The sequence below is a fragment of the Cannabis sativa genome, chromosome 3 (assembly GCF_029168945.1).
Source record: "Cannabis sativa cultivar Pink pepper isolate KNU-18-1 chromosome 3, ASM2916894v1, whole genome shotgun sequence".
Taxonomy (NCBI): Eukaryota; Viridiplantae; Streptophyta; class Magnoliopsida; order Rosales; family Cannabaceae; genus Cannabis; species Cannabis sativa.
The window spans coordinates 47,197,237-47,341,415 of NC_083603.1; the positions used below are offsets into that span (position 1 = coordinate 47,197,237).

A 144,179-nucleotide genomic window follows, 5' to 3' on the forward strand; every position below is an offset into this window, starting at 1 on the left:
CTCTTGATTAAAGCTCATTATTTAAAATATGTATTTTATTTAATCATTTATATTCCATATCTCAATAATGAAACATTACAAATTAAAGTTTTAATTAATTTGTAATAAATTTCAAAATGGAATAAATTTGAAAAATATCTTATTTAAGTTGTTTAGAGAAATATAAAATCTCCAACTTAAATATTCTTCAATCAATGACTTAATTAAATATTAAGTGGTAACCACTTAATTTAGAAGATATTCCATTTTAAGTTTTCCATATTTATAGAATATCAACTTAAAAAATATCCAAAGAATCTTAATAACCAATTCCTAAAATTCCTCAACTTAATTTTATAATAGGAAATTCAAAAGATATTCAAATCTAAGTTGATTTGTTAGATATAACTAAATCTCAACTTAAATAGGAATATTCAATGAAATTATGAAATTAAGCTTCCATAAGAATTTGGATGGTTATAATTCTATATTTAATTAAACACAAGAAAAATACATATAGTTTTCTAGAATATTATTCATCAAACTATGTTTTTCTTAAATTAATTTCAAGGAAGAATGAAATTAATTATGTTGCTAATCAATTTTTTAGTAGGTCAAACTAATATAATTAACCTAGCACAGTTATCCAAATCAGACAAATGGGCCTTCACAATTGGGGTTGTTCATGTGAGGGGGGGCTGGGTTCAGTATGTCGTACCCACTTCTATGGCTCCCAACTCTCACACAAGGCCCAAAAGAGAGGAATTTAACCTTAAATTGAACAACTGTTATTAATTGAATAGACCCATTAACTAAATGAGCCTAAATAAAATCTATCAAGTTATGACATTTTATTTAGCAACAACAACCTATATGTATCTATAACAGAAATTAAACATATAGGCTCACAAAGGCACACAGATTTGGATGGATCCTATCATGTTACTAGGTCATACACAGATGAAAGAAGAATGTAAAAATTACCTGTTACAAATTATTTACTTGACCTATTGACAATTGAACCATGGGTTAAAATCAGATCATTGGATCTGTCAACAAGTTAACCATGACAATTTAGATCAAGCAATAATAGGTTTTAGAAAACTTACAAACAATCTAAAACACATACTCCTGCAACAAGTTAGATTTGGATAGTTGGATGTAGGATTTATTTAATTTTTAAATATATTTCGAAAATAATAAAAAAATTTCGGTTTTAAAAAAAATATTAAAAAATTAAACCTACAATTTTAAAAAATTAGGTTTTAAGTAACCTAAATATCATTTAAAAAAAAATGCTAACTTACCTTTTAAATTTTATGTTATTTAATAAATTAAATGTTCAATAAAATAGAAAATGGTAAATACATAACCTTTTCTGATTTTACAATTTAATTTAAGTAAAAATAACAAAATTTAAAAAGTTCACAAAAATATCTTATTTCCCTTTTTTTTTTGAATAATGATGAGATTTTATTAAATCAAATCATTCAAAACTAAAGATGCATAATCCATGGGTAATGCATCCCCAGAATAAGTACAATCAACCTCAACAAGAGAAGATCGCGCAATAGCATGCGCAACCTTATTAACAGATCGCTTAACAAAATTAAAAGAAACATCACCAACACTCGAACACATATTCATACATTCAGAAAGTATATGGCCATAAGGAGAGGCCATATGTTTAAACTTTTGTAAATCCCTGATGACTCTCAGACAATCCGACTCCACCACAACATTCGTCCATCTGTTGTCTTTAATCCACTTTCGCAGCCTCCTTTATGCCAATTGCTTCCACCACATGAGGCTTCAACACACCCTCCTTGAGCAAACTCTTAGCTTGTAAGACAACCCCAGTCGCCGTCCTTGCTCAGGTATTTTTCTTATTTCCCTTTTTAAAATACCATGATTATAGTAATCTTATTTTAAATAAGGTCAAGTTACCAAAAAAAATTAATATCTGACCTTAAAAAAAATAAAATAATCAAATTTTAAAGGAAATAAGAAAAGAGGTAAGCAAAAACTTGATTTTTTCATATTTTCAAAATCAAATTTCACTAATATCTAAAATTAATTTTGAAAAATCAAATTAATTTATTTTTGATAATTAGATTTGAAATTTGAAAAACAAAAATCAATATACAAAACTACACAAAAAATCGGAAGTTAATTCCATGAAATAGCATGAAAAATCGAAGAAAACGAAAAAAATTGCACGCTGTACGGATGGTATGCGTTGCATACCACCCGCGCGCGCATAAGGGGTGTGCTGCCTTGATTTCACGGCGCAGGGAGGTTGCTGGCAGCCCATCCGCGCGCGTGGGTTAAGTGCTCACCACCCCGATTTTTCTAATTTTCAAAAATTCATAACTAAGTCAAATTAAATCGAAATCGAGTTCTGTAAAAAAGTAAATTGCTTAGAATTTTCCAAACTATCCAATAAAAATAATTACAGAAACAGAAAAGTAACTATTTTTTCCAGAATTCACAAACAACAATCAAACATCAATATGACATACAAACCAACATGATACCATCCAAATCACAAACAAATCGTTTTAAGTCCAAATTTCTTGCAAGCAAATCAATTTACCATGGCTCTCGTGCTAGTTGTTGGAATTATTTTACCAGGATCTTAGATCTACTCACAAGTATGTTGATTTAACAACTTAAATATGAACTTCTAAAACGATAGAAAATTAAACACATAAAAGTATGAGAAATCTTACATTGGGTGCAGCGGAATATATGTCTCCTCCCACTCAGATCTCTAACCCTTGATTCCTTTCTGTCGCTGAGTATAATCAAGATCTGAGCCCGAATGTCCTTCTTTGTTGACTTTGAATTCTACACAGCCTTCCTCACTATGATTGAGGTATTACTTGATGTGTGTGGGCACTACTCTATCACTTAGAGGATTTCGAAAAAAATAGAGAAGGTAGAGAGAGAGAGTGGCGGCTTCAAGATGATTTTTGAGTGAAAGAAAATAATGTCAAAGTGTGTGTAAAACCTGAAGCCTTTACCTTCTATTTATAGAAGACCACATAGGGTTATGGTTGAATTACTTGGCATTAAAAAATGAAAAATAAATGGGAAAAGAGAAGCAAAGGTGGCCGGCCTAGCAATTGTGGAAACAAGCCTTCCACTTTTCCAACTTTCCTTTTCCATCATTCTTAGTTTCCATTTTGTCAAAAACTGCCAATTCTCTTATTCAAGCACATAAATGTCAAATCTAATTATTTAATAATTATAATTAATTATCAAATAATATATTGTCATTTATTTATTAATAATAGAACTAATCAAAGTTTCCTAATTAATAAATATACCCTTCAAATTCTCTATTTACCGTTTTGCCCTTAATAAGTGATAAATTCTTAAATAGACATTGTCTAACTTGAGAATTATAATTGATTAATTAAAATCAATTAAATGAGTCTTACAAGTAATATTGTCTCAACTAGTGAGGGGACCATGGGTCTATATATCCGAGCTTCCAATAAGCAGATCAAGAATTTACAACTTAAATTCACTGACTTATTAATTCTTCGTTGAATCCACGCATAAAACTTAGAATTGAACTCTCAGTTATATAGAACGCTCTATATGTTCCACCATATAGACACATCATTAGTTATCCATTGTTATAATCCTAATTTGATCAATGATCCTCTATATGGATGATTTACACTGTAAAGGGATTTAATTACCGTAACACCCTACAATGTATTTTATCCTTAAAACACTTAACCCTGTATAAATGATATTTCAGCTAAGTGAAATGAGTAATCCACCATTTATTTTCGTTTGGTTAAGCTCGAAGGAAATCATCCTTTGCTTTCTATTCGCCAGATAGAAGCTATAGATTCCATATTTATGTTAGCGCTCCCACTCAATTGCACTACCGTGTTCCCAAAATGTACGTATCACCCTGACCCAAAAGTAGGCTTAACTAACAAATCAAAGAACACGAATAATACACTTGAGATTGAACCTAATCATATTAGGATTTAGATCATTTGATCTAGGATCAACTAAGTGATATTTAATTGAATAGATATTACGGTAAGTTTAATAAATCTATTTCAAAGTTCAATATCTGTCCATTCCAATGCATACTCATTGCATCCAACCCAAGCTTTACTTTAACCAATGTTCTGGAAAGAACATAGCATTTCTCCAAATGCAAGTAAACTCTGTTGTAGATTGTCATATCAGTAAAACCCAGTGTTCTGATAAATCTAGGAATCTTTATTCACATAGTCATGTTTACTTTCCACTGTGTTGACAACACAATAAACATGATCAAGTATGTGAACCAAAACATACAAAAATGAATGAAAAATACTTCTGTTACTTTATTGATATTGAATAATCTGGATTACATTGAAATAGAGTTTTATTTCGGGCATAAAACCCAACAAACTCCCACTTGCACTAATATAAAACTAATCAGTACATTTCAATTAACCCTAAATTCTGACGGTGCTTTTCAAATGCAGTCACTGCCAAGACTTTGGTGAATGGACCAGCTAAGTTGTCCTGTGTGTCCACTTTCTCCACCAGTACATCCCCTCTTGCCACATATTCTCTGATAATATGATATTTTCTTTCTATATGTTTGCTTCTCTTGTGGCTCCGAAGTTCCTTACTGTTGGCTATTGCTCCATTGTTATCACAAAGCAGGACTAGAGGCTTATCCATTCCAGGTACTACACCAAGACTGGTGAAGAACTTTCTAAGCCAAACAACCTCTTTAGCTGCTTCAGTCGCAGCTATGTATTCTGCCTCCATGGTAGAATCCGAAATCGCGGTTTGTTTCGCACTTCTCCAAACCACTGCTCCACCCCCAAGAGTAAACACCATCCCAGATGTAGATTTCCTGTCTTTAAGACATGCCTGGAAATCTGAGTCTGTATAGCCTATGGGATTTAGAGCACCACCCTTGTAGACTAATACATAATTTCTTGTACTCTTTAAGTATTTGAAAATATACTTAACAACATGCCAATGTTCCTGTCCTGGATTTGACTGATACCTGCTCACGATTTCAACTGCATAGCAGATGTCAAGTCTAGTGCATTATATTGCATACATTAGACTTCCAACAGCACAAGCATAAGGAACTTTTGCCATGTCCTCTATCTCTTGAGGATCAGTAGGACACTGTTCCTTAGATAGACAAATACATATCTAGAAGGCATATTTGCCCCATTGGTATTAGTCATGGAAAATCTCTCTGGAACTTTGTCAATGTAAGTTGTTTGAGAGAGAGCAAGGGATCTGTTCTTCCGGTTTCTAATAATCTGAATACCAAGAACATAGGCAGCCTCACCCAAATCTTTCATATCGAATTGAGTGTCTAGCCATTCCTTGATGTGAGTCATTTTCTTGACATTGTTGCCAATGATCAAAATGTCATCAACATAAAGGACCAGGAATACTACTACTTGGTCTTCCTTGAGTTGGTAAACACAAGGTTCATCTTCATTCTGATGAAAGTCGTAGGTTTTAATGATCTCATCAAACCTTTTATTCCATGAGCGAGAAGCTTGCTTAAGTCCATAAATAGACCTATTTAATTTGCAAACTTTATTTTCCTGCCCAGGAAGAACATAGCCTTCTGGTTACTCCATATAGATGGTTTCTTCAAGAAGCCCATTAAGGAAGGCTGTCTTGACATCCATTTGCCAGATTTCATAATCGAAAGCGACCGCGATGGAGAGAAGAATTCGGATGGATTTGAGCATGGCGACAGGACTAAAAGTTTCCTCATAGTCCACACCTTCTCTTTAGGTATAACCCTTGGTGACTAGTCTAGCTTTAAAAGTTTCGACTTCGCCTCCAGCGCCTCTTTTCTTCTTGTAGACCCATTTGCATCCGATTGGACGATAGTCATCGGGTGGATCTACATATTCCTAGACTTTGTTCTTTTTCATGGAATCCATTTCTGAATCCATGCCGGCTGACCATCGCTTCTATTGCGGACTTGCCATTGCCTGTTTATAGGTTAATGGGTTGTCATCAATACCGTCACCAACGACCATATTGATTTCACCATCCAAGCCATAACGGAATGGTTTTGTAGAAACCCTCCCACTACGACGAGGAGCGGTGACCTATTGAATAGGAGCTTTGGTAATAGTTTTCTTAGTTGCTACAACTGAGGGAGTGGGATTATCCTCTTCTTGAGTAGAAGAGGATGGAACATTTGAAGGAACTATATCTGTAAGCATTTCCTCTAATACAACTTTACTTTTCGGTTTGTTGTCTTTAATATAGCTATCTTTAAGAAAAGTAGCATTTGTAGAAACAAACACTTTGTTATCCTTGTGACTATAAAATAGTCCACCCCTAGTCTCTTTAGAATTTCTGAAAAACATGCAAACTTCAGTTCGCAATTCCAGTTTGCCTTCTTTCTTTCTCAAGACGTGAGCAGGGCACCCCCAAATCCTATAATGGCGTAAACTAGGTGTACGACCATTCCATAGTTCGACGGGTGTCTTAGGAACTGCTTTAGATGGTACAACATTTAAAATGTCGTTTGCCATTTGAATAGCATATCCCCAGAAGGACGTAGACAGAGTTGAATAACTCATCATGGACCTAACCATTTCCAAGAGAGTGCGATTTCTTCTTTCTGCAACTCCATTTTGTTGTGGAGTGCTTGGGGCAGTATATTGGGATTCAATTCCAAGTTCAATTAAATGATCTTTGAACTGCATATCCATATATTCTCCACCCCTATCAGTTCGCAAGATCTTTAATGTTTTACCTAATTGGTTTTGAGCCAAAGCATAAAATTCCTGAAACTTTTCAAACGTTTCAGATTTCTTTTGCATTAGGTAAAGAAAACTATATCTAGAGAAATTGTCAATGAAAGTGACGAAATACTCATAACCACCTCGGGTTTTTACATTTAGAGGTCCGCAAACATCTGAATGCACTAACCACTGTGGGTTGTTTGGCACGCTCTCCCTTTGCAGAGAAAGAACGTTTGGTCATTTTTCCTTCTAGGCATGACTCGCATACTGGCAGTTCACCTAAGACGATATTTTTCAATGGACCGTCCTTGGTTAGCCTATTGAGTCTATCAAAACCTATATGACCTAATAGTAAATGCCATAGATAAGTTTGATCATCATTATCAATTTGTTTTCTCTTAAGGCTTAGCTACATTGAAAAGTTCAGTATTTAGTGAGATTTGCGTATCAGGTCTTAGAACATAAAGCCCTTGTTCCATGTTAGCAACACATATATGAAACCCATCACGAAAAATTGAACAATTTGAACTCAAAAAATTCAATATATAAAATTGTGTTTGTAAACATGAAACACTAATCAAGTTTCTACTAAAGTTTGGAATATATAAAACATTTTGTAAAAGTAAAAATCTTTTTGTATGAAACTTGATACAGGTCTTTCCTCTAGCTTTAACTGATACTAACTCGCCATTTCCAACTTTTAGCTTTAGCTCATCTGGGTGAAGATTCTCCCAAGTTTCAAGCAGCTGCAATGAAGAACATACATGGTTAGTAGATCCAGAATCAACAATCTAGGTGGATTTGTCATTCTCTAAAACACATGATTCAAAGACAAAAGCATCACCTTCGTTTGAATTGTCTAGAAGCCTGAGACATTGTTCTTCTTTATGTCCCTTTCCATTACAATTCGCACATAGAACATGATGTCTGATAATTGTATTTGAAGAAGCAGCTTTGTTAGATCCCTCATGCTTAATCTTCTTCCTCTGATTAAAGTTTGCAATACCATGAGGTCCCATTGCAATCAAATTCCGCTCATGGGCTCTCCACTCAGTCTCGAGTTTGTCCATGTCGGAATAGTGAGGATTGTTCATCAAGTAAGGTAGAACAAAACCATTATACTCCGGAGAAAGACTATTAAGAATGAGTCGTACCCATTGTTCCTTTGCTAATTCAATTCCAAGTAGATTTGCCTTTTGGAATTTCAGATTCATCAACAACAGGTGCGAGTTAATGCAACTATCAGGATGCATTTTCACACTATTGAGTTCTTTTGCCAAGATACTAACTAGGAGTGGATCGGGGTGAGGGTTATTCATATTGGCACTACAACATATCAATAAACAGAAGTAAGGTTTTGGTTCTATAAATTCATACACAAGTTCAGAAAATAACAAATAATCACATATGTTATAAAAATACTAAATCTAACATAGTTTATCTTCCAAGGTTTCCAACAAACTGATACAGTGTCCCGTTTAGGCGAGAGTCAAAGCATCATCCATTGAATAGAGTTGTCAATTCATCTAAAATGATAAACATTCTAGCAACCTTTTATTCGATCAAGATTGGAATTCAGCGTTGTCCCGTTTAGGCGAGAGTCCAGGCAATTCTATCTTATGAGCTTCCGCCATTGTTTCATACTCTTGTAAGTCTTATATAGTCGCCACCATTAGGGTGGTCAAAACTAATATAAAAAACTTACAAGAATACTTATCTTTCGAGATTAAACGGTGCTAACTTGCTAATGAACGTTCCTCCATTAGGGAGGATTACTCACTAAAACAATAGCTATGTAAAACCAACAATGGAGATCGAATTTCTCTTGATTAAAGCTCATTATTTAAAATATGTATTTTATTTAATCATTTATATTCCATATCTCAATAATGAAACATTACAAATTAAAGTTTTAATTAATTTGTAATAAATTTCAAAATGGAATAAATTTGAAAAATATCTTATTTAAGTTGTTTAGAGAAATATAAAATCTCCAACTTAAATATTCTTCAATCAATGACTTAATTAAATATTAAGTGGTAACCACTTAATTTAGAAGATATTCCATTTTAAGTTTTCCATATTTATAGAATATCAACTTAAAAAATATCCAAAGAATCTTAATAACCAATTCCTAAAATTCCTCAACTTAATTTTATAATAGGAAATTCAAAAGATATTCAAATCTAAGTTGATTTGTTAGATATAACTAAATCTCAACTTAAATAGGAATATTCAATGAAATTATGAAATTAAGCTTCCATAAGAATTTGGATGGTTATAATTCTATATTTAATTAAACACAAGAAAAATACATATAGTTTTCTAGAATATTATTCATCAAACTATGTTTTTCTTAAATTAATTTCAAGGAAGAATGAAATTAATTATGTTGCTAATCAATTTTTTAGTAGGTCAAACTAATATAATTAACCTAGCACAGTTATCCAAATCAGACAAATGGGCCTTCACAATTGGGGTTGTTCATGTGAGGGGGGGCTGGGTTCAGTATGTCGTACCCACTTCTATGGCTCCCAACTCTCACACAAGGCCCAAAAGAGAGGAATTTAACCTTAAATTGAACAACTGTTATTAATTGAATAGACCCATTAACTAAATGAGCCTAAATAAAATCTATCAAGTTATGACATTTTATTTAGCAACAACAACCTATATGTATCTATAACAGAAATTAAACATATAGGCTCACAAAGGCACACAGATTTGGATGGATCCTATCATGTTACTAGGTCATACACAGATGAAAGAAGAATGTAAAAATTACCTGTTACAAATTATTTACTTGACCTATTGACAATTGAACCATGGGTTAAAATCAGATCATTGGATCTGTCAACAAGTTAACCATGACAATTTAGATCAAGCAATAATAGGTTTTAGAAAACTTACAAACAATCTAAAACACATACTCCTGCAACAAGTTAGATTTGGATAGTTGGATGTAGGATTTATTTAATTTTTAAATATATTTCGAAAATAATAAAAAAATTTCGGTTTTAAAAAAAATATTAAAAAATTAAACCTACAATTTTAAAAAATTAGGTTTTAAGTAACCTAAATATCATTTAAAAAAAATGCTAACTTACCTTTTAAATTTTATGTTATTTAATAAATTAAATGTTCAATAAAATAGAAAATGGTAAATACATAACCTTTTCTGATTTTACAATTTAATTTAAGTAAAAATAACAAAATTTAAAAAGTTCACAAAAATATCTTATTTCCCTTTTTTTTTTGAATAATGATGAGATTTTATTAAATCAAATCATTCAAAACTAAAGATGCATAATCCATGGGTAATGCATCCCCAGAATAAGTACAATCAACCTCAACAAGAGAAGATCGCGCAATAGCATGCGCAACCTTATTAACAGATCGCTTAACAAAATTAAAAGAAACATCACCAACACTCGAACACATATTCATACATTCAGAAAGTATATGGCCATAAGGAGAGGCCATATGTTTAAACTTTTGTAAATCCCTGATGACTCTCAGACAATCCGACTCCACCACAACATTCGTCCATCTGTTGTCTTTAATCCAGCTCAGAGCCTCCTTTATGCCAATTGCTTCCACCACATGAGGCTTCAACACACCCTCCTTGAGCAAACTCTTAGCTTGTAAGACAACCCCAGTCGCCGTCCTTGCTCAGGTATTTTTCTTATTTCCCTTTTTAAAATACCATGATTATAGTAATCTTATTTTAAATAAGGTCAAGTTACCAAAAAAAATTAATATCTGACCTTAAAAAAAATAAAATAATCAAATTTTAAAGGAAATAAGAAAAGAGGTAAGCAAAAACTTGATTTTTTCATATTTTCAAAATCAAATTTCACTAATATCTAAAATTAATTTTGAAAAATCAAATTAATTTATTTTTGATAATTAGATTTGAAATTTGAAAAACAAAAATCAATATACAAAACTACACAAAAAATCGGAAGTTAATTCCATGAAATAGCATGAAAAATCGAAGAAAACGAAAAAAATTGCACGCTGTACGGATGGTATGCGTTGCATACCACCCGCGCGCGCATAAGGGGTGTGCTGCCTTGATTTCACGGCGCAGGGAGGTTGCTGGCAGCCCATCCGCGCGCGTGGGTTAAGTGCTCACCACCCCGATTTTTCTAATTTTCAAAAATTCATAACTAAGTCAAATTAAATCGAAATCGAGTTCTGTAAAAAAGTAAATTGCTTAGAATTTTCCAAACTATCCAATAAAAATAATTACAGAAACAGAAAAGTAACTATTTTTTCCAGAATTCACAAACAACAATCAAACATCAATATGACATACAAACCAACATGATACCATCCAAATCACAAACAAATCGTTTTAAGTCCAAATTTCTTGCAAGCAAATCAATTTACCATGGCTCTCGTGCTAGTTGTTGGAATTATTTTACCAGGATCTTAGATCTACTCACAAGTATGTTGATTTAACAACTTAAATATGAACTTCTAAAACGATAGAAAATTAAACACATAAAAGTATGAGAAATCTTACATCGGGTGCAGCGGAATATATGTCTCCTCCCACTCAGATCTCTAACCCTTGATTCCTTTCTGTCGCTGAGTATAATCAAGATCTGAGCCCGAATGTCCTTCTTTGTTGACTTTGAATTCTACACAGCCTTCCTCACTATGATTGAGGTATTACTTGATGTGTGTGGGCACTACTCTATCACTTAGAGGATTTCGAAAAAAATAGAGAAGGTAGAGAGAGAGAGTGGCGGCTTCAAGATGATTTTTGAGTGAAAGAAAATAATGTCAAAGTGTGTGTAAAACCTGAAGCCTTTACCTTCTATTTATAGAAGACCACATAGGGTTATGGTTGAATTACTTGGCATTAAAAAATGAAAAATAAATGGGAAAAGAGAAGCAAAGGTGGCCGGCCTAGCAATTGTGGAAACAAGCCTTCCACTTTTCCAACTTTCCTTTTCCATCATTCTTAGTTTCCATTTTGTCAAAAACTGCCAATTCTCTTATTCAAGCACATAAATGTCAAATCTAATTATTTAATAATTATAATTAATTATCAAATAATATATTGTCATTTATTTATTAATAATAGAACTAATCAAAGTTTCCTAATTAATAAATATACCCTTCAAATTCTCTATTTACCGTTTTGCCCTTAATAAGTGATAAATTCTTAAATAGACATTGTCTAACTTGAGAATTATAATTGATTAATTAAAATCAATTAAATGAGTCTTACAAGTAATATTGTCTCAACTAGTGAGGGGACCATGGGTCTATATATCCGAGCTTCCAATAAGCAGATCAAGAATTTACAACTTAAATTCACTGACTTATTAATTTTTCGTTGAATCTACGCATAAAACTTAGAATTGCACTCTCAGTTATATAGAATGCTCTATATGTTCCACCATATAGACGCGTCATTAGTTATCCATTGTTATAATCCTAATTTGATCAATGATCCTCTATATGGATGATTTACACTGTAAAGGGATTTAATTACCGTAACACCCTACAATGTATTTTATCCTTAAAACACTTAACCTTGTATAAATGATATTTCAGCTAAGTGAAATGAGTACTCCACCATTTATTTTCGTTTGGTTAAGCTCGAAAGAAATTACCATTTTGCCCTTAGAGTTAAGTTTGCCTTAGAAAAATTTATTTTACCTTTTAATTGTGCTATAGAATCAACAAATCATTAGTAATAAATAATAATTAAATATTTGTTAATCATCAAAACAAAGAGACCTAAAAGTTTGAGTTAACAATCTCCCCCTTTTGGATGATATCAAATATTTGATTATTTTGAAAATCAGAGATCAAAAATTGAATCAATATATATTAGATTAGCTCCCCCTTAATGAGTGCAAGGGTAAAAAAATTTACCTTTTAGTTTTACCTTGTATGATTTTGTAAACTCCCCCTCAATTTTATACTTAAGTTTAAAAAGTATTAAATATCCAAAAAAATTGAGGTTGTGCCAAAAAAAATAATCATGGAATTTTTCCCTCAAAAAGGGTGGCAAGGAATTCACAAAATAAATGGCAAATAGAAGTAATAAAACAACACATGCCATTCATTATAAACTAAAAAAGAGACACATATCATCCAACAAAACAAAAAAAAAACATAACAAACTAACACATAAAAGTCAAAAGGCACTAAGCCTTTGCAAACAAACTAAAAAAAACAAATAAACATGAGTAAAGATGCCAATAAAAAATGCAAGATAGCTAATTTGGTTGAGGCCCAAATCGATCCATGTAGGCCCTCCATTGTGCCATCTCCTCTCGAGCATCGGCAAACCCGTGCTCCATGTCACTCCTCATTGTGGAAATGTCACTTCTTATGGTAGCCATCTCATTTTGGAGAGTAGAAAATTGAGTGTTCATTTCACTTCTCAAGTTGTTGAAATTTGAAGTAATGGAGGTATTAAGGTTAGCAAAAGCCTCTTCGATGTTCTGACAGCTCAACACTCATCGAGAAGAATGAGTCCACGTGTAATCTTTATGAGAGCCTGATCTCGAGTTTCTAGGTGAAAAATTCACATTATAACTGATTTTTTGTTTGATTATTTAATAATAAAATTGAGAGAAAGTAGTGACGTTTTTGGTAAAAAAAAATCAATTAGATTTTTTGTTTAATTATTTAATAAAAAAATTGTGAATGAGAGATTTACGATACTTATTTTTTTTAAAATTTAATTATTATAATAATGTTCAGATTTTAAAATTAATAAATTTTTATTTAAAAAAATTAAAAAATAAATAAATGAGTTTCAAGTAATTTTATAAATGTAATAAAAATTTTTTAATTAGGAGAATCAAAAGAGAATAAAAAGAATTATTTAAAAAAATTAGAGTGACACATCACCATTTTATATTTCACATTTATATTAATATACTAGATGAGAGTTACGTGGCGAGCCACGTAAATATTAGTTTTATATAAGTTCTAGTGATTTTTGTTTAAGAATTCAGTAACTAAGCAACGACAAAAATAATAGTAGATAGATCTATTTAAGTTTTTCATATTTGTAAAGAGATTTAAGATTTTGAATTGTTCTGATTTATTTGTTTATGAATTTATTGAAATACTTGAATATTTATTGGTTCTGATTTTGAATTGTTCTGATGTATTCATACTTGAATATTTATATTGATGATTGTTAATGAAATTAGTATGTAGTTTTATGTTTCTAGAAAATAAAAGGTATTTTTTAATATAGAGTTTACATTTTATATTGATGATTGTTAATGAAATTAGTGTGTAGCTTTATGTTTCTAGAAAAAAAAAAGTATTATTTTATACGGTTTGTTAGAGAGATATGTGGCTAAGATGATTTTTTTTAATTTAAAAAAAAGATTGTTTAATTTTTTGATTTTATTTAATTTTAAAAAAAATTGTTTAATTTTTTGGGTTTAGTTATTGGGTTTATTTGTTAACGGGAGATCAAATCTATTAACATCGTTAAATTTAACAGAATATTCTTATATTTTTAAGGTATATTCTATTAAATCAAAAAATACCGTTAAATAAACACTTTTAATATATAAAGATATATTGATAAATTAATGATTGATTAATTACTAATTATTATTTTTTTTCTTATATTTAACCATTTATAATAATTTATAAATTGGATTTCAAAATTTATTGATTTTGATTAATATTTACCGTCAATTCCACTAGTTTTTATGTATGTATCATTGTATTTTAGGGTTTAACATATCTTCTACCATCATCTTCCCACAGAAAAGAAATTCTGATTTTTACTGGTTTCACGAGAAGTTTGGAAAATTTCCTTGGAATCTACGCATCTTGTCACGGTAGAGAGTCACCGATCACATTTTCCAGGTTTTTCTTTCCTTAATTTTCGACTCATAGTTTGATCTTTTATCATATAATATATTGCTTATATAATAGTTTTGATTTGATGTCTGGTTGCGTTTTCTCTATCTCTATCTCTTTCATCTTGAAAGTTTTTGTTTTTTGTTTTCAATAAATTATACATTTACATCATTAAAACCAATAGCAAATTTTATTTTAAATATAAATATCTTAAATATTTATGTTTAATTAAGTTTATAAGATCCAAAAAAAAAATGTTAAAAAATTTTATATTCTCATTTTGGTTTTTGAGAATTTTTTGTTTTTGTTTTAAAAAATTTATGGAACAATCCTTCATTTAGAAAATATCTTTTTTTTTGGGTACAATAGGGTTTTTTATTTTTAATTTTACAAAAATATATTTTAAATTCATTTGATTTTATGATACATTTCATACTTCACTTGCATGCTTCTTCACCATTTAAATTTTTTGATGTCATTTTATCCAAAATCTAAGATACAAATAAATACTACATAAACAATGAATTATTGTACTTTTTCTTTTTTTGAAAGTAGAGAAAGAGGTCACTTGTGTTAAGAGATCAATTCTGAACCTATCAGATTATTTATTTTTTTGATTTAGCAAATATTTGATTTCGCTAGGGGTGTGCATAAATCGATCCAATCCAATGAGAACCGACCGATCTAATTACAACCGATTGCCAAACATTGGATATCCAATTGTGATCGGATGGGATGGTGGATGGGCTGTCTAAAAATCCAATACATCCAACATCCAATCGAACTAATTAGTATTTTCATTTAGTTTGGATGAGTAATTAAATTTTATATTGTTATACGTCAAATCTATATGTATATATAAAAATTAACATTAAAATTTTACTTTTTTCTTATTGGATTGGATGGATACAGTTCAATCCAATACATACTGGATCTAAAATATTGGATGGATCCGATCTGATCCAAAAAATACTAGGTCTAAAATATTATATAAACCCAAATTTAACAAATAAATATATAAGAAACACATCCAATGGATAAAACCGATTCAATCCAACATCCAATGGATGTTGAATCGATTGGATGACGAAATTAATTGGATCAGATCGGATGGTAAAATCTAACATCCAATATATGATTGAATCGGATCTGGATAGGCCTAAAAACATTGGATGTGATCCAATGAACACCCCTAGATTTCGCTAAGTTAATTCTTAAAAAATCGCGTATTCGGTATTTTAAAATACAATCAATCGAAAGGGTTAATCCAATCCAAACAATAAAAAAAGGAAGGATTTCTTTTAAGAAAGGGATTAAAGAAAACGAAATTCAAAGTAGAAGTAAAAGAAAAGAATTTATCATCTATTTGTAGCATTTTGATTTATTCAAAACCTTTTTCTTTATCTTATTTTCATTGCAAAATGTTGTATTTCTCAGACTACCTTTTTTTTATTTCTAGAATCTCCAAAAAGGGTATTGTTAATAATCTCGCAGGTACTGAAACCATTAAAAGAACACCCAATAATTTATTTGGTACTTTACGAAGTATTTGAAATACAGGTTAAAAATACTATTCAGGCAATATCTCCAAAGGAGTTGCAAATTCGCTTCACCGTCGAGAAACGAAAGAAGACTTCCATATCCAAGTTTAACTCAGACGTAGCTCACTTCTTTTCGGGTGTGAAGCAGTGTCAAACCAAAATACCCAATTATCATAAATTTTTACTGAAAGTAACATTAGATTTATAATTGTTTTCAATCAAAAATTTTTGATCTAGTAATTTTTTTCTTGAAATGAATCATATAAGATACCAATCCCTTTCCTAAAAGAAATCCTTCCTTTTCTTTTGTTTGGATTAGATCAACCCCTTCGATTGATTTTATCTTAAAATACCAATTTCGAATATCTAAAAATTTTCTTTTCATTTTATATTGATAAATCACATTTGATCCTATTGAAAATATTAGTGTAAATGAAGATCAAATTTGAAATGTTATGGATAAAGACATCCCTAGTGGGAATGATAGTGACAATTTTAATTACAGTAATGTTGATCATTTAAAATTGTATGACAAAGTTTGATTGAATTTTCTTAGATTAGAATAAGTCTAAGAATTAAATTCACACAACAATGTCGATATCCCATAATCCTTTTATTGATAACCAAAGAATTATACAAAATAACTATTGGATAGGCTTTCTCTCAATTCTAAATTCTTTCAAACCCTGAAATTGAGTTATAATTTTCTATGCATAGATGATGAAGCTTGGCGCATCAACAATCTAATTAAAAGTTAGTAACTGAGCCTAAAACAATTAAAACAAAGACTGAAACTAAATAAAACTGCTATGATGAAACTCTACAAAACTCATTCTTGGCCCTTTATGGCCTTTCTTCCTTTGATAGACACATCAAAGCAGGGGCTTATCATTGACCCTAAAACCTTCACTTTGTCTGAAATTGTTTACTGTTGGTAGTATAATCTTCGTAAGCTTCTTCGAATGTTGGTAGTGACTTCCATTTTACAAGTTCTTTGGAGCACTACCTCATGTTCTACTCGGAGCTAAAAGTTGGTTGTGAGTTGTTGGGGAGAATCGAATATTGACGAGATTTCATCAAGGTTGGGAGAAGTGTAAAACAAGGTATATAGTAGTAGTTGATTGCAGATGGAGCTTATAAGCAACTTGGCCAATGTGTTCTACAATCAGAATAGGCCCATTGTATCTTGCTAGTAGTTTATCATTAGTCTTCTTAGCGAGTGAACAGTGCCTATATGGTCATAGATTGAGGAAGACTCTAACACCAATGCGAATTCCAAGTTTGTGCAGGCTCTGTGGTAATAGGTGGTGCATGGCCTCCTTCGATGTGCTCTCCCCCTCTATTAAAAATTCACCTCCATAACCTCACTAGTTGCTGTAGGACAATGACCAAACTACGTGATCTAACATTGGACATTGAGAGTGTTATGTGGTCCGCAACAAGTGGCTGATTGCACCTTCTTGTTAAGTACTTTCTACATCTATTAAACACCCACTGAAACTAAAACGAGCAAGAGAGCAAATTCATGTGAAAAGCATATCGGGATAGTGGGGTACCTAAATTCAAGCATAGTGCAAAGTTGATTGCCCAATACGTTTTTGTGATGCTAGACCATGGTGCAAACACCCTAAACCCCTATGTTCGTCCTTTATCAAAAATCCATCGAAGTACAGAGGCAACCGTTCCATTACAACCTGAATTTTTCTTTAGTAAGTAGAACGGTGCCTATTAATAAGAATTACTTTTTACTGACTTATCGCTTGTGGAATTGGCTTGGTAAACGTGCAAAGTTGCACTTCCGGGGTGATATTATCCAATGTTGCCAACAACTTGTTTACGTTGTTCTTATATTCGGAGAGAGTTACCTCTTGTTTCACTGTCAAAATTTGATTGTGCAAGGAGTTTTGTGTGTCTCGAAAGTGCCAAAGTACCTTTCGTATTGTCTCCTTCCAACTGAGAATGGTCCTCCTTTTGTTATCATACTGGTACCATAGTAAAGCTTCCCACGAATACGATATAAAAATTGTCTATGTTTTATCTTTCTCATCATAATTATGACAAGTAAAGAATCTTTTAGCTTGCATAATCCACCTGTTAGGACTGTCTCATCAAAGATGGCATTTTGAGTTTCTTTAATCGATGCTCATATTTGATGGATTTTTGGCTGTCCTCTTTCGAAAGATCTTCCCTCAAACATTGATTTCCATGAAATTTGCTTGTTGGTACCAAGGCAGCGCCATAGTTGTGTTCTGACTGAATTCCTATGCTTCTTGCATCCTTTGATACTCTAGGAATTGTAATCACTTCGTCCCTTGGTTCTTGGGGGTTTCTTGACTGTTCTTGGGCTGCAAGAATAACTTTGAGTTGTGGCAGTATTTGCTGTTGAAATTGGTGCCCCATCTCTTTAATAGACTCCTTGACTCATTATCTTCATTCTCAGGGCTTTGACTTTAACTGCAAGGTTGGATCCTGGGGTGTTATTGTTCATGGTTTTCTTGGGTCCCATGGCTCTATGCTCACCACACCAATTTGCTAGATTTATATTAGACTAGAAAAAGTTTAACAATTAAATTTACACAAGATTGCTGAAAATCCCACTAGAATACTTTAATTAATCACTAAAGAATTAAACAGAAGAGCTTTTTCAAAGGCTTTCTCTCCTATTCTAACCTTTCAAGAGGGCTAGATCTCACTCAAGAGATTTCTCTAAATTCTAAACTCTTTCAACCCCCTGATATTTTAAGTTTAGTTGTCTATGCATAGCTAATAAAGCTTGTCGCATTAATATCCTAATTAAAAGCTACTAATCAATACAAAAAGAACACCTTAGCCTAAAACAATTACATCAAACACGAAGATTGAATTAAAGTGTAGTAATAAAACTCATGCTTGGTGTTTGTGGTCTTTCATCCTTTGGTAGACACATTGGACCAGGGGCCTATCTTGAACACATGTAATTTGGAAACAAAATTTATTTTTATATACAATTGTGTTTAATATTTTATTCATATTATGTCATTGCTATATTTATGAAGCATTAGGGCTAGGGAATTTTAAAAAAGTGTTATTAACACTTGTTTATTTTCGAAAAAAAAAACATTCTTGTTTGACGCACCTTATCATAGATAAGAGACACTCTTGAGTAGGGTTGGAGCTCTCATGGTAGCACTAAGAGAGAGGAGCCACATTGGTAGTCCCCTCCTTTCTATAGGACCAGAAAAAACTCTTGTTCGAGTTAATTTGAAAATGACATCAATCATATCTAAAAGGTTATCTCACATAGTCAAACTTCTATGTAGCTTATGCAAACTTTAGGATTTATGCAACAATGATGTTTAGGGTTGGATCATATTTTTGAATTATTTTGTTGGTCACATATTTAAAAGGGAAAAGTACCACACAAATGTAGAGGATACAAATGACACAAGAATGGCCTTAAGAAAAGATTTGTGATAGTTAAGCGTTTTTTAAGTCACGACTAAGTAAGTTGGCTAGTCTTATGCTCCTAAAGGAAGATTGAATGTGTAGTCATAGACATAGCTCTTGTGGTAGCGCTAAGAGAGAGGAGCCACATTGGTAGTCCCCTCCCTCCTTTCTATAGGACCAGAAAAAAATCTTGTTTGAGTTAATTTAAAAATAACATCAATAATATCTGAAAGGTTATCTCACATAGTCAAACTTCTATGTAGCTTATGCAAACTTTAGGATTCAGGCAACAATGATGTTTAGGGTTGAAACATATTTTTGAATTATTTTGTTGGTCACATATTTAAAAGGGAAAAGTACCACACAAATGTAGAGGATACAAATGATTCAAGAATGGCCTTAAGAGAAGATTTGTGATAGTTAAGCGTTTTTTAGGTCACGACTAAGTAAGTTGGCTAGTCTTATGGTCCTAAAGGAAGATTGAATGTGTAGTAGACATAGCTCTCATGGTAGCGCTAAGAGAGAGGAGCCACATTGGTAGTCCCCTCCCTCCTTTCTATAGGACCAGAAAAAACTCTTGTTTGAGTTAATTTAAAAATAAGATCAATAGTATATGAAAGGTTATCTCACATAGTCAAACTTTTGTGTAGCTTATGCAAACTTTAGGATTCAGGCATAATGATGTTTAGGGTTGAATCATATTTTTGAAATATTTTGTTGGTCACATATTTAAAAGGGAAAAGTACCACACAAATGTAGATGATACAAATGATATAAGAATGGCCTTAAGAAAAGATTTGTGATAGTTAAACATTTTATAAGTCGCGACTAAGTAAGTTGGCTAGTCTTATGCTCCTAAAGGAAGATTGAATGTGTAGTCATAGACTTAGCCTAATAGCACTACTCCTCACAAAGAAGTGGTTGCAAGTTTGAATCCCCTTCCTCCAATGTCCAAAAAAAAAGGGAAAGGAAGACTAAAGGTGAGCATACTAAGGTGGAAAAGCTAGAAATATAGGTGGTGTGTAACAAAGAGCTACTTGGGTTTTTATAATAGTTGATGCTGCCTCTCACCCTATTCAATGAAAGTATTCTCATTCTAAGTTGATAATCAAGTATGTGAACGTTATTACCAAGCTTTTGTTGTTTTCATCTTTTCTTAGGTGTAAAACCCTAATTCTGCAAGCTTATATATGTTTATAGGAAACTCTATCTTTACTTTTAAACACTATAGAAATCTTTTCTAGAATAAAACTCTCTTTATGCATTGTGTGCCCAAATTTAAATTATTTTGTATCATCGACTTCTAGGGAGTTTTGGTGAATTGGTAGGGTGGGACGATTCATTTTCAATCCTTGTGATTGATTTGCATTTCTCATCAAATTTTAACTTTTATGTTTGGTCTGTTGATGCATTTTTCTCTTTCTTTAGTTGATACTTTCCCTTTTATGTTCAACATTTTTACTTTGTTGTGTACATCTTTCACTTCTCTAGAGCTCAAGATGACTTTTATCGAGGTTGTGGACTTATCCAATGATGATGAAGGTGGAGAGTTGGATGTAGAAGTTATTAAGTTAAAACCACATTTGGTTCGGAGTACATTGCAATCAGACAAGAATAGTAAAGTCCAATTGTCAAAGCATCAAATGTTGAAAACCATGTATTCAAGACATGAAAGTGAAGTGGAGAGCCCAAATGTTCCACGTACTAGTCATAGTATGTTGGATCAAAGGCAATCTCCAATGGAAAATGCATGTCTTTCGTCGACATTATCTATGTCTTCAGCACCTATATGTCGACAATTTTGGAAAGCTGGGAACTACAACAATGCTCTTGGTTCCAAAGTCGCACTTCAAAGTATTTCACTATCTCCTATTCCATTTTGTCGGGAAAGTCATGCTATATTTGGTAGAGGCGAAGATTTTTATATAGTAATTCTTACTAACACCTTTAAACTTCGATCCAAGTCTAATTTTATCTGTCTTAAAAGAAATGCCACAAGATCTTAGGTTTTATAATTAGTTGAATATTTTGTGGATATAAATTTCCATAGTATATATTTAGATTATAATTTTAATAATTGAAGAATTAGATGTAGGGTTATGGTAAATTCATAAAATAGCTCATTACACTTTAGAGTCATGAAGTATGCCTAGATTAACTCTACTTTGTGTATGCAATAGACGAATAAGTTACCCTCAAATTTTCCGTGTATCCATTTATTAGCATGCTATTTTTCTTTGAAATTTTACAAGTTGTGAACTTATAGTTGTATTTTATGAGTTTATTTACATTTGTGACTCCTTTAGTGGAACTTAATCCTATTTTATTTTGATGGTTATCCTTCATTTTGATTTTGGCACTTCTATCCTGAGAAAGTATTCTAGTTTTCCCGCTTTGATTTTGAAGTATCTAACGAGTTATGTCATATGATTCCATTATGACCTCTAGGTTATCAATGCATCCACACTCATTTATGTTATGCTTTCTCCTATAAGAGTACTTGATAAACAAGGTGTGGTCCACATAGCTCTAGTTAGGCCTTTGTAAATCTCCCAAGCTAAACTTTTGTAGATTATTTTAGTTTGTTTAGACTTTCTCATTATGCATATCCTTGCCTTAAGGATGACCTTGTTATGTCCGAAGTTAAATCTATACAAACTAATTCTTCAAGGCATCCATTTAGAAATGCATTCGTAACATCAAATTAATGCAATGAGCAATCAAGGTTTATTGCATGTTATAGGAGAATACTAATTGTATTCATTCTAGTTACTAGAACAAATGTCTATTGGTAATCAATATCATATGTCTAGTATATCGTTTCACCCCAAGACGTGTTTTGTATCTCTTTATGGATCCATTCTGCTTGAATATGATAGCGCAAATCTATTTGTAACTGACTTTTATTTTTTTCCATCACGTAGATTCACTGCTTCTTAGGTTTTTTTTTTTTCCTTAAAGGGCCTTCATTTCTTCATCTGTCTTCATGCGTGACAGCTCTCCACAAAGTTCTTGTATATTTTGGATTGAAGTTAGGACTAATGTTGAGGTCAATTGAGTAATAAATGCTCGAAATTCTAGTGAAGGATACAAAGTAAGAATATGATGTTTGTTGAGTACATATTCTCACCTCCTTCCTGACAACAATTCATAAATTTAGATCTTTCCTAGAAGCTTTGTTTAGTTTTCATCATTTGTCTTATATTTGCTGATTGAGGGTGTAGGGTATTCTTATGTATCTCCTTTTTTTTATTTGAGGTTTTAGGTCTCTCTCGATAAGTTATTTGATGATTGAGGGGTGTAGCCTGTAGGTTAGTCTTATGTATCTCCTTTTTCTATTTGAGGTTTTAGGTCTCTCTTGTTAAGTTTTTTATGGTGAAGGGTAACCACTAGGTTGTACGTGTTGAATAGCCTATCATTATTCTCACTAGGTTAGGAATTAGTGGGATAAGTTGGGTTAGACTTGGTTTAAAATCCAAAAAAGAAAAAGTGGATGCAATAGAACCTAGACCTTTAAAGATTGGAAGCATTGAAGATTTTAATCGAATATGGTCTTCTGGAGCTTATGGTTCGGTAATATACATTATCCTCCAACCTTCTTGAGTAAAGAAGTATGTTAGGAAAATGCTGTAAGTTTTGTAAATCAAATTTTCCTCGAAGGTGGCTAGCTGTATGTTACACCTACTAAGGTAGAATTTTCTTTCAGAAGATTTATGCAAACATTCAAGTAGTTATAAATCACCGACTTATCTTAAAAATTTTTAGAGTCGATTTCCATAGGAACCCATTCTATGGTGACCACTATGCGACAACCCACTCTATGGTGACCACTGTGCGACAACCCACTCTATGGTGACCACTGTGCGACAACCCACTCTATGGTGACTCACTACGTAGGAACACACTCTATGGAAGCCATTTCGAGCTCCTCTTAGGTTGCAACTTTCATCACATGTCCTATTAGAGGGTGTTGGCTTTGATACTATTTGTTACAAGTAATCCCATACTTAGTTGATGTGGAATCCTAACGAATTCTTATGAGGATATATAGCGTAAGTAACTCATGCAGCCATGAATACATTTCACCCTACCAAAATTTTCTACTTTCTTTTCTAGATTAGTGAAATTTGTTGTTAAACAGCACATTAAAAGATTGTGGGATCACAATTGGAAAACCCAAGTTCTTAGATTTCCTCACAAAGATTCGATTAGCATTCTCTTTACTAACTCAATGCAAGTCTTTTGTTAAGGGTTTTTTTCTTTTTAATGAAGTTACATTTGGATTTTGCATTTGTGACCTCTTATAGTGATTGCCATGTACAATGAGCTAAATAAATATGTGTATTCGTACATATGGGCTATGATGAAAACATATGATAATTTTTTTGTAGTTTTTTTGGTTTGGATCACATGTACTTAGGGCTTTATATCAAACTCTCAAGTGAATGTTTTGGAAAGCATAACTTTCATTGAAATCCTATGATGACATAATGTGGATGGTTGATTAAACTTTAAAGTTGTATAATAATTAATTATTCTACATGATTGTCAATGCTTATTACATATCTTTAACATTTACTTTGTGGATTGCAGATGGAAAAAACTATCTACAAGTCCACCCTATGTTTCTTCATTCCAATGCCACTTCACATAAGTGGGCATTTGGTGGTATTGTTCATATTCTATGAACTAAACTTGTTCTCATTTATAAAAAGCTACTTTTTATGGTGGGTAACAGAACTGATCTCACTTGAATTTAATCTGTGCTTGCAGCCATAGCAGAACTGCTGGACAATGCAATTGATGAGGTAAGCCTTAATTGTTTAACTTGTCTTTTCTTAACATTGACCCTTTGAATTTTTTATTTAATTAATGAATCAATGGACAGGCCATAAATTTGATAGAAAAAAAAATTAAATTTAGTTGTAAGAGTTGGAATGGTACATTTTATATTTCCAGAAAGTTTAAGATTGTGTAGCCTTTAAGGCTTATTTTATGAAAGGAGTGTTTTCACATGGGTTTATTCAGGTGGGTCTTTGGCTTATTTCTTTTAAAAGTTGAATTTGAAACATATTAACTATGCTACTATTTAGTCTCTACTTTAATTAATAACGAAGTTCTTGAATATGATATTGTTTTCTGAAAATATTGAGTAGTTCAAACTTGACAGATAATTTTTAAACTTCATTCTTTGTTTTTCTCTAAAAACTTGGATAGATCCATAATGGGGCCACTTTTGTAGCTGTTGATAAAATATTGAATCCAAGAGATGGAAATCCAGCCTTGTTAATTCAAGGTACTGTGTGCAATCTCTATCTAGGAATAAAGTGTAGTTTGGAGGCATTGCCTTGTTTTTGTACATAATTATCTTTTTGGTAGATCTGCAAATGTGTTGCGCAATTCATTGTTTCTAAAACTGTGTATTTTAATTAGATGATGGTGGTGGAATGGGCCCTGATACCATGCGGCAGTGCATGAGTTTTGGATTTACAGTAAAGAAATCAAAATCAGCAATTGGACAATGTACAAGTTCTACCTATGTTTATTTTCATTTTTTTTTGTATGTTATTCAAATTAATTACCTTATATAAGGTTTTCAGATGGAAATGGCTTCAAGACTAGTACAATGAGACTTGGTGCTGATGTTATTGTCTTCAGTCGCCACTTGAATAATGGGTTCGTCCAATTTTAATGTTATTAAATTTCCAAGTTTCGTAGTTGGACAAAGTACATCTCCTTACCTTCTATCAACCACGACCTTAATCTGTAACGAAGCATATCTCTACCTTTTATTTAAGGGGATATTCTTCTTTTTGGTTAATGCAGGAACCCACTTTTCCATTATATATTTTGTAGTCTGTGAGTTGTGAATATGGTGTAGGCTGTAGTAGATGTGTATGATATTTTGGAATGTCAAATATATGTTATTTCTCTTCTGAAAGTTAGATTTGGTTATACTAAAACCTTGCATTTAGTTCAAACTAACATTCAGCAGCTTATTGTGTATAAATTTTGGTCATATGAAGAATTATATGTTTAGCTCTTATTTCTGTGGGCAGGATATTGACTCAAAGCATTGGTCTTCTTTCTTACACGTTTTTAAGAAGAACAAACTGTGACAGGATAGTTGTACCGATGGTGAGCTTCATTGCCTAATATGGCATTTAATAGGCCTCTTTACTTCTATGAAATCTTGTTGTCTAACATTTACTTTGTATTTCCTTATGAATTCAAATTTTGGTATTGTGTGGATAAAGTCAGCAATTGAAACTTTACTGTTTCCTGTGAATGTCGGTTGTGTACTGTTTGACTTTATGTATTTTAATTATTGCAGGTTCATTATGAGTATAACACATCAACTGGCATGTTGGACTTCTTGCATGGTAAAGAGCATTTTATGTCCAATCTTTTGATGTTGCTACAGTGGTCTCCTTATGCCACAGAATCAGAGCTTCTTGACCAAGTAAGCTTTTTCGTAATTGTTATATTTTCTGATAACTTGCTTGATCCTTTCTACTTGCACAAATACATAAATTAAGTTTGTTTTGAAATTCTTTTTCTTTTTCCTGTTAGTGACATTGATGTTTTCTTTCACCACATGAAGCGACATTATGCTGAATATCTTTGTCTTTTTTTTTCTCCATTTGGTTATTTGAATGTCAACTGTTACTGGGTAGCTTATAATTTTAACAAGTCATTTGTGCATGTGACTATTCCTAAAAAATACACCCATTGATACTGAATTGTTTATTTATTTTTATTAGGAAATAGACAATGATTATTCATATATTATGATGTACAATCAGAATCTTTAAGCAGACCAGCAAACAAAAATGTTTTATAACCTTACGTAGATTCTCACCCTCAAAGGTACCTTAAACTTATTTACATACCATTGGTAGCCAAAATCTTCATGCATATCTTAGAAAATCCTCTTATTTACCTCTAACCAAATTGTCTAACAGCTAGCCATATGCTAATGCTGACTATTTTTACTGCAAAGTGATGCATTTAACATTTTCTTTCTTAGCCTCCCTCGCTTTTTATATCAGTTTCAATCTTATGACAGTTTAACGACATTGGGTCTCATGGCACAAAAGTTATTGTCTACAACTTATGGTTTAATGATGATGGAGTTACTGAGCTAGACTTCAATAAAGATCCTCAAGTAACTTGTTCTGTTTGCCTCTTTCATTCTTTTTTTCTCTCTTACAAAATGTATCCTTACTTATTTAGTAGCCTTTATGTCTTAATTGTTGCATTGCAGGATATTTGTATTAGTGGGGATACTAGAAAAATTGAAACACTTCCTTCTTTGAAGTCAATAAATGAACAACATATAGGCAACCGGTTCCAATATTCTCTTCGTGTAAGTAGATGGTAGAAAAAATTCTAAGAGAAGAAGACAAATCAAAAATTATATTATTGAACTGTAATGCATGCAATGGTAATAGTAATAGTAATATTGAATTGTAGGAATAATAATGGTAATGATGTTTTATTCATTTTTGGAAGGGTGATTGGAACAAATGGTGTATTGACAAAGATACATTTTAAATTCTTTCGGTAATGGAAGGGTAAAAGGTTAATTTAATTTTATATAAATGATGTAAAGATGATTAAAGGGCATTACAGAGTTTTCAAAACCAAACCAAACAATTAATGGTGATTCCATTAGATTACGCCACACCAAACATGGGCTAATATTCTTGTGCCTTCAGGTGTACCTGTCTATCTTATACTTGCGAATACCAGAAAGTTTCAAATTAATACTTAGGGGTGAAGTTGTGGAACACCACAACATTGCCGATGATCTCAAATTTCCAGAATTTATCTTGTATGAACCTCATAGCTCAGGAATTATGGAGGTTAGTTTTACTGTGTTGTATCAATTGTTTTCATCAAGTTTCAAGGATACATGAACACTTATTTCCAAGATGCAATTAGTTAAGCTATGTTGGTATAGATTAAGTGGTGTTGAACTAGCAGCTCTCTAACTTGAACTGTTTGCCCATTATCCAGGGTCAAGTTATTACAACTATTGGGTTTCTTAAAGAGGCTCCAGATGTCAGCATCCATGGCTTCTGTGTCTACCATAGAAATCGTCTAATTCTTGTAAGTATTTTTTCCTTTGGAAGTTATGACACCATGCTTTTGATATATGTATGAATATGTTCCATTTGACATTTATGGGATGTGAGCATGCTCCACATTTTAGAGTATAGAGGCTAGGCATTTCATTATCTTGATTTTTTCCTTCTTGTAAATTCCAATTTGAGAATCAAATTCTCTGTATTCCTCCATCTATTTCTATGTAGACTGTGTTTTAAATTTACAAAGTTTCTTAGAAGCATATATTTTGACTTCAATTGTTGTTGTACAGTTTATAGTACTCTGTACAATATACATGTATTTACACTTTCTTGGCCTTTGTCTTGTTGCTGTTTTAATATATTAGTACTTTTAGGTTTCTTTGTTTCAATGTAATGTTCTTTAAAAGGTTTATTGTCTAATTTGTTGTATTCACTGAGTAAATGTACAGTCTAATGTGAAACATTTTACACTATCATTTCTCGAGAGCAATTTGCACATTTAAGAGATCTTTTACAGTTTTGTCTTTCCTACAGCCTTTTTGGCAGGTCCTAAGCTATAAACATAGTAAAGGAAGGGGAGTTGTTGGTAAGAATCCGCTACATGTATCAGATTTCTTTGTTTTCAAGATTGCAGAAAATGTGTTACTAATTTATTTATTTATTTTTTGTTTCAGGAGTGTTGGAAGCAAATTTTATTGAACCAACTCATAATAAACAAGATTTTGAGAAAAGTTCTCTTTTTCAGAAACTTGAAAATCGTCTGAAGGACATGACCTTAGAATACTGGTGAGCTTTTGTATCACTTTTGTACTGTTATTACATGTGAATATTTTGATTTTCCTTCCAGTTCTTTGAGATAGGCTTCCCACTTAGACTATCAATGCTTACACTATGTTTGGTAGAGGGGAGAGAAGGATGGAGGGAGAGGGGTGGAGGGAGAGGGATTGATGAGTTCCTTTGTTTGGCAAGAGGGAAAGATGAAGGGAGAGGAGAGATGGAGGGAGAGAGGGGAGATAGACTCTCTCCCTCCAAATACACATATTTTAATTCCTTAAAAAATGGGAGAATCTAAGAAAAAGACAAAAACACTATATAAATGTACTTTTTACCCTTTTAAAAATAATGTATAGTTGTATTAAAAGTAATAAAATGATTTAAGATTTATTTTACTTTCCATCCTTCCAACTCTACTCCTAATACTAAACGACACAAAAGAGGCAACTATCTTCTCCATCACTCCTATTCTCCATCCTTTCTAAATTCCCCATCTCCGCTCACCTTGGCTCCAACTTCTTCCTTTCGGCTCAATTGAAGCTGATGAAAATCTAATGATTTTCATATTGATAGGGGGGGGGGGGAATTTGGCAACAGGATTTCACTGATTAGGGTCACGCTTTTCATATTGATAGGAGTAGGGCACTCTTCATTCGTTCCTATTCTCCATCCTTTCTAAACTCTTCATTTATCAAGGGAGTGGGACTCTTTCCTTATCTAATGACAGGTGGCATGAGGGAGCGAGTTTGTTAGCTTGTTAGCTTTGAGAAGGGAGATAATTTAGAAAAGTGTATTTCCAATATGATTGGAGAAGGGGAGGGTGAGGGAATTAGTATGACAGAAATGGAGAATTTGCTCTAGGAGGTTGTTACGTTTCCAAAAACGAATCAAATAGGAACAAATTAGCAGGGATTATAAATTTTTTTCTAGAATCAATGATTATATTTGAATAATGTCAGAGAGATTGAAAAGGGGTCATTAAATGTATGAATTTGGATTTGGAGCTGTTGCTCTTGGGGAGAGTTGGGGTCCCTCGAATACCACCATTTGTGTATAGGGTTCTTTGTATTGCCCACTGGTTTTGCAATTAATTTACACGTTCTATTCGGTCAACTTGTGTACTGGTAGGTTGTGTATGAACTTATTTGGGTCTTACAGGTCTATCCTTAGAACCTTTGCAATCTTCTGTAATTGCTTTGCATTAATAATACAGACAGACTACATATGCCCTCTTCTTGTGTACATTGTTTTGGTGCTGTTGTGTTAGTTTTTCTGATAAAATAGGGATTTGATACCCTCCACCTTTTCACACACAATTACACACCCAGCCACTTGAGCTAGCCCCAAATGGTGTGTTGTTGTGTCAGTTTGGGATTTGCTTGTTTTGCCTTTTTGTTTTGAGTAGTCCATCCTATTGCTCGGCTATCCATAACACCAAAAAAAAGAAAAAAACAGTAGCTGCTATCATTCTCAATAACTTCTGCTTGAGCTGATTTCATTTAATCTGAAGCAGCCATACTTCTTGACACCTAGCCGGAACACACCAGGGAAACTTGAACTCCTTTAGAACTTTATACCAAATCCTGAAAGAAACCGGACTGTGCATTGTTTCATTTTCATTTTGACCTTCCTTGGAAGAGTCCTTAGTGCACATTATATGCATTTCAATGCATTTACATTTGGTGTCCCCACACACTTCCTTATTTCCTTTTTTTTTTTTTTGCTGGAACAACATGTTCATTGATTAAGAGGAAAAGATGGGTACCACAGGAGGGGGTCCCTCCCTTTGGATATAAATTGCATTAAGGCTAGATAACCTAGCACTCCTTGCTAAACCATCGGCTAAACTATTACACAATCTACTAATGAAAATAAAGTTACAAACCTCAAACTCATTAATATAACTACAAACATAACTAGATAGGCTCCAAAGAGACCAACATGGCAATCTTTGTCTTGCAGATTAAGAACCCACCATGACCTTTGCATTTGAAAATACAATAATTTTGTTTAGCTTCACTGTTTTAGCCCACTGCAGACCCAAAATGATCGCCTTCACCTTCCATGGCTGAGACAGTCGGGCTGTGATCAACTAAGATGCTCCACTTCTGTAGAGAGTAGTTAGCCCAGACAACACTAAAACCAGCAGTACCATCCTTCCACGATGCATCAACAAAGAGCACATGATTTTCAACCTGGTGGATTGGAGCAAGGGGAACCGAGATGGGTAAGGCAATCTGTTTAGAATCCATCGATGGATTCCCTGTGGAGAGAAAATTTGAGAATTTTCTTGAAGTAGATGAGATAATGGTTTCCACCTTCACCTCAGTACCCCTGTAGCAAGCACTTGTTTCTTAAATCCCAAATTTTCATGAATAAGCAGCCATAGTATGTCAGCATCTTATCTCTCATATCTGATTGAAAAGGCAAGCATAGATTATAGAAGAATTCCCTCATAGAACTACCTTGGATGCTGCGGCTGAGCAAAGCAAATTCACCATCAAACTAGGCAGCACGAGCTAGAGGACAATCCCTAAAGATATGCAGGCTTGTTTCCAAAGATTCATAGCAAAAAACACACGATTTATCATGGACAAAACTTAGTTTTTCCTTCGTAGGAAGGACATCCTGCAAAACTCTTTAAAGGATCATATTGATCTAGGGGTGGATAACAGGTCTCCAGATTCATTTCCAAATGACCATAACATCATTATACCTGCTCTTTTGATCTTCTATACACGCCTATTTAATAGAAAATACTCATGAGTCTTTGTTTTTCCAAACTACAACATCCTCTTCCATATGATTAAGCCTTGGGATTTGAAGGATTTTTTTTCCCAATTCCTCACCAAAGAAAGGGATAACAATGACAGGATTCCAATCTGTACTAGCAGATAAGTCTGCAACTGATTGCAAAATTGGGTTTCTCACTGTACATCTCTCCATAAGATTTTTGAACTCCACAAAATTCAGCCAAGGAATCCAAGGTTGTAACCAAAGATCCATTGTGTTACCATTTCCAACTAAAGTATGAGAACCTTGTTGAATAATCCTTCTTGATTCAAGGATGTTTTTCCAAGTGGTTGTTTGAGTTTTTCTGAGTAATTGCCCAAAAGGATGACTTCGGGCAATATTTTTTTTTTCAGGCAGATACACCATGGCTTAGTTGAATTGTTTCCCAGAAACCAAGCCAATTTAGCTAACAATGCTCTGTTCATGTCTTCAAACCTTCTGAATCCCCAGCCTACCACTTGCTTTTAGTTGACAGAAACTATCCCACTTTTTGAGAGCCAAAAATCTATCCTTTTCCATGTTGCCACTCCAATATTTTCTGATTAAAGCCTCCATTTCTCTGCAGATGGAAAGGGGAGATTTTCTAGTTGCCATGTTATATAAAGGGATAACCATGGCAACTTTCTTGATCACCATAGCTTTTCCAGCACACGAGAGGAGTTTCATCTTCCACCCTTGAAGACATCTATTCATTTTTTCATTAAGCATTATGTAGTCTTCTCTCTTCCTTCTCTTAAAAATGAAAGGATTTCCAAGGTGTTTTTATTCACCCGAAAGCTGCCTTACATCAAGAGTCTTTTATAGCAGAGTCCTCGAATGTCTACGTTTCTTGAGAATAGGAGACTTGATTTTGACTTGCTACATGATTGTCCAGACCAACACTCGTACTTCTTTATACAGTTCATTAATACCCGAGCCTCCGCTTCATTCGCTCTAGCAAATAGAATGGTGTCGTCAACAAACATCAAGTGAGAAGAAGGGAGAGCATCCTTACAAATCCTAATGCCATGAACACTCCCCAACTGTTCTTCTTTAATTAATAATTTGGAAAGCACTTCTTGACAAAGCAGAAACAAGAAGGGATATAAGTAGTCCCTCTGCCTTAAGCCACGATTGGGTTTGAATTTCTTTAGGGGGCTTCCATTCAAGAGGATGGAAAAGGAGACACTTGTAACACAAGACATTATGATTTTGCAGGATCTTTGATCGAAGCCATTTGCCTCCAAACTGTCTAAATGAATGGCCACTCCATTCTATCATATGCCTTGTGCATATCCAATTTTAAGGCCATTAATCCCCCTCTTCCTCTCTTTTTCTGAATACAGTGAACAATTTCTTGTGTAAGAATAGAGGATTATGCAATCCATCTTCCAGGGATAAAGGTCGATTGAAAGGGAGAAACCAATCTTCCATAATCGGTCTGAGACGGTTAGATAGAATCTTCGTGATTATCTTATACACAATTACATAAGCTTATTGGCCTGAAATCTTCAACCTTTGTTGGGAACTCTGTTTTCGGAATGAGGCAAATATACGAGTAGTTCATTTGATGGTGCAATTCTTGATAAGTAAAGAAATCCCTTATAACTCCGGTGGCATTCTCGCCTCTAATATCCCAATATTTTCTATAGAAACAGCCTGACATACCATTAGGTCTGGGAGCTTTTAAGGGGTGCATCTGCCAAACGACTTTTATGATTTCTTCACAAGTCGGAATAGCACAAAGCATCGCATGCTCAGTCACCCCCAATTTCTCCACAAATAGATCATCAAGCTCTTGCAAAAATTGAGGGGACGAGGAACTGAATAAATCTTGGAAGTACTTGTTAAAAACACCTCCCATTGCTCGTTTGCTTTCCTTTCAGGTTCCCTTGTTGTCTTTAACGAACCAAATCTGAATCCTTTGTCTGCGTATCATCGTTAAAGCATGAAAGAATTTAAAGTTTCTATCCCCCTGTTTCAACCAAATCTCTCGAGAGCGTTGTCGCCACATACTTTCCTTTCTCCTCTAGCATTCTAAGAGTCCGTCCTGGAGTGTAGCTTTCTTCTTAGACAATTCAATAGAGATGTCTTGGTTTTGGAAAACTGCTATTTCCCCTTCCAGATTTTTTATTTTTTCATCACAATTGCCAAAAACTTCTCCATTCCATTTTTGCAGAGCTCTCTTAGTATTGTTCAGGTTTTGAAACATATTTATTGCATGGCAAGCTTCACAGTGTCTCCAAGCTTTAGTGATCACTTCCTTACACGAACTCTCTCGTCCAAGCTTTAAAAAATCTGAAAGGTTTGAATCCTTTTGAACGAGCTGAGATTGTGTCTAACATTACAACTCCATGATCCGAGACTGTGATGGGGAAGTTCTTTACCCCTGCTTTAGGATACGCAGTGTTCTAGTGATGGGATCGTATGGCACGATCCAACCTCTCCCTTACTAAACCACTAGAAAATCTTTTGTTGTGCCATGTGAATTTTCCCCCTTCGTAACCCAAATCTATTCCACCAGTGCTAAACAAAAAATACTCCAAAATTCACGTATCTTTTGTTCTAACCATAGAACCTCCACTCTTCTCATGTTGATAGAGTAAAACATTTAAATCCCCAATCAAGATCCATGGCATATCACAGCTAAGAATCCTGGATCGAAGGAACTTCCAAAAATTCTCCTTTTCTGTCTCGTAAGGGGTCCCATACGCCGCAAACAATGTCCAAAACCAGTCTTTTAGACTGTACCAAATCTTAGCTTCAAAGTTATTATGAACAACTTTTGTAACTTGTAGTTTAAAATCATGTTCCCACATCAAACAAAAACCACCTCATTACTAATAGCAGGGACACATTCCAAATTAGCAAATCCCAACCTCCTAGTTTATCTCACCATAATTTCCTTCTTCACTTTCGTTTCCATAAGAAATATACAGATCGGCCTATAATTTCTCTCCCAAGCAAGCAGAGCTTGGGTTGCCGGGTCCCTTGTTAGGCCCTGGCAATTCCAAGAAAGGAATCTCATTTCGAGAGAGGGGGGCTTGATAAGGGCCGCCTCCTCGCCCAATTAAAAATTTGGATCAATCTCAACACATACCTCCACCATCTGGTTCATCTCTAATTCTAGGTTTTTCTTCAAATTGTCATCTTCCATAATCCTTTCGCTTTGCCCTTTGTTCTTCCCTAAGGCTTTTCTCGATCGAGAGCTCATTTTCCTCTTCTTCTCCTCTTTTTTAATTGACGGTTGTGAACCTCCACTACCCATTTTAAATAGGGTCTCCTCTAGACCAAGCAAGAACTCAGGGAGCATCGGGGCATCTTGGTCGAACACTTCATTGATTTCAAGATCAGGGTTGAAGAAAGGGGTTAAAGTCAAACCAGCTTTTCTTTTCCTGGGTTGGGTTGACTTATGAATTAAATCAAAAACATCACTGGGGTCATGAAAAATGACAGGGGTGAGCTCATATTTATCCACTTGGATTGGGCCCATCAGTTCCTCCACTAAGCCCGATTGAGAGGCATCCTTTGGCCAAGGAAAGTAATTGGGCTCGGGATGTTTAAGTGGTGCTCTAGATTTATAAATAGAACTATGTGGGCTTTCAATAGTCTGTTGTAAGTAGGCCCAATGTGTGGTAGAATTGAAGTGATAATCCTAGGAGATAAGTTGAGGAATACCTCTTTTTTGTATCTATTAATAAAAAATATTCTCATATTATATTTTATTAAAATATACCCACTTTTGTGAGTGGGTTGTCCAATATACCCTCATTCTCCACTTAAGTATTTGAACTGAATCCAGTCTCTTCTGTTTCTGGTTATACTTAGAAAGAAACCAGTAGGAATTCTATGACAAGTATCCAATTCAACCTGGAACTTCAAAAAACCCCTTCTACTAATAGTTTTCTGGTCTGCCATGTCGTAGCCCTTGTAAGTTCCAGCTTTCGCTGCCACTATTGGAGTATTTACAATTTTTAAGTAAGGTGTCGGCAATCCTGTATCTTGGAGCCAAAAACAGCCTTACTCATGTCTACGTTATACCATTCCCCATCTTCTGGCCATTCGTGGATGATAAGGAGTTTTCCATTAATGATCCATGTTCTATTCTCCATGATGTTGACGTTGTCTTCCTCATGATCAAATAATATCCTCCATACTCCTTTTCGCCTTTTGATTCTCCAGTTCCCCTTCAGTTTCCAGATTCCAGAGAGAATATCCTTTAGTCTATTTCTAGGCACTCCCTTTCCTTCAAAGAAACTCGCCAAGACCCCCGTTCTTGTAATCTCTTCGTTCAGCTCAAAATCTGGTTCTAACTCTAGAGTCAAAGACTCCAAAAAATCTTGTCTAAATGCCTCCAGCTCAGTGTCATCCGTATTTTTCAAAGGAGTTTCTTGACTGTTTTTTTCCCCTTCTTCACCAACTCCCGTTTCCATAATGATTACTGGGCTCGTGCCAGAAAGTTCTGTGTCATTCTCTTGAGTCGTGCGTTGGCCAGCATGCTTCACAAGGTTCTGCGTTTGAGGATTATTCTTTTCCATAATAATGGATCAGACAGTACAAACTTAAAATAATAATAAAGTCTACCAACCACCTGCTATAAATCACTTCCTAATAGTAAAAAAATACTTTTCGAAAACAAAGGAGCAACTTTGCGAATTGTAGAGAATGGTGAATTGAATTGTATGTTGTATTCCATAAAATAGTATATATTTATATACAAAGCTAGGAGACTAAATGGGAAACTACTAAATACAAGTTACTCTAATTTTCTACAACTAATATACAGCTAATATTCTAAAACTCCCCTCAAGGTGGAGCATAGATGTTAATCATGCCCAGCTTGTTACAAAGATAATCAACCTACACCTCATTCAAGTCTTTGTAAAAATATCTTCTATCTGTTATCCGGTCTTCACATATTCTGTGGATATCAGATCTTGTTGAATTTTCTCACGAATAAAATGACAATCAATCTCAATGTGCTTAGTTCATTCGTGGAACACAGGATTTGAGGAAATCTGAGGAGCAGCTTGATTATCACACCACAACTTTGTTGGAATAGAAGTCTTAAACCCGAATTCAGTCAAAAACTGAAAAATCCATATTACCTCACACACAGATTGTGCCATAGCTCTATATCCTGATTCAGCACTAGATCTAGATACAACATTTTGTTTCTTACTCTTCCAAGAGAGATTGTCCCCAATAAATACACAATATCCTGAAGTGGATCGTCTGTCTACCTTGGAGCCTGCCCAATCTGCATCAGAGAAATACTCAATCCGGGTATGTCCATGATCCTTGAAAACTATACCATGTCCTGGTGCTCCTTTCAAGTAACATAAAATTTGCTTTAGCGTCGCCCAATGATGAATTGTTGGAGAAGACATAAACTGATTAATGACACTAACTGGAAATGCAATTTCTGGACGAGTCACAGATAGATTATTCAACTTTCCAACCAATCTGCGATATTTCTCAGGATCTTCAAATGGTTCCCCGTCACGTGTTAGATGCTCAGTTGGATTCATTGAAGCATTACAAGGTTTTGCTCCCAATTTTCATGTCTCGGGTAATAAATCAAGTACATACTTCCTTTGAAACAGAAAAATGCCTTGTTGACTCCGAGTAACTTCAATACCTAAGAAATACTTGAGCTCCCCTAAGTCCTTCATGTGAAACTGGGTATGAATGAAAGACTTAAAGGGATGAGATGCCTTCAGTATCATTTCCAGTAATAACGATGTCATCAACATACACTACTAACAAAATGATGCCAGCAGTTGATCTTTTATAGAACACAGAATGATTTGACTTACTTTTCAACAAACCAAATTTTTAATTAGCTTGACTAAATTTACCAAATCAAGCACGAGGACTTTGATTCAATCCATTTAAAGATTTGCGAAGACGACAAACTTGTCCTAACTCCTCTTGAGCAACGAACCCAAGAGGTTGCTCCATATACACTTCTTCCTTAAGATCTCCATGAAGAAAAGCATTTTTAATATCAAGCTGATGCAAAGGCCAATGATGAGTAGCTGCCATGGAAAGGAACATTCGAATAGATGTGAGTTTAGCAACAGGAGAAAAAGTATCACAATAGTCCACTCTATAGGTTTTAGCATAACCCTTGGCAACAAGACGGGCCTTTAAGCGAGCAATTGTTCTATCTTAATTGAATTTAACCGTAAACACCCATTTGCACCCTATGACCCGTTTTCCTGAAGGTAAATTAACCTAAACCCAAGTACCATTTGCAATTAAGGCATTCATCTCTTCTATCATTGCAACAAGCCAAGTAGGATGAGACATTGCTTCACGAACAGTTTTAGGAATAGTGACTGAATCAAGAGAAGAAATGAAAGAGCAAGAAGAAGAGGAGCGATGATAATAAGAAACAAAAGAAGAAATAGAAAAAGTACATTGGCGTTTACCTTTACATAGTGCAATGAGAAGATCATCTTGGAGTTCTAGATCTGATGATGAAGATGCAGGTGCAGGACATGGAACAGGAGGTGGAGGAGGAGGATGCCTGGTGCACACTATAGGAGGTCGAGGGAGTGGTGGAGGTGGTGGCATTGTGGGAGTTATGACCGAGACAGGTAAAGGAACAAGAGACTTGTCAGAACATGTATCAGGCGCAGAGGATGTGACAGAATATACCAATATATCATCATCCTCCCCCTGACATGTAGTAGCAGTAGAAGATGAAAAATAAAGTGTATTTTCTACTAAGGTAACATCAATAGAAACAAGATATTTGTTGAGATCAGGATAATAACACCTATATCCTTTCTGAAGATGAGAATAACCAAGAAAGACACACTGTAATGCCTTAGAGTCTAATTTGGTGACATGTGGACGGACTTTGCGAGCAAAACAAACACTGTCAAATACTCGAGGAGCAACTGGAAACAATGGATCTCACCATTAAGTACAGAGGATGGCATGTGATAAATAAAAAAGCATGCCATAGAAACTGCATCGGCCCAAAAAGGTTTAGGAACTTTTATTTGAAACAAGAGGGCACGTGCAGTTTCAAGAAGATGTCTGTTTTTACGATTTGCGACTCCATTTTGAGGTGCAGTATCAATGACCCATTTTGAGGATTTGGAAAGAAGGCATGCATTAGAATTACTTGAATCGGCAATCACAGTGACATAAGGAGATGAAGACTTAAGTGTTTCCTGATACCTTGAGAACTTGGCAAATTCATCAGTAGAAATAAGGACTGATTTGTCAGATGCATCACTAGTGCTTGCAATATTAGCAAGTGTTGTTGTCGATTTTTGAACTATAACTTCCTACACTCAAACTTGGTGTGACCTGGTTTCTTACAATAGTTGCACATGATGTTCCCAGAATCTGGTGTTCGATTATCAGGTCCTTGTGAATTACCTCCTTTGTATCCCCTTAGAGTAGAGTTGTTTCCCGGTGCAGAGTTGTTGCGACTTATCAAGGCACTATTAAGAGGAGCTGAAGAGGTAGTTTCTGTGCGAAGAACACGAGTAAACACATTTTGTAAAGATAAGACATTAGAACCAGAGAGAACTTGTGACTTTGTAAAGTCAAATTCAGATGAGAGTCCTGCAAGTAAACTCATAATAGCCATCTGCTCTAACACATTAGGACTAAATGGCTATAACACATTAAGCTCTTCATATGTTTTTTTAAATGCTATAAAGTAACTCATAAGAGACTTATCTTGTTTCTCCGCACGATAATACGCTTTGCAAACATCATATATTCGAGATACGTTGTCTTTGCCAGGATACAAAAATTCCAAGTAATCTATTAGTTATTTAACCAATTCACAATGATTAATCAAACTAATTACCTCATTATCGATAGAATTTCGAATTTGAAGGAACAAGCGAGCATCCTCACGGAGCCATATTTTCCTTAAATCGTCTTTTTCTTTAGGAGGATCGTTAGTCAAGTGATCATCTTTGTCAATACTCCTCAGATACAGTCGAATCGTCTTACTCCATTCCAAATAATTCGAACCAATCAATTTATGGTTTGTAATTTTAGACATCACGGGAACCACATCAAAAACAACAACTGGTGTCGAATCTGATTTTATCTCTGCCATAATCTCGAAAGCAAAAACAATTAAAAGAGAAAAGGAAGAGAGCAAACACAAAAGAATAGACACCTAAACATGAAGAAGGCAAAAGTATCAAACCACAAAATGCCAAGAACCGCCGGAGACCGATGCAAGGAGGATGGGGAAGGGCCGGGAGTGTGACGAGCGTCGACCGTCACCAGAGAAGATGCTGGATGCGCCCTCACGCGCCAGTGCGTGGGATTTTGGGCAGCGGCAAAAGGCGGCACGTGGGGCCCACGCGCGGTGAATCTGGACGCCAGAATTTGGGATTTTTCAGATCGGCGGTTGGGCAATATTTCTAAGTGGGCGGTGAGAACAAATTATCACTCTAAAGATGGTTTTCGAAAAAGAACCCTTATTGAAAAACCCAATTTTGTGAAGAACCCTGATTTCGAATTTCGAATTCTCAATCCTAAAATCAGCTCTGATACCATGTAGAAAATGGTGAATTGAATTGTATGTAGTATTCCATAAAATAGTATATACAGTTACCCTAATTTTCACAAAATAAGAAACTACTAAATACAAGTTACTCTAATTTTCTACAACTAATATACAGTTAATATTCTAACACGAATTAATTAGAAAGAGCTGTGTTTAAAAGGGATCAGAGAAAACTAGTAACTTTTGTTAGGACACTCCTCAGTGGGAAAACCAAACCCAAAGATACTTCATCTAAGTTGGATATTCCAACCCTCTCATTTGAGAGAAGAAAAAAAAAGACATATAGAGTTAAATTTCGTCGATTCTTCTATAGCTGCACACATCCTTACTTCCTACTGAGTACTCATTTTCATTTGTGATTCCTAGTAAGTAATCAAAATATTTCAACATTCAAATTCAATTTTTCACAGGGTTCACCACTGTGGTAGTATTGGCTATCAAGTCAATATAAAATACCCTCAGAAAAACCCACCACCTTTAAGCTGTCACAATTTCTCCAATGTCGGTATTGCAAAAGAGTCAGCTGGAAGATCCGAATATTCACTTCCTAACTTTGAAAGCCAGCATGAACAGAGTAAGTATTTGCATTAAGTCTATAATATATGGATACACAACATATGTTAAATATTTTAATATGTAGGCTTAAAAATGAAAAGAAAGGAGCAAGGTGATTTTGGAGAAGTTCATAGTTTGAAAAAGCAGGCTGTTGGAGGAGTAAATGTAAGAGCACTCTCGTTGACTTCTTTACCCTATCCTTTATAATACATTACTAAATATTCAATTTTTCTATTTGACATTCTGATTTTTAAAATATACCCTCTATGCTTATCTGTTTTTTCTTCATGTTCTTTAAATGTTATATTTTTTTAAACCTTTTTATTACTTTTTAGAGGAGTATTCATTAGACCACATCTAATATTTTTAGGTCTATCCATTATACATTGGATGTTGGATTTTGTCTCCTAATCCAATCTAATTAATTTCAATCATCCAATCAATTCTAGTAGATTGGATAAGTTTTATTCATTAAAAGTATTTCATGTTTTTTTATTAGAATAGTTCGGATTTATCCAATGTTTTAGATCCAATATTTATTGGATTAAAGTAAAATTTTAATCCTAATTTTCATAACATAAAATCTAATTTCTCATTTAAACCAAATGAAAATATTAATTAGTATAATTGGATACTGGATGTATTGGATTTTTAGACACTCCGTCTAACATCCGATCCAATCCAATTGAATATTCAAAAATAATATCCGATCTAATCATAATTAGATATCCAATGTTTGGCGGTTGGTTGTAATTGGATCGATCGGTTGTAATTGTATTGGATGCACTCCTAATTTTTTCAAATGTGAAAGAATAAAGAAAATTGGGGAAGATGAGAAAAGACTATTCAATTAAAACAATTGGCAATCATGATATGAACGAGATATCCACCTGAGCACAGGCAATAGAACAGTAACTAACAGGTATTATTGACTATGAAAGAGGTGTATTAGTGAATGGAAATATGGAAATCAAAAGCAGGAAAGCTGTTGGTCCTTTTGGACCATGCTGAGAAATATCTCAATCCTATATATACACTATCCTATTTCCCCATTCAATAACTACCCTCAATGCACAATGACTCAAACACACCCTTTTATTCACTATACCCTCCCACACTCTCTTAACATAGGGTCTAACAGATATTGAAATATATTTGCAAAATACATTGTCTCGTATAGAGTCCTCTATTAATTATTTCATACTAAGGGAGACAAAATCTATTTTATAATAATCATTGGGCATACAAGGGACTATCTATACTGGATTTAAGCAGAGTGCTGAACAATTTTTGGTGGTTCTTTTCCAATTCTGTTTATTGCAATTAATTTCTACTGTAATGTTGTTGTTTTCATGTTTCATGTTTGATTTTTCACTTTGAGACTAACATGATCATGATCCTGCCTTTTGTTCTATTGATTGCTTACAAAGTTCCATTTTTTTTTAAAATAAATGTAATGCAAGTATTTTATGGTACCACTTTCTAGCCACTGTGGTCTGTATATGCAACTTGTGTACGGACTTTCATGAATGTTTAATGTGATGAATGTTTCCTTGTGCTCTAACTAATCCATACATGATCACATTTTCTTCTCTTGCATTTCATGTAGAATTCAGGTACTAATATAGATCGGTCGAAAGGTCAACAGGCGGCGCTCTTGATGCAAGAAAACAAAAAATGGCTTGCAAAGTGAGTAATATATGGCTGTTTTCTTTCTACCTGAGCCTGATTAGCTCAATTTTGTTATATATTATTAACTTAAATCATTTTAGATTAAAGTAATAAAATGTTTCTTTTCTTCTTCAGATGCTCGGAGTATGAGAAAGAGGAGATAGAACTTCTTGTCAAGGTACTTGCAATTTTTTAGGAAATTTATTGCATGTTTAATGAGCTTTGTCAATCTATAGTATAATGTGTGAATTTCTTTTTTTTCAAAATGATTTGCTTTGATCCTTAGGCATAGAGTTTAATTAGGCACTGGAATTGGAAAAGAGTTTTGACATGAAATGCAATTGAAAAAAACCACTTTTTAAATTTGTTTTATAGATACAATACACATTCTTATTGGTGTGCAGGTGACACAACTCAGAAGCCAAATAGAAGAGTTTGGCAATGAGTACGCTCGGTTATTGGCAGAATTACAAGCAATGGAAGCAGTTAAGCCAGAAAAGTCCATTTCATTTAATTCTTTCATTTGTTAAAACCAATGATGTATATCCATAGATGGATGAGCCAAGCAGTTTCTAGCAAGATCTTAGGTACGTATGAAGCAGAAATGGTAGCCCCCAATAGCTGGTCCTTTTTCTCTTCTTCTGTATATTGGCTAATGTGAATATCATAAATGAGGTTTGTAACAGATGAGAGTCTAGGCTAGCTGCTTTCACATAATACACAAGTAGAGAAGTGTGATGTACTTCAGCTTTGAAAAAGAAAAAATGAAAAGAGAAGATAAAGGTCAAATGTTTAAACTGACCACTCAAATTTATTATGTTAGAAAAAAACCATAATTACAAAATGTATAAAATAGTTTAAAGAAAAACAAATCATAATAGTTTTAGAGCAAGCAATTAAGTAGTTTATATTACAAAGGATTGAAGAAAAAATATATTGTATATTATTTTCTATCTCTTTGCAACTTAGGATCAGAAATATATATAATTATATATATATAGTATTTATAGAATCAAATATTCAAATCCCTTTAATACAAAATAAACAAGATTCCATTAAAATAATTACACTCCCTCAAGCTGGACTATATATATTGCTGAGTCCAAGCTTGTTTACTACTAGGAAATCAAACAGTTGCTCAAATAATTCTTATGCGAAAATATCAGCTACGTGTTGATCTGTACATGTTGAGTGCTAATAATTTCTTTATCAATCTTATCTTTAATGAAGTGACGATCATGATGGAATGGATTATGCGCAATATTGATGGTAGATTGATTATAACAGTAAATCTAAATGGGGTGTTCATATTCAATCTTCAATTCCTCTAATAGGCGTTTAATCCATATTGCTTCTCACACCACCAAACTCCTTTATTGATTGATTCTCTGTTAAGTCTGCACAAAGTGTTTCAACTCTCATACTTTACACTTAAGAATTTTCTTCATCTATAGAAGATTCTTCTTACAAAACTCAAAACCAATCTCTTTCTTTTCTCTACCACTCTTTCTACCTCTCAATCTTTTTCTCTCAAACGCTCAATCTCATCTCTAAGGTTCTGAATCTCTTGTTTTTTCAAATAAGAAAGTTAAGGTGATATTTAAAGACTTAGGATCAAGATCCTAAAGTCAGTGGCTGCAAGAAATGAAGTTGTTAAGTTAGTTAGAAATAACTAACTTAATAAACTCTTCTTTGAGCGAAGTCTCCACGTCAACTTATGGCCTTCGGGAACATGAGCGAGCTTCTGGACTCACGGACCAAGAGTACTTGCTGAAGATGCTTTTGGATAGGGTAAAGACTACGAAAGTCGACTATTCGGAACTACCATTCCAAGAGGGATAACTAGCCAGCTGGAACTCCTTTCTAGGGAGTAGCTAGCTATCTTGAGAACTTGACAAAGAGTGGAGATGACAGTCATCCGGGAACCCCCTTCTGGATCTGACTATCATTCCACACGACTCCTTCCGGGATCGATAACAGCGAGTGAACATCTTCCTAGAAATGACGTTTGTGGAGACTTTTCATTTGGAGGAACTATATCACAAATTCCACCTAGTTACTTCAAATTAAAAGAATGTCGATGATGAAGAAAGAATGCAGCCATCACTGGTTGGTGTTCTAAGAATCTTAGTATACTAACTTATGAGATTGATTAAGGGCCCGTTTGGCACAGCTTTTGGAAAAGCTAAAAGCTGCTTTTTGAAAAAGCTGTGATAAAAGTGTGTTTGGTAAACAGTCAAAAAAATAGTTTTTTGAAGAATTTTTGAAAAAGCTACAGCTAAAAGCTGAAGCTGCTCCAACCCAACTTTTAGAAAAAGTTCTTTTGATTAAAAGTAGGGCTGAACATTTTGAGCGGGTTTGACCCGAACCCGAACTGGTGAACCCGCAAAAAAATTTTTTTAAAAAAGTTTCGGGCGGGTTGGGTTCAACCCGATACCCTTCGGGTGGGTTGGCGGGTTGAGATTTTAGGGGTACCGGGTTTTGGGTTGAACCCGCGAACCCGCTCGCCAACCCGGTTTATAAATATATTATATATATATTTTTTATTACTATTTTTATATATATAATATGGATTTTAGATTTTTATGGACTATGGATATTGGATATGGATGTATTTTGAAATATTTTAGTTTTCACTTTTATCATGATTCATGAACATGAATATGAAGTTTGATTTGAATCTTTGATAAATAAGTTGTTTGTTTGTTGGTTGGATTGATTAATGCATTTTTTTTTCAATAGTAAATAATGAACAAATTGTTATATTATATATGCTTAATTTAATAAATAAAAAAATAAAAAAAAATAATTATTTTAATAAAAAATTAATTTTTTTTAAAGAGTTGACCGGGTCAACCCGCCAACCCGCTAAACCCAACCAATCGAAACCCGCCAACCCGTGACCCGCCAACCCACCAACCCGCCAACCCGTGCCCTATTCGGGTCCGGGTTCGGTTTCAATTTTTCGAACCCGAAACCCGTGAACCCGAAACCCGCCAACCCGAAACCCGATAAACCCGCCCGATGTTCAGCCCTAATTAAAAGACTATAATAATTGTTTTATACTAAAATCATATTTACTTATTCATTACATATTAAAAAAAAATTTAAATAAACTAATTATAATAAAATAAATAATTATTAAATCTCTTTTTTTTAAAAAAAAAAAAAATAATTTATATTTTATTTTATTATTAACAAACAACATCAACTTACAATTTTTCTTATATACTTGAGTTTCTATATTTTTTTTTTACATTTGATAAAACATAATAAAAAAATGCTATAAATTATTTTTATCAAATGCATATAAATTTATATTTTTTTAAAAAAATTAAAAATATATATAAAAAATAAAATATTATATAAAATAAGTTTTTACATATTTGTCATTATAATAAACTAGATTATAACATTATCATTATCATTATAATAGATCTTAACAACTCACAGTATTTTGAAATTTATAATTTACCGAACACTCAGCTCAGCTTTTTTCTATAGTTTTGCTATACTGTTTTTTTCACAAAGACATACTGCTTTTCCGCAAAGACAAGTGCAACTGGCCCTAAGTTCTAGAAATGTTTGAACTTATTTAAGGTTAAGACCTTAGCCCCAATATCAACAGGATTATCTTTAGTACTAACCTTTTCTTAGTCAACCAACCCTTCTTCTATCTTCTCCTTGATCCAATAGAGTCTTATATCTATATGTTTACTCTTTTCACGATAAACCAGATTCTTACAAAGATGGATGGAAGACTGGCTATCCTAATGCACAATGCACAGTCACTTCTCCTTTGATTTGTTTCAATTCATAAAGTATTCCTCGAAGCCATAACGCTTCCTTAAAAGCTATTGTAGTCGCCATAAATTCTGCTTCCGTGGTAGAAAGAGCAACCATGGGTTGTAATTGAGCCTTCTAACATATATAGTTCTGGTTTGTCAAGAAAACATAGGAAGTGGTTGTTTTTCGGTATCTCTATTCGAGGCATAGTCCGCATCCACAAACATTCTAATTCTCATTTTCCCTTCTCATAGGCCAGACCATAATCCCATGTGCCATTCAAATATCTCAATAACAGTTTAAGGGCTTTCCAATGTTCTATGCCTGGATTGGACATGAATTTGCTTAGGATGCTTAAAGTGTGAGTTATGACTAGTCTCGTGCTTACCATCACGTACATTAAGCATCCAAGAACTACAGCATAGGGTACATCCTTCATCTCTTCTTTCTCTTTCGTATTGTTAGGACATTGTTCCTTTGACAAAATGAACTGTCCCCCTAAAAGAACAGATGTACTCTTTGGATCTTCCATGTTGAACTTCTAAATGATTTTCTTGATGTACCCGGACTGCTTCAAGCTAATAGTTCTTTCTTTCTTGTTTCGTGAGACTTCGATACCAAATATCTTTTGAACTGGCCCAAGCTCTTTCATCTCAAATTCTCTCGTGAGCTTGGTTTTAATACTTTTGATCACTGATTTATCTTTACTCATGATGAGCATATCATCGACATAGAGTAAAAAGAACATCGCTGTCGATTGCTCCAGATTCTTAAAATATAATTAGTAATCGTATGCGGATTGTTTGAACTTGATTTGATGCATATACATATCGAATCTTTTATTCCATTATCTTAGGGACTGTTTCAAACCATACAAAGACCTATTAAGCTTGCACACTAATTCAACTCATTTCCCTTCTACCTGAAACATAGGTGGTTGCTTCATATAGATCTCTTCATCCAAGAATCCATTTAGAAAAGCAGTCTTTCCATCAAGCTGTTCAACTTCAAATTCTAAATGTGCTACTAAGGACATCATCAACCTTATTGTTTTGTATTTTACCACATGTGAGAAGATTTTAGTATAGTCTATACCTTCCACCTAAGTAAAACTCTTAGCTACTAACCTGGCTTTGAACCTCACTAGTTCATTCTCATTGATTCTCTCTTTCACCTTGAGAATCCATTTGCACTCCACAATCTTCTTGTTCTGTGGTTTCAGCACAACTACCCAAGTCTTGTTCCTCCGTAGAGAACCCATCTCCTCATCCATTGTCTGCAGCCATTTAGACTTGCTTCCACTTGAAATTGCCTCTTCATAAGTTCTGGGCTCTTCAATTTCAATTTGTTGGACTACCGCCAGTGCAAAGGCTATATAGTTACTTCTGCAAACCTTGTTGGATGATGAATCCCTCTCCGGGTTCTATCATGAGCCAATTGATAACTTTCAAGACTTGTCTGTCTGAATCCTTCTTGCGCCTCTGTTTGGTCTTTGTTATCTTGTTCTTTTGGCTCCACAACAGCTTCTGGTTGTGCACTGTCTTCCGGTTCCACACTATCTTCTGCTTGTATACCTTCTTTCGGGAGCTTCGTTCCGTACTCCACTTCCACACTTGTGGTGTCTTTGTTTCATGTTTTTCCTGAAACACACGGAGATACACTACTCTTCCCGGAGGTCAAGTGAGGATATTATAACTTATTGAAAATAACATTTCTAGCAATCACTGTAATGACCACATTAGAATATGAATTAGTAAGGGCAATTAACATTAATCATTAACATTTTTATGATTGTAGGTCCCATTATCAAAAAAAAGGCATTAGAGTTATAATTTCTCAATTTCGGAGACTTTATTAAACTCTAGGAGTATTATTTATACTAAATATGAGTTATGCAATTTTTATGATTTTTGCTCGGCGACGACGAAAAAGGCGTTGGATGATCGTTAGAGTCACATGGGTAAGTCTAGAAACTATATCTTAGTGGGATAAATATTTGAGATATTATAAGTACCGGGTTTGAGTGGGATTATGGCTTGGGACCATTTTATCCCTACGTCATTTTATAATTTAAGCTTTAAGGTAAGGGCAATTTGGTCATTTTAACTTATTTAGGCAAGGGCAATTTCGTCATGTTTTATAAATTTAAAAGTCACTTTCAGCGAAAGATGACCAAGACCATACGCAGCTATATGATCTCACGAGATACACCCCATGCTGTCTAGACTCAACTTGCCACCAAAAGTTTACAGGCTTACTTATTCGCACATGGGGAGTAAATAAGGGGTGAGCTGCAAAGCCCAGTAAGTAAAAAGAAAAAAATACCATGTACAAGCACTCACACATCATAGCACAATCATATACATCAACCATACAACAAATCCATCATGTTTTTAAATAGAGGCAGCCACACTAATACAGAAATATCACATACTCACACTCCAGCTCCTTACAAGTCTGGAGTATCTTACGTTCTTAACCTGAACGCAGTACCAATAGCCAGTGCACCCTTACGTACACTGCCCCACTTACCACATCACCATACATGTGTGGTTTCCAACCACACCCAAGTACTTGGAACGTGATTAAACAGCCATATACAATCCGTCGACAAAACATTATTTCACAGAAACTATCATATTCTACAGTTTCAATACAATTTATTCAACCAGTCTCACTAAGTACTCAAACCATATAAACAGTACTAAGTATAAAGTATAACTATTTTTCCTTACCTCAAATTCGCTATAATTAACTCTTACGATATCTTTTACGCCCTATCAACAATTAGCGAACCCTTAGACCACCGATAAACTCAATATATTTATAATTCTTACTATAAAGCAAATTTAGCTTAGAATTTGACTTATAAAATGTTTGAATTAGAAATCCTACTGCTCACAAAGTTTTTAGATAATCGAAAGACCTTTTAAACGTATAGAGATCATCAAAATCAGAGTTATAACGTAGGAGTTATGGATATTTTATTAAAACAGTTTTTTAAAATTCTGGATCATGCCGATTTTTGAATACATTCCCAAAATATTAATTTTAAAAATAGTTACACCCCGATCCAGACAACACTTCCTTCATAAAAAATGTAGCTCATTTCTTAAGCTTTAAAACGAGATAAAGATCTTTTAAAATGAATCAAAATTGAGAGAGATGTTGAGTTTTTGCTAAGGATACTTTTTCTGAAACAAAACTTAAAACGAGATATCCTAACCAAGTAAAGATACCAATTTTTTACAAGTAAGAACCCCAAATTAGGGAAAGGTTTCCTCAAAGAAAATATGGATTATCGAATTATTTTTCTAACAGTGTCAGAATTGTTGGAAAAGAATAGATATCGAGAGAGATATTACACTTTTATTGAGGCAATATTGGAAGGAAATCTAAAAAAACTGTAACTCGACAACTAGCATGAAAACATGAATTTTTGACATTGAAATAATCAAAATTAGGGAAAAGGCTCTTCACGAAAAATGTAGATCATTAAATTATCTTTGAAAAGGTACTTTGATCACTAAAAATTAACATACGAGGAGAGAGATACGTTCTCTGAAAACGAAAAAAAAATTATACTTGACGAAAATTACACAAGGAAAAGTTTAATACAATAGAAATCGAATACTGTGAAAAAGGCTTCCAATCAACAAACTTGAGTCCCTCAAAACCTCAATTGCTGCTTTACTTTTAACCTTTTATTTTATTGAAATTTTTCTTAGGCATCAAGAAATAAGAAAAAGCAACTATGATAGTTGAGAGCAAGGATATGAGGCTTCAGAGGAGGGTCTAGAGAGTAGAGGATAATAGATTGGTACGTGATCTCAAAATATGAACTAATATTTAGTTAATGTATCAAAAAAGTTAATTAGATATTAACAAAAATCAAATTTGAAAAAAAAAAAATCCTATCTTTTCACTATTTGGACCACTCCACCAATGCATCTATGCATTTTAATTAATTACTAATAATAAATCCTATTAGTAAACAAACCAATACAAACACTATAATTACCTATACCATTAGCACTAGGGATGCACACGGGGCGGGGCATTAGTGGGGAGTGCTCTCCCCGTCCCCATCCCTGTTAAGGATTTTAATCTCCATCCCCACCCCATCCCTGCTTATTTCCCATCGGGGACGGGGCGGGGAATCTCCTAATAGAGCGGGGACGGGACAGGGAATCCCCTATTGTAAAAATAAAATTTATTTTAAAATATTAAATGTATAAAATTATTAAATTACATAAAAGATAAAATATTAGATATTATTTACTATTCAATATAGTAATTATTATACAAAAACACAACTTCAAAATTTGTAAAAATGATATTAATATACTAAAAAAAAAATACAAATACATTTATAAAATATAAAATATTAATAAAAATAATTAATAAATTAAACAGGTCCCCGTCGGGGCGGGGAGTGTCATCCCCGTCCCCGCCCCGTTTAACATTCGGGGACAAAATTTGATCCTCGTCCCCGCCCTGTTCCCCATTTAGACAAGGAATCCCCGCCCCATTGGGGGCGAGCCCCCGCGGGGCACCATTCCCATAGGGAAAATCTGCATCCCTAATTAGCACACTATCAAAACACAATAACTACTATTAGTCAATAAAATATAAACGACATACTTCTTTTTTTAATTATTAAAAAAATTATTTACACCACGATAACTCAAATACCATTTATGTATTCATATAAATATTTACATATATATATTAATGAAGATTAATTGTGAGCTATTACATTCTACCCTCCTTAAAGAAAATTTTATCCTCGAAATTGGACTTACTAAAAAGTTCGAGGTATTGTGCTTTCATGTCTTCCTCCATTTCTCACGTCGCCTCCCTTTCCGAACAGTTGCTCCACAGAACTTTTACTAGAGGAGTACTTTTGGATCTTAACTCCTTCGTTCCTCTCTTTATAATGTGAACTGGTCGCACTTCATAACTTAAGTCCTGCTTTAGCTCCATTCTTTCATAATTCAGAATGTGTGATGGATCTGACACGTCTTTCCGTAGCATAGAAACGTGAAACACATTATGTGTCTCAGTTAATACTAGTTGTAATGCCAGTCGATAAGCTACCTGTCCCACTCTGTCTAATATCTCAGAAGGACCTATAAATCTTGGACTTTTCTTTCCCTGCTTTCCAAAACGCATAACCCGTTTCATAGATGACACTCGAAGGAATACTTTATCACCCACTGCAAATTCCACATTCTGTCACTTTGTATCGGCATAACTTTTCTGGCGGCTTTGTGCAGTAATCATTCTATTTTAAATTTTTTCTACCGCTTTAGTGGCCTCTCTTGCTAGGTATGGGCCTAAGTATTGCTTTTTGACAATCTCATCCTAGTGTAGTGGTGATCGACACTTCCTCCCATACAACATTTCATAGGGTGCCATCCCTATTGTAGATTGATAACTATTGTTGTATGAGAACTCTATTAGTGGCAAATAGTTACTCAGTTACCTGGGAAATCTAACACACAAGCATTAGCATGTCTTCTAGTATTTGAATAGTTCATTCTGATTGTCTATCAGTTTGAGGATGGAATGTTGTACTCAACTTCAGTTTTGTGCCCAAAGCGCTTTGCACACTTTCCCAAAACTTAGAGGTAAAAACTAAACCTCTATCAAATACAATGGTATTTGGGACTCCATGTAGCCTTACAATTTCTCTTACATACAGTTCAGCGTATTGTTCTGCGTTGTAGTTAGTGCACACTGGCAGAAAATGTGTTGATTTAATGAGTCTGTCAATAATCACCCAGACAGAATCTTGTTGTTTACTATTCTTTGGTAACCCTGTCACAAAATCCATAGCAATATCTTCCCAACATCAAGAGATTGCAATAGCCTTGCAGGTCTTTGGTGTTCGGCCTTAACTTACTGGCAGGTAAGACATTTTGCTACAAATCTGTTATATTATTTTTTATACCCGACCACCAATACCTACTTTTCAGATCATTGTACATTTTGGTTGACCTAGTGTGTAAAGAATAGGGTGTAGTGTGCGCCTCTTGTAAGATTTTTGATTGCAACTCAAATTTATTAGGTACACACACCCTTGCCTTGTATTGTAGAATGCCCTCTTCATCAACTGAGAAGTCCCCAACTTTCTCATTTTGTAGTTCGACCCGCTTCTTAATTAAAAACTCATCTTGGGCTTGTTCTTCTTTGATCTTCTCTAATAAATTTGATTCGATTGTGAGGTTAGCTAGCTTTCTTGTTACTAACTCTATCTCGGATCTCTTGATTTCCTGTTGCAACGACACTTTTAATGCCTTTAGCATCGACTAGCTTGCATAGTTGCGTCTGCTAAGTGCATCTGCCACTACATTAGCCTTTCGAGGATGGTACAATATCTCACAATCGTAATCTTTTACCAGTTCCAACTACTGCCTCTGCCTCATGTTGAGCTTTTTCTACGTAAAGATGTACTTTTGGCTTTTGTGATCAATGTATATTTCACACTTCTTTCCATATAGGTAGTGTCTCTAGATTTTCAATGCAAAGGCCACTGCTGCCAATTCTAAGTCATGAGTTGGATATATTGTCTCATACTCCTTTAGCTGTCTAGAGGCATAGGCTACCACCTTCTCATTATGCTTCAACACGCGACTGAGCCCTTGCTTTGATGCGTCGTAATATACTACAAATTTGTCTTTGTTAGTTGGAACACACAGGACGGGTGATGTTATGAGTTTATCTTTCAATGTCTAAAAGCTTTCCTCACATTTATCTGTCCATGCAAACTTTTGTTGCTTTCGAGTCATATTCGTCAACAGTGTGGTTATTTTCGAGAATTCCTCAACGAATCTCCTATAATACCCAGCTAGATCAAGAAAACTCTGAACCGCACTTGCAGTTTTTGGTTTTGGTCAGCTCTTCACCGTTTCAATTTTTGTAAGGTCCACCTCTACCCCATCTTTGGAACTATATGGCCTAGAAACGCCACTTTCTCCAACCAGAACTCACACTGCTTGAATTTAGCGTACAATTGGTGCTCTTTGAGTCTACTTAGAGTTAGCTTTAAGTGCTCCTCGTGCTCTTCCATTGTCCTTGAATAAATGAGTATGCCATCGATGAATACCACCACAAACTTGTCAAGATACTCCTTGAATACTCTATTCTTTAAATCCATGAAGGTTGTTGGGGCATTTGTTAACCCAAATGACATCACTAGAAATTCATAACGCCCGTACCGTGTTCGAAATATCGTCTTTTCTATATCTTCCTCTCGTACATTGGTGGTAACCAGATCTCAAGTCGATCTTTGAGAAGACGATCACCCCTTGTAACTGATCAAACAAGTCATCGATGCGAGGCAAGAGATATTTGTTCTTTATAGTCACTTTGTTCAGCTCTCGGTAGTCTATACACATCCGCATACTATTGTCCTTCTTGACAAACAACACTGGCGCACCCCAAGTTGAGTAATTTAGTCTGATAAACACTTTGTTTAAAAGATCTTGTAGTTGAGCCTTCAATTCCTTCAATTCATTAGGAGCCATACAGTATGGAGCCCTCGAGATTGGTGCAGTGCCTCGATCACAAATTCTATCTCTCTATCTGGGGGTCTGGTAGGTCTTTCAGAAAAACTTCTTGAAATTCACATACTATGTGGACATTCTCTGGCTTGAGGGGGATTTCTCTTGACTTGTCTACTATGCTGGCCAAGTATGCTTGACACCCCGCACGTATCATCCCTTGTGCCTTCAGGGCTGTAACTAGCGGTAGGCCTGACTTGACTTTGACTCCTTCAAATATGAATGCCTCTCCAGATTCAGGGGTGAAAGTCATTGTCCTCTTTTCGCAGTATATTGTTGCTCCATGTCGTGATAGCCAATCCATACCCAAGATAAGATCATAATCCCTCATCTCTAACTCTATCAGATCTCCACTAAGTTCCTTGTCTGCAATCCTTATTGGTGCTTCCCGCACTCCTCTAGATGATATCATAACCTCGCCCAAGGGCAACTATGTCATGAACTTATATTTAAAGTTTACATATGGTAGTTCTAACTTATTTATCATCTTTAAAGCAATAAATGAGTGCGTAGCTCCAGAATCAAATACAATAGTACATAATTTTTCGAAGATAGAAATCTGACTTACAACCACAGTGTTACTAGTCTCAGCCTCCCCTTTGGTGAATGCAAATACTCGAGTTGGGACAAGTCTGTCATCCTTGAGTTGATCACCCTTTTGCGGACAGTCCTTATAGTGGCCTGGTTGTCCGCACTTGTAACAAGTCTTGCCTTTCAGTCAACATTCTCTTGGATGCTTACGACTACATGTTGGACATAGGGGGTACTCCACATATGACTTCTTCCCTTTATAGTTTTTGGACCCTGTCTTGTTTCTCTTGTCGGCTTCGTTGTGTTGGTTACTTGGAGGTTTCCTTTTGTTATCATTACCTCCATTACTGGCCTTTTTGGCCTCCCATCTAGTCGTATTGTCTTTTTGTATACAACTTTCACACAACTCGACTTCTAAGGCGTTTTCCAGTACCTCAGCATACGTAGTTGCCCTTACCCCTGACATCGCTATGTCCCGACTTATTCGAGAGTCGAGCCCTTCAGTAAAGCGATGAATTCTCAAAAACTCAGTAGGAACAATATTTGCGACAAACTTTGCTAATCTGTCGAATTGGGGAGCATACTCTATAACTGTAGATTTACCATGCCTCAGGTTCATGAACTCATTAACTCTAATTGAGCGTATTGCTTCACTGTAGTATTTTTTGTTAATAACTTGCACAAAGTCAGCCCGTGTCATTGCGGCCACATCCTGTGTTTGTTTAGTAACGTCCCACCAGATGCGGGCATCCTTCTTCAATAAACTAGCAGCACAAGCTACACTATCTCTGTTGTCGAGCCGCATGTACTCGACCATACCTTCCATTGTTCTTAACCATTCCATTGAAAAACACAGGGTCCAAAATAGTATTTACCCTAAGAAAATTGTTTGAGTTATACTAAAACTCTAACTCCGAATAATCTATTAATTGTTTCAAATAACCAGACCCTAAACTTCTAGCTAACTAAAAGAAAATATAAAGCTAAAGACTAATCCAAGTTAAACGTCTATTCATCCTCTTCTTCTGGATCTTCTTCTAGCTCATCTTTTGACTCTTCTTTTTTATCATCTTCTGAGTCCTCCCCTTGCTGTTCCACCAGCTCAGGATTTACTGGTAGTTGTATTTCTTCTTCAGGCTCATCTGAATCTTCCACATCAGAACCATCCTCCAAGATGTCTCTTTAAATTGGGTCATAATCAAAATTTTCTGCATCCTGATAAATGCCAACTGTTGTCTCTGGGATGTTGGCAATGTAGTCAGGGCCGACCCTATGTTAATTTAGGCCTTAGGCAAAAGTAAAAATTGGGGCCCAGTGAAAAAGTGAGGTTGTTGAGATTTGAACTCTCAACCTCTTAGTTGTTAAATTAATCAAATTACTACTAGGCTGCAACACATATTTAGTATAAAAAGTATTATTATTTATTTTATTACTAACTATATTTTTTTTCGAAATGGGGGCCCTGAGCGGTGGGGGGCCTAAGGTGGTCGCCTCCTTCGTCTCAAATCAGGGCTGGCCCTGAATGTAGTAGTCATGATATTCTGCCCCCAGTTTATGGTTGAGCAATGTTCTCACACCTTGCTCATTCATTTGCACATCCAGGACAGAGAAAGTGTTGGGGAATCTCTCAATTGACTCTTTATACTTGTTATTAACTTAAATATAACCAATTTCGTTCACTTGTCTCCATATTCGATCTAGGTGAGCTCTTGTTTTCTAGACCTTATTGAGTATGACATAACTATATATTTCTCGTGTGCCATTAACAACACACGCTCTCTCCTCATAATTACCCCCATGCATTGATTAATTTTATTCATATCCTCTATTATTCACCTAAATTTACTTCTCTTGTTAGATGTCGGCAAGCGTCTCAAGCCTTTAATTGCCTTAACTACGTTTGGATTCATTATTAACTCTGCACAACCCAAAATAAATACTAGATTGAAATTAACCAAACTTAACATATAAGACATAACACAAATAAAACATACTTACTTGATGACAAGTTGATCCTTTGCAGCGATGGTGTGTGTGTCGTGTGAATTCAAGATCAATATAACTATGGCTCTGACACCATTTTGTAACGTCCTTATTTATTAAAATAAAATGCCATAAATACTGGCGTCAACGTACTAATGTTGCCTTTATTTAAAAATAACAATTTTTAAAATGTAGGTACCCAGTTGAAAACAAAATGCCACTATTTAAGTAAATGTAATAGAAAACTAAATGACAACATCTGAATATGTTTTAGAAATTTAAAAGTGACTTTCAGCGAAAGATGGCCAAGATCACACGCAGTTACATGATCTCACGAGATACACCCCATGCTGCCCAGACTCAACTTGCCAACAAAATTTTACAAGCTTACTTATCTACACATGGAGAGTAAATAAGGGATGAACTGCAAAGCCTAATAAGGAAAAAAAAAATACCATGTACAAGCACTCACACATCATAGCATAATCATATACATCAACCATACAACAAATCCATCATGTTTTTAAATAGAGGCAGCAACACTAATACAGAAATATCACACACTCACACTCCAGCTTCCTTACAAGTCTGGATGGTACTACGTTCTTAACCTGAACGTAGTACCAATAGCGAGTGCACCCTTACGTACACTGCCCCACTTACCACATCATCATACATGTGTGGTTTCCAACCACATCCAAGTACATGGAACGTGATTAAACAGCCATATACAATCCATCGACATAACACTATTTCACCGAAACTATCATATTCCACAGTTTCAATACAATTTATTCAACCAGTCTTACTAAGTACTCAAACCATATAAAAAGTACAAGTATAAAGTATAACTATTTTTTCTTACCTCAATTCCATTGTAATTAACTCTTACAATATCTTCTAGGCCCTATCAACAATTAGCGAACCCGTAGACCACCGATAAACTCAATATATTTATAATTGTTAATATAAAGCAAGTTTAACACAAAATTTGACTCATAAAATGTTTGAATTAGAAATCCTACTGCTCACAAAGCTTTAGATAATCGAAAGACCTTTCTAACGGTATAAAGATCATCAAAATCGTAGTTATAACACAGGAGTTATGGATATTTTATTAAAACAGTTTCTTTAAAATCCTGGATCATGCTGATTTTTGGATACAGTCCCAAAATAATAATTTTAAAAATAGTTACATCCCGATCGAAACAACACTTCATAAAAATGTAGCTCTTTTCTTAAGCTTAAAATGAGATAAAGATCTTTTAAAATGAATTAAAATTGAGAGAGATTGAGTTTTTACTAAGGACACTTTCACTGAAACAAAACTTAAAACTAGATATCCTAACCGAGTAAAGATATGAATTTCTGACAAGTAAGAACCCCGAATTAGGGGAAGGTTTCCTCAAATAAAATATGGCTAATCAAATTATCTTTCTAACGGTTTTAGAATCGCTGGAAAACAATAGATTTCGAGAGAGATGTCGCACTTTTACTGAGGCAATATTGGAAGGAAATCTAAAAAAAACTGTAACTCGACAGCCAGCATGAAAACATGAATTTATGACACTGAAATAATTAGAATTAGGGAAAAGGCTCTTCATACAAAATGTAGATCATTAAATTATCTTTAAAACGGTACTGAGATCACTAAAAACGGATATACGAGCAGAGAGATACAATTGTTTTACAAAACACTCTTTCTCTGAAAACGAAAAAAAATCATACTTCAAGAAAATTACACAAGAAGGAAAAGTTGCATACCTTAGAAATCGAATACTGTGAAAGGCTTCTGTTAATTCCATTTTTGGCATATTTAATTGACAAAAATATTTTATTATTTAATGTGTATTTCGGCTGGTATACATTAATATGGTTTCCTATTTGGTGTATTCAAACTTGAAAGGAAAGTTGTCTAGCTTTCCTATTTTTGGAAAAAAAAGGTAAAAATGGTAAGTTTGGTTACCCATTTCGTTTTTATCTAACCAGCTGTGTAATCTGATCTTGTGTTGAGTTTCCCATTTTCTTAGATCAGGTTTCTTGAAGAGAAAACCGGAGCTAGACTTTCCTTTTCTATAAAAGGAAAGTTGCGAGCATCGCCCACGATTCCGTAGGTACGAAACGGAAATTCCCGGATCGATTGAAGAATTATTTTAGGGAAGTTTCTAGTGGGTTGAGGTCTTGTTCAGACCGAATGTAAGCTGTCTATGAGATGTATATTCATTATAAATACATCTTATAGTAGCTAGGTTTTGTATCTCTTTCACACACTTAGAATTATATTCATATCTTAAGGAAAGAGTGTCTTTGTTATGTTAACTCTTTTATTCACTTTCATATCATAAGAAAAGAGTGTCTTTGATTTGTAGAGAAGAGTTGTTCTACTCTTACTCTGTTTATTTGTTGTTTGTATTGTCTTGAGTCTGTATTCAAGTCTACAACGAAGAAGAACATCAGTGCACCTTCGGGAGAAGGGTATTTACAAGCTTTCGGGAGATTGCTTTTGAAGTCTTGCATCGGGAGGATACAAGCACACAACCTTCGGGAGATGGTTGTATAGGCTTTCGGGAGATAGCCTTTAAGCCTTGAATCGGAAGGATTCAAGCACTCTTCAAGGTGATCGAAGGGAGTTCGAGCACTTGGAGTTTTATCAAGATTCGGTTAGTAGGTGGAATACATCAAGCTTGCGGCATACAATAAGAGGGAGTCTATTTATGCATAAGTCAATTACTTTGTATTTTTGATACCAATCTAATGAATCTTATCTCTGGGCGTGGCCCCGTGGACTAGTAACAATCTGAAAGGATTGTTGAAACCACGTACAAAAATCTTGTGTGTTTTTACTTTTATGCAATCGTTTGTTTTTCCGGGTTTCTCCGGAGTTACAGAGTTGCATTCGTAACTACGTAAAATCGTTTTCGCACCAGTTTTATTATTCCGCATTTAATTAATCATTTAATTAAATAATCAAACTGGGAATATTAAAATACGAAATTTCAATTGGTATCAGAGCAAGTCACTAAATTCTTAGTGAGATCTTGAGGTTATTCCGTTTAACTTGTTTTGTGTGAGATGTCTTTGTTTGCAGAAGGAAGTTCCATCTCTAGACATCCTCTATTGAATGAGTCGAATTATCCTTATTGGAAGGTCAGGATGAGAGCTTTCATCAAATCGCAAGATGAGAAAGCATGGAGAGCTATTCTTACAGGTTGGTCTCAACCTACTGAAAATGATGAAAAAGGTAATACTCAGGTAAAATCAACTCGGTTGGACCACTGAAGATGAAAAACTGTCTGGTTATAATAATAAGGCTTTACATGCTATTTTTAATGGTGTTGGTGAAGGTTTTATTAAATTAATCTCATCTTGTGAATCTGCAAAAGAAGCATGGGAAATCCTTCAAATTCAATTTGAAGGTACCGCTGATGTAAAGAGATCACGATTTACCATGCTTCAAACTAGATTTGATGAATTGAGAATGTCAGATACTGAAACTTTAAATGATTTCTATGAAAGATTATCTGATATTTCTAATGAGTTTTTTGCCTTGGGAGAAAAACTAGATGAATCTGTCTTGGTTCGAAAAATTGTTCGAGTTCTTCCTGACAGGTTTGATACAAAATTGCTTGCAATGGAAGAGGCAAAAGATTTTGGCAAAATAAAGGTTGAGGAACTCATGGGATCTTTAAGAACCTTTGAGTTGAATCAACAAATCAAGAAAAAGAGTAAGAAAAATCTCTCGAATGAGAAAAGCAAAGGTATTGCCTTTAATGCTTCTGAAAATATTGTTTCTGATGATGAAAATAATGATGAAATGGTTCTATTGGCAAAAAATTTCCAAAAATTCATGAAATCTGGTGGAAATAAAAAGTTCTTTTCAAAGAACCCAAAAGGTAACATTTCTGGTAACATTCCTTCTAAACCTTTTCCATCTAACAATAAAAAGGGTATTAAATGCAGAGAATGTGAAGGTTTTGGTCACACTCAATCCGAATGTGCTAATACCTTAAAGAAAAATAAAAAGGGATTGAATGTTACTTGGAGTGATGATTCTGAGAGTAGTGAGGATGAAAAAGAAAAAGTTGTCCTAACAAGTGTTTTGTCAAGAAATTTGCAGGAAAAAGGAAAAAGCATTTGCTTGAACAATATCCTGATCAATGACAACAAGGAAGAATCCAGATCCGAATCATATGAGTCAGAAATTGATGAGGATTCCATGATTGAATCCTACAAGGTAATGTTTGGTAAGTGGTTGGAAACTAGTGCTGAAAATCGCTCCCTGGTTAAAGATAATAAAATTTTGTGTAACAACATTAATGAGTTGGAAGATAAACTCAAATGTTGTGAATCTGAATTGTCTTTAAAAGAATCAAAAATTATTTCTTTAACCAAGGAAATTGATAACATTAAAAAGAATGTTAAAATGTTAAATCCAGGTTCCACCATCTTTGAAAAAATTCAAAAATCTGGCCAAACCAATCATGCTGGGCTAGGTTATGTTCCAAATCAACCTGTGTCTAATACCACTAATAGTTTTGTTTCTGGAAGAACTGTTTCTACCTCGCATTTTTCGTCTCGACAAAGAAAGCACTCTGTTGCTACGTAAAAGAAGCAGCACGGTAAGTTTGACAATTTCAAAGGGAAAGGAAGACGTTTCATTCCTATTTGCCATTTTTGTGGAGTAAAAGGTCACATTCGACCTAAATGCATAACCATGCATAACATGTTTAAATCTAATTACATTGGAAATAAACATGTTTTACAAAAACAAAAATGGGTTGTCAAAAACAAATGCTTGGTAGGTTCTACTTATTTTAAAACTGTTGCTTCTAACATGTGGTATTTTGATAGTGGTTGTTCCAAACACATGACAGGTGAAAAAGAATTTCTTGTGAACATAAGACCAATGCACTGTGGAGAAGTTACATTTGGTAACGGTCTTACTGGTAAAGTCATAGGAATGGGAACTCTCAAGTTCGAAGGGCTTCCTAAACTAAAGAATGTCATGTTGGTTGAAGGACTAAAAGCTAATCTACTTAGCATTAGTCAGATTTGTGATCAGGGTTATACTGTGAGCTTTGATAGCAATCATTGCTATGTATATAATATTCTTGATGAAATTGTGTTACAAGGGCTGCGATCTAGTGATAATTGTTATACTCTCACTACGCATGCCACTTGTCATTCTGTCATTGAAAATGTTACTGACCTATGGCATGAAAAACTTGGGCACATTCACTTTAAAAATCTGAAAAAATTATCTGTTTCAGGGATTGTTCGAGGATTACCTAAATTAGGTAAAGAGTCATTGGGAAAATGTGGTCCATGCCAGTTAGGTAAGCAACTGAAAATTTCTCACAAGAGTGTCCCAGATGTGAATACTTCTAGAGTTCTCGAACTCTTGCACATGGACTTAATGGGTCCAATCCAGGTAGAAAGCTTAAATGGTAAAAGGTATATTTTTGTTTGTGTTGATGATTTTTCTCGATTCTCATGGGTGGATTTTTTGAGAGAAAAATCTGATACTTTTGAAGCTTTCCAATCTCTGTGTTTGAAATTACGAGTTGAAAAAGATTGTAACATTGGCAAAATTGTTAGGATTAGGAGTGATCATGGTAAGGAATTTGAAAATACCGTATATGATGAATTTTGTAAAGCTAACGGTATTTCTCATGAATTTTCTGCTCCTAAAACTCCTCCACAAAATGGAGTGGTTGAAAGAAAGAATCGTACTCTAACAGAAATGGCTAGAGTAATGTTGAATAGCAAGAAGCTCACAAAGCGCCTTTGGGCCGAAGCCATTAACACTGCTTGCTATACCATCAACAAAGTATTCTTGCGTCCAGGTACTCACAAAACACCATATGAAATCTGGAAAGGTAAGAAACCAAATGTAAGTCACTTTCATGTGTTCGGATGTAAGTGTTATATTTTACGAGATCGTGATTACATTGGTAAATTTGATTCTAAAAGTGATGAAGGTGTTTTCTTAGGATATTCCACAAATAGTAGGGCATATCGTGTGTATAACATGAGAACCCAAACTATTATGGAATCTGCTAATGTTGTTGTTGATGATCTAAAAGATTTTTCTGAGTTTTCCACAGAAGAACAGATTGAAGATTTGCTTGAAAAGCTTGCTGCTGAGGAAAAGGAACCTGACGAAGCTTCAGAAGCAGTCGTCGAGGTTACTATGCAGGAATCTGTTGCTACAGAAAATCCAAAAACAAAAGAATTTGAGTATCCTTTAAATTCAATCACTGATCCAATACAGAGGGAACCATCCTCCAGGGTTAAAAAGAATCATCCTTCAGATCTCATCCTTGGAAACTTGGATGAGAGCATGGTTACAAGAAGAAAATATGCCAATATAATTCAATTTTTATGTTTTATTTCTTCTTTAGAACCTAAATCTGTAAAAGAAGCTTTAATGGATGAAGATTGGTTTTTAGCTATGCAGGATGAGCTTCATCAGTTTGTTCGAAACAAAGTCTGGAAAATGATTCCAAGACCATCGTTTGTGAACATCATTGGAACCAAGTGGATCTTCAAAAATAAGAGTGATGAGTTTGGCACTATCATTCGAAACAAGGCAAGGTTGGTTGCCCAAGGATACACTCAAGTTGAGGGTGTTGACTTTGATGAAACATTTGCTCCAGTAGCTAGACTGGAATCGATCAGGTTACTTCTTTCCATAGCCTGCATTCTTGGTATTAAATTGTATCAAATGGATGTCAAATCCGCTTTTTTGAATGGGCTGTTAAAAGAAGAAGTGTATGTGGAACAACCTAAAGGGTTTGAGGATCCACATTTTCCTGATCATGTTTATAAGTTAGACAAAGCATTGTATGGTCTAAAACAAGCACCACGTGCTTGGTATGAGCGTCTAACTGAATTCTTGCTTTCTCATGATTACAAGAGAGGAAATGTTGATAAAACACTTTTCATTAAAAACATTAATTCTGATGTGATTGTTGCTCAAATATATGTTGATGATATTGTGTTTGGCTCTACCTCTAACTTTGAAGTGCAGGTTTTTGTTTCCCAAATGCAAAAGGAGTTCGAAATGAGTATGGTAGGTGAACTCACTTATTTTCTCGGTCTTCAAGTGCAGCAATCAGATGAGGGAACTTTTGTCACTCAAAGCAAGTATGCAAAGAATTTGGTGAAAAAGTTTGGCCTTGAGAAAGCCAAACATACCAACACTCCCATGAGCACAACTTTGAAATTAAGCAAAGATGATCAAGGAGTAAAGGTAGATCAAACTTTGTATCGAAGTATGATAGGAAGTTTGCTTTATCTTACTGCTAGTCGTCCTGACATTTGCTATAGTGTTGGTGTTTGTGCACGTTATCAAGCTAATCCCATGGAATCCCATCTTTCTGCCGTGAAAAAAATCATTCGCTATGTAAATAGCACTATTGATTTTGGGATTTGGTTTTCAAAAGACACTAATTCTAACCTTGTTTGCTTTAGTGATGCTGATTGGGCAGGTAATGCTGATGATAGAAAAAGTACTAGTGGTGGATGTTTCTATCTTGGAAACAATTTGGTTTCTTGGCATAGCAAGAAGCAAAACTCAATCTCTCTGTCCACAGCAGAGGCTGAGTACATTGCTGCGGGTAGTTGTTGTACCCAATTGTTATGGATGAAACAAATGATGGCAGATTATGGGTTTGATTTGAAAACTTTAACCATATTTTGTGATAACACTAGTGCTATAAATATTTCTAAGAATCCTGTTCAACACTCTCGCACTAAGCACATAGACATTCGTCATCACTTTATTAGAGAGCTTGTGGAAAATAAAATTCTTGTCTTAGAATATGTTGAAACTAACAAACAAATTGCAGATATTTTTACTAAAGCTCTTGACTCGGTCCGATTTATTTCTCTAAGGAAATCCTTAGGGGTTTGTACTGTTTAATGCTTTTATTTTTCCATAGTCCTTGATATTTGAGTTGTCTTAGAGTTCATAATGTCTTGTCTTTGTCCTAGAAGAAAATTTCAACCTTATAAGAATTTCAGTCATTATTTTATTGCTAATGTTGTAATATTATGATGTCATACAGGTTTGCCAGGAAAATTGTCCACTCCTCACAGGAATATTCAGGTTCATCAAACAGTGTTATGTAAGCTACCATTTTCGAATGATGTTGTTAAAAAAAAAACTGTGTGTTCAAGCTCCATTGGATGAATAGAGCTACCTATCTCAATGTGTGAAAGCCATCTCTGAGTAAGTTGGAACTATGTAATTAGGAGTTATGTAGAAGATACGCTACCATTGAAAAGGGCTACCACTGAGGTAGTGTGACAGCGTCTCCAATGGGTACAATTTATCAGAAAAAGTCTTTTTGACAAATTGGGCAATGTTCCCAGCTTACACTTTCACACACTAATGCTTGACACAGTTTGTGGTAAAATTTGTTTATTCTCGAAAATGGTGTTATAAAGCTATTACATACTGTTTGATGTACTTTAATATTCTTGGTGATGGAGTCAATTTTTCCTGTGAACCTGTATGACCTCATTCTATTACTTCATTAGTTTGATAAAATAATTTCTGATTATTCTTATGAGTTTAATTTTTTCATCAGGGACAAAGACAAATGGACATTGTGAATTCTAGTTGCAAAAATATCAAGGTTATTTTATTTTTTCTGTCTTTTAATAAAAAAAAAAAGAAAAAAAGAAGGTTCGTGATCGAGTAGTCAAGTGAGCTTTGTTAAAAATTTTGTTATTTTTTTGTTATGTTTCCTTATGTTCTTAGACACAATTTTTGCTCTTAAGTGGTGATTAGTGCTTTTGTGTCTTGGTGTGTTCTCTTGTTCCTTATTTGCAATTTTTTCTTTGGGGGGCATTTTCTTAAAAAATAAAAGAAAAAGGGGGGCACATTTTTTTTTCGAATTCATTTTCGAATCGTTGTAAATATTTTTCCTTTTATTTTTTTTTATTTTATGGAAACATGTTTTAATTGCATTTATTTATTTAGAATGTTTACCTTATTTGTGGAGATTTGGTCTCTTTGGTGTATATAGGAAACTTGTTCTTAAATAATTAATTTTATTTTTGGTTTCCTTGTTGGTGGCATTTTCGAATTTGGTGGGGTTATTATTTCATAAATTTTGTGGGAATAATTGGTTTCCTTTTTCCATTTAAGGAAACATTGACTATGTTTGAAAATCTTTTTTGGTTTCCTCTTTTTCTCTCCACACGTGGGTCAAAAGTAAGGAAGTTACCTTCCTTTTCAGTTTTTTTAAATTTGGGCATTTAAAATTGGAAGTTATATATTCTCAACTTCCCATTATCCCACGATCACTTCTCTCTCTTCTCTTTTTATTGTTTTTTTCTCAAAGGTCTAACATTGTTCAAAGAAAGAGGGTTTGTGTTCTAGGGTTTCAAAGAAAAAATGGCCAAAACTAAGAATGCCCAACCATCCAAGAAGCCCACTCGTGGATCTGCTTCTGCTTCTCCGGTGACTCCGCCTGCGCCGCATGCTCCAGCAATCGGAGCTTCTGGTTCGTCTTCTGCTCCGACGAAGTCTGCCAAGAAATCGAAGACCCAAGCTCGAAAATCAGTGGCAAAATTCTCATCTCCTCTTGTTGGTGCCTCTCCTATTGTTTCTCCAACACCTGGGTTGGGTGATCATGATGAATCCCATTCATCCGATCACACATTGTCAAAGTCCTCTTCTTCGAATGGTGCTCCTAATGTCGACCAAGCTTTGGTGACCTTGCCCACGGTGAGTTCTCGAACAAGGTCCAAGGTTTCCACTCCTTCAAAGCCTGAAGTGGTTAAACCTAAAATTGCATCCAAAGGGAAAAAGGTGGTTTCTTCATCTTCAAAGGCCAAAAATCTCAAGGAGAATCCCCCTTCGGTCTCTTCCTCGGATTCTGAACCAGAAGAAAGTGAGGAGGATCATGATTCAGAGGGCTTGTCCGATTCAAGTGAAGAATTTGTGCCCAAAGATCTTCCTGTTGTTGATGATTCTGGATCCGAGAGTGAAGAACCGTAACCGAGCCCGTCACTACTGTAATGCCGCTCCCGGTGCCTCCTGCTGTTCCAAAGAAGGACAAAGGAAAAAGGCCCATTGTCTCTAATCATGTTCTTCCACAGAAAAGAAAGAGGCCCTCTGGTATTTCTCTTGATAACTTCAAGCCTCACTCTCATTATTTTTGTTATAATGATCATGCTAGAGATATGAAATTCTATGAGAATAGGAATTTTACTGTGGAGAAAAATTTTAATGTTATTGCTCATAAGCCTTTTGGAGTGTATAACATGTTGAAAGAAAGAAAATGGGTAGATACCTTGATCGGTTTTGATGGGTATGTGGATAGAATTGTGAAGGAATTTTATGCTAACATCACTGATGAGTTTCTCGATGAGGACTCTTTCATGTTTGGCAAAGTTTTTGTCAAAGGACACTGGTATTCCTTTACTGTGAAGGATGTTGCTGAGGCTCTCAATTTGCCTATGGGAATTGAGCCAACTGATGTGGAGTTTGATCGTCAAAAGGTGTTCGGTTATCTCTCTGGTGATAATGAAATTGAACTCTCCGACACCATGCATATGTCTCAACTCACCTATCAACATGCTGCTCTCATGAGGTTTGCCCTATCCAATTGGTTTCCTTGCTCCAATCCGGTAAATGTTTCAAATGAACTTGCTTTCTTTCTATATAAAGTTTCAATTGGTGCTAAAATTGATTTGGCTGACATGATTTGGGAGCAAATTGTCTCTCTTCGAAAGGGTAAGAAACCTAGGCTCAATCTCATTTTTCCTCACTTAATCTATAAAATTTTATCTGATCAAGAGGAATTGATTCTTGAGAATGAATCAATTGAGATGCCTGCTGTTGGAACCACTTTCAAAATTCCTGAGAAGCCTCCTCAAGGAAAAGCTGCTCAAAGAAAGGCTCGGTACGCTTCCCCGGTCTTACAAATGATCCCCGCCGTCGGATCTGCTTCCACTTCTGCTCCTACAGAAATGGTAGAATTCAACTTGCGTTTGGGAAGAATGGAGACAAGTCAGGCCCAGCTTCTTAGGAAGATGGACAGCATCATGAAATACTTCCGACCCAATGATGATGAATAAGTGGTTCAATCCTTTACCTTTTGCTTTTTATTAATGTTTATTTGAACTTATGACTTTGTCCTTGTTTGTTTTTGTTATCTTTGGCTCCTTGATAGACAAAAAGGGGGAGTAGTATTATTTTTTTGGATTCATTGAACTCTTTGTTACAACTCTGGACCCTTGGTTTTAGGGGGAGTTGCTTGTTTGTGGTTTAACACTTTTCCGTTTAAAAAGTTGTTTGTGGTTTAACACTTTTCCATTTAAAAAGTTGTGTTCTTCGGTTTGCAAGCTTTTCCGTCCAAAAAAAGTTATATGTTTTATGTGTTAGAGAGCTTTCACGCAGGGGGAGTATTTTCTATACTCTTGTATCTTTAAAAAGCTATTTGCTTTGGTTTCTAACACTTGATGCAGGTTTTCTCATAATAAAATGTTTTGTCAATCAAAGTGCCAAAGGGGGAGATTGTTAATTCCATTTTTGGCATATTTAATTGACAAAAATATTTTATTATTTAATGTGTATTTCGGCTGGTATACATTAATATGGTTTCCTATTTGGTGTATTCAAACTTGAAAGGAAAGTTGTCTAGCTTTCCTATTTTTGGAAAAAAAGGTAAAAATGGTAAGTTTGGTTACCCATTTCGTTTTTATCTAACGAGCTGTGTAATCTGATCTTGTGTTGAGTTTCCCATTTTCTTAGATCAGGTTTCTTGAAGAAAAAACCGGAGCTAGACTTTCCTTTTCTATAAAAGGAAAGTTGCAGTTACTGCCCACGATTCTGTAGGTACAGAAACGGAAATTCCTGGACTGATTGAAGAATTATTTTAGGGAAGTTTCTAGTGGGTTGAGGTCTTGTTCAGACCGAATGTAAGCTGTCTATGAGATGTATATTCATTATAAATACATCTTATAGTAGCTAGGTTTTGTATCTCTTTCACACACTTAGAATTATATTCATATCTTAAGGAAAGAGTGTCTTTGTTATGTTAACTCTTTTATTCACTTTCATATCATAAGAAAAGAGTGTCTTTGATTTGTAGAGAAGAGTTGTTCTACTCTTACTCTGTTTATTTGTTGTTTGTATTGTCTTGAGTCTGTATTCAAGTCTACAACGAAGAAGAACATCAGTGCACCTTCGGGAGAAGGGTATTTACAAGCTTTCGGGAGATTGCTTTTGAAGTCTTGCATCGGGAGGATACAAGCACACAACCTTCGGGAGATGGTTGTATAGGCTTTCGGGAGATAGCCTTTAAGCCTTGAATCGGGAGGATTCAAGCACTCTTCAAGGTGATCGAAGGGAGTTCGAGCACTTGGAGTTTTATCAAGATTCGGTTAGTAGGTGGAATACATCAAGCTTGCGGCATACAATAAGAGGGAGTCTATTTATGCATAAGTCAATTACTTTGTATTTTTGATACCGATCTAATGAATCTTATCTCTGGGCGTGGCCCCGTGGACTAGTAACAATCTGAAAGGATTGTTGAAACCATGTACAAAAATCTTGTGTGTTTTTACTTCTATGCACTGTTTGTTTTTCTGGATTTCTCTGGAGTTACAGAGTTGCATTCTGTAACTACAGAAAACTGTTTTCAGTACCAGTTTTATTATTCCGCATTTAATTAATCATTTAATTAAATAATCAAACTGGGAATATTAAAATACGGAATTTCAGCTTCCAATCAACAAACTTGAGTCTCTCAAAACCTCAATTGTTGCTTTACTTTTAACCCTTTTTTTATTGAAAATTTTCTTAGGTATCAAGAAATAAGAAGAAGCAACTATGATAGTTGAGACCAAGGATATGAGGCTTCAGATGAGGGTCTAGAGAGTATAGGATAATAGATTGGTACGTGATCTCAAAATATGAACTAATATTTAGTTAATGTATTAGAAAAGTTAATTAAATATTAATAGAAATCAAATTTGAAAAAAAAAACTATCATATCTTTTCTCAATTTGGTTACATATAAATTTGCTATCAAATTTTATAAATTTTTGTATAACCACACGTGGACCACTCCACCAATGCATTTATGCATTTTAATTAATTTTTAATAATAAGTTCTATTAGTGAACAAACCTATACAAGCACTATAATCACCTATACTATTAGCACACTATCAAAACTTAATAACTACTATTAGGCAATAAAATATAAACGATATACTTTTTTATAATTTTTAAAAAAATTATTTACACCAAGATAGCCCAAATACTATTTATTATTCATACATATTTATACATATATATTAATGAAGATTAATTGTGAGGTATTACATTTTACTCCCCTTAAAGAAAATTTTGTTCTCGAAATTAGATTTACCAAAAAATTCGGGGTATTATGCTTTCATGTCTTCCTCCATTCCCACGTCGCCTCCCTTTCTAAACATTTGCTCCACAGAACTTTTACTAGAAGAATACTTTTGGACTTTAACTCCTTTGTTTCCCTCTCTATAATGTGAACTGGTCGCACTTCATAACTCAAGTCCTGCTTTAGCTCCATTCTTTCATAGGTCAGCATGTGTGATGGATCCGACACGTGTTTTCGTAGCATAGAAACGTGAAACACATTATGCGTCTCAGCTAATAGTACTGGTAATGCCAGTCGATAAGCTACCTGTTCCACTCTGTCCAATATCTCAAAAAGACCTATAAATCTTGGACTTTGCTTTCCCCGCTTTCCAAAATGCATAACCCCTTTCATGGGTGACACTCGAAGGAATACTTTATCACCCACTACAAATTCCACAATCCTTCGCTTTGCGTCGGCATAACTTTTCTGGCGGCTTTGTGCAGTAACCATTCTATTTTGAATCTTTTCTACCGCTTCAGTGGCCTCTTTTACTAGGTATGGGTCTAAGTATCGCTCTTCGCCAACCTCATCCCAGTGTAGTGGTGATCGACACTTCTTCCCGTACAACATTTCATAGGGTGCCATCCCTATTGTAGATTGATAACTATTGTTGTATGAGAACTCCATTAGTGGCAAATAGTTAATCTAGTTACCTGGGAAATCCAACGCGCAAGCTCGTAACATGTCTTCTAGTATTTGAATAGTTTGTTATGATTGTCCATCAGTTTGAGGATAGAATGTTGTACTCAACTTCAGTTTTGTGCCCAAAGCACTTTGCACACTTTCCCAAAACATAGATTTAAAAATTGAACCTCTATCAGATAAAATGGTCTTTGGGACTCTATGTAACCTTACACTTTCTCTTACATACAGTTCAGCGTATTCTTCTGTTTTGTAGTTAGTGCACACTGGCAGAAAATGTGCTGATTTAGTGAGTCTGTCAATAATCACCCAGACAAAATCTTGTTGTTTACTATTCTTCGGTAACCCCATCACAAAATCCATAGCAATGTCTTCCAATTTCCACTTAGGAACATCAAGAGATTGCAACAGCCCTGTAGGTCTTTAGTGTTCGGCCTTAACTTGTTGGCAGATAAGGCATTTTGCTACAAATTCTGCTATATCATTTTTCATACCCGGCCACCAATACCTACTTTTTCATATCATTGTACATTTTGGTTGACCCTGGGTGTAAAGAATAGGGTGTAGTGTGCGTCTCTTGTAAGATTTTTGATTGCAACTCAGCTTTATTAGGTACACACACCCTTGCCTTGTATTGTAGAATGCCCTCTTCATCAACTGAGAAGTCCCCGACTTTCTCATTTTGTAGTTCGACCCGCTTCTTGATTAAAAACTCATCTTGGGCTTGTTCTTCTTTGATCTTCTCTAACAAATTTGATTCGATTGTGAGATTAGCTAGCTTTTCTGTTACTAACTCTATCTCGAATCTCTTGATTTCATGTTGCAACGACACTTCTAATGCCCTTAACATCGACAAGCTTGCATAGTTGCATCTGCTAAGTGCATCTGCCACTACATTACCCTTTCCAAGATGGTACAGTATCTCACAATCGTAATATTTTACCAGTTCCAACCACTGCCTTTGCCTCATGTTGAGCCCTTTCTGCGTAAAGAAGTACTTTAGGCTTTTGTGATCTATGTATATTTCACACTTCTCTCCATAGAGGTAATGCAAAGACCACTGCTGCCAACTTTAAGTCATGAGTCGGATACCTTGTCTCATACTCCTTTAGTTGTCTAGAGGCATAGGCTACCACCTTCTCATTTTGCATCAACACGCAACTGAGCCCTTGCTTTAATGCGTCGCAATATACTACAAATTTGTCTTTGTTGGTTGGAACGCACAGGACGGGTGCTGTTATGAGTTTATCTTTCAATGTCTGAAAGCTTTCCTCACATTTATCTATCCATGCAAACTTTTGTTGCTTTCGAGTCAAATTCGTCAATGATGTGGCTATTTTCGAGAATCCCTCAACGAGTCCCTTATAGTACCCAGCTAGAACGAGGAAACTCCAAACCTCACTTGCAGTTTTTGGTTTTTACCAGCTGTTCACCGCTTCAATTTTTGCAGGGTCCACATCTACCCCATCTTTGGACACTATATGGCTTAGAAACACCACTTTCTCTAACCAGAAATCACACTTCTTGAATTTAGCGTACAATTGGTGCTCTTTGAGTCTGCTTAGAGTTAGCCTTAAGTGCTCCTCGTGCTCTTCTATTATCCTTGAATAAATGAGTATGTCATCAATGAACATCACCACAAACTTGTCAAGGTACTACTTGAATACTCTATTCATTAATGATACGTTTACTAAATTGTAATTAGAAACAGAATAAATGAATAGGAGAAATCAAAAGGAATAAAAAATTTAACAATCGGAATCATTATTTTATTATGTTGTTTACTAAATTGACTAGAAAAGGAATCAGAATCATTTAATTTTGTTTACATAACTAGAAAAAGTAATCGGAATACTTTAACTTGACTAAATTACCCTTCATAGTAAATATTTATTATAAAATTAACTAAATAAATTCATAAATAAATACATACTATAATTAATATTTATTTTTTAATTAATAATATTTCAATTGCCAACGTTAAATATAACTAAAAAAATATTTATTAAAGATTTAATAAATTTTATAAACAAACATAATATTACTCAAGAAAAAAAAAACTATAAACATTTTATTAGAATAAAAAATATAACTAAATATCAAAATAAACTCCTTACAAAAAAAAATATTGATGTTCTAATATGTTCAACAAAAATACAAATATCTAATGATTATATGATTATGCATCGTTTTGCAATAATAAATTCATAATATATTGCATATTTATCTCATATGATATTGCATAAAATACTCGCATCAATGCAGGTTCTTTAACCAGTTGGTTGCTCGAATACACTGCATATTAGTAAGACTTTCGATCTTGCTTATTTTTGTGTATAAATTGTCTTGCATCTCAGTTACATTCTTATCTGATAATACATCTGTCAATCCTTGAAGCTTCGGGATAATTTTAGATACAGATTCTGCCAATGCACCAATATTTGTGGAAATACTATCGATAATCTTAGATTTTTTATTCTTACCAGACGTTTGATTATTGGTAGTACTCTCAGTCGATCTACGTCGACGCATATTAGTTGGTTGTTGAGTATTTGAGATACCATCAAACTCATCTATTTCTTCATCATCTCCACCATCATTTATGTTATCATCAACTTTAAATTCCACACCAGTTGCATCATCATGGCGTATTTTTTTTTCATCATCATCTGCATTACCAACATTTGTCCTAGTAGCACGATCTCGTCCATATATTTTTGCTAGCTTGTGGTAATAAGGGAATGATTTTCTATATAAACCACTTGCATCTTTTCGTTTCTGGACATTCACAAATTAAAGCATATTAAGTCTATGTTCTCATAAATAAGCAATATTCACATATTTACATATATATAATCATAGTATATATTTACCTTCACGTACTCATCAAATACACTTTTCTCACACACTAACGTACTATGTGCTTCATCCCAATTGAAACCACTTAATAATAACAATTCTGCTAAATAAGAATACTTTCCCTTCAAAGTCTTAATACGTGATTTAATATGAGGTGATGCCTTCAAGTTAGAACCTGGTAATTTTGCCTCTAGCATACTCTCCATTTGTTGTAAATAACCATTTTTAAATCCACAATCAGCTCGCCATGTAGGATTTCAACTCAACTCTAGAAGGCAGTCGATCAATGCATTATCTTGTTCTAGGGTCCAATAATATTTATTCTTACCTCTTCCTCTTTGATCAACATTAGAGTTTGAGCTCATCCTGTATATTCATTTAAAATTTCTCATTATAAAAATAAAATCATAAATTTATCTATGCATAAGCACATCAAAGCATAAATTTGAAGATTTAAAATACTTATAAATTAATATTAAAAAATAAAAAAAAAATTACTAAAGCAAACACATAAGTATATGTCTTTCATACATCAAATCATAATTAAAATTGTTAAAATATAAATACTAGTATTCTAATCATCTATTTTCTAGCCACGTATTCCACATTTTTCTGCCAAATTTTGTCTCTAAGTAGTCCATAAATCTGAGGAGTCGATATGATTAATATAATTATTATCTGTTGTGGGATGATTTCCTAATACATTGTTCATCTCATTCTCCACTAGATCAATGCTCATTTCTCTTTGAATAAAATTATGCAGCATACAACAAAAAGAAATTATACGTCGTTGTGTTTTCATGTCATAAAAGGATGGACTTCTGAGAATAGCTCATCGCATTTTCAATAATCCAAAACAACGCTCAATTACATTCCTAGCACTTGAGTGCTTCATATTAAAAAACTCTTCTGTTGTGTTTGGAAGGTGTCCATCATTCCAATCATTAAGATGATATCGTGTCCTTCTAAAAGGTGCAAGAAAACCTTGACCATTGGTGTACCCAGCATCAACTAAATAATAATAACCTATCAACAACATAAAATGAATTATGTTATTTACTCAAAAACTGTATAATATTTTTAGTTTGATGAGATCAAATTTCTATAAATTTTCTATAATTAATTTTACCATTAGGGACTTTTAAACCACTTCTTCTAGATAAAGCATCTCTCAGTACACGTCCATCGTGTTCTGAGCCTTCCCAACCCGGTAGGACATATATAAATTGCATGTCCTGTGAACAAACTTCTAAAACGTTGGTTGCAATCTCTCTTTTTCTTGTTCTATACCTTGGCTTATCTGCTTCGGGTACCCGAACTTTTACATAGGTTCCATCTAATGCTCCCAAGCAATTCTACATTACATTTATTGCACTAATTAGAAATTATTAAATTTAACAATCAACAACTATAATTTTGAATCTATAATTCTTACCTCAAACCACTTCCACCTTGGATCGATTGAGGTCTCTAATATTGGCTCAGGTGTTTTCCAAAATTCTTTTTGGCAACGAATCATTGCATTTAAACATTCATGAAAATATTTGCTAACAGTTTTTTCTGATCTTTTGAAACTATAACCAAACAACTCGATTCTTATGGTGGTGTGCTAGAATGTATAGGAACATTGCTACCATCTCCTCGACAGAGACGTTTCTTGTTTTTCTTAAATTTTCCCTAGTGCTAAGTTTGTTACATAACCTTTGAAATGTTTCTCTATCCATTCTCAATTGTGACACAAAATTGACATCACTTGCATATACTAAATCATGCAAGTTTTCTAATTATTTGTAGACTCTCATTATGGATAATGGTTGATTGAGGCGTCTTCTAAAACTTATCCATGCATAAGCACTCACAATAGTACATATAGTTAAAATAACTTTTAAAATCACAATTAAATTATGCACCACAATAATTAACTTTTGCTTTCTTGCTAAACTTAAACGAGCCATTTTATCTACAAAAAATAAATAATAAAAAAAATTATATGACAATATCAACATATATACATAAAACACACATAAATATGTACAACATATAAAGTAATATGTAAAATTTCTTAGAAAAAAATAATATGTGTAAACAAGTAACTAACAAATATATTAACCAAAAAAATTAAATAACAAACACAATATATATAATATATATATAAAAAAAATTAATTGACAATACAGTAATACAATATAGTTTTTATTCATGTACTCATAATGAATAAATATATATGTAGAAATTTAAATTTCTCTTTTATTATTCACCAATAGATCAAAATCTAATGCCTTAATATTTTTAAAATTAATATTTATTGTTAAATTTATTTAGTACCCATCAATGGGTAGTACCCATTAAAAAGTATTCCATGTATATATATATATATTTTTTAAACAATAAATTTTATCAATTTCTCTATTTTAAAAACGAAACATATATATTTTATCAATTTTTAATTTTAATTGAATAAAATTTAAATGTTCTTTAAAAAAATAAAAAAGAATAAAACTCAATGCCCAGCTCATAGTATAACAATACAGTTTAATAAAAAAAAACTTGATTCAAAAAATATATATATAGTTTTTTTAAAGGATGAAATAAATGTATATTATCACTATATATAAATATATATTTATAAACTAAAAATTAGGGGGCCATGCAAAGATGGTACCGACCCTGTCCCCTGCCCCAACCATTGACATATGTATATATATAGAGATCGAATAAAAAATCGAATGAAAAAAAAGTCTAACCTAATAAAATTATATACGTTCGTATGTAATTATAATATATAATCAATATAGAGAATATATTTTGTTTGATAGAAAAATAGTTGCAATATATAAAAATTTATAGACTATTATAATAATAAGAATCTTCATAAGCTATGAAAGAAAACAATTAGTGACAAAATTTCATATAGATTATGAAGCCAATAAATTTATATTTATCAATACAATTTTTACAGGTACAAATTAGCACCCTGAATCACGAAAATCTAAAAACAATGGATAGAAAACTCAATCATTACTACTTGTATTTTACATACATGTAAATCACCACATAAATAAATATTTTTCAAAGCATTTTATCCACAACTTAAATAAAACAAAATTATATCATCGCATCAAAGAAGTTTAGGTTGAGTAATATTATAAATAAAAATATTAATTATATATATTAGAAAAAATAATAGAAAACTTACTTGATATGTTGTTGAGAGATATTGAGGTTGTTTTGAAAAAAAAAAAAAGAGAAACAATTGAGAATAGAGAAACGATAGAGAATAGGGATGCGACAGTCAAGCTTTAAAAAAATGAATTATTAAGGTTTAGGGTAGATGGTTTTATATGTTGGCAATGTTGTCATTTAATTTTTAATAATAAAAAATAAAATAAATTTTTAATAATAAAATCCTCATTACGCGTAATGGCATACCTGAACAAAATAAGAGGAAAACTATTCTCTTAATTTCTCCTAAATTTATGTTAACCCATAAAGCATTCTTATTATTAAATAAAAGTAAACAAAAGAAAAGGAATTATTACCCTACATCACATTCACAATCCTGATAAGTAAACATGCCATAAATCCATAAAGGTTGTTGAGGTATTGGTTAACCTAAATGACATCACTAGAAATTTATAATGCACATCCTGTGTTCGAAATGCCTTCTTTGCTATATCTTCCTCTCGCACATTGGCGGTACCTAGATCTCAAGTCAATCTTTAAAAAGACGATTGCCCCTTGTAATTGATCAAACAAGTCATCAATGCTAGGCAAGGGATATTTGTTCTTTATAGTCACTTTGTTCAACTCTCGGTAGTTTATACACATCCGCATACTACCGTCCTTCTTCTTGACGAACAATACTGGCGCACCCCAAGGTGAGTAACTTGGTCTGATGAACCCCTTGTCTATAAGATCTTGTAGTTGAGCCTTCAATTCCTTCGATTCATTAGGAGCCATACGGTATGGAGCCCTTGAGATTGGTGTTGTGCCTGGCGCCAACTTAATCACAAATTCTATCTCTCTATCTAGGAGTAGCCCTAGTAGGTCTTTCGGAAAAACTTCTTGGAATTAACATACTATGTGGACATTCTCTGGCTTGAGGGGGGTTTCTCTTGACTTGTCTACTATGCTAGCCTAGTATGCTTGACATCCTGCACGTATCATCCTTTGTGCCTTCAGGGTTGTAACTAGCGGTAGGCTTGACTTGACTTTGACTCCTTCAAATATGAATGCCTCTCCAAATTTAGGGGTGAAAGTCACTGTCCTCTTTCGGCAATCAATTATTGCTCCATGTCGTGATGGCCAATCCATACCTAAGATAAGATCGTAATCCCTCATCTCCAGCTCTATCAGATCTCCACTAAGTTCCTTGCTTGCAATATTTATTGGCGCTTCCCACACTCCTCTAGAAGATATCATAACCTCGCTCGAGGGTAGCGTAAGTTCTCAAGCTTTGCTACTTTTTTCATTTCAAATCCTCCACTACTATTTCTATCACTACTCAAAACCACATTAGATAAGAAAGACAAGTGTTTCATAGTACTAAGTTGTTGGGGAAACTCAGCCTCCCCTCTGGTTAATGCAAATACTCGAGCTGAGACAAGTTTGTCATCCTTGAGTTGATCACCCTTTTGCGGACAGTTCTTCTTATAGTGGTCTGGTTGTCTGCACTTGTAACTAGTCTTGCCTTTCAGTCAACATTCTCCCGGATGCTTACGACTACATGTTGGGCATAGGGGGTACTCCACATATGGCTTCTTCCCTTTATAGATATTGGACCCTATCTTGTTTCCTGTCGGCTTCGTTGTGTTGGTTACTTAGAGGTTTCCTTTTGTTATCATTACCTCCATTACCGGCCTTTTGGCCTCCCATCTAACCGTATTGTCTTTTTGTATACAACTTTCACACAACTCGGCTTCTAGGGTTTCCAGTACCTCAGCATACGTGGTTGCCCTTACCCCTGACATCGCCATGTCCCGACTTATTCGAGAGTCAAGCCCTTCAGTAAAGCGATGAATTCTCATAAACTCAGTAGGAACAATATCTGCGACAAACTTTGCTAATCTGTCAAATTGGCGAGCATACTCTGTAATTGTAGACTTACCCTACCTCAGGTTCATGAACTCATTAACTCTAGTTGAGCGTATTGCTTCACTGTAGTATTTTTTGCTAAAAACTTGCACAAAGTCAGCCCAGGTCATTACGGCCACATTGTGTTTGTTTAATAATGTCCCACCAGATGCGGGCATACTTCTTCAATAAACTAGCAACACAAGCTACACTATCTCTGTTATCGAGCCGTATGTACTCGACAATACCTTCCATTGTTCTTAACCAGTCCTCAGCTTCCATTTGAGCCCCCTTCAAAATTTGGTGGGTGTTGCTTGTGGAACCTTTCATATATTGGTTCCCACCAACCCTCTGGCACTGGCATGTATTGTACCGGCAAAAATCAATGTTGTCCTTGATTGGTTATTTGCGGCGATTGTGAAGTTCTTCATCTCACTTCCTAAGTTCCTCCCTGAGACGAGCAACTTTTTGCACCAAATCTTGTTGTGGTGGCACCACTACAGGGGCGTTTTGTTGTTCTTGAGCAACTACCTCAGCAGGGACTTCGTGGTTGCCCCCACCTTGACCTGGTTGTTGTCCATTTACAGGGGCATTTTCATTCTCGTGGATCACTGCCTCGGCAGGGACGTATTGGTTTCCCCTACCTCAATCGCGAGCACCTCCTTGCCCCCGACCTCCAGCTCGGTCTCTTACAACAACTCTTTCATTCAACCAGGTTAATCTTCTAGGTTCACTGTTTTCCATCAAATCCTTCGTCTTGTTCTTCAAAAGAAAGGAGATGGTAGAAGTAAGAAAATAACCAAAGATGTATCCCGCACAAAAAGGAAATATCTATACACTAAAATTATATAAACTTTAAAAACGTAAATCATCAAGCAATAATTCACCATGTAAAAATAATCTTCATTCATTTATAAAAAAATAACAATAATAAGAAAATTATTTGAGTTATATTAAAACTCTAACTCCGAAGAATCAATTAATTGTTTTAAATAACCATACCTTAAACTTCTAGCTAACTAAAATAAAATCTAAAGCTAAAGACTAATCCAAGCAAAACGTCTATTCGTCCTCTTCTTCTGGATCCTCTTCTGACTCTTCTTCTAGATTGTCTTCAAGATTTACTGGTAGTTGTATTTCTTCTTCAGGCTCATCTGAATCTTCCACATCAGAACCATCCTCCAAGATGTCTATTGAAATTGGCTCATAATCAAAAAATTTTGCATCCTTGTAAATGCAAACTGTTGTCTCTAGGATGTTGGCAATGTAGTAGTCATGATATTTTGTCCCCAGTTTATGGTTGAGCAAGGTTTTCACACCTTACTCATTAATTCGTACATCCATGACAAAGAAAGTGTTGAGGAATCTCTCAATTGACTCTTTATCCTTGTTATGTTCTGAAATATAACCAATTTCGTTCACTTGTCTCCATATTCGATCTAGGTGAGCTCTTGCTTCCTCAGACCTAAGTGAGTGTGACATAACTATATATTTTGTTGGGTTTTATGCCCTAAATAAAACTCATTTCAATATAATCAGATTTACTTATTAATATAGATCAGAAATAACATTTAATGTTGCACGGTTCACATGATTTATTTCATGATTATATGTACATAATGTATAAATTCATCTGAAACCCTTTTCACATACTTGATCCTGTTTATTGTGCCGTCAACACATTGGAAAGTAAACATGACTATGTGAATAAAGTTTCCTAGATTTATCAGACATAGGGTTTTACTGATATGATAATCTACAACAAGAGTTTACTTGCATTTGGAGAAGTGCTATGTTCTTTCCAGAGCATTGGTTAAAGTAAAGCTCAGGTTGGATGCATGGAGTATGCATCGGAAGGGACCGATATTGAACTTTGACTTAGATTTAATTAAACTTACCGTAAAATATATTCAAGTCAATATCGCCTAGTTGATCCTAGATCAAATGAATTTAATCCTGATATGATTAGGCTCAATCTTGAAAGGCTATTCGCGTTCTTTGATTTGTTAGTTAAGCCTACTTTTAGGTCAGGGTGAAACGTACATTTTGAGAACACGGTAGTGCAATTGAGTGGGAGCGCTATCATAAACATGGAATCTATAGCTTCTATCTGGCGAATAGTAAGCAAAGGATGATCTCCTTCGAGCTTGACCAAATGAACATAAATGGTGGAGTACTCATTTCACATAAGCTGAAATATCATTTATACAGGGTCAAGTGTTTTAAGGATAAAATACATAGTAGGGTGTTACGGTAATTTAATCCCTTTACAGTGTAGATCATTCATATAGAGGATCAGTGATCAAATTAGGATTATAACAATGGATAACTAATGATGTGTCTATATGGTGGAACATATAGAGCATTCTATATACTGAGAGTGCAATTCTAAGTTCTATGCGTGGATTCAACGAAGAATTAATAAGTCAGTGAATTTAGGTTATAAATTCTTGATCTGCTTATTGAAAGCTCGGTTATATAGACTCATGGTCCCCGCACTAGTTGAGATAATATTACTTGTAAGACTCATATAATTGGTTTTGATTAATCAATTATAATTCTCAAATTAGACTATGTCTATTTGTGAAATTTTCACTAAGTAAGGGCGAAATTGTAAAGAAAGAGTTTATAGGGGCATATTTGTTAATTATGATACTTTGTATGGTTCAATTAATAAATATGATAAATGACAATATTATTTAATAATTATTTATAGTTATTAAATAGTTAGAATTGGCATTTAAATGGTTGAATTAGAAAATTGGCGTTTTTGAGAAAATCAGATGCAGAAAAGGTAAAACTGCAAAATTGCAAAAAGTGAGGCCCAAATCCACTAGTATAGGGCCTGCCACTTTTGTAGGAAATTTAAACTGATATTTTCATTATTTTAATGCCAAATAATTCAAACCTAACCCTAGTGGAATGCTATAAATAGATAGTGAAGGCTTCAGGAAAATTACACTAAAATTTCTACACTTTTTCCTGACACTTTCTGAATCACAAAAACCTGAGCCTTCTCTCTCCCTATCTGGCTGACCACTCCCTCTCTTCTTTTCTTCTTCAATATTTCGAAATCCTTAGTGTATGAGTAGTGCCCACACACAGCAAGTGATACCTCAATCATAGTGAGGAAGATCGTGAAGAAAGACATCAGCAAGAAGGAGTTTCAGCATCAAAGATTCAGAGAAAGAGATCCATGTTCAGATATTGATAATGCTCTGCTACAGAAAGGAATCAAGGGCTAGATATCTGAACGGAAGGAGTCATTATATTCCGCTGCACCCAATGTAAGGTTTCTTAACTTTATATGTGTTTAATTTCATCGTTTTAGAAAGTTCATATTTAGGGTGTTAATAAACATACTTGTGAGTAGATCTAAGATCCTGGTAAAATAAATTCCAACATATTTCTCGTGTGCCATTAACAACACACGCTCTCTTCTCATAATTCCCCCCATGCCTTGATTAATTTTATCCATATTCTCTACTATTCACCTAAGTTTACTTCTCTCATTAGATGCCAACAAACGTCTCAAGCCCTTAATTGTCTTAACTACGTTTTGATTCATTATTAACTCTGCACAACCCAAAATAAATACTAGATTGAAATTAATCAAACTTAACATATAAGACATAACACAAATAAAACATACTTACTTGATTACAAGTTGATCCTTTGCAGGGATGGTGTGTATGTCGTGTGAATTCAAGATCAATGTAATTGTGGCTTTGATACCTAGGGGTGTGCATAAATCGATCCAATCCAATGAGAACCGACCGATCCAATTACAATCGACCGCCAAACATTGGATATCCAATTGTGATCGGATCGGATTGGATGTTATTTTTAAATATCCAATTGGATCGGATCGGATGGTGGATGTGGTGTCTAAAAATTCAATACATCCAACATCCAATCGAACTAATTAGTATTTTCATTTAGTTTGGATGAGTAATTAGATTTTATATTGTTATATGTCAAATCTATATGTATATATGAAAATTAACATTAAAGTTTTACTTTTCTTTTCTTGGATTGGATGGATCCAGTCCAATCCAATACATACTGGATCTAAAATATTGGATGGATCCGATCCGATCCAAAAAATACTAGGTCTAAAATATTAGATAAATCCAAATTAAACAAATAAATATATATCAAATACATCCAATGGATAGAACCGATCCAATCTAACATCCAATGGATGTTGGGTCGATTGGATGACGAAATTAATTGGATCGGATCGGATGGTAAAATCTAACATCTAATATATGATTGGATCGGATCTGGATAGGCCTAAAAACATTGGATGTGATCCAATGAACACCCCTAGTGCTACCATTTTGTAACGCCCTTATTTAATAAAATAAAATATCATAAATAAACTAGCGTCAATGTACTAATGTTGCCTTTATTTAAAAATAACAATTTTCAAAATATGGGTACCCAGTTGAAAACAAAGTGTCCCTATTTAAGTAAATTTAATAGAAAACTAAACGACAACATCCCCAATATGTTTTATAAATTTAAAAGTGACTTTCAGCGGAAGATGGCCAAGACCACACGCAGTTACATGATCTCACGAGATACACCGCATGCTGTCCAGATTCAACTTGCCACCGAAAGTTTACCTGCTTACTTATCTGCACATGGGGAGTAAATAAGGGGTGAGCTGCAAAGCCCAGTAAGGAAAAAAAAATACCATGTACAAGCACTCACACATCATAGCACAATCATATACATCAACCATACAACAAATCTATCATGTTTTTAAATAAAGGCAGCCACACTAATACAAAAATATCACACACTCACACTCCAGCTTCCTTACAAGTCTGGAGTGTCTTACGTTCTTAACTTGAACCAGTACAAATAGTCAGTGCACCGTTACGTTCACTGCCCCACTTACCACATCACCACACATGTGTGGTTTCCAACCACGTCCAAGTACTTGGAACGTGATTAAACAGCCATATACAATCCATCGACAAAACACTATTTCATCGAAACTATCATATTCCACAGTTTCAAGACAATTTATTCAACCAGTCTCACTAAGTACTCAAACTATATAAAATGTACAAGTATAAAGTATAACTATTTTTTCTTACCTCAACTCCGCTGTAATTAACTATTACAATATCTTCTAGGCCCTATCAACAATTAGCGAACCCTTACACCCCCGATAAACTCTATATTTATAATTCTTAATATAAAGTAAGTTTAGCTCAAAATTTGACTCATAAAATATTTGAATTAGAAATCTTATTGTTCACAAAGTTTTTAGATAATCGAAAAACCTTTCTAACTGTATAAAGATCATCAAAATCGGAGTTATAACCTAGGATTTATGGATATTTTGTTAAAACAGTTTCTTTAAAATCCTTGATCATGCCGATTTCTGGATACAACCCCAAAATAATAATTTTAAAAATAGTTACACCCCGATCCAAACAACACTTCATAAAAAAATGTAGCTCTTTGCTTAAGCTTTAAAATGAGATAAATATCTTTCAAAATGAATCAAAATTTAGAGAGATATTGAGTTTTTACTAAAGTCACTTTTTCTGAAACAAAACTTAAAATGAGATATCCTAACCGAGTAAAGATATCGATTTTTGACAAGTAAGAACCCCAAATTAGGGAAAGGTTTCTTCAAAAAATATCGATTATCGAATTATCTTTCTAACGATGTCAAAATCGCTGGAAAAGAATAGATATTGAGAGATATCACACTTTTACTGAGGCAACATCAGAAGAAAATCTGAAAAAAAAAAAAACTGTAACTCGACAGCCAGTATGAAAACATGAATTTTTGACACCGAAATAATTAGAATTAGGGAAAAGGCTCTGCACAAAAAATGTAAATCATTAAATTATCTTTAAAATGGTACCTAGATCACTAAAAATAGACATACAAGCAGAGAGATACGATTGTTTTACAAAACACTATTTCTCTGAAAACGAAAAAGAAATCATACTTGACGAAAATTTCACAACAAGGAACAGTTTCATACCTTAGAAATTGAATACTGTGACAAAGGCTTCCAATCAACAAATTTGAGTCCCTCAAAATCTCAATTGCTGGTTTACTTTTAACCTTTTATTTTATTGAAAATTTTCTTAAGTATCAAGAAAAAAAAAAGCAACTATGATAGTTGAGAGCAAGGATATGAGGCTTCAGAAGAGGGTCTAGAGAGTAAAGGATAATAGATTGGTACGTGATCTCAAAATATGAACTAATATTTACTTAATGTATCAGAAAAGTTAATTAGATATTAACAAAAATCAAATTTGAAAAAAAAAAAAAAAACTATCCTATCTTTTCTCTATTTGGTTACATATAAATTTGTTATCAATTTTTGTAAATTTTTGTATAACCACAAGTGGACCACTCCACCAATGCATCTATGCATTTTAATTAATTTCTAATAATAAACCCTATCAGTGAACAAACCAATACAAGCACTATAATCACCTATACCATTAGCACACTATCAAAACTCAATAACCACTATTAGCCAATAAAATATAAAGGATATACTTTTTTTATAATTATTAAGAAAATTATTTACACCAAAATAATTCAAATACCATTTATGTATTCATATATAATTACATATATATTAATGAAGATTAAGTGTGAGGTATTACAGAAGTTTTTCGTTCAGGTCAGCTAACTCACTTGAATTCGAAAATGAGATAACACTAGCATAGAACGTATTATATATGCATGTTGTGTTTGTGATTGTATGTGTTTTGGGTGATTTCATAGCGGTACAACCATTGTGTGAGTTCGGCATTACATGCACTGTATTGGTTAAGAGGGATATTCACCCCAGAAAGTATTGATTGGCGCTATCATTGCGACATAACTATTGTATCGGTTCAGCAGTACAGGCATCGTACTGGTTAAGAGTGATATAATGGCCAATTATACTTTCAGGTGCTATTGATGTTATCATAGCGACACGAACATAGTGATGATCCCACAGTGCGATCATAGTGCTGGTAGTTGGTGATATCATGGTCAGTAGCACCAACTGTTAAAAACGTTCTTAATCATTTGGTAAGCCTTGTCGATAGGTGTATGGGCCCCTAGACACAAGTCGAGTATATATGATTTGTTGTATACTTTTCTTACTGAGTCTTTTGGCTCACAGATTCTACTTTTATGTGTAGGTAAAAGAAAGGCAGATACTGAATAGGAGTGAGTTCCGAGCTCAGATGATGATTGTACATGTCGGGATGGCGCGACTTGGAGTGTTCGATTTCGGGACATCTTGGATAGTATTTTGTAGTCGCTGTGCAACTTGTATTTAAAAGTATTTTGAAAACATTTGTAAAAGTTTAACTCGGGATCCCAATTGTGTAAATATATATTGATTTCATCATCTAAGCCATAACGAGATGGTTTTGTGGAAACTCTTCCACTACAATGAGGAGCCGTGATCTTCTAAACAGGAACTTGTGGTAAATTTCTCGATTGTATCAACTTGCAAAGGTTCAACTGAGGGAGTGAGATTAACCTCTACTTAAGTAGAAGAGGATGGAACATTAGAAGGAGTTATATCTGAAAGCATTTCCTCCAATACTACTTTACTTTGAGGCTTGAAATTCTTAATATAGTCATCTTCAAGGAAAGTGGCGTTTGTGGAAACGAACACTTTATCATCCTTGTGACTATAAAATAGTCCACCCCTAGTCTCCTTAGAATTTCCAACCAACATGCAAACCTCAGTTCGCTTTTCTAGTTTGCCATCTTTCTTTCTTAAGACATGAGCAGGGCACCCCTAAATTATGTAATGGCGTAAACTAGGTATACGACCATCCATAATTCTAAAGGTGTCTTAGAGACTGATTTAGATAAAACAACATTTAAAATATCAGTTGCCATCTGAATAGCATATCCCCAGAAGGACGTAGGTAGAGTTGAGTAGCTAAGGATGGACCTAACAATTTCTAAAAGCGTGCAATTTCTTCTTTCTGCAACTCCATTTTGCTGTGGAGTGCTAGGGGCAGTCAACTGGGATTCAATTCTAAGTTCAATTAAATGATCTTTGAATTGCATATCCATATATTCTCCACCCCTATCAGTTCGCAAGATCTTTAAAGTTTTACCCAATTTGTTTTGAGCCAATGCTAGACATTCCTGAAAAATTTTCAAACGTTTCAAATTTCTTATGCATAAGGTAAATATGACCATATCTAGAGTAATCGTCGATGAAATTGACAAAGTACTCATAATTACCTCTAGCTTTGACATTCAGTGGTCCACAAAGATCTGAATGTACTATGCCTAGTGGTTCATGTTGGAATTATTTTACCAGGATCTATATTTACTACCAAGTATGTTTGATTAACACCCTAATATGAATTCTAAAACAATGAAATAAACACATAAGAGTTTAAGAAAACCTTACATTGGGTGCAGCGGAATATTATGACTCATTCCGTTCAGATCTCTAGCCCTTGATTCCTTTCTGTAGCAGAGCATTACTAAAATCTGAACCTGGATCTCTTTCTCTCCTTCTTTGATGCTTATTTTCCATAGTCTTACATACTATGATTGAGCTACCACTTGATGTGTGTGGGCACTACTCATCACTCAAAGGAATTTTGAAAAACGGAGAAGAAAGAGAGGGAAAGTGGCGGCTTCAGAGTGTTTGAGAGTGAAAGAAAATAATACAGTCATGTGTGTGTAAAACTTGAAGCCTTTACCTTCTATTTATAGAATACCACATAGGGTTAAGGTTGAATTACTTAGCATTTAAAAATGAAAAATAAAATGAGAAATAGGAAGCATAGTGGCCGGCCATGGAATAAGGAAACAAGCCTCTCACTTTTGCAACTTTCCTATTTTATCATTTTTAGTTTCCGATTCTCCAAAATTGCCAATTTTCTCATTCAATTACATAAATGTCAAATCTAATTATTTAATAACTATAATTAATTATTAAATAATTGTCATTTATTTTATTTATTAATAAAAACTAATCAAAGTTTTCCAATTAATAAATATACCCTTTAAACTCTCTATTTACTGTTTTACCCTTGCTTAGTGAAAATTCATAAAGTAGACATAGTCTAACTTTTAGAATTATAATTGATTAATTAAAATCAATTAACTGAGTCCTACAAGCAGTATGGTCTCAACTATTATGGGGACCATGAGTCTATATAACTGAGATTCCACTAAGTCGAACCGAATTTACCAAGTAAATTCCCTAACTTATTAATTCCTTATTAAATCCACTCTTAGAACTTGGAATTGCACTCTCAGTCATATAGAACGCTCTATATGTTCCATGATATAGACACGTCATTAGTTATCAATTGTTATAATCTTAATGTGATCAATGACCCTCTAATAGATTATCTACATTGAAAAGGCACTAAGTTACCGTTACACCTTCAATGTATTTTATCCTTAAAACACTTAGCTCCGTATAAATGATATTTCAACAAAGTGAAATGAGATCTCCACCATTTATCTCTGTTTAGCCAAGCTCGAAGGATATCATTGTTTCACTTCTAAATTCCTATAGAAGTTATAGATTCCATATTTATGGTAGCGCTCCCACTCAATTGTACTATCATGTTCCCAAAATGTACGTATCACCCTGACCCAAAAGTAGGTTTAACTAACAAACCAAAGAACATGTATAGTACTCTTGAGATCGAACCTAACCATATCAGGATTAAGATCATTTGATCTAGGATCAACATGTGATATTGAATTGAATAGATATTACGGTAAGTTTTAATATATATAATCAAAGTTCAATATCGGTCCCTTCCAATGTATACTCCATACATCCGATACTGGTAAACTTTGCCAATGTCCTGAAAATGACAAAACACTTTTCCAAGGTGTAAGAATACCTATCGCTGATTATACCATGTCAGTCTAAATCCAGTGTTCTAACAAATCAGGGAATAAACTTTCGAACACATAATTAAGATTATATTCCACTGTGCTGACAACACTATAATCTTTAACAAATTCATATGTTCTAGACTTAAAAAGAATTCTTACATTATATACATATAATCATGAAATAAATCATGTGAACCATGCAACATAAAATGTTATTTCTGATCTTTATTAATAAGTAAATCTGATTATATTGAAATGGGTTTTATTTAGGACACAAAACCCAACAAACTCCCACTTGCACTAATATAAAACAAAATGTGCATTTCAAATAATCATTAACACCTTGATATACAAATCAAGTGTAGTAGTAGTAAACTCCTCGTAATAGGATCTGACAGGTTGAATTAACAACAACCTTTTCTCCACCATTACTTTCCCTTAGTCACAAAATCCTTGATATTGTGAAATTCCTCTCTATATGTCTACTCTTTTGGGATACTAGATTCTATACCTTTGGCAACTACTTTTGGTTATTCAGGAAATAATACTAGCAGTTAAGACAGGTTAGAACGGTGCCACAATTGTATAGAACTTTCCTTAGAATGAATAAGTATCTTTCCTGCAACTTTAACATTTAGTCTCTCTCTGGTAAACTAAGAGATTTCAAATAGGTTTTTACACTTCTCCAAAATCACTACTCCACCCCTAGAGTAATCACCATTTTATCAGCAGACTTTCTAGCACAAAGGCAAGTCTTGAAATCTGATGTGGTGTAGTCTAAGAGTTTTAAACACGCCCTTATTGACTAACATATAGTTCCTCTTCTTAATCTTAAGATTTACTTGATTGTCTTCCAATGTTCCTCTCCTAGATTAGTCTGATACCTACTCATTACTCCCACTCAACAGCAAGTGTCTGGTCTAAGGCATACAAAAGCATATCTGAGACCTCTCACTGTTGATTTAAGAAATTCTTTCATGGCTTTATCTTTTCTGGAATAGTTGAGACTTTTCCTTAGATAAATAAAATCTATGCCTAGAAGTTGTGAAGCTTCTATAGATTGCCATTGGAAAGAAAATGCTCCAGCATCTTACTAAAGTAAGTTGCTTGCATTAGAGTAAGTAATTACCAGGTATACAACAAGTCATAGGTTTAGATAAGCTCAAACCTATAACACTAGGAACAGGAAGTTTTGTTAAGTCCATTGAATAGACTTATTAACGAAAATTTCCTTTTATGTCCTTGTAATAGAAAACTTTAGGTTACTCCATGTGAATGGATTAAACCATAGTTCTCTTGGCTTTCTTCTTAGTTTCTTATCTTGACAATCCATTACTTGTTTAAACTCACAATGGATTTTGATCACTAGTGTCTTCCAAGTCATAAGAAGGTAAAGTTCCTTGAAACTCTCCCACTACGACAAGGTACCGTGAATTATGTCTAAGAAAACTAAATGGTATTGACCTCTTCGGTTGTGTTAAGACAACAGAGGTAGTGCGATCATCTTGTAACGAATAAGATGATAGAACATTTATGGAATCAAGAAAAAATATCTCCTTTATTTGCTACTTTATTTTCAGACTTAGTCATTTTCTTCAAAAAGTAGTATTTGCTTAAACAAACACTTTCTTATCTAATGACTATGGGATGATCCACCCCTAATCACTTAGAATAGCTAACAAACATGCAAACCAGGGTTAGCAGTTCTAGCTTTTCTTAAGATTTCGATTAGGTCATCCATGAATCTAGTAATAATTTACATTAAGTATACAATCATGGCATCATTCTGAAATTATATTACCATAGAAGAATTTAGGCAACGACTAGTAACTGATTATCAATATGCAAATTGAATTTATGGGGAAGTAAGTTTGGATATAATTCAAAAATCAAATTAATGATCTTTGAACTGCATATCTACTAACTTTTTCTCCACCCCTATCAGTTCGCAAGATCTTTAACCACTTACCATTGCTAGAAATTTATGAAATTTTTCAAACATTTCAAATTTCTTTTTGCATAAGGTAAAATCTAAAGTGATCGTTTTAAGAATACAACGAAAACTCATATCCACCCCTGAATGTACATCCATCTGCGAATGAGATGAACTTAATTTCAGTGGATATAGGCATATTAACTCTTTGCAGAGAATGATCTTGTCAAAACCACTATGAACAAGATACAAATGCCATAGATTTATAAAATATGCGGTTGTATCTTTTGATGACTTAAGTTTAGTTACATCAAAGAGTTCTTAGAATAGTGCAAGTGGATTCTGGTCACAGAATACTAAACTCATACAGTTTGAATGCATTGAAAGAAAATGGTTATTAAACACTTGTGAAAGTGTAACTGTATAATTAGTAATTCTTTCTTGGATCACCACTACTAATCTAACTCTATGATTTGCCTATACAAGTAAGAGATTTCTAAGATTGAGGATTTATATCATTTTGGGATAGAATTCCGGGAATATAATCATATGCGTCATTTAATATAGAATGACATAAAATGATTTATAGACCATTCATCCAATGATATATTATTAAGCTGATTCGAGATGAATAAGCTAAGAGGAATTAGGATAATTTTGTTTTAAATAAGAATCAAACGATGCTCCGATTAGCGAGAGTCAAAGTAATCTTATTTATACAATCTTCTTGTTTCATATTGTAAAATACTAGTCTAAGGTGTCATCAATTGATGAATAGCTAGATGTTGCATATACAATATTTATCTTTCGAGATCTAACACTATTATGTTAGTCTAATGGTGAAAATCCATTAGGGATTTATCTCATTAGAAAAACAAATCAAGTTAGACCAACAATGAAGATTCGAAATTAAACTACAATTTAATAACAGAAAATAGCATGGTTCAACATAAATTCATACACAATTCAGAAATTATTAATCACATAGCAAGTAGGAATGATAAGTGAAAATACTAAAACATACAATCCTAAATAATTTCCAAGGTCTTCAACAAACTGATATCAGTATCTCGTTTAGGCGAGAGTCAGTGATACCATCCATTGAATAGAGTTGTCAGCTCATCTAAAATGATAATTGATTAGTGGTTAAAAATACACTTTTATTTATTTTAAATGATAAAATAAATTGAGTTTTAATTGATATTTTCACGAAATTATTGTAATATATTTTATAAATGAAAATATTTGATTTTGATTCAATTTATGTCTTTCTTGTAGGAATTAAAGTGTATTTTTGTTGAAAGAAAGAGGAAGGAGCAAAGTTGAAAAGAAATGAAGAAAAAAAATGGCATTTTTGTTGAAGTCCAAAGCAACCCTACTCAAAAAGGTTAAGCCTAGCCCATGAAGCTCATCATCAATTTTGTCTCTTCCAAAGCATGTGATGCAATGATGATAAGTCTAGGTCATCATCAACCCTATTTTCCTCTTCCACACTCAACCTTCATCCAAAGAGTAGAAGTCAAAATCACAATGATAACAAAAATAATATTAATTTTATTTTTGATTTGAAATGTCAAATTTAATCTTAATATTTATTTTATAATCCCAAATTTTTATTTATTTATTTTTAGTCCTTTTATGGCTCTATAAATAGGAGCTCATTTTAGTAATTTTTGGAGTGTAATTTTTAGTGTAGAAAAACTATAGCAAAATTCTCTCAACTTTTCTTCTCATCTTTTCTCTTTAGAAATTTTATGAGAATGATTAGCATAATGGCCTAATCTTCCTTGGAAGGTTAGGGATGATTCCATATGCAAAGTGAGGTTATTTTGTATCTTTGATTCACTTTTTGTTGTAATGTTTATTTGAGTAATGCAAGTTCATATTCCACTTTTATTTTTATGTTCTTCTTCCATCTATACTATCTATGCTATTATACCAAATATATATATAGACTTAGTCATGCTCTTTCTATATATTTTTATTTAGTGATTATAGTAATGGTAGTATTGCTCATTTCTATCTTTTATGTTCATTTTTATTTACTTTTTGTTAAATGATATATAGGTTTAGTCATGCTCTCCCTATGTGTCTAAAAATTAATAAAAGTAATATTAATGTTCATTTCCTTCACTATCACCTCCATCTCCATCTCTATCTCTTTGTCATTATTTTTACTAAAAATATATAGTGCTCTTTCTATGTGTTACTATTTAGTAAAAATAATATTGATGTTTAGTTTTATATTTAATCTTTTATTGCATTATTGCTTGATGTATAATGTCATTTCTAGGTTCTACATAAGATTAAATTATTTCTTTTATTTTTAAGAACTTGTATATTCAAAATATAATGAACTTTAATGTTACATCATTTGTGTCAACTTAGTGAATCAAAGGTACAAAATAGCTAAACAAGCATATGGATGATTCTTGAAGCCTTTCTCTCTTTTACTATTGATTACACATCTATTTGCTTTCTTTTAATATTTATTATCAAATTAAAAATCACAAAATCATTGGTTACTATTATCACTTATTATTAACCTTTTGTTTTTATTTTTCTACTAACGCTTTTGTCCATAATCACCTTCCTGTGGAATCGACCGCCCGATCTATACTACAACCACCGCTAGTGGAAGTCACATTTGGGCGTTAAACAAATTTTGGCGCCGTTGCCGGGGAGGTAATTTTTTAAAAAAAGCTTAGCGAAATCTACAATCAAGAGGTTAGTAATTTTTTTTGTTACATTTTATTTTCCTGTGAATATTAGCTTATATTGTGTAAATATTTGTGAAGAAAAGAAAAAAAAAATATCAAGTAATTCAAAGTATGCTCTAAGGTTGCGGTTTTATCCGATCTTCCTTATCAGAAATGATTTCTTGATTAAAAAAAACACATATATATTTATATAATTTTTTTTATTTTCTTTTCCTAAAAAAAAAATTATTATTTAATTTTATAATAGCTATTGTTTAGTATTTTTATTTTTTTACTTTAGTACTTGTTATAGTGTGATAGTTTATATTATTTTTTGCTTTTTTGTTTATTATTATTATTTTTTTAGTTTAAAATTTCTTTTTCTTTATTTTAGATCTAGATTTTAGCAACTCTAAAAAAAAAAATCATAAAATACAAAAAACATATAAAAATCATAAAACACTTAGTATTTCTTACAACAATGTAATAATATATATGACACAAACCGAGTTTGTTCTGTCTAAGAAAAATTGGTTTTTAAATAAGATTTGCGTTAGTGTACCCTCCACTTTACCTGGGAACTTCGGTTCTGTCTAGGCAAGGTCGGGACGAAGCGGTACCTTGGCAACCTTTCCAATCGGCCTGGGAGCATTCTTGTGTTAGTCTTTGTAATATTGCATTTTTGTACCTTATACTAAAAAAAAAATTAAAAAAAAAAAAAGAAACTATGAATAAAATAAAAGAGAAATGAACGAAGAAGAGAAGCAACGTTTTGAGTTTTATTTTCCAACATACTATGCTTCATGTAGAAACTTTACAAATTATAGTACTACTGATGGTACCAATAATTTTAATGGTGCATTTCAACTTAGCGAAAGAGAAAAACTTCAAGCTCAAGTAAATTTATTAACTAGAAAATTAGATGTTTTGAAAGCTAAGTATGATGATACATATGAAGTTTATGAAGAACCTTATTTTGACTATGAAGTAGTTGATAATAAGAATGATAATCATAACTGGAAAAATTTTATTGACTATAGTTGGAAGTCTGAGTACAACTACAATGCACCAATTGATTTAGATTTTGCCGAGAAAGCTTATACGTTTTGTCATTCATCTCAATTTACCAATAGCAAATCTCTAGAGGAAAATAGTTCAACATTCTTTTCTAGTCTAGAGAATGAAAGAAAGATGAATGAAAACCAAAGTGCTTTGCTCACTCAATTAGTAGAGGAAAATATGGAATTCAATGAACAAATTTCAAACAATGTTCTTCCTCCACAAATTGAGATAATACCATCACCCTCTACCCTAATCTCTTGCAAACTCGATGGGGATGATGCTATTACTATTTGGAGTGACAATATTTCTTATCCTGAAATTCTTTCTACCCTTCCAAATATCATTCCAAATGAAAACAAGTGTTATCATATTGATGTGATAGACACAGTTGTGGAGGAAATTTGTAAAATTTTCTCAAACAACCAAGCATACCATTTCCTCCATGATTTTGAGAACAAATACTTTCTTTATCCTGAAAATTTCACCAATGCATCAATTCTTGAGACGAAGGATAAAAGAAAGTTCATTTTTGATACTGGATAGTACAATCATATAGTTGGTAGACTTACCTGAGGAGATCACTTCTGTCTACCAATGACTAATCAGGTTTTATCTTTATGTTTTTAGTAAGTTTATTTAAGTTATTTTATCTTTTTTATTTTCTATGTTTGTTTTGGGTTACTGTTATCAGGTTATCTCCACTCTCACTCCGTGCATATTATCGTCAATCAAGTGTACGTTTTTCCCTATCTTTTTTCATTTCATATTTTTTGTGACATTGAGGACACTGTCTAATTTTGAGTTGGGGTGGTGAGCTCTGGTGAGCGTTCATTTGGAAAATTATAATTGTCTTGTTGAATTTTTAAGTCAAATTTTTCAAAATTATCTGAGCATGATAGTAAAATTACAGTTTGAGTCAATATTTGCTATATTTTGTTACCAAGTTGTGATTTTCAGAGTTCTTTTGTGCACTTTCCAAACATGTGGTAAAATGGTTGTAAACACATATAGTTAAGAAAAATTTTGAGTGTAAAGTTTTTCATTTTTGGTGAGTTGTGAGAGTTGAGAAAACAACTTTTTGAACTTTCATTGATCATTTGAGTTGGTAAAGTTAAACTTTTGGAATTTCAAACATGACATTTACTAGAGGGATTAATTTATTGTCAAAAGAGTCTTTGTGTTTATTTCTTTGTAACTTTATTGTATTTCTTTATATCTTTATTTTTATATGTTGTCTCTTGTCAAAAAAAAAAGGAGAAGAAGAAAAAAAAAAAAAGATCATCAAATAAAAAAAAAAAAATCATCAAAAAAAATATATATAATGAAAAAAAAAGAACAAGAGCAACATCATTTTATTTGGATTTTCAAGAAGTCTCCATCTTTTTTTTTTTTTGAGAAGAAAAAAAATAAAAATAGCAAAAGTAATATCATTTTATTTCTATTTTCCTACATTCTTTCCATATTTAAAAAAAAAAAAATCATGTTAGTTTATTTTATTAAAAAAAAAAAAAAAGAAAGAGAAGCATCACATGTCTCTCTAAAGAAAATAAAAATTGTTATTATATTTCTTTATTTATTAGTTAGTTAGTTGGCTCTTTATTTTGTGAGTTTTTCATGTAAATCCCAAAGGTTGTTTGTCATTTGAATTCTATTGGTTTGATATGTCTATCTTGTGATCAATATTTGTTCAAACTGTTTGTCCTAAAAAGTTTATCCTCTCTCATTTGTGCGTTAATTGTTACATTTCCAACTCCAAAGAGTGTCACCCTTCCAATATAAATACTTTCAATACCCGTGAAAAAAAAAATTGGAGTTGAGACCTTTACACTTTTGAGATTTTTTGATACTATTTGTGTTAAGACTTGAAATAAAATAAATACAGTTTGGTGCACACACACACAACTCTATTGTTACAACTGAAATAACATTGATAGCAATCTTTAACTCTCTACTAATATTTTGAAAATGCTTGGATATTTTTGCGTGATTTGACTTGTTTATTCAACTCGATTATTCTTTTTCTTCGCTTGAATTGCTAGGGACTAGCAATAAGCTAGTTGGGGGTTGTGATTAGTGGTTAAAAATACACTTTTATTTATTTTAAATGATAAAATAAATTGAGTTTTAATTGATATTTTCACGAAATTATTGTAATATATTTTATAAATGAAAATATTTGATTTTGATTCAATTTATGTCTTTCTTGTAGGAATTAAAGTGTATTTTTGTTGAAAGAAAGAGGAAGGAGCAAAGTTGAAAAGAAATGAAGAAAAAAAATGGCATTTTTGTTGAAGTCCAAAGCAACCCTACTCAAAAAGGTTAAGCCTAGCCCATGAAGCTCATCATCAATTTTGTCTCTTCCAAAGCATGTGATGCAATGATGATAAGTCTAGGTCATCATCAACCCTATTTTCCCCGGCAACGGCGCCAAAATTTGTTTAACGCCCAAATGTGACTTCCACTAGCGGTGGTTGTAGTATAGATCGGGCGGTCGATTCCACAGGGAGGTGATTATGGACAAAAGCGTTAGTAGAAAAATAAAAACAAAAGGTTAATAATAAGTGATAGTAGTAACAAATGATTTTGTGGTTTTTGTTTTGGTAATAAATATTAAAGGAAAGCAAATAAAGGTGTAATCAATAATAAAAGAGAGAAAGGCTTCAAGAATCATCCATATGCTTGTTTAGCTATTTTGTACCTTTGATTCACTAAGTTGACACAATGATGTAACATTAAAGTTCATTATAATTTGAGTATACAAGTTCTTAAAAATGAAAGAAATAATTTAATCTTATGTAGAACCTAGAAATGACATTATACATCAAGCAATAATGCAATAAAAGATTAAATATAAAACTAAACATCAATATTATTTTTACTAAATAGTAACACATAGAAAGAGCATGACTAATCCTATATATTTTTAGTAAAAATAATGACAAAGAGATAGAGATGGAGATGGAGGTGATAGTGAAGGAAATGAACATTAATATTACTTTTATTAATTTTTAGACACATAGGGAGAGCATGACTAAACCTATATATCATTTAACAAAAAGTAAATAAAAATGAACATAAAAGATAGAAATGAGCAATACTACCATTACTATAATCACTAAATAAAAATATATAGAAAGAGCATGACTAAGTCTATATATATTTGGTATAATAGCATAGATAGTATAGATGGAAGAAGAACATAAAAATAAAAGTGGAATATGAACTTGCATTACTCAAATAAACATTACAACAAAAAGTGAATCAAAGATACAAAATAACCTCACTTTGCATATGGAATCATCCCTAACCTTCCAAGGAAGATTAGGCCATTATGCTAATCATTCTCATAAAATTTCTAAAGAGAAAAGATGAGAAGAAAAGATGAGAGAATTTTTGCTATAGTTTTTCTACACTAAAAATTACACTCCAAAAATTATTAAAATGAGCTCCTATTTATAGAGCCATAAAAGGACTAAAAATAAATAAATAAAAATTTGGGATTATAAAATAAATATTAAGATTAAATTTGACATTTCAAATCAAAAATAAAATTAATATTATTTTTGTTATCATTGTGATTTTGACTTCTACTCTTTGGATGAAGGTTGAGTGTGGAAGAGGAAAATAGGGTTGATGATGACCTAGACTTATCATCATTGCATCACATGCTTTGGAAGAGACAAAATTGATGATGAGCTTCATGGGCTAGGCTTAACCTTTTTGAGTAGGGTTGCTTTGGACTTCAACAAAAATGCCATTTTTTTTCTTCATTTCTTTTCAACTTTGCTCCTTCCTCTTTCTTTCAACAAAAATATACTTTAATTCCTACAAGAAAGACATAAATTGAATCAAAATCAAATATTTTCATTTATAAAATATATTACAATAATTTCGTGAAAATATCAATTAAAACTCAATTTATTTTATCATTTAAAATAAATAAAAGTGTATTTTTAACCACTAATCAATAATCATTCTAGCAACCTTTTATTCGATCAAGATTGGAATCCAGTGTTGTCCCGTTTAGGCGAGAGTCAAGGCTATTCTATCTTATGAGCTTCCACCATTGTTTCATATTTTGTAAGTCAAAAATAGTCATCACCATTAGGGTGATCAATACCATATAAAACACTTACAAATATACTTATCTTTCGAGATTAAACGGTGCTAACTTGCTGATGAACGTTCCTCCATTAGGGAGGATTACTCACTAAAACAAAAGCTATGTAAAACCAACAATGGAGATCGAATGTCCTAATAATAAAGCTCATTATTTAATGAAGGTTGTATTTTCTCCTAATATTTATTTTAATCAATTTATTTTAAATATATATTTATTTAATTAAATTTTCAATTTAGAATTAAAAATTCTAAATATAAATTTTAATGTAATATTTATAAATTATACTTAGATGGATATGAAAATAACTTGAATTATTTCCATCTTAGTAATAATTTCCATAAATATATAGAAACTTATTCAATTTAAGTTGTTTCAAAATTAATTTAAATTAATTTACAACTCAAATTTAATTTTCTATAAATATATATTGCATTTCGAAAAATAAAGTGTATAAGAATACTACTTTCGAAAATGCTTTAAATAAAATAAAAATAAATCCTGGAAAATTGCTCTAATTTTATGTTGGCCCAAAATTAATTAATAAAAATTAATTTTCAACAAAAACTATAAATTTCCTATTTAATTAAATATCTAAGAAAAATTTCAAATATTTAAGTATCATGATTAAAAATCAACTTAAATATTAATTTTCTATTTAATTAAATACACTAGAAAAATACTTCAAGCAAAACAGATAATAACTATCTAGACTTTCATTGAATAATTAATTCAATTTCTAATTATAATATATTTTAGTTCATTTATTTTAATTAATCATTAAATGAAAAAATTATTGATTTAAGTTGGTCCAAAATTAAAATAAATAATTTTCAACTTTAATCTATTTTTCAAATAAAATTCGAAATTTCTGCATTAAAGAAATGCAATTTCGAAATTTTGGGAAAAAGATTAATAAAATAAAATAAAATATATTTTGAAAATTATTCAGATTTAAGTTATTCTGAAATAAGATTCCAAGCTTAAGATAATTTTCAACTTTAATTAAATAACATAACAATATTTAAGTATCATGATGAAAATCAACTTAGATATTGAAATTTTTAATTTAATTAAATGTATTAAATTCAAGAGATAAATAATTAAGTAGAGAGGGAACTTAATTATTAATTCTAGTTTAATACTAGGAAAATATTCTAAACTTAGATTGTACCAAAATTAATTATTAAACAATTAATTTCACAATCAATGATATTTTCCTATTTTATATTAGAAATAATAATTAGTATAGAAATAACTATCTAGAATATATATCATTAACTAAGTGTTTTTCTAAAATTAACTTTAAAATATTAAAATGAAAAATAAATTTCATATATTTTAAAAGTTAATTATGTTGCTAATTCAATTTTAATTAGGTTAGACTAATATAATTAACCTAATACAATTATTTAAATAAGGCAAATGGGCCTTCATAATTGGGGTAGTTCATGTGAGGGGGAGCTGGGTTCAGTATGTCGTACCCACTTCTATTGGCTCCCAACTCTCACACAAGGCCCAAAAGAGAGGAATTTAACCTTTAAATAAACAATTGTTATTCATTGAATAAACCCAAATCTAATTGGGCCTAAATAAAATTACTTATGTCAAATTTTATTTTAACAACCTAGTCCATTTACTTAGTAAAACTTAAATGGGCTTCCTATATGCATCTAAGCCCAATAGCAAACATATAGGCTCACACAGGTCAAATGATTTGGATGGACCCTATCATGTTACTAGGTTTACACAGATGAAAGAAGTACAAAATTTACCTGTTACAAATTATTTATAAGATCTATTGACAATTGGACTATGATTAAAATCAGATTATTGGATCTGTCAACAAGTTAATCATAGCAATTTAGATCAAATAAATAATAGGTTTGTTAAAAAATTTTGAATAAACAATATAAAAATAAACAAACATTGTCCATGTAACAGATGTGAAAATAAGATATTAATATAATTAAATTATTATTCTTAAACTAACCAACTAAATTTTTGAAAATTTAAACCTTAAAATCTCAAAAAATAAAGGAAACTAATTTTAAAATATCTAGGTTTATTTGAATCAAATTAAATTAAATATCTAATAAGATCAATGATTTGAAAGAAAAAATCTTCAATATCACTTTCAAATCTTATAATTTAATAAAATAAACCAATTTCAAAATAGATTTGGTTAGATAATTCGAATAATAATTACCATAATTATATGTCAAAATATCTCAAATCAAGCAATATTTAAATTTCTACAAAAATATCTAAGTTATTTAAATATTTAAGATATGATTTATAAATTTGCAATAAGAAAAAAATGATATATATAGAAAAATATCATTTTTAAACTTATAATTTATAAATAATTAAATATTTAACAAAATAACAAATTTTTAATTTGAAAATATTATGGTAAGTGTATCTATAAAAATATCTATGTTAATTTCAAATTTATTAATTATTTAATTTGTCATATAAGATAATTTTAATATAATATTTTAAATAAAAAGACAAAGTTATCTTTTAATTTAAAATATGTTAAATATTAAAATATATAATCTTATAATTAAATAATAAATAAATATTAAAGAAGTTAACAAATTTTTAAATCTGACCATAACAAAAAATATTTAAAATTGGAAATATTCCAAAAAAGAAATATTTAAAATTGGAAATATTTCAATTTAGAAATATTTAAAATTGGAAAAAAGAATTTTGGGAAACAATCCCATGAAAAAATTGGATTTTTGGTGAAAAAACCCCAAAAATTGCAATTTTTGGGTATTTGCCCAAGAGGGGCTGCATGCAGCAGCCCAGGAGGCTGCTAGCAGCTGGTTACATGCGCGGACGAGGGAGGAGCGCCGAGGGTCTGGTGCGCATGAGAACCACCCTCGACAGCCTTGAATCTCGTTTTTCCAAAAAACATAACTTTCTCAATTTTTATCGGAATCAAGTTTCGTAAAAAAAAAAATTGCTTAATTTTTCACAAGGAATCCAAATAAAATATTTTCAAAAATAGAAAAAATATTTTTCATGAAAAAAGGTACTGTACAACATATACATTCATCACATAAGCACATAAACCAACATGAAACCATCCAAATCAACACAAAATATATAAAACATCGTTTTAATTCATATTACATGAAAGTAAATCATTACCATGGCTCTGGTGCCAGTTGTTGGAATTATTTTACCAGGAACTAGATTTACTACCAAGTATGTTTGATTAACACCCTAATATGAATTCTAAAACAATGAAATAAACACATAAGAGTTTAAGAAAACCTTACATTGGGTGCAGCGGAATATTATGACTCATTCCGTTCAGATCTCTAGCCCTTGATTCCTTTCTGTAGCAGAGCATTACCAAAATCTGAACCTGGATCTCTTTCTCTCCTTCTTTGATGCTGATTTTTCATAGTCTTACATACTATGATTGAGGTACCACTTGATGTGTGTGGGCACTACTCATCACTCAAAGGAATTTCAAAAAACGGAGAAGAAAGAGAGGGAAAGTGGCGGCTTCAGAGTGTTTGAGAGTGAAAGAAAATAATACAGTCATGTGTGTAAAACCTGAAGCCTTTACCTTCTATTTATAGAATACCACATAGGGTTAAGGTTGAATTACTTGGCATTTAAAAATGAAAAATAAAATGAGAAATAGGAAGCATAGTGGCCGGCCATGGAATAAGGAAACAAGCCTCTCACTTTTGCAACTTTCCTATTTTATCATTCCTAGTTTCCAATTCTCCAAAATTGCCAATTTTCTCATTCAATTACATAAATGTCAAATCTAATTATTTAATAACTATAATTAATTATTAAATAATATATTGTCATTTATTTTATTTATTAATAAAAACTAATCAAAGTTTCCCAATTAATAAATATACTCTTTAAACTCTCTATTTACTGTTTTACCCTTGCTTAGTGAAAATTCATAAAGTAGACATAGTCTAACTTTTAGAATTATAATTGATTAATTAAAATCAATTAACTGAGTCTTACAAGTAGTATGGTCTCAACTAGTATGGGGACCATGGGACTATATAACCGAGCTTCCAATAAGTCGAACTGAATTTACCAAGTAAATTCCCTAACTTATTAATTCCTTATTGAATCCACTCTTAGAACTTGGAATTGCACTCTCAGTCATATAGAACGCTCTATATGTTCCATGATATAGACACGTCATTAGTTATCCATTGTTATAATCCTAATGTGATCAATGACCCTCTAATAGATGATCTACATTGAAAAGGCACTAAGTTACCGTTACACCTTTAATGTATTTTATCCTTAAAACACTAAGCTCCGTATAAATGATATTTCAACAAAGTGAAATGAGATCTCCACCATTTATCTCTGTTTAGCCAAGCTCGAAGGATATCATCGTTTCACTTCTAAATTCCTATAGAAGTTATAGATTCCATATTTATGGTAGCGCTCCTACTCAATTATACTATCATGTTCCCAAAATGTACGTATCACCCTGATCCAAAAGTAGGCTTTGTTGGGTTTTATGCCCTAAATAAAACTCTATTTCATTGTAATCCAGATTATTCAATATCAATAAAGTAACATAAGTATTTTTCATTCATTTGTGTATGTTTTGGTTCATTTAATCAATTGTTTGTCTATTTGATTTATAAATTCATCCAAACCCTTTTTCACATACTTGATCATGTTTATTGTGTTGTCAACACAGTGGAAAGTAAACATGACTATGTGAATAAAGTATTTCTAGATTTATCAGAACACTGGGTTTTACTGATATGACAATCTACAACAGAGTTTACTTGCATTCGGAGAAATGTTATGTTCTTTCCAGAACATAGGTTAAAGTAAAGCTCAGGTTGGATGCATGGAGTATGCATTGGAATGGACCGATATTGAACTTTGAATTAGATTTTTGAAACTTACCGTAAATATCTATTCAATTCAATATCATAAGTTGATCCTAGATCACATGATCGTAATCCTGATATGGTTAGGCTCAATTTCAAGAGTGTTATTCGTGTTCTTTGATTTGTTAGTTAAGCCTAATTTTTGGTCAGGGCAATACATACATTTTGGGAACACGGTAGTGCGATTGAGTGGGAGCGCTAACATAAATATGGAATCTATAGCTTCTATCTGGCGAATAGTAAGCAAAGGGTGATTTCCTTCGAGCTTAACCAAACGAGATAAATGATTGAGTACTCATTTCACTTAGTTGAAATATCATTTATACAGGGTTAAGTGTTTTGAGGATAAAATACATTGTAGGGTGTTACCGTAATTTAGTCCCTTTACAGTGTAAATCATCCATATAGAGGATCATTGATCACATTAGGATTATAACAATGGATAACTAATGATGTATCTATATGGTGGAACATATAGAGCATTCTATATACTGAGAGTGTAATTCTGAGTTCTATGTGTGGATTCAACGAAGAATTAATAAGTCACTGAATTTAAGTGGTAAATTCTAGATCTGCTTATTGGAAGCTCGGATATATAGACCCATGGTCCCCCCACTAGTTGAGATAATATTACTTGTAAGACTCATTTAATTGATTTTAATTAATCAATTAAAATTCTCAAGATAGACTGTGTCTATTTGAGAATTTATCACTTATTAAGGACAAAACAGTAAATAGAGATTTTGAAGGGCATATTTATTAATTAGGAAACTTTAATTAGTTTTATTATTAATAAAATAAATGACAATATATTATTTGATAATTAATTTTAATTATTAAATAATTAGATTTGACATTTATGTGGTTGAACAAAGGAATTGGCAGTTTTTGACAAAACAGGAAACTATCAGTATAGGAAAAGGAAAGTTGGAAAAGTGGCAAGCCTTGTTTCCACAATGCCTAGGCCGGCCACTTAAGTTCCCTTTTCCCTTTGATTTTTTCAATATTAAATGTCAATTAATTCAATCATAGCCCTGGGTGGTCTTCTATAAATAGAAGGCAAAGGCTTCAGTATTCAACACAACTGATACACAACATTATTCTGACAGAATTTTCTCTCTGAAAATTCTCTCTGAGCCCCCACCCTCTCTCTCTCTATTCCTTCACTGTTTCGAAATCTATAAGTGCTAGAGTAGTGCCCACACACATCAAGTAATACCTCAATCATAGTGAGGAAGGCTGTGTAGAATTCAGAAACAACAAAGAAGGACTATCGGGCTCAGATCTTGATTATACTCTGCTACAGAAAGGAATCAAGGGTTAGAGATCTGAGTGTGAGGAGACATATATTCCGCTGCACCCAATGTAAGATTTCTGACACTCTTATGTGTTAAATTTTCTATCGTTTTAGAAGTTCAATATTAGGTTGTTAAATCAACATACTTGTGAGTAGATCTAAGTTCCTGGTAAAATAACTTCCAACAGGCTTAACTAACAAATCAAAGAACATGTATAGTACTCTTGAGATCGAACCTAACAATATCAGGATTAAGATCATATGATCTAGGACAAACAGGTGATATTGAATTGAATAGATATTACGGTAAGTTTTAATATATCTAATCAAAGTTCAATATCGGTCCCTTTCGATGTATACTCCATACATCTGATACTGGTAAACTTTGTCAATGTCCTGGAAAGGACATAACACTTTTCCAAGGTGTAAGAATACCTATCGCTGATTATACCATGTCAGTCTAAATCCAGTGTTCTGACAAATCAGGGAATAAACTTTCGAACATATAATTAAGATTATATTCCACTGTGCTGACAACACTATAATCTTTAACAAATTCATATGTTCTGGACTTAAAAAGAATTCATACATTATATACATATAATCATGAAATAAATCATGTGAACCATGCAACATAAAATGTTATTTCTGATCTTTATTAATAAGTAAATCTGATCATATTGAAATGAGTTTTATTTAGGGCACCAAACCCAACAGTTCAGAATTGGTAAAAGAGGAATTCTGAAAATATCTGAATGTACTATGCAAAGGCAAAATGTACTATTTACCTTACCATTGGTTCCTTGGCACACTCTCCCTTTGCAGAGAAAGAACATTTTGTCATTTTGCCTTCTAGGCAAGATTCACAAACCGGTAATTCACCTAAGGTGACATTTTTCGATGGACCACCTTTGGTTAACCTGTGAAGTCTATCATAGCCTATATGACCAAGACGTAAGTGCCATAGATATGTTTCGTCTTCATTATCGATCTTTTGCTTTTTGTGGTTTCTAGGTTTAGCTACCTTAAACAGTTCGTTATTAATCAGAAATGGTTCATCTGGTCTAAGAACATAAAGCCCCTGTTCTATAGATGCAACACAAATTTGAATGTCATTTCGAGAAGTGATAGAACAGAATTCGAAAAATTCAATTTGTATTGTTGCAACAGTAAACATGAAACAGAAATCAAGTTACTACTGAAACTTGGAATAAATAAGACATTGTCTAAATCCAAAATTGTATTCTAAAACTTGAGTTTGGCTTTTCCTCTAGCTCTAACTGATACCATTTTGCATTACCAACTTTAAGTTTCAACTCTTCGAATTTTAAATAATTCAGTTTTCAAGCAATTGCAATGAACAACAGACATGGTTAGTAGATCTAGAATAAAAAATCTAAATGGATTTGTCATTCTCTAAAACACATGATTTAAAAACTAAAGCATTGGAATCACTGCATAACTGTTTTTGGATTGTTCTTAATGCTGGTTCAATCTGTTGTGAAAGATAATCTGAGTAAGTGGAATCACTTTCTCTATCTTTTTCAACTGAGCCTGAAGTAGTAGGATTGTCGGAGGAATTATTCTCAATATCTTCAACTTTCCTTTTGCCCTTATCTGCATTACTGGAGAAGGATCTCCATGCAAGTGACAATGTCCGTTCATAAGCACGCAATTCAGCGTCCAGCTTGTCTAGTCGGACGAGTTCCAATTGTTGATCACAAATTGGTTAAACTCAGGTGATAAGCTTTTGAGAATAAAATGAACTCTTTACTCTCCAGATAAAGCAATTCCTAGCATAGCTGCTTTCTGGAATTTCATGTTCATCATGAGCAAGTGTGAAGTGATACTCTGACCAGGAGTCATCTTCACACTTTGAAGTTCATTCCTAAAGGCATACTCTAGATGAGGATTGGGGTGTGGGTTGTACATTTTGATACTACAAATATCAATAAACAGAAATAAATTATTGGTTCAATAAATTCATACACAAGTTCAGAAAATAACCAGTAAAGCAAATATGTTTGCAAAAATATCAAAACAAAACATATTAATTATATTTCAAGGTTTCCAACATAATGAAATACAGTGTCTCGGTAGGCGAGAGTCAAAGATAACAGTAGTTGAATAGAGTAGTTAGCTCATCTAAAATAGACACCATTTTAGCAACCTTTTATTTGATCAAAATGAGAATCCAACGTTGTCCTGGTACGCGAGAGTCAAGGTTATTCTCATTTTATGAGCTTCCACCATTGTTTCATATTCTGTAAGTTTATTTCTAAGTAGTCACCGTGGGGGAGAGTCTAATAGAAACGAAAACTTACAAAATACTTATCATATGAGATCTTACGGTGGTAAGTGCTTTCAACGAATAACCATCCATACAGGGGACGAAGTCTAGCGTCTCGAGGTTATATTGAAAATATTTAACCATTGTAAGACCGACAATGGAGATCGAATATCTCTTTTATTACAGCTCATTATTTAAAATAATGTATTTTTAATTAATCATTTATTTTAATATATATATTTTAATAATGAAAATTACTTAATTTAAGTTGATCCAAAATTAATTAAAAAAATTAATTTTCAAACAATAATTTCGAAAATCCATTTATAAATAATTATAAAATTTCAAAATTATATAAAATATAATAAAATAAATTTCTGGAAAATATCTAATTTAAGTTGTTCTAAAATAACAAAATTTTGAACTTAAATAATTTTCCAAAATTTAATTAAATATCAAATTAAGTATCTTGAACTAATACCTTAATTTGAAAAATATTCCTATTTAAGTTGATCCAAAATTAATAAATTTTCAACTTAAAAATATTTTAAAGAAGGCTAATTAGCAATTTTTCCCCCGAACTTTGACATGTACTAAATCATGCCTCCTGAACTTTTTTGGTCGTTAAAAATTCCTCCTGAACTATTAAGATTGTTAGATTTAAGGACTTTTGTCTAATTTTAGTAAAAAAAAAATCTAATATGGATGAAAATTCAGGGGACATGATTTAGTACATATCAAAGTTTGAGGGGCATGATTTAGTAGGTATCAAAGTCTGGGGAGCATGGTTTAGTACATAAACAATCACTGAAACATTAAAATTGAATGAAATTAGACAAAAGTCCTTAAATCTAACAATCTCAATAGTTTAGGGAGAATTTTTAACGGTAAAAAAAAGTTCAGGGGGCATGATTTGGTATATGTCAAAGTTCGGGAGAAAAATTGCTAATTAGCCTTAAGTTGATCCAAAATTAATTTGAAAAAATAATTTTCAACTTAAATATATTTTCTACGAAAATTCAAATAATTAAGTATCCGTAAGAATCTAATTAGTTATAACTTCTTTTATTTAATTAAATACAGAAAAATGCATCTGGTTAATCTTGAAAAAAGTTTCATTAAACTAAGTGTGTTTTTCTTAACTTAATTTCAAAATAGTCTGATGAAAAATTAATTTCATATATTTTGAAATTAATTATGTTGCTAATCAATTTTATTAGGTTAAACTAGTTTAATTAACCTATTACAGTTATTTAAATCAGGCAAATGGGCTTTCACAATTGGGGTTGTTCATGTGAGGGAGGGCTGAGTTCAGTAAGTCGTACCCACTACTAATGACCCCTAACTCTCACACAAGGCCCAAAGGAGAGGAATTTAACCTTAATTTAAACAATAGGCCCAATACTAATTGGGCCTAAATAAAATCTATCAAAAGTGACAATTTTAGTTAGCAACCTAGTCCATTTCAATTACAAAAATTAAATGGGCTCCTTATATGCATCTAAGTCTAAAGCAAACATATAGGCTCTCACAGGCACACTGATTTGGATGGATCCTATCATGTTACTAGGTTTATACACAGATGAAAAAAGATTGCAAAATTTACCTATTACAAATTATTTATTTGACCTATTGACAATTGAACCATTGGTTAAAATCAGATTATTGGATCTGTCAACAAGTTAACCACGACAATTTAGATCAAACAATAATATGTTTTATAAAACAAGTTTTAAAAACAATATAAAACACACACATGCAACAAATTGGATAGTTGGATATAAGATTTATTTAATTTAAATTAATTTAATAATTAAATAATTTTCAAAAAATCTAAACAATAAATTATTATTTTCGAAAATAATAAAATTAAATTAAATAATTAATTTCAAAATTAAACCTATAAATTTGAAAAATTAAGTTTTCAACAAACCTAAATATCTATTCAAAAATATGCTAACAACTTTTCAAATTTTATGTTATTTAAAAATAAAATTAAATATCCAATAAAATAAAATGATAAATAAATATCATTTATCTAATTTTATAATTAATTTAAATAAAATAATAAAAATTTGAAAGTTAGCAAAATATCTGGTTACATTTAAAATTTTCTAGTTAAAATAATCTTATTTTAAATTTCAAATAATGTCATTTTATAAAATTAATTAAATAATATAAAATATCTGACCTTAAATTTAAAAATAAGATAAAATAATCAAATTTAAAAAATAAAGGTAACCAATTAAGCAAAATATCAAATTTTATCCTTTTTCAATTCAAAGCTACTAATATCTAAAATTAATTAAAAAAGAAAAATTAATTTTATTCTGATAATTAGATTTGAAATTTGAAAAATAAAAATCAATATATAAAATTACACAAAAAAATTTGAAATTAATTCCATGAAAAGCATGAAAAAATGAAGAAAAAAAATTGCATTTGGTCCGGATGGTATGCAATGCATACCTTGCATACCATCCGCACAGGCACGAGGCGGATGTACCCGTGAAAACACGCACACGGACCTTGCATTGCAAGATCTCCACGCGCGCAGGGAGGCTTCATACAGCACATGGGCGAGCTCCTTTGGACAGGCCCCTGTCTGAACACAGGTGACACCCGTGTGTCACGTGCATCCGCGCGCGCATAAAGGTGTCACACCTCCTAATTTTTTTTTTTCGATTTTCAAAAATTCATAACTAAATCAAATAAAATCGAAATTAAGTTCTGTAAAAAAATGAATTGCTTAATTTTTTTATACTATCCAATAAAATAATTCCATAACGAAAATCTAATTATTTTACGTAAAAAGTTTCCAAACATCAATCAATTATCAATAAACACATTGATCAAAAAGTGAATTGCTTAATTTTTTTATACTATCCAATAAAATAATTCCATAACGAAAATCCAATTATTTTACGTAAAAAGTTTGTAAACATCAATCAATTATCAATAAACACATTGATCAACATGAATCACATTCAAATCACACACACATCATTTTAAATCCATATTTCTTGAAAGTAAATCAATTACCATAGCTCTGAGGCCAGTTGTTGGATTATGTTTTACCAGGATCTAGATTTACTAACAAGTATGTTTTTAATATCCTAAATATAAATTTCTAAAACGATGAAAATAAACACATAAAAGGTATGAGAAACCTTACATTGGTTGCAGCAGAATTAAATGACTCATTCCGCTCAGATCTCTAACCCTTGTATCCTTTCTGTCGTAGAGTATCACCAAGATCTAAGCTTGAAACTTCTTCTGTTGTTTGGATTCTTAACAGTCTTACACAGTATGATTGAGGACTCACTTGCTATGTGTGGGCATGCACTCAATCACTGAAGGCTCGAATTTAGTTTGTGAAGAAGGCTATAAGATTTCAAAATTAGAAGAAGAAAGGAAGAAGATGAAGTCTCATAAACCTAGTTGTCAAAGAGAAAGAAACTAGGTTTTAGCTTTTGAAGCATTAGTTGGATAATGAGACTTTCTTTTCTTTTTTATACTACTTCTCTTAGGGTTAGGGTTGATTTATTTAGAATAAAAAATGATAAAAATGGACCAAAAATAGCACTAAGTGGTTGGCCATTAGTGGGCCCAACACTAGTTAGATTTTTGCTATTTTTTTCAACCATTTATCTAATTTTCACAAATACCACTTTTTGCAATTTCAATCCTATAAATGTCAAAACTATTTATTTAATAATTAAATTAATTATCAAACAAAATTGTCATTTATAATATTTATTAATTAGACTCCATAATGTCTCTCAATTAATAAATTAACCATAAAATCCTATTTCTTCACAATCAAGCCATAACATAGTGAAAATTCATAAACTAGACATAGTCTAATTTTAGAATTATAATTGATTAACTAAAATCAATTAACTGAGTCTTACAAGCAGTTTGTCTTAACTAGTATGGGGACCATGGGCCTATATAACCGAGCTCCCAATAAGCAGATCGAGAATTTACCAAGTAAATTCTCTAACTTATTAATTCTTCCTTGCACCACTATAGAATTTGGAATTGCACTCTCAGTTATATAGAACGCTCTATATGTTCGAAGATATAGATACGATATTAATTATCCATTGTTACAATCCAATAAACAATGATCCTCTATAGATGATTTACATTGCATAGGGATTAATTTACCGTTACACCCTTCAATGTATTTTATCTTTAAAACGCTTAGTAACCTATAAATGATATTTTAGTGAACTAACATAATCACTAAAATGAGTGCTCTATCATTTATCTCTATTTAGCCAAGCTCGAAGGAAATCATCATTTCACTTCTATGTCCGGATAGAAGCTTCCCACTCAATTGAACTACCATGTTCTTAACCTATACGTCACGGGAAGAACCATTTGGTTGACTTTAACTAATAGGTTAAAGAACACAAATAATGTAACTGAACTAGAACCTAACCATCTCAAGATTGAGATCATTTGATCTAGGATCAACTAGGTGATATTGAATTGAATAGATATTACTGTAAGTTTATCATATCTAATCCAAGTTCAATATCGGTCCCTTCCGAGGCATACTCCATACATCCAACCCAAGCTTACTTTAACCAATGCCCTGGAAAGGACATAACACTTATCCAAGTAAACTACATTGTAGATCATCATACCAGTTAAACCTTGTGTACTGATAAATCATAGGAATACATTTAATCACACAATCTTGATTATTTTCCACTATATTGACAACACAATAAACAAGAATATCAGTGTGATAAGGATTTGGATGAATTTATTAATCAAATAAGTGAATAAATGATCACATGAACTAAATAACACATTAAACAAGTAATGAAATTAAATCTGTTTCTTTATTGATAATTGAAAAGAAAAGATTACATTGAAATAGAGTTTTATTTAAGGCACAAAGCCCAACAAATACAACTCAAAATGTAATGTGTATATGTTCATATGACATGAAGTTTACATATGTTGTTGCTGGATGGGAAATATCGGCTAATGATGCACAAATTCTTTCAAAATGTGCCACAAACCCAGATTATGAATTCCTAGCTCTACCCCATGGTAGGTGTTATCAAACTTATTATGTTTATTGATATTATTTTGTATTAATATTTATATGGAAAGACTAATATCAATTAACACTGTTTAGGAAAAATATAATCTGGTTGATTCTGGATATACAAACATGCTTGGTTTTCTTTCCCCATATCAAGGAAAAATATATTACTTGAGTTAATATGCAGATTGTAATCCTTCAGGAAAAAGGGAGTTGTTCAATTATCGACATTCGTCTTAGAGAAATGTCATCGAGCGATACTTTGGGGTATTGAAGACTTATTTTTCCATTTTAAAGCAAATGCCTTCGTATGATCTGAAAATACAAAAATATATTGTGATTGCCTGTTGTGAAATTCACAATTTTATAAGGATAAATGCAGAAAAATACATATATTTTGATGGAGATGAAGACATTTTTTAAGGATAAGATACTACTATACAAAGCACCCACGAAACTTTGAATGATAGTGCTGAGTTTAACATTTCAAGAAATTAAATTCGTGAAATGGTTAATGTTCGTGAGAAAATTAATGATCATATATAGAGAGCCAATTGACGATGAAGATAATGAGTGAAACTTATTAACAATTAGAACCTTTTAAATATTTTTTTTAAGATTGGATAATTATTAGTTCTTATTTTATTATGATTTTGTCAGTTTTGTGTTATAGATAATGAGTTTTGTAATTTCAAATTACTTGAATTTTTTTAAGATGTTAATAAGTATTTTTATTTGATTTTTTTTTTATAATTTTTATACATTTATTTGAAAATAAAAATAAATAATATTCATATTTTTTATTTAAAAAAGAAAAAAAATCAAAATTTATGTTTTTTTAAATTAAAAAATAAAAATAGTTACAGAACATACTTTTATTTTATATTTTTAAAATTATAAAATAAAAATGATTACAAAACACACTTTTATTTTTTATTTTTAAAATTAAAAAATAAAAATAATTATAGAATTGTTATAAAATAATATAAAGTAGATGAAAAGAAAGAAGAAGAAGATGAAGAGAGAAAGAGAAAGTGAATGAGAATTTCTGAGTTGTTTATTCCAATGGGGTGAACCCCTATTTATACAAATACAAGAATGAAATATTAAGAAACTAAGAAAAAGAGGAATGTTGATTACAATTAATGGTAATAAATAAAAGATTTGGACATCCACATAATTATTAATATTTATAACACTCCCCCTTGGATGTCCATAATAACTGGCTTATTAAAAATTTTGCTGAAAACTTCATCAAAGGAAAAAGAGTATAGTGTAAACTAACTCCTCCTAATTTAGGCATTTGTGAAGATCTTCTAATCTACGAATTTTGATCTTATCTGCCGTCTTCTCAAATGTTGATGTTGGTAATAACTTTGTGAATAAGTTTGCAAGATTGACACTTGATTGAATATGTTGAACACCAATATGCATTTTCTTGAAGCGTATAAAGAAGAATTTCGTGAAATGTGTTCTAACTCTATCTCCTTCAATGTACCTCTTTTTAGTTGAGCGATGCAAGCAGTATTATCCATAGAGAATTGCTTGGGTTGATACTTCTTTATTGAGTGCAATCCATATGTTTCCCGAATATGCTATGTCAATGATCTCACTCACACACATTCTCTACTTGCTTCATAAAATGCAAGTTTGTTAACACGATTTATAGTTGCCTCGTTAAAAACCTTGCCAGAAAAACCCAGTGGGACAAAATCTGAGCTAAGGAAAAGAGTACAATATATATTTCATATTCATAATTATTTGCAAGTTGCCTCGTTAAAAACCTTGCCAGGAAAACCCAGTGGGACAAAACCTGAACTAAGGGAAAAAGAGTGCAACATAAATATGTCTCCCCCTCATGCACATATGATCCATAATTCTTTTGGTGATAATAGATCTCATAAGATTATTGTTATCACTTTTAAAATATCACCATATATGATCTTTGATCATATATTTTCTATAACTCTTCCAGAGTATGTATGGACTTCTAAATTATAGATGAGGGGTTCGTGGAACATTAGTCTTTATCCAACTAATTGTATCATTCATGTGTGTACACAACTTTGTTCATACGAAAATTTAAAATTTCAAGTAGATATGAACATAACACATTAATGGTACTATAAATTTTCATTTGTGATACTGATGGTACTCCAAGACTATATATTTGTACCATTCTTGTTGTATGATCTTAATTTCCATATCAAATGATCATATATTTATAATTCTTGATACATATGAAGTACTTCAGAACTTCAATAATAATGAACAAACTTTATACATTTAATATTTCTCGATATACAAAAGAAATAAAAGTTTGTTCTTCAATTAATCAAAAACTCTTCAAGAGTCTATCACAACGTATAATTTACGAATTTATACTGCATAGACAACCAGAGGTGTTTTTCAAACAATAATTTACTTACATGTCTTTATTTCATACAAAGATCTTTGTCATATAGTGCGCGCGACTTAAAATTTATATCACTTAAGATATGTATTAAATTCTTCTAGAATTTTTAGAGTAGGCTTATTTCAAATTCTCACTATATTAGGAGCTCCAAATGAATAACTTTTGTTGCAACATTTATGTGACGCTTATAAATCCTCATAAAATATATTCCAGGCTATAATCAAATCATGATTATATTTTCTCAATATTTAAGCCTTACTTCAATCAATCTCATGTCTATGCAAACTTTGTACAATAATTCATTGTGTACAAATACATATATGCAAATTTCTCATTATAAATATTTATTTGCACACCCTACAGGTCTTACTTCACTTTATGTGAGTAAATTTGCCTGGACTGCGTCATAATATTTTGGCCAAAAATAAAAAGTATGTTGATTTGATAATTCTCGACAAATCTAATACCATGATCCTTGCTATCTCATGTTAGTTTATTGCATATGCACACATTCAATATTTATTATCGACAAAAATTTCAATAAATGATAATTTCCTCCCATATTGACATAACTTATAGAGATCTGTTTAAATTACATATTTTTCAAATATATTTATCATTTATAGGTACCTATATAGAATCAATTTAGGGATTCAATTATGATCAAATGTGTTATGTCTAACTTCTCTTGGGAGTCTCTTCAAGTACCGTCTTCATCACGGTTATCATTTTAATCATCAATACTTTATAACATTAAGGTATCTTTATGGGTACCTCTATATTTAACAACTTCAGGATAAATCAAATGAACATTTATTAATAATTTCTATATTGTTCATTTACGCTTCAGGCGTTTTCAACTCATTCTAACTCAACTTTGAATAATATTGATTTGCAGTTGGTACATATCATTTTGAACTATATTGTTCTTATATACTTTGTGCAAGGATCATTTTTTAAAAATTATCATCGATCCCAACTACTTCTCTCCCCCTGATCGAGAGAATTTTTAAAAATTGTGATATCTAATAATATTAATATACCTGTAGGGATTTCAATATATCACAATGAATCAATATTTATTTAAACTCATATATATTATATGACATTGAACTTCAGGTTCAATAAACTTCAGTTTCAAGTTCAATCCTTATGAACTTAATTCATTTCTAAGAATGAGTCATACGTGTATAATTAGAAATACATAAATTTACACATTTTGTAAATGCATGATCATATAATTGTTGGGTTTTGTGCCCTAAATAAAACCCTTCACAATCTGATTAGTTATCAATATCAGAAATTTGAAGTAATTTATGTTTGCATGAATTTTACATGCTAATGGTTTAATATGTTTATTACATTTACACACAAAATCAGTTAAGTCCAGATCATATGTTTATTCACAATTACAGTATCGTCAACACAGTGGAATGTGATTGTGATCATATGAATTAAAAGACTAAGTCCCTGTTTCATCAGTGTTTTGGATTTACACTAATGTGATAATTAGTGATGATGTGTACTTACACTTGGAGTAAGTGGTATGTTCTTTCCAGGACATTAGTAAAGTATACTAGTTTCGAATGTATGGAGTATACATTGGACTGGACCGATATTGCAACTTAGTTAAGATATTATAAACTTACCGCTATATCTTTCCAAGTCAATATCAGTAGTTGATCTTAAGATTAAAAGAATCTAAATCCTGATATGCTTAGGCTCAACTCAGGAGTGCTATTCATGTTCTTTGATTTATTAGTTAAGCCTACTTTTGGGTCAGGGTGATACGTATATTTTGGGAACATGATAGTATGATTGAGTGGGAGTGCTGAACATAAATATGGAATCTATAGCTTCTACTGGTGTATAGAAGTCAAGTGATGATTCCCTTCGAGCTTAGCTAAATAGAAGTAAATGGATGAGCTCTTATTTAAGTGACTAATTCTTAGATCACTAAACATCATTTACAAGTAGCTAAGTGTTTTAAGGGGCAAAATATATTGAGGGGTGAGAACGGTAAAATTATCCCATCTCGATGTAAATCATCTATATAGAGGATCTTTGATCACAATAAGATTATAACAATGGTTAAATGAGATAGCATATCTATATCGTGGAACATATAATATGCTCTATATAAGTCTGAGAGTGCAATTCTAAGTTCTAAGAGTGGATTCAACGAAGAATTAATAAGTAAGAATTTACTTAGTAAATTCGGTTCACTTATTGGAAGCTCAGCATATAGATCCATGGTCCCCATTCTAGTTGAGACTATACTGCTTGTAAGACTTAATAATTGATTTGTGATTAATCAATTATAATTCTAAAGTTAGACTATGTCTGATTTGTGAATTTTCACTAAGGAGGGGCAAAATTGTAAAGAAAAGAGATTCTAAGTTTATTTATTTATTAATAGACTTTATATGTCTAATTAATAATTAAATTAAATGAAAATATTGTTTAATAATCTATTTTAGTTATTAAATAATTAGTTTTGGCATTTAAATGGTTAGAATTGGAAAATTGGCATTTTTGAGAAAATAGAAATAAAATTTGTGAAAACTGCAAAAACCAAGTGGGGCCCATTACACACCATGGTCGGCCACTTAAAGTGGTTTTTCAAATTGATATTTTCATTATTTTAATGCCAGATAATTCCTAACGAAAAATCAGAAGTGCCGTCTCCAGAAGTGCCGGGGGACAATGCATCCAAAGCTGTGAAAGAAAAGTATGAGCGTTGGCAGAAAGCAAATGACAAAGCTCTATACTTTATGCTTTCCAGCATGGTTGACACCCTTAAAACTCAATTTTCTAAAACCGAAAAGGCTGCTGAAGTAATGACGAAGTTAACTGAGCTATTCGGTAGGGCATCTCTTCAGTCTCGCTTTGACGCGACTAAGAAATATATCAATGCACGAATGGAACCCCATCAAAACGTGCGTGATCATGTTCTCCTCATGGCAAGTTATTTTCAAGAAGCCCAGGATCATGGTGCTGAAATGGATCATACTACTCAAGTAAGCCTTATCTTGAATAGTCTGACTCCAGCATTTCTGCCCTATACATCAAATTATGTCATGAATAAAAAGGACATAGACTTTCATGAGTTAGTCAATGACCTTCAGACATATGAAAATTTGATTGGAGGACCCAAGAAGAAAGGGAGTAAGCCTCAAAATTCTGGGAATGGTAATGGGACGGTCAAACCTGAAGCAAATGTTGCCTCTGCTTCTAAACCCAAATCAAAGAAGAAGTGGAAAAACACCAAGAAGCGTGCTAAAGCCATGAAAAACAAAAAGACTGCTGCTTCTGGTGATACACTCAAAGGAAAGTGTTTCTACTGCAATGAGAAAGGTCATTGGAAACCCCAATGTCCTAAACTTCTTGCAAAGAAACAAGGTATTTCTTTCTATAAACTTTAAGAGTTTTAGTGAATTATTATCCAATTGGATTATTGATTCTGGACTAACTTTGTTTATTTGTTTCTTCTTCTTGTAGGCCAAGCTACTTGAACTCAGATGCTATCTTCATGAGTTGGATCGAATAGTTGGATCAAGGGTGAAGATCGTCCAAGATGAAGATGAAGCTCATTTATCTATTTTGAATTAATTGTTTTAGTTTAAAGACAATTTGGATTTCGAATTTTAGTTAGGGATTTTTATCCCTGTTTTTCTCATATTGTCGCAATACATTTTTTTTTATTATTAATAAAGTTTATTTTACTTTCTATTCAAACAAATTGCAATTTATGAGATTAAACTTCATTTACTTTATCTTAATCAATAATTACCACATTATATTTATATGTTTGTATGTGTAAGTGTTTTTATTATTGATGCAAATTCTATAATATTTACAACTCTTCATAGAGTTATATTAAATAAACACTAGAAATTAATTCTATGTTTATTAATAATTGTTAATTCTAATACAATTATTAAGAATTTGTTTAATAAAAGGATCTTTTGATCTGATAGGGGTGGAGAAAAGTTAAGAAAACTATGAGCATGTTTGGTATTGTTTTTTGTTTTTTGTTTTCAAAAAATTGTTTTTAAAAATGAGAACAAAAAATAGTTTTTGAAGTTTAAAAAACAAGTCATGTTTGGTTAGTGTTTTTTAAAAATAATATTGACTAAAAGTGAATTGGTTTTTAAAACAGAAAACAACATTTTGTTGTTTTCAAAATTCTTGGTTTTTGTAACTTTGTTTTCTGAAAACTGTTTTCAAAAAATAAGGCCAAACACGCCAAATTGTTTTCAAAAAATAATTTTCTGTTTTTAAAAACAAAAAATATTTTTTTAGTTATGATGCCAAACATGCACTATGCAGTTCAACGATCTTTTATATCTAATGAACTCTAGATTGTATTCAACTCCACATAATCTCTATCACACTTAGAGAATCATGATCTTTACAACCTTTAGGGGTGGATCATAATCTCTATAAACTTAGGGGTGGAGTTTACTCCACAATACCCTATGTAACACATATTTTCTTTAAACATGGAAGTAATATAATGAATTAACTATTATCAATATAAATCCTTGATCTTGATTGTATGTTCCAATTTAGTTTTACTGTTGTAGTAAAAATTGATACCTATAAAAGTTCTTTGATAATGTTTCACACTACCTTAATTGAGTGGGAGAATTTTAAAATTCTTTACCCATCTTCATTAGGTTGACACTTGTGATAGGAACTTAAGAACACTACTGAAAAGTAAATCTAACCATTCATGTGGATAGATATAACTTATTAGAATTATGAGAATAAGATAAAAGAATTCTAGTTCAGTCTATTCGAATGACTTGAACCAAGAATTCTTAATCCTCATAAAATTTTATGGTATCTTAATTTTGATTACTTAATCTCTGGCATGTATTTTTCACTTCAAATACTAGTCTGCTATGTTGATGATTTAGTCTTAAAAGAAACTTATAGTTTCTGACTAATACAATAAGTCACAACTAGATAACTCTCCAAACAATAAGAGGTTAAAAGTATTTTTTAACCAGACATCTGCTATTGAGTGGGAGCTATCTGAGATGTAATCAAATAAGGAACATTAAAAGATATTCAAGAAAGATTTATGAAAGTGATCTATATGTTAGATATTAAGGAACTGTATATCATTTATCCTTGTATCTTCCCAACTCATTCAAAATTATGAGATGGTGGTTACTTTTGGGGTGGAGGAGTTATTCTATAATAATTCAAGCTCTACTAGAGAAGACTTATAACTTTGTAAATTCGAAATTACCAGAAAGTTATATTACTGAAGAAAAGTCTACGCTGTATTATCTCAATTCCATATTTTAAAATATGAGAGATATGTCTTCTGTTTATTCAGATGTACTTTAAAACAGTAAGGATTTCAGTATCCCTTGATGAGTAAAGCATATATAGTAAAGGATGTTTCATAAATGTATTTATGAACTAGTTTCCAGAAGTTTGGGTGGATTCAAATATACTACACTTGATCTGAAGATCAAGACATCAGATTGACTTATTTGCACACTTTGTTTTATGTTAGTGCAAGTGGGAGTTTATTGGGTTTTGTGCCCTCAATAAAACCCTTCACAATCTGATTAGTTATCAATATAAGAAATTTGAAGTAATTTATGTTTGCATGAATTTTACATGCTAATGGTTTAATATGTTTATTACATTTACACACAAAATCAGTTAAGTCCAGATCATATGTTTATTCACAATTACAGTATCGTCAACACAGTGGAATGTGATTGTGATCATATGAATCAAAAGACTAAGTCCCTGTTTCATCAATGTTTTGGATTTACACTAATGTGATAATTAGCGATGATGTGTACTTACACTTGGAGTAAGTGTTATGTTCTTTCCAGGACATTAGTAAAGTATACTAGTTTCGAATGTATGGAGTATACATTGGACTGGACCGATATTGCAACTTAGTTAAGATATTATAAACTTACCGTTATATCTTTCCGAGTCAATATCAGTAGTTGATCTTAAGATTAAAAGAATCTAAATCCTGATATGCTTAGGCTAAACTCAGGAGTGTTATTCATGTTCTTTGATTTATTAGTTAAGCCTACTTTTGGGTCAGGCTGATACGTATATTTTGGGAACATGATAGCATGATTGAGTGAGAGTGCTGAACATAAATATGGAATCTATAGCTTCTACTGGTGTATAGAAGTCAAGTGATGATTCCCTTCGAGCTTAGCTAAATAGAAGAAAATGGATGAGCTCTTATTTAAGTGACTAATTCTTAGATCACTAAACATCATTTACAGATAGCTAAGTGTTTTAAGGGACAAAATACATTGAGGGGTGAGAACGGTAAAATTATTCCATCTCGATGTAAATAATCTATATAGAGGATCTTTGATCACAATAAAATTATAACAATGGTTAAATGAGATAGCATATCTATATCGTGGAACATATAATATGCTCTATATAAGTCTGAGAGTGCAATTCTAAGTTCTAAGAGTGGATTTAACTGAAGAATTAATAAGTAGGAATTTATTTAGTAAATTCGGTTCACTTATTGGAAGCTCAGCATATAGATTCATGGTCTCCATTCTAGTTGAGACTATACTGCTTGTAAGACTCAATAATTGATTTGTGATTAATCAATTATAATTCTAAAGTTAGACTATGTCTGATTTGTGAATTTTCACTAAGCAGGGGCAAAATTGTAAAGAAAAAAAATCTAGATTTATTTATTTATTAATAGACTTTATATGTCTAATTAATAAATAAATTAAATGACAATATTATTTAATAATCTATTTTAGTTATTAAATAATTAGTTTTGGCATTTAAATTGTTAGAATTGGAAAATTGGCGTTTTTGAGAAAATAGAAATAAAATTTGTGAAAACTACAAAAACCAAGTGGGGCCCATTACACACCATAGCCGGCCACTTAAAGTGATTTTTCAAATTTATATTTTCATTATTTTAATGCCAGATAATTGTTGGGAATTATTTTACCAGGATCTTAGATCTACTCACAAGTATGTTGTTTAAACATCCTAAATATGAACTTTCTAAAACGATAAAATAAACACATATAAAGTTAAGAAAACCTTACATTGATGCAGCGGAATTAATGTCTCCTTCCACTCAGATCTCTAACCCTTGATTCCTTTCTGTAGCAGAGTATAATCAAGATCTGAGCCTGAATCTCCTTCTTCTTCAAGCTTTGATCCTTCACAGTCTTCCAATCTATGATTGAGTTACTGCTTGCTGTGTGTGGGCACTTACTCTTTCACTAGGGTCACGAAAAAGATGAAGGGAAAAGAGAGAGAGGTATTTCGGCCCAGGATAGAAAGTGGGGAAGGCTCAGTTTTCTGAAGAGAGAAATTTCTGTCAGAAAGCTAATGAAAACTTGTGATTTGACTGAGCCATCACTTTCTATTTATAGGCAACTACTAGGTCTAGGTTTAGAATTATTTGGCATTAAAATAATGAAAATAATAATTTGAAAAATCATCATTAAGTGGCCGGCCATATGGTGTTATTGGGCCTTACTTAATTTTGCAATTTTATCAAATTTTATCTCTATTTTCTCAAAAACGCCAATTTTCCAATTCTAACCTTTTAAATGCCAAAACTAATTATTTAATAACTAAAATAGATTATTAAATAATATTGTCATTTAATTTAATTATTAATTAGACATATAAAGTCCATTAATAAATAAATAAACCTAGAAAACTCTTTTCCTTACAATTTCACCCCTGATTAGTGAAAATTCATAAAATCAGACATAGTCTAACTTTAGAATTATAATTGATCAATCACGAATCAATTAATGAGTCTTACAAGCAGAATGTTCTCAACTAGAATGGGGACCATGGATCTATATGCTGAGCTTCCAATAAGTGAACCAAATTTACCAAGTAAATTCCTACTTATTAATTCTTCGTTGAATCCACTCTTAGAACTTAGAATTGCACTCTCAGACTTATATAGAGCATATTGTATGTTTCACGATACCAATATACTATCTCATTTAACCATTGTTATAATCTTATTGTGATTTAAAGATCCTCTATATAGATGATTTACATCGAGATGGGATTTCTTTACCGTTCTCACCCCTCAATGTATTTTGCCCCTTAAAACACTTAGCTACGTAAATGGTGTTTAAGTGATCTAATAATTAGTCGATTAAACAAGAGCTCATCCATTTACTTCTATTTGCTAAGCTCGAAGGGAATCATCACTTGACTTCTATACACCAGTAGAAGCTATAGATTCCATATTTATGTTCAGCACTCCCACTCAATCATACTATCATGTTCTCGAAATATACGTATCACCCTGACCCGAAAGTAGGCTTAACTAATAAATCTAAGAACATGAATAGCACTCCTGAGTTGAGCCCAAGCATATCAGGATTTAGATTCTTTTAATCTTAAGATCAACTACTGATATTGACTTGGAAAGATATGTATAACGGTAAGTTTGTAATATCTTAACTTAGTTGCAATATCGGTCCAGTCCAATGTATACTCCATACATTCGAAACTAGCATACTTTACTAATGTCCTGGAAAGAACATAACACATACTCCAAGTGTAAGTACACATCATCGCTGATTATCACATTAGTGTAAATCCAATAACACTGATGAAACAGGGACCAAAACTTTTGATTCATATGATCACAATCACATTCCACTGTGTTGACGATACTGTAATTGTGAATAAACATATGATCTGGATTTAATCGATTCGTGTGTATGAATGTAATAAACATATTAAACCATTAGCATGTAAAATTCATGCAAACATCAATCACTTCAAATTTCTTATATTGATAACTAATCAGATTGTAAAGAGTTTTATTTAGGGCATAAAACCCAACAAACTCCCACTTGCACTAATATAAAACAAACTGTGCAAATAGGTCAATCTGATATCTTGATCTTCAGATCAAGTGTAGTATATTTGAATCCACCCAAACTTCTGGAAACTAGTTCATAAATACTCTTATGAAACATCCTTTACTATATGCTTTACTCATCAAGGGATACTGAAATCTTTACTGTTTTAAAAGTACATCTGAATAAACAGAAGACATATCTCTCATATTTAAAATATGTAATTGAGATAATACAGTGTAGACTTTTCTTCAGTGATATAACTTTCTGGTATTTTCGAATAGACCAAGTTATAGTTCTTCTCTGGTAGAGCTTGAATTATTATACAATAATTCCTCCACCCCCAAAGTAAGCATCATCTCATATAAATCGAAACTAGATGGTGAGATACAAAGACAACTGATACACAGTTCCTTAATATCTGACATATAGATCACTTTCTTAAATCCTTCCTGAATATCTTCTAATGTTCCCTATTTGATTACATCTCAGATAGCTCCCACTCAATAGCAGATGTCTGGTTAAATGATACTTTTAACCTCTGATTGTTTAGAGAGTTACCTAGTTGTGACTTTTGTGTTAGTCTGAAACTTTAAGTTTAGACTAAGTCATCAACATAGCAGACTAGTATTTGAAGTGAAAAATACATGCCAGAGATAAAGTAATCAAAATTAAGATACCATCAAATTTTATGAGGATTAAGAATTCTTGTTTTAAGTCATTCGAATGGACTGAACTAGAGTTCTTTATCTTATTCTCATAATTCTGATAAGCTATTCCTATCCATGTGAATGGTTAGATTTGCTTTTCAGTAGTGTTCTTAAGTACCTATCACAATTATCAACCTAATGAAGATGGGTATAGAATTTTAAAATTCTCCCACTCAATTAAGGTAGTGTGAAACTTTAACAAAGAACTTTCAAAGGTATCAAACTTTTACTTACAGCAGTAATAACGAAATGGAACATACAATCAAGATCAAGAATTTATATTGACAATAGCTGACTCATTATATTACTTCCATGTTTAAACAAGATATGTGTTTCATAGGGAATTGTGGAATAGACTCCACCCCTAAGAATATACATATAGGGTACTATGGATAACCTCCACCCCTAAGTATATAGAGATTATGATCCACCCCTAAAGGTTGTAAAGATCATGATTCTCTAAGTGTGATAGAGTTTATGTGGAGTTGAATACTATCCAGAGTTCATTAGATATAAAAGATCGTTGAACTGCATAGTTTTCTTAACTTTTCTCCACCCCTATCAGATCATAAGATCCTTTTATTAAACAAATTCTTAATAATTGTATGAGAATTAACAATTATTGATAAACATAGAAATAATTTCTAATGTTTATATAATATAACTCTATGAAGAGTTGTAAATATTATAGAATTTGCATCAATAATAAAAACACTTGCACATACAAACATACAAATATAATGTGGTAATAATTGATGAAGATAAATTAAATGAAGCTCAATCTCATAAATTGCAATAGGGAATTTCGAAAATAAAACTTTATTAATATTAAAAAAATATTGCAACAATATGAGAGAAACAGGGATAAATATCCCTGACTAAAAATTTGAAATCCAAATTGTTTTTAAACTAAAACAATTAATTCAAAAAATAAATTGAAGAGCTTCATCTTCATCTGGACGATTTCACCCTTGGTCCAGCTTGCTGATCTAACTCAATTGAGTTCAAGTAGCTTGGCCTATAAGAAGAAGAAAACAAATAAACAAAGTTAGTCCAGAATCATAAATCCAATTGGATAATAATTCACTAAAACTCTTAAAGTTTATAAATGGAAATACCTTGTTTCTTTGCAAGAAGTTTAGGACACTGGGGTTTCCAATGACCTTTTTCATTGCAGTGGAAACACTTTCCTTTAAGTGTAGCATCACCAGAAGGAGCAGCCTTTTTCATGGCTTTGGCTCGCTTCTTGGTGTTCTTCCACTTCTTCTTCGATTTGGGCTTTGAAGCAGAGGCGACATTTGCTTCAGGTTTCATCGTCCCATTACCATTACCAGGATTGTGAGGTTTACTCCCTTTCTTCTTGGGTCCTCCAATCAAATTTTCATAAGTTTGAAGGTCATTGACTAATTCATGAAAGTCAATTTCCTTCTTATTCATGACATAATTTGATGTGTATGGTAGAAATGCTGGAGTCAGGCTATTCAAGATAAGACTAACTTGAGTAGCACTGTCCATTTCAGCACCATGATCCTGGGCTTCTTGGAAATAACTGGACATGAGGAGAACATGATCACGCACGTTTTGATGAGGTTCCATCCGTGCATTAATGTACTTCTTAGTCGCGTCAAAGCGTGACTGAAGTGATGCCTTACCGAATAGCTCATTTAACTTCGTCATGACTTCAGCAGCCTTCGCAGTTTTAGAAAACCGAGTTTTGAGGGTGTCAACCATGCTAGAAAGCATAAAGTATAGAGCTTTGTCATTTGCCTTCTGCCAACGCTCATACTTTTCTTTCACATCTTTGGATGCATTGTCCCCAGGCACTTCAGGTGACGGCTCAGTTAAAACAAACAAGGCACTTTCTCCTATGAGAGCAATATTAATGTTCTCATTCCATTTATTAAAGTTAGATCCATTCAGCTTGTTTTCAGTCAACAGTGATAACATGGGATTCATTTTGACAAAACAGGATACTACAAAATAATAGAAATCAACAAATAGAAATTAATAATGGTTTAACACACAAAATCAATTCAGAAATTATAAGCACATAGCAAGTAGGAATGATATGAGAAAATACTTAAAAAATTCAATCCTAAATAATTTCCAAGGTTTTCAACAAACTGATATCAGTGTCCCGTTTAGGCGAGAGTCAAAGCTACCATCCATTGAATAGAGTTGTCAGCTCATCTAAAATGTTAAACATTCTAGCAACCTTTTATTCGATCAAGATCAGAATCCAGCGTTGTCCCGTTTAGGCGAGAGTCAAGGCTATTCTATCTCATGAGCTTCTACCATTGTTTCGCAATTTGCAAGTAAAATATGGTCGCCACCATTAGGGTGATCTATACCATATAAAACACTTACAAACCACTTATCATGCGAGATTAAACGGTGCGAAATTGCTAATGAACGTTCCTCCATTAGGGAGGATTACTCACTAAAACAAACGCGGTGTAAAACCCACAATGGAGATCGAATATCTTAATAATAATAAAGCTCATTGTTTAAAATGTATTTTCTTTATTATTCTAATAAATAAATCTCAATAAATTCTATTTAAGAATTAAAATTCAAAAAAAATAAGAATTTAATATAATATTTATAAAATTATACTTGGATGGTGATTGAAATAAAATTAATTATTTCCATCTTAGTAATAATCTTAAATATAAATATTAAGGAAATTAATTTAAGTTGAATTAAATAAATAATTAGCAACTTAAAAATTTCATTTGAGAATATATTTATTGGGTTCGAAAATTTAAAGTATATAAATATACAATTTTCGAAAATAATAAAAAAATAAAAAAGAAATACTGCAAGCAAAAATATCACCTATCTAGATATTCTTTTGACTAGTTAATTCAATTTCTAATAATATATATATATATTTTAAATTCACTTATTTTAAATTAATCAATTAAATGAAAAAATCATTGACTTGAGTTGGTTCAAGAATTAATTAAAATAAATAATTAATTTACAACTCAATCTATTTTTCAAAATAAAAATTCAAAAAATATTGCATGAATTAAATGCAAATTTCGAAATTGATTAATAAAATAAAAAATAAAAAATATATATATTTTGAAAATTATTTAAATTTAAGTTGAAAATTTGAATTTCAACCTAAAAATATAATAATTAAGTGTAGAGAAGGCTTAATTATTTAATTTCTATTTAATACTAGGAAAAATATACTTAATAAAATTGTACCAAAATTAATTATTTAAATAATTAATTTCACAAAGTATGATTTTCCTATTTAAATATTAGAAATAATAAGTAGTCTAGAAATTACTATCTAGAAAATATCTTATTTGACTAAGTATCTTTTCAAAATTTGAAAAAATATCTAATTTAAGTTATATAGAAAAAATCTAAAACTTAAATAATTTCAAATCTAGATTTAATTAAATATCACAAATTAAGTTTTAACCACTTAATTTGAAGATATCTTTTGAAGTTAATATTTGAAAAGATATTAACCAAAAAATATCTAAGATATTCCATTTCAAGTTAATATTTGAAAAGATATTAACTTAAAAAATATCTTAAGAATCTTTAATAACTAATGCCTAAGATTCCTCAACTTGATTTAAAATTTAAATCAAATATTCAAATTTAAGTTAGTTAAGAAAAATCAGTTGATACAACTAATTTATAACTTAAATAGGAATATTTAATTAAATAAGCTCCAGAAAGAATCTTAGTTAGTTAAAATTCTATATTTAATTAAATACAAGAAAAATACAAATAGTTTGTCTAGAATTAATATCTAAACTAAAAGTGTTTTTCTTAAAATTAACTTTAAAATATTAAAATGAAAAATAAATTTTCATATATTTTAAAAGTTAATTATGTTGCTAATTCAATTTTATTAGGTCAAACTAATATAATTAACCTAGTACAGTTATTCAAATCAGGCAAATGGGCCTTCACAATTGGGGTAGTTCATGTGAGGGGGTGCTAGGTTCAGTATGTCGTACCCACTTCTATGGCACCCAACTCTCACACAAGGCCCAAAAGAGAGGAATTTAACCTTAAAATGAATAACTGTTATTAATTGAATAGGTCCAATAACTAAATGGACCTAAATAAAATCTATCATGGTGTGACATTTTATTTAGCAACAACCTATATGCATCTATATAATAAAATAAACATATAGGCTCACACAGGCACACTTTGGATGGATCTTATCATGTTGCTAGGTCATACACAGATGAAAGAAGATTGTAAAATTTACCTGTTACAAATTATTTACTTGACCAAGGGAGCCATCAGATCATTAGATCTGGCAAAAAGTAACCATGGCTATTTGCAATCAAGTAATAATAGGTTTTTAAAAACTTACACACAAGCTAAAAACACATACTCCTGCAACAAGGTTAGCTGGATAGTTGGATGTAGGATTTATTTAATTTTAAATAAATAATTTCGAAAAATAAATAATTAAAAAAATATATTTTAATTAATTTCGAAAAAATAAAAAAAAATTAATTAATTTTCGAAAATAAAATAAAAAATAAATTTAAATTTCGAAATTATTTAAAAATAAATATTTAAAATTAAACCTACATTTTGAAAAATTAGGTTTCAACCAACCTAAATATCATTTCAAAATTTGCTAACTACTTTTAAAAATTAAATGTTATTTTATAAATAAAAATTAAATAAAAAATAGAAAAGATAAATGAAATATCTTTTCAGATTTTTAAATTTAATTTAAATAAATATAATAACAAAATTTAAAAGTTAGCAAAATATCTTATATCTATTTAAAATTACATGATTATAAATATCTTATTTTAAATTTAAATAAGGTCAAAATATCTAAAAAGATTTAATTAAAAAATCTTAAAAGATAAGATATTTTTAAAATATCTTAAAAGATAAGATATTTTTAAAATATCTTAAAAGATATTATAAATATCTTAAAAGATAAGATATTTTTAAAATATCTTAAAAGATATTATAAATATCTTATAAAATCTGACCTTAAATTTAAAAAAATATAATCAAATTTAAAAATAAAATAGATTTTTAAGCAAAAAGATAAATACTAATTCTATTCAAATTTAAATTACACTAATATCTTGAATTAAATTAAAAAAAATATTAAATTAATTCAAAATGATAATTAGAATTGAATTAGGAATAGTAATAGTATATATACAAAACCATACAAAAAATTGGAGGTTAATTACATGAAAAAGCATGAAAAATCGAAGAAAAACGAAAAAATTCGAAACTGTACGGACAGATCTGCGATCGCAGGAAATTATCAGCACAGCCCCGATTTTTCCAAATCTTCAAAAAATCATAACTAATTCAAATAAAATCCAAATTAAAATCTGTAAAAGGCTAACTTGCTTAATTTTTTCCATACTATCCAATAAAAATAATTCCAGAAACGAAATCACAATTATTTTTCACGAAAATTTCACAAACATTAATCAATCATCAAATAACACTCAATACAATATGATACCATCCAAAGAACATACAAACAATCGTTTTAAAGTCCAAATTACATGCAAGTAAATCAATTACCATGGCTCTGAGGCCAGTTGTTGGGAATTATTTTACCAGGATCTTAGATCTACTCACAAGTATGTTGTTTAAACATCCTAAATATGAACTTTCTAAAACGATAAAATAAACACATATAAAGTTAAGAAAACCTTACATTGATGCAGCAGAATTAATGTCTCCTTCCACTCAGATCTCTAACCCTTGATTCCTTTACGTAGCGAGTATAATCAAGATCTGAGCCCGAATCTCCTTCTTCTTCAAGCTTTGATCCTTCACAGTCTTCCAATCTATGATTGAGTTACTGCTTGCTGTGTGTGGGCACTTACTCTTTCACTAGGGTCACGAAAAAGATGAAGGGAAAAGAGAGAGAGGTATTTCGGCCAAGGATAGAAAGTGAGGAAGGCTCAGTTTTCTGAAGAGAGAAATTTCTATCAAAAAGCTAATGAAAACTTGTGATTTGACTGAGCCATCACTTTCTATTTATAGGCAACTACTAGGTCTAGGTTTAGAATTATTTGGCATTAAAATAATGAAAATAATAATTTGAAAAATCATCATTAAGTGGCCGGCCATATGGTGTTATTGGGCCTTACTTAATTTTGCAATTTTATCAAATTTTATCTCTATTTTCTCAAAAACGCCAATTTTCCAATTCTAACCTTTTAAATGCCAAAACTAATTATTTAATAACTAAAATAGATTATTAAATAATATTGTCATTTAATTTAATTATTAATTAGACATATAAAGTCCATTAATAAATAAATAAACCTAGAAAACTCTTTTCCTTACAATTTCACCCCTGATTAGTGAAAATTCATAAAATCAGACATAGTCTAACTTTAGAATTATAATTGATCAATCACGAATCAATTAATGAGTCTTACAAGCAGAATGTTCTCAACTAGAATGGGGACCATGGATCTATATGCTGAGCTTCCAATAAGTGAACCAAATTTACCAAGTAAATTCCTACTTATTAATTCTTCGTTGAATTCACTCTTAGAACTTAGAATTGCACTCTCAGACTTATATAGAGCATATTGTATGTTTTACGATACCAATATACTATCTCATTTAACCATTGTTATAATCTTATTGTGATTTAAAGATCCTCTATATAGATGATTTACATCGAGATGAGATTTCTTTACCGTTCTCACCCCTCAATGTATTTTGCCCCTTAAAACACTTAGCTACCTGTAAATGGTGTTTAGTGATCTAATAATTAGTCAGTTAAACAAGAGCTCATCCATTTACTTCTATTTGCTAAGCTCGAAGGGAATCATCACTTGACTTCTATACACCAGTAGAAGCTATAGATTCCATATTTATGTTCAGCACTCCCACTCAATCATATGATCATGTTCTCGAAATATACGTATCACCCTGACCCGAAAGTAGGCTTAACTAATAAATCTAAGAACATGAATAACACTCCTGAGTTGAGCCCAAGCATATCAGGATTTAGATTCTTTTAATCTTAAGATCAACTACTGATATTGACTTGGAAAGATATGTATAACGGTAAGTTTGTAATATCTTAACTTAGTTGCAATATCGGTCCAGTCCAATGTATACTCCATACATTCGAAACTAGCATACTTTACTAATGTCCTGGAAAGAACATAACACTTACTCCAAGTGTAAGTACACATCATCGCTGATTATCACATTAGTGTAAATCCAATAACACTGATGAAACAGGGACCAAAACTTTTGATTCATATGATCACAATCACATTCCACTGTGTTGACGATACTGTAATTGTGAATAAACATATGATCTGGATTTAACTGATTCTGTGTGTATGAATGTAATAAACATATTAAACCATTAGCATGTAAAATTCATGCAAACATCAATCACTTCAAATTTCTTATATTGATAACTAATCAGATTGTAAAGAGTTTTATTTAGGACATAAAACCCAACAATAATTCCTAACTTAAACTTAGTAAATGCCTATAAATAGAAAGTGATGACTCAGTCAAAACACATGCCTTGAATAACCTATTCTGTCAGAAAAATTCTTTCTTCAGAAAACTGAACCTTCCCTTTTCTCTCTATAGCTGAAATCATCTCTCTCTCTTTTCCTCTTCATAAATTTCGAACCTTAGTGATAGAGTAAGTGCCCACACACAGCAAGTGGTAACTCAATCATAGATTGGAAGACTGTGAAGGATCACACACAAAGAGAAGGACATTGGGGCTCAAATCTTGATAATACTCTGCGACAGAAAGGATACAAGGGTTAGAGATCTGAGTGGAAGGAGACATTAATTCCGCTGTCATCAATGTAAGGTTTTCTTAACTTTATATGTGTTTATTTATCGGTTTAGAAAGTTCATGTTTAGGGTGTTAAACAACATACTTGTGAGTAGATCTAAGATCCTGGTAAAATAAATTCCAACAATAATCTTATCACATCGATAAGAAACTATGCAATAAAAGTCTAACAATGGCTCACGATTGTTAAAGAAATATAATTTAAATATTTTCTATGTGCAAATATATGCACATTCTTCTTTTGAGCCTTATAAATTAACAATGAGAAAAATCTTCTGGTTCTTCAACAAAATTTAGTCAAATCATTTGACAATTTATTGCATATGATTGATCATGTCAAAATAACTCAATTCATGAACTTCAGGTTCACTATAATTTGTATTTCAATGAAACTTTCAAAAGGTAATGTAAATTCATTACAACATAATCATTACAAGTTTCATTTTTATATACACGAATAATATAATTATATTATTCTCCAAAGCATATGCACTCTTTAGGAGTCACTATTATGTTTATCAAACTTTATATTTCTTCAGGAATCACTATCATCAATTCAATGATGTGTATAATTTAAAAGATACATGACAACTTCATCATGTTATTGTAATGGTGAAATAGATATAACCATAATATATCATTCATTTTTTCTGGTATTTATTTGGCAAGTCGTCTAATTTATTAATAGACTATTCATCAGTCTAATTATCATGACTTGATATATTATATATTTAAATGTATAACCAGTACATATAATAAGTTATTTCTAATTACTTTCGCAACTAGATAAAAGTTATACATCTAGGTACATACAAATATATTTTACTACTCCAAGTAGCAATTGTATGTAAGACTTCTTCAGGAAGTTTTTCAAATAATCATTTTGTGATTCTTTATCACTTTGATTATATTGGATCACTAACAAATATTAGTAAATTATATATCCACTTCTGGGAATATGCAAACTGAATTAAATAGTAACTACACATATACATATCTTGTACCAACAATAGTTTGAAACTATTGATTTCAAGAAATAATAAAATATGTACATATTAATTTACTTCTGGCATTACCAATATATGTGAAATCTATATTCTTTGAAATAGAATTTCATGTGTATTCATTCTCTTTAGGTAATGATATTTAAATATCCTAAATGTACAATAAGTTTGTACAATTCACATTCTATTCAATAATCAAATATACTTTTATCTTGATTATAAGTGTGTCCGTACTACAGGTACGCGACTACTATTATTTAATTCCACACATGATATATAGATTTTATGCACTTTGATTGTGTGTGGTATCTAATCTTTTGGTTGTTTCTACTTTATTCTGGAAATATTTGAGTAGTAAACAATGTCATTGATCATTTAAAATCATTACATTCACTTCGGGGAATGACGTTGAACAAGTAGAGCATTATTATAAATTTCTTAAAAATTTATTACTTGTTCATCCATAAAAATATAAGAAATTATTCAACAATTTCTTTTACGATATTTCAAAGAATATATGAATGCAATTTTTGCATAGTCTCCAAGATGTATGCAAAATTTAATCTTTAATATATGTCAGATTCAATAATTTCTAACATTGCAAGTAATAACAATGTATAATAACATGACTAATACGAGGAATCTTTAAAAGTAATTGACTTTAATTCATATCATTATCTGCAGGGAATGATGAACAATAAATACATGGCTCATGTATTTAAATAACATTAGTCATGCTCATTGATATTATTATACTTTGATGTTTCAATGCAATTTTCTTAACATTCTTTTTGGGTATTCAAAACCCATTATAAAATTGCATCAATAATAATCAATTTTAATGATTCTTTAGTTATATTCACATAAATACAATCATTTTTTTCTTCGATAAATATAAAACATTTACTTCAGGAAATGTTCGTCAAAATCTATATCGATATTAGATTACTTTTCATTGTCCTCAAAGAATACAAGAACATATATATATAAATATGTATTCATCTCTTTCATTATATATCTATCAACTATATAATGAATATTACGTTTGCATAATCTTCAGGTTATATGCAATATTTTATCGAGGACGCATAATCTTCAAGATATATGTAATATTTTATTGATGATGCATAATCTTCAGGATATATGCAATATTTTATTGATGATGCATAATCTTCAGGATATATGCAATATTTTATCGATGATACATAATCTTCTGGATATATGTATAATTTATACAGATTTTCTCTATCATATCATTGACACACATATATTGTAAATATTATAAATGATAAAAACATAATATATATATATATATATGAAATCAATAATAAACATATAAAAGCATATACATACATATATAATATATAGATATATAGATACAAATAAAAAAACAAATGATTCTTGAAATTATTTCAGTCAGATAAGTATATATATATTTAGTGTATCGTGATCTTGAAACAATTCAAGAACTTTAACAAAATACTTACATTGGGGCTTAGGCAGAGACTCATGCTTGAAGCTTGGGCAGAGACTCGTGCTGATAACGTGTTATAAAATAATATAAAGTAGATGAAAAGAAAGAAGAAGAAGATGAAGAGAGAAAGAGAAAGTGAATGAGAATTTCTGAGTTGTTTATTCCAATTCCAATGGAGTGAACCCTATTTATACAAATATTAAGAAACTAAGAAAAAGAGAAACTAAAAAAAAGAAAAATGTTGATTACAATTAATATTAATAAATAAAAAATTTGAACATCTACATAATTATTAATATTTATAACAAGAATATATTTTTATTTTTTAAAAACAAAAAATCTACTTCTATTTTTTTTTTTTATTTAAGTGAAATACTCCTATCCTAGAAAAGAAGAAAAAAAAAAAAGTGCAACACACTCCTAAGTTTATCAAAGTACATAAACCCTAACTTTTTAACTTTTGTTTGAGGTGTTGGATTTTAGAACCTTCCTCCTCCGGTCTCACCGCCGGTTCCTCCATCCAAATCCGTCAAATCTTTCCTGTACTGCCGCCGTAAAGCCATTGGTATATATTTATGTTTACTTTCTAAATTTTTGAATTACTATTTTAATTTCTTTATATTGTGTTAATGTGTTTTATATTTGTATTGATTGATTGTCTTTTTCTCTTCTTTTTTCGATTCAGGCGGGAGCTCGAGGTTTCGAATCCTCTTGTTCGAAACTTTTCCAGTTTGCCTTTCCTGAAATCTTTGCCTTTTGAGAGTCTATCTACGGTAAGATCTCTGCACAACAAGCCATCGTCTTTAACTAAAGTTCTTTCTGTGAATGCTTTTCTGTAAAACGTTTTAGGTTGAATAATTAGTGTTTTTATAGTAAAGGGCAGTCTTTTATTATGTGATTTCTCTTTGTTAGACAAAAAAATGTTCGATTTATATTCAAGGTTAGTCTGAATAAAGTCAAAATTGCTTAGTTGAATATGTATGTCATATTGAGTTCACTGTTATACAATTCTCTGTTCAACCTCTTTTCCCTTCTCAAAGCTCTCTGCCATTGTCAGCACTGACTGATTGAGTTGCCCCTTCTACAACTTCAACCCTAATCATGAATAGAAAAGATAATATTCTTCAAGCTAACCCATATTTTTTCTTCTCTTACCCATTCCCCTCAACCCAGAAGACCCAGAAGCCTTATTTGGGTTTACTCTTTTGAAGTCATTATACTCTTTTTCACTTCGAAGCTGATAGAATAAAAAAGATTTTTTTTTAATTGTCATTATTTTTTCCCTGAACTTGATACAACAAAATAAAGTAAATAATGGTCAAAGGCTAAAACACAAATAAAACATAAATATATTTATTTTGATACGAAACAAAAATTGTATTAAGTAGAAGAAACCAAAAGGTTTACAGAAGATTGTAATATCACCTACTAGAAAGAAGGATGACTGTGGATCATCTAATATTACAACCAAATATTCCACTCTATAAGGTCAGATAAGGAAAATACCGAAATTCTTGGTTTTAAAGAACTAAATTTCAACCTTTTTCTTAATTGTGCATATTCCTCTCAAGCCTTATTGTTCAACAAGTTGCCTTTGTGGCAACAATCTAGATTTTCTTAATCCTTACTAATTTTGTCTATTATCTAAGAAAAAATCTTGCCAATGGGAAGGTCATACTCATTGAACATTGACATCATTAGAAACGAAGACCAGATCTTTGTTAAGAAAGAGTAATGGATAAAATGTTGATCTTGTGTTTTGCTAAGACCTACAAAGAATGCAATATGGAGATAAATCTATGTACGATCATTTTTTATGAAGTATCTCATTTGTGTTTATCTTCTCCAAAGGAAAAAGTTAATAGACTTTCGATTAGGTACTCCTACATATGACATAAGTAATCTAAGTTGGAAGAATTTTGGAAAATAGGATGGTTTTAGAAAATTGTAATGGCTTTGAATTAGGTTTCTTTGGGATTCTTGTTTTGGATGGAAGGTTTATGAGAATAAAGAGTAAGAGTAGGCTATATTTAATCTTATTGTGCATTGAGTTTTGGTTCAAGGAAAAAGCCATGTCTCTCTTGAATCTTTGGGTATCATTGTTTTTTTAACTCTATTAAACACAATTTAGTTTTCTTCCCATTAAACCTATTGTTATTGTTTGATATATGTGAACATATCAATTGGTATCAGAGTGATGACAGGAGCAATTGAATTTGTGGGGGAGGTGATCTCTACATTATTTGAGAAATGGGCTCGATGAACAACGAGATAAAGAAATTACTTGGATTGGAGCATAGAATTGTGACCTTGGTAAGTAAATTTGACCATTTTTTTTTCGCCAGGGAAGGTTTTTCGGTGTTACTGTAAGGCGAGAGTCTTGTCCTCAAGTGGGATGTTTTTGGGTTGTGAAGCTAACTCGCCTTTCACTAGGTATTCAATCACTAAAAATTGAACTATCTTCATTCGATGGTGAAAATCTCAATGTGTGAGTTTTGAAGGTTGGGTGATATTTCTCTTTGCATGGGATGTCTTACGTGGAGAAACTTGAGACCATTATAAATTTGAAAGGTTGAACGCTATGTTGGTTCAGATGCACATAACATCCATCACAACCTTACCATCTTCAGAATTGGCCTTGACGAATATGAAGTAGTACTTTATATCAAATAAATTTGTTTCCAACTCTTTAGCGTGCAACATCTTTGATCTTGTAAATGTCATGCCTATAGGTTTAGTTGCAAGTGCATTCCTAACCATTCAGATGGTGAGGCTCACTTTCAATGCTTCCATTAACTGTTGACAATCTTTAACAAGGTCATTCAATGTTTCTGGCAAGTCTCACCATTCGCTCCAGTGCTTTAAAACGCTCCTCCATCTGAGGTGTGTTGGACGTACTTGAAGGACACTCTTTTTGCTTAATCACACTTATGTTGTTTAGTATGCTTGGAGCATCTTGTTCCTTCTATCCCAAATACATGATAATCAAAGACCCTGCTCGCAACCTGAAGGATCTTCTAGTGTTAAGCATAACCTTTACATTCACTACTAAAACACCCTTTCCCCATATTCAACTTTAACCCCAATATCAAACTGAAAGTTTTTGTGAGGCTAGACAAAATGGGATAGATACCCAAGAGAGGGGTCATTAAAGTACAAAGTATCATCTGCAAACTGAAACATAATGCATATAAATAATATCAATAATTATGTTTTTAGGCCATCCCCATTCTAAAACTACAAAAAGCTTCGCTAGCATTAGAATTCTATCATATATTGAGCTAACAATTTCTTATTATTTGGCATCATCTCTTTTAGCAAGGTTGGGTGGTTTTGATGTCCTTGTCATGTTGACACTTTCTTTTCTTTAGTTTTTTTCCCGTTTCTTGTTCATATTTACTCAATTGTGTGAATGTTTATCTTCTTTAGCCCTTAGGATTACTTTAGTAGACAATGACGCTTTCTTTTCTTTAGTTGTTTTCCCCCCATTTCTTGTTCATATTTACTCAGTTGTGTGAATGTTTATCTTCTTTAGCCCTCAGGATGACTTTAGTAGACATTGTGGACTTATCTAGCGACGATGAACCTGAAGAGGTGGTGGTGAAGGCTGTTAAGTTAGAAGCTGATTTGGTTGGGAGGGCGTTACAGCTGAAGAACTGTAGTAAAGTTGAACTAGTCAAGCATCAAATGTTGAAAACTAAATCTTCTATACAAGGAAACGAAGAAAATGGGAGTGTAAAGTCTCTGAAGGCTGATCACAACATTACCAATCAAGGGCAATCTTCGGCGAATGATACTTCAACCCTATCAAGGTCTCAAGCGCCAATTTGTCGTCAATTTTGGAAAGCTGGGAACTATAATGATGGTCTTGGTTCCAAAGTCACACCTCAAAGTATTTCACTCTCTTCTATTGCATTTGCTATAAGAAATGCATGTATTATTTGGTATAAATGAAAGTTTTATATAGTAAAACCTCTTAAACTTTGACTGGATCTTATTTTAGTCATTGTCTTAGAAAAAGCGCGGTTGCTACCATTAGTTGAATTTCTTAGAAATAGAAAGTTTCACACATCATGCATATGCCTGATAGCTGTGGTGGGATTGAAGGACATAGTTGACAAGAGGTGTAGAGTTTGTGAAGAAAGGGTTATGGATTTCTTCAAAGTTAGTTTGGTAATAAGGAAAGATGCTTGTACTTTTCTTGTTGGGTCAATACTACTTTGGTTTCTTGTGTTCTAGATTAATTTACACATTTTCTAGGCTAGTGATCACGTAAATGAAGTATGATGACAAAAATATTCTAACCAAAGTCGAATTAAGGAGACCATTTTTAACTATTTGACGTAATACGTGACCAAAAGATAAACAAAAGGTTCATTGTAGAAGTCAAAACTCTAGAACTCAAAATGATAGAAACCTTTTTTTTTAAGAAACCCTTCCCCTTTTTTTTTTAAGAGATAACGAAACCCTTCCTTGATTAGTGTTAAAAGTTAGGATTTTCTTGACCCTTTCTCTAGTGTAATGTTTTAGTGCACATTTTGTGTGGGCTAATTAGGATTTTTACCTCCTGAACTTTGACATGTACCAAATCATGCTCCCTGAACTTTTAAGGTCGTTAAAAATGCCCCCTGAACTATTGAGATTGTTGGATTTAAGGACTTTTGTCTAATTCCATTCAACTTTACTATTTCAGTAATTGTTTATGTACTAAACCATGCTCCTCAGACTTTGATACCTGCCAAATCATACCGCTCGAACTTTGACATGTACTAAATTATGGTTCCTGAACTTTCATCATGTTAGACTTTTTTACTAAAATTGGAAAAAAGTCCTTAAATCTAACAATCTCAATAGTTCAAAGGGCATTTTTAACGACCTTAAAAGTTCAGGGGGCATGATTTGGTACATGTTAAAGTTCAGGGTAAAAATTTTAATTAGCCTTTTGCGTGCATCTCTACTCTTTTGTTTGTAGCCATCAGTGGTTTATTAGAGAACATTCTATGAGAAGAATTATATATTTATCTATATTTTAGGGGCTTATACAATTGAAATCTTGTTTTAGATCTATGGGTAAGAACTTTCTTTTTTGTTTTTCAGTGTAATCGCAATTTTTTTTATATGACAATGTATATTGTAGTTGTAGGGACCTCCCACAAGTTTTTGGGAAATTTTAGATAATTTAGGGTGTTGAGATCAAGATTTAAACAATGTGTTTCACATGCATCTAAAATGGTAAAGAGACGCACATGTAATAAGTTGTTTGAATTCTTATTTTGGCACTCAAAATTATCTTTAATTTCTAAATGACTTTTGGGCGGTTCGTATAGCTACATTGTACTATTATATGAATTATTTTTGGATTACAACTTAAAAATTTCTACTGGTGTAAAGAATCTATTTATAATGTGGAAGCCCAAGACTATTTTCCTAATTTTTGATTTTGGGTCTAAGTTTAGGAACTTTAGGGGAAATTTTTATGTGCTTTTAACCAATTATCAAGTGGCTGTGAAAAGCATAACTTCCAGTTAAATTCTATGATAACTTTAATTAATGCATAATTAGAATTCTAAGTTTTCCAGTTATTGTACATGATATGAATGTTTAATGTTGTGTATCTTTTTTAACATTTACTTCATGGATTGCAGATGGAAAAAATTATCTACAAGTCCATCCTATGTTTCTTCACTCCAATGCAACTTCACATAAGTGGGCATTTGGTGGTATCTTTCATACTTTTTTTTTCTTCTATATATATGTGTTATTTCTATTGATGCTCATTCACACATGCTTTCCTTCATAAAATGCTACTTCTCATAGTTGCTTTCACATTAATTGATTTGTGTTTTCAGCCATAGCAGAATTGCTTGACAATGCAATTGATGAGGTAAACATCGATTTGCCTTGAGCTTGTCTTTTATTTTTATTATTTTTATATATTTTATGTATACATATGTATATTATTTTTTGAGGTTAATGGAAACTATAGATGTGGATCATCATTTTTCCTTGTGACCTTTGTCTTTTCTTCATATATATATTATATGCAAATCATCTTTTTTCCTTTAATTGAAGATAAAGTTCTTAAATTATAGAAGGAAAGGGGAGAATATATTATTTTGGCACTCTATTTTGAGTTAATGCCAATTTTAACCTTCTATTATTAATCATACTCATGTGATGTTGTTTTACAATTCATGTATTGTAGATGTATTATAAATATAGATTTGAATTTGGTTAAATATATTTTAGTAGCTAGTTTAGCCGAGGAGATAGTCATGGTGGGTCTTCTTGACAATTTAGATGTAAGAGGCGTGTATATTACTGATGATAATAGAGTTTAAGCCCTATTAATTCAAAACATAGGGTACCAAAGTAAAGTATTCCCTTATTGTATAGTATACTTTAAAATATTTTCAAGTGTATTAGGAGTCGTGAAAATGAAACTAACATAATTAGGAAGTCCAAATCATCTCAACCCGAGGAAAGTCTAGTTTGAAAAAAAAAAAACAAGATCCTTAAAGGGAACTTTTGGCATGTTCTTAACTGTATCAATTTCAACAGTAGGATGCTACATTGCGTCGCACCAAGTGCTCACACTATGGTGTACCCCAAATGAAAAGCGATTTGCCAGTAGGGGAAGGCAAATAGAGTCCCAACTATGACAAGGCATTATAGATTTGGGTGAATGAAAATGTCCAAGGCTAAGTTGTCTTGATTTTAGAAAAGTATTGTGGTGATATTCGGTTTATAAGATCTCATAATCTTATGGACTATTAATTAACTTGTTACTGTGGGTACTACACATTTTTTTTCTGGGCACCAATCATATAATAAATTTGTACATCATACTGTTTTGTAACTCAGTCAAGGCGAGGCAATGCATAAACGTATATGGGGCTATGTCTCAGCTGTTGCCTTTGAGGCATATGCCTCACACTGATGAGGCGCACACCTTTGAGGCGAGGTATATGAGGCACACGCCTTATAGCCTTGGGCTTTGTTTTGTGTGTTAGGGTTGTAGTTTGTGGGTCTTTCTTGGGCTTTTCTTTAGAACTTTTTTAAGAGCTATTTTTAGGCTTTTAAATGACTTGAATGGGCTTTGGTTTGGGCTTTTTTCTAACGGATTTTTCATAAAAAGAATAGGAAAGATAAACGAAACCCTAAAAACCTTAAACCATCGGGGCATATTACATCCCTTCAGCCTCTATCACAAAATCGTGACGGACTCGTGGTATCCACTCCCACTCTTCATCTCCCTTACACATTATCACCTTTACTATTATTTAAAGTCAAGGCAACTCCTAATTAGTGTTGGAACTAGGAATAGACTAACAATTCCTCTATTAATTAGGATTTTCCGTTGGAACTTGAGCCTTTTATGAAATTAGTTTATGATTTGAAGGCTTAACTAGTAATTTTATGACTTTGTTATGAAATTATGTGTGGTTAGTTATGATTTTATGATATTTTATGTAGTTTTTCTTTTTATTGTTGAGGTATACGACTCGATGCTCCTCGAGGCTTATGCCTTCGGGGCCAAGGGAAAATGCCTCAGTACCTGATTCCGTTTTCCAAAACTTATACATATAAGCTTTATCATTGTTGAACTATTTTAGTTAATGTTTGATCAAGTCAATTATAAAGTAATACAAACATAATTATGATGGGTTGGTCAATTTATTTTTTGAAGTGTTTCTCTAATGAACATGTTCTATTTTCAAAATTGGATAGATCCAAAATGGAGCCACTTTTGTAGTAGTTGATGAAATCTCAAATCCAAGGGATGGAAATCCAGCCTTGTTAATACAAGGTATTGTGTACATTTTCTCAAGCATAAATATTGTTTTGGTAGTATCACTCGAACATAATTATAGGTAGATCTGGTAATATGTGTTTCGTACCCATGTTTCTAAATCATGGTATTTTGTATTGCTAACTAGATGATGGTGGTGGAATGGACCCTATAGCAATGCGAGGTTGCTTGAGTTTTGGATTTTCAGAGAAATCAAAATCATCGATTGGACGATGTACAAATTCTAGCTTTATTTAGTTTTTAGTTTTGCTTTTGTATCTTATTGAAGCTAATTAACATTTAAGGTTTTCAGATGGAAATGGCTTCAAGACTAGCACAATGAGACTTGGGGCAGATGTGATTGTCTTTAGCCGCCACTTGGATAAGAGGTTTGTTTCAAAATGTTTTGATTACTAGGGCACTCACATTAAATGCTTGAAAATAGAAAATTCTTTAAATTTTTGAAGAAACTAATTAGAAACACACTTCGTTAAATGCTCTAAATTGCTTCTTTTATCCTAAAGCTGCTTTAAATTTTCTATTCGTGCTCTACATTATATAGAATACTATTTATTACTCTAAATGTATATTAATATTATATATTTGCAATGAATAAAATATATAAAAAACTTGATAAAAGTGAGGTTTTGTTGATTTATATTTATTTTAAAGAAGTTGATGTATTTTAAAGAAGTTGATGTATGGTGTAATGTAAAAATTGAGATAAAATATTTAATGTGGGGGGTTTTGGTGATGTATTTGTACTGATGGAGATGAGAAGTTGTCGGGAGTGCTCTTAGATCTCCATGTTTGTTAGTATTGTTTTGTGATATCATAAATATTACAGTTATAATCAACATGCTTTAGTACACTCGCAATTATGAGTTTTGCTATGGTGATGTATGTTTGATCTAACATTAATGGTGGGTCTTTATCTACCGCTGATGGTATATCTTTCAAACGTCGTTAGATATCATTTTCCCCATCATGTTAATATGTCTTTGATCAATTTATCAACTGCACTTGGCTTTGTTAAAAACATAAGTTACACATGATTCTACTCTTGATCTTCTCATTCATGAATTGCCAGTCAAACTTATTCCTTCCTTAATCACTAATATGAATATCTACATAGGCTACACAACCAAATTTTGCTTAGATGTGATAGTTTTAACTCTTTCCCGTAAGTTGTTGTGTTTTACCGGTTTTGCCTGAAACTTCTTTATTAGGCCAGACATTGTATACACATAATTTTGGTTAATGTTTGATTCATACGCTCAACTCTACCATTATGCTAAGGTGTGCTTGACACAATTCTCTTCATTCTGTTTTCGTGTACATAGCAAAATTTTTTTAATGTGTTGTCTTCATATTCGCCACCATTGTTGGTTCTGAACTTTTTAATCTTTAAACCTATCTCATTTTCAATCACTGGTTTCCATTTCTTAAAAGCCTCAAACACTTTCGACTTATGTTTGAGAAAGTAAAGCCATAAAAGTGATCATCGATAGAAGTTACGAAGTAGTATTTCTCAGCAATGGATGAAGTAGTTGTTGGTCCACAAACATCGGAGTGAACAAACTCTAACCTTTCCTTTGGGGTTCTGCCACTTCTTTGAAAGCTTACCCTCTATCATCTTAGCTAATATTTTTTCAGTATCTGCCTTTTGAAGATGAGGATAATGATAGGGTCGTGCACTAATGGGATTGGTGCCTTGTTTGAGTGTTGAGTGTTCATTTCCTCTTAAAGATTGTAATTCTTTTGGTGGCTGATAAACATCCTGAAACTCGTAGAAATTTTGGTGTTTCTTGGTTGTCCTAGGGGATTTCCTCACATTATTTTGCTGCATTGTGTACCCCATCTTTTTTTATTTAATGGTCTTCATAAATTTCTTTATGGGCATGTTAGACCCTAGGATTAGAAGGGTGTGGAAGAGTGTACAAATAAAAGAGGGTATGATTCATTGTATTTCAGGAGAGTCTTTTGAGTGGGGATAGGATAGTTTACATGGGTGGGCAAAAAAGTTGGGATTATGCAAGAATAGACATCATTCTCAACATCACTGACCTGGAAGGATCATTCCCTTTCCTCATGTAATTCCTTCTATGAAAATTCCTTCTTTTAGAAATACAATGAAAGTCATGGTTGAAATGACTTGGTTTTCCCTACAGTTATTCTCCTATGATTTCCTACTGTTTGCTTGCTAAATTTGGTACTCAAGAGAAGTGGTTCGTTTCAATTGGTATCAGAGCACTTGTTGCCAATTTACGTTTGACGAATGGAGTCGAGGTAGAATCTGTGACATCTTTGGCTGGAAGAGTTACTCAAATGCTAAAACAAGTGAAGGAGTGAATGGACCAAATACTTCTTGGGCAAGTGAGGATACTACGCTACGCCTCATTCGTAGTATTTGTGGTGGTGATGAAACACTGCTGAATCTCTCTGATTGGTTGGTCCAGGTTGAGCATTTGTTGGGTGTGTTGATTGATGCAAAGCTTGAGTACAAGCAGAAACCCTACTCCCCTATCCCATAACCATTTGACGATATGAGCTTTGCATCGCTGTTCACGGCTTCCGTTCCATCTCAAAAGTAGGTTGAAATAGCTTGATTTCCCCTACTGTTCTATTGCTTTTCCTACTGTTTGCTTGCTAAAATCGGTACTCAAGTGAAGTGGTTTGTTGAATTGGTATTAGAGAACTCATTCCCTGTTTACGTTCGGCGAATGGAGTCGAGATTGAATTTGTGGCATCCGGCATCCGTGTTTTGAAGAGTTACGCAAAGGTTAGAACAAGTGAATGAGTGAATCAATCATGCACTTCTTGGGCAAGTAAGGTTACTACCGTCATTCGTAGTATCCGCGGTGGTGCCGAAAAACTGTTGAATCTCTTTTATGGGTTGGTTTAGGTTGAGCTTTCGCTGGGTGTGCTAATTGATGCAGAGT

The 144,179-nt window shown here is 32.4% G+C and overlaps 5 protein-coding genes across 15 annotated transcripts in view; 2 read left to right on the forward strand and 3 right to left on the reverse strand.

Annotated features, from left to right (window-relative positions):
• Positions 1–14,460: 14,460 nt before the first annotated feature.
• LOC115709770 (protein MICRORCHIDIA 6) lies at positions 14,461–42,795 on the forward strand. 8 transcript variants are annotated; one of them, XM_030637975.2, is made up of 20 exons: positions 14,530–14,615; positions 21,068–21,430; positions 24,170–24,244; positions 24,350–24,384; positions 24,794–24,872; positions 25,010–25,099; positions 25,177–25,252; positions 25,636–25,714; positions 25,911–26,039; positions 26,646–26,744; positions 26,844–26,945; positions 27,298–27,444; positions 27,599–27,691; positions 28,204–28,255; positions 28,344–28,455; positions 40,183–40,346; positions 40,413–40,492; positions 41,937–42,016; positions 42,134–42,176; positions 42,403–42,795. In XM_030637975.2, the coding sequence occupies exons 2-20, from the start codon at positions 21,076–21,078 to the stop codon at positions 42,526–42,528; spliced, it is 2,016 nt and encodes a 671-aa protein (XP_030493835.2). In that variant the 5' UTR covers positions 14,530–14,615; positions 21,068–21,075; the 3' UTR covers positions 42,529–42,795. The 8 variants fall into 8 exon arrangements, 7 of the variants coding, with proteins under 7 accessions (XP_060967975.1, XP_030493835.2, XP_060967971.1 ...); XM_061111989.1 differs by lacking the exon at positions 14,530–14,615 and having other exon boundaries at positions 15,070–21,430; XM_061111992.1 differs by lacking the exon at positions 21,068–21,430 and having other exon boundaries at positions 14,461–14,615; positions 26,646–26,945.
• Positions 42,796–50,632: 7,837 nt separating this feature from the next.
• Positions 50,633–51,327, reverse strand: LOC133036114 (uncharacterized). The gene is made up of 2 exons (XM_061112606.1): positions 51,273–51,327; positions 50,633–51,003 (listed from the first exon to the last, which is right to left on the reverse strand). Exons 1-2 carry the CDS (start codon positions 51,325–51,327, stop codon positions 50,633–50,635), a joined length of 426 nt encoding a protein of 141 aa, XP_060968589.1.
• Positions 51,328–69,286: 17,959 nt separating this feature from the next.
• On the reverse strand, positions 69,287–69,877 carry LOC133036115 (uncharacterized). The gene has a single exon (XM_061112607.1). The coding sequence runs from the start codon at positions 69,875–69,877 to the stop codon at positions 69,287–69,289; it is 591 nt and encodes a 196-aa protein (XP_060968590.1).
• Positions 69,878–72,190: 2,313 nt separating this feature from the next.
• LOC133036116 (uncharacterized) lies at positions 72,191–72,999 on the reverse strand. Its single transcript, XM_061112608.1, has 2 exons — positions 72,808–72,999; positions 72,191–72,712 (listed from the first exon to the last, which is right to left on the reverse strand). The coding sequence occupies exons 1-2, from the start codon at positions 72,997–72,999 to the stop codon at positions 72,191–72,193; spliced, it is 714 nt and encodes a 237-aa protein (XP_060968591.1).
• A 60,847-nt stretch (positions 73,000–133,846) lies between these two features.
• LOC115709746 (protein MICRORCHIDIA 6) overlaps positions 133,847–144,179 on the forward strand; it is a 19,922-nt gene continuing 9,589 nt past the window's right edge. Inside the window, exons 1-9 of one of the 4 annotated variants that reach the window (XM_030637936.2) lie at positions 133,851–134,010; positions 134,131–134,218; positions 135,639–135,758; positions 136,981–137,337; positions 139,091–139,165; positions 139,295–139,329; positions 141,177–141,255; positions 141,386–141,472; positions 141,551–141,626. In XM_030637936.2, coding sequence (XP_030493796.2) covers positions 136,989–137,337; positions 139,091–139,165; positions 139,295–139,329; positions 141,177–141,255; positions 141,386–141,472; positions 141,551–141,626 — 701 coding nt within the window. In that variant the 5' untranslated portion in view covers positions 133,851–134,010; positions 134,131–134,218; positions 135,639–135,758; positions 136,981–136,988. Of the gene's footprint in view, positions 134,011–134,130; positions 134,219–135,638; positions 135,759–136,980; positions 137,338–139,090; positions 139,166–139,294; positions 139,330–141,176; positions 141,256–141,385; positions 141,473–141,550; positions 141,627–144,179 lie in introns of all 4 variants that reach the window. The other 3 variants (XM_030637935.2, XM_061111995.1, XM_030637937.2) reach the window with 3 other exon arrangements.

What these genes read in the sequence shown, in the direction of transcription:
- LOC115709770 (XM_061111988.1), top strand. Translation starts at nt 20,968, where the DNA reads ATGTTTGGTCTGTTGATGCATTTTTCTCTTTCTTTAGTTGATACTTTC. An exon ending in AATCAGAGCTTCTTGACCAA is followed by an intron (nt 26,040 to 26,645) that starts GTAAGCTTTTTC and finishes ATCTTATGACAG; the next exon opens with TTTAACGACATTGGGTCTCA. An exon ending in AACAAAAAATGGCTTGCAAA is followed by an intron (nt 42,017 to 42,133) that starts GTGAGTAATATA and finishes TTTCTTCTTCAG; the next exon opens with ATGCTCGGAGTATGAGAAAG.
- LOC133036114 (XM_061112606.1), bottom strand. Translation starts at nt 51,327, where the DNA reads ATGAACTATTCAAATACTAGAAGACATGCTAATGCTTGTGTGTTAGAT. An exon ending in TTGTGTGTTAGATTTCCCAG is followed by an intron (nt 51,004 to 51,272) that starts GTAACTGAGTAA and finishes TGGAATTTGCAG; the next exon opens with TGGGTGATAAAGTATTCCTT.
- LOC133036115 (XM_061112607.1), bottom strand. Translation starts at nt 69,877, where the DNA reads ATGGCACCCTATGAAATGTTGTACGGGAAGAAGTGTCGATCACCACTA.
- LOC133036116 (XM_061112608.1), bottom strand. Translation starts at nt 72,999, where the DNA reads ATGGAGAGTATGCTAGAGGCAAAATTACCAGGTTCTAACTTGAAGGCA. An exon ending in TATTTGATGAGTACGTGAAG is followed by an intron (nt 72,713 to 72,807) that starts GTAAATATATAC and finishes GTGAATGTCCAG; the next exon opens with AAACGAAAAGATGCAAGTGG.